Source organism: Pogona vitticeps, chromosome 4 (genome assembly GCF_051106095.1).
Source record: "Pogona vitticeps strain Pit_001003342236 chromosome 4, PviZW2.1, whole genome shotgun sequence".
Classification (NCBI taxonomy): domain Eukaryota; kingdom Metazoa; phylum Chordata; class Lepidosauria; order Squamata; family Agamidae; genus Pogona; species Pogona vitticeps.
In genome coordinates, this window is record NC_135786.1 from 192516697 (window position 1) to 192660875 (window position 144179).

General features: G+C 40.3%; 2 protein-coding genes across 3 annotated transcripts in view; both read left to right on the forward strand.

Annotated features, from left to right (window-relative positions):
• Nucleotides 1–12071, forward strand: part of UBE2V2 (ubiquitin conjugating enzyme E2 V2) — a 14378-nt gene extending 2307 nt beyond the window's left edge. Inside the window, exons 2-5 of one of the 2 annotated variants that reach the window (XM_020790967.3) lie at nt 1018–1082; nt 2068–2213; nt 9012–9137; nt 11210–12071. In XM_020790967.3, coding sequence (XP_020646626.1) covers nt 2169–2213; nt 9012–9137; nt 11210–11356 — 318 coding nt within the window. In that variant the 5' untranslated portion in view covers nt 1018–1082; nt 2068–2168 and the 3' untranslated portion in view covers nt 11357–12071. The remainder of the gene's footprint in view (nt 1–1017; nt 1083–2067; nt 2214–9011; nt 9138–11209) is intronic. The other variant, XM_020790966.2, reaches the window with a different exon arrangement.
• A 7578-nt stretch (nt 12072–19649) lies between these two features.
• Nucleotides 19650–102408, forward strand: LOC110077654 (chloride channel protein C). Its single transcript, XM_072998918.2, has 16 exons — nt 19650–20025; nt 24920–25049; nt 35864–35944; nt 36782–36957; nt 38046–38138; nt 47664–47907; nt 53328–53522; nt 54851–54948; nt 56599–56702; nt 58009–58180; nt 61091–61262; nt 69029–69195; nt 79815–79994; nt 97441–97534; nt 98957–99052; nt 100658–102408. Exons 1-16 carry the CDS (start codon nt 19775–19777, stop codon nt 100886–100888), a joined length of 2484 nt encoding a protein of 827 aa, XP_072855019.2. The 5' UTR covers nt 19650–19774; the 3' UTR covers nt 100889–102408.
• Nucleotides 102409–144179: the final 41771 nt, after the last annotated feature.

Consider the following 144179-nt stretch of genomic DNA (forward strand, 5'->3'; position numbering starts at 1 on the left):
AGATACATAACTGTGGCATAGCTATGTAGAACACAGACACTGTTCTATCCATTGGCAATTGATAAATTTCCGGTCAGCCAACATGTTTCTCCTATTGGGTTCTTTTAGAGAAAGACATGGATATTTTTATGTTCCAACCAGGCACTGCTTACATTTTTAATCAGGAGTATGTAACAACTGTTGTTTAAATACATTATTCTTAATTTTGTTGTTGCCTTAAAAACTGCAGCCCAAATGTATTTGTTAGTCCAAGCTATGGTAGCTCCTTTGGGTCAAGGTGAAGTACATAAACATTGGCTTTTCAAAGTCCCATTGATTTAGTGAGTTTTTCTCTGTCTGGGCCTCAACAGATGGGGAACCCTGACATCTGAGCATTCAGCCTGGAGGCAGCCGTTGCATCATGGCTCTCCCAATTTGAAGAGACACTTGTCTAGCAGGCGGAGGCAAAAAAGCAGTCACGAAAGCAGCAAAATCAGGGAGCTGGACAGGGAACAGATTGTATTTGTTTTCAGTGTGGAAGGGATTGTCACTCTCAAATTGGCCTGCTCAGCCACACTAGATGCTGTTCCAAGACCTCTATTCAGAGCACGTTACCATAGTCTCTCAAGACTGAAGGATGCCTAGTAGTAGTAGTAATTTAAGTTGGGCACAAACTTCAACTACCAGTACAAGGCTTGCTTTTATTTATAGGGCAATTATTTATTATGAAGTTATTTTTAGTAGAATTTCCGCCAAATTAGATTTTAATGATGAGTATGTGCTTTTCTATGTTTCCAGTGCTGTTGTTCTGTCCATTGATTTTCGCTCCAAGTTTTGATCAACAGTTCACTAAGATTTCTGTTGCAAAAAATGTTTTTCAAGCTCATAACAGTAATCAAAATCATTAGTTAATGGAAGAAACACACTGAGTGGTATAACTGCTTTTAGATGTTTTACAGTTAAATATTCTAGAAATGTTGACATGTAAGATATATTTAATATTCTTTTTATATTGAAAGTTTCATTTGTTTAATTCAGATTATCGTATCTCAAAAGAATATGCCAAGGTGTGAACTATGAGCAAGCCTTCCCTCCTCCAATAGGTAGAATTTGAATTGTAATATCTCCTATTTAATATCACCTATTTAATAGGTGAGGTGTTTTTTCTATAGAGACACATTACTAGCTTTAGAACAAGCCAAAATACTTACCCATGGCTTGCAGTTGCCTTAATATCCTTCCTTTTTCCAGGAGTGATAATTGTAGTTACCAGGTTTAGGACTCAAAACTGTGGCTTCCAGAAAACCAGTTTATTCGAAGCCTCCTGAACTGATTACTCTTATTGTTAAGTGGGGAGCAAAAGGGTTACATGTGCAGCAGAAAGATAATATTAAACTGAGATACTATAATTCAAATATAGCCAATGTTTCACATAGACTGATATCACAAAATTTCTACAGTATCCATGTAGCTGTCCTAAACAACTATTATGGGCTGTAGGCTTTCACTGCTCAAATGCAGATACAGTATCCAGGAGTAAATGGAGACCATGACACACTCAAGGTACTTGTTAGTACTGTATAGGAAGTCTCTATGAAGCTCACACAAAAGTATCAAATCACACAAAAGTATCATTCCTATGCATACTACTGCACTTGGGTGGTACAGTATTTCCAGTTTTAGCTATTAAAACTTCTGTTTTCTCATATGAGAAATAGGTGAATTGAATTATGAAAGTCATGTTTCATCAATTTTCTGCACATGAAATTTGAGATTACTGTAATGTTATAGTCTGTCATTTAAAAAGACCAATTTCATTATGCTCAGTTTCAGAAGGACTTCAGTCTGCATCCAGTTAATCTGATGCAGTAGTTTATGAATTTTAAATTCACATAGGTCATCTGTATAATGTAAGCAACGGCAGGTTTTGCTTTTCTGTTTGTTCAGATGTAGCCTACATTAACATGTAAAATATTTTGTATGGATTTGTGATGGCTGGACTGGAAAAGCTATAATGATAATAGGTTAAGTGAGGCTAGCTCCAGTTATGAACACTGTTATTTACATTGCTTTACTTTTTTCAAATAGTTAAAGTCCCTCGTAATTTTCGCTTGTTGGAAGAACTTGAAGAAGGTCAGAAAGGAGTAGGAGATGGTACAGTAAGCTGGGGCCTCGAAGATGATGAAGACATGACGCTTACAAGGTGGACGGGCATGATTATTGGGCCACCAAGGGTCAGTGTTTCACATTAAATCTTTGTTTAAAAATAAACATATTGTTCGGTCCTATCTGTCTCAAAATTTGTTTTAAGGCATTTGCAGTATTTCTATATAGGAGTGGACTCCAACTTTTTTGAGATTGTGGACCAGCTGAGCCTCTGAGGAAGGCAGAGTCCCCCCTCGCACGGGCGCTCTCCGGCACATGCGCAAAGCGGTGGGGGAGCGCCTGCCAGTGCTGGCTTGAGTGCTCCCCACCCCTTCGTGCATGCGCAGGAGTACTTGCATGCCCATGCGGGCGCCCACTCACCCCTTCGCGTGGGGACATGTGTGAAGGGGTGGGAGAGCACTCACCTCAGCACTGGCACGCCCGCATGTGCGGAGGGGAGGGGAGTTTGTGTGGGGGGCGGAAGGTCTGTCTCTGCTGCCTGGTCCAGCTCAGGCCACGGACCAGCACTGGGCCGCAGACCGGGGGTTGATGACCTCTGCTATATAGTATATCTGTAACATCAAGGCTAATGCCCTTTTTATTACATATAGGCATGCATTAACAAACATGTGCTGAGACAGTTGTGCCTTCCTAGTATTTACTGCTTAAACTGAATAGCCAATGTATAACATACGTATATCGTTGTGACTGAGCATAAACACCCAGTCCTATTAAGTGTATTCATGCAATAGTTTCAGCTCTGCTAAGAAACAGGACTTTTGCCTTCCGAAATTTGGAATATTCTATGTTGGTTTTTTAATTTTACACTTATAATATACTACTTCAGTATGTGTGTCTTTGTCATACAGGTACTAGATTTTCTGGCAGAGTTTACACTGCATCTGAAATTTTGTGTATGTGCTACTCCAGCAATCAAGATTGATTAGATAGCAGTGTGTGAAAAGAAGGCAGTGTATCTGGCAAATATACATAAAGAGTTATTGCTTTACCTACCTTTGCCTTGAAAGTGTATACATTGCCACTATAGTGCACCAGTGTCTGAGGAAAGACTAAACAGACAAGAGCTTGGTTTTTCCCATTCAGCTTGAATGAAAATTCAAGGGTGGGAGCCATTGTGTTTCATGTGTCATCCATCTGCTGTTATCACCTTTAAGGTTTGCCTGCTGAGTGTGAGACACCATCACACTGGAGGAAAGACCCAACAACATCTAGATAATTCTTTCCCAACCACGTCACGTCCAGATTTTTAGATTGTACCGCCCATAACTGCAGCTAATATCTGTAGAGCACCAGGCTGTAAGAACGTTGAACAAGATAATGCAAGGAGACCTTTTTGTCATGCATCCAATGGCAAGCTAAACACCTAAGCAATCTCTGCTTTACCTCAGACAGTACAGGTCTTCAAAGAATTATGCATCAGCTTGCCACATGATAGCTCCTTTGTGTTAATATTAATGTGAATAGCAGTAATCAGTGCATTCTAGCATTGTGCACAATTTTATTTTTATTTATTGGCAAAGTTAATTGCATTTGCTAAAAGGCAGAACTCTTGACAATGGATTTGCAGTAGCAATAGATTCTTTCTGTAACGTCTGCAGTGTTAGAAACAAGGTTGCAGAGTAGTGCTGTGACACTTAATGGGAGCGGAATTGAAACTGAATAAATAAATCGCTACAGAATTTAAGTGATCAATAATTCAAAATATTAAGAAACATAAGCATTGTATCCAGTTGTGCCAATAGGCCAAATTTCTCCATTTAAAATTTTGAGAGTTCATACCTAGCCTCATCTTCTTTTCCGAATAAAGTAGGAGTCATTTTTAAAGTTAAATCAAAACTTGGGTTTATTGAGTCATTCAACCATAACATGTTATTTAACTGTTCATCTTGTAACTGCTCTCTTGGCACCAACGGGCGACACAAGGGTAACCAAACTTCGGGATCAAAGAGGTTCAATGATTTGTTCTCCCATGGTCTGGGTAAAAAGGGGTCATTATCTTCATTGGAGTGTTCCCTTTCTTCATCCACTAATAGCGGTAAGGTCTCCTCATCTCTGGCCTCCCCCCATAAGGGTTCCCCTTCTCTCTCATAGAGGCCTCATGGTCCTGGAGGTATGCTCTTCTCCATGCCTCCTCCGCACGCCATGCCTGGCGCTCCTCCGCTTTCCTCGCTACCGCCTCCTCTTTCAGCCATCGCCTCCGCCCTCTGGCTTCTGACTCACCCCAGTACGATGGTCTTTGGGGTAGTCCCTTCCTCCGATGGTAGTCAGCTTTCTCGCGAGGCACCTTCACCTTCTCCCATCTCCCTGTCCAAGGGTATTCCACCCAGATTAGTTCCCAGCCACCTGGAATTTGGTCTCTCCTTTTATTTCCCCCATTCCCGCCTCTACCATGGACCTCCCCCTTTCTTCCTTTCCCGCCAATTCCCATTCAGTTTGTGTCGTGACTGTTAGTCTTGATAATCTCTCCTCCAGTTCTCGGGTGTCAATTCCCTGATGGACAGTCTCTCGGTGAGGTGGCAGCGGGATGGTTTGAACCTCCTGAGATACCCTAAGGACGGACAGCACTCCAACGAGAGCCTCTACGCTCTCGTCTCGGCTTTCACAAAAATAAAAGGCGCAGCTTTTCAAATACTTGATGTTATGTGCCATTAAGTCACCTTCAGCTTGTGGTAACCCTATGAATGTGCAATACCTGGAGTCAGAGAGAGACGGACACACCCAAACTTAGTCAGGGTTCAGCTGTTTTTACTTCCTGGTCCCAGTTTCCCTCTGGCAGCCCTTGGTTATTTAAATACCCGGAAGTCAGAGAGGGAGAAACATGCCCACACTCAGAAAGGTTCAGCGGGGGGGGGGGTACGTAAATACTTAAAATTGTATTATTCATTACACAGAAGTGTGGATGAATTTGAGCTTTCTCTTGTAGACATAGGCTGCAAATAAATAATGCTTTGGCCAAATTCCATGATATTTTTTAAAAGTAAACTGATTTGGGTGGTACAAACATAGGCTAGGCTCAGTATCAGGTAGCATTGTTGAGTACTTGCCAGTCAGTCAAGCCCTTTGGAGGATGAATGGCTTCCGGGTGATGATTATAGTGAAAATGTGGGACGCTGCTACAGGGTAAGCATATTTTCTGATTGAAGAAAGAGGGGAGTTGGCATTAATGTTAGAGTAAGTCCTAATTTGGGCGGGGGAGGGATAGATATCCATTTACCAGGTATCTTTGCCTAAATCATTTAACTGATATATTGTGCTTGTTTTATTCCATTCTATTTATTGTATTTTGTTCCCTTTATTTGGAAGCATTCTTGAAGTCCTTCTAGGCTAGGGTAGTGACTAAGCTTGACTAGGAAGTATATTTTGTTACTTGAGAGCAAGCCTGTCTGCCAACCAGTCTATTACTGGCACAATAATTGTACCATGTTTTCCCGAAAATAAGGCAGGGTCTTATATTAATTTTTGCTCCAAAAAACACATTAGGGCTTATTTTCAGGGGATGTTTTATTTTACAGTCATGTCATCTTCTGGTTGCTGCACAATGGTGGAGGGTGGAGTTTCACTTAACTAGGGCTTATTTTTGGGGTAAGGCTTATATTACGAGCATCCTGAAAAATCATACTAGGGCTTATTTTTAGGTTGTGTCTTATTTTCGGGGAAACAGGGTAGCTGAGGCTGGTTTGTTTTGCTCTGAAAATAGTAATGAGAGGATTGAGGGACTTCTGTTCATTGCTGTTGAAGAAATAATAAATATTCCTAGAATACATCAGAAGGCTAAACCCAGCTGACTGAGAAGAGGTGTTCTGAATCAGTGATAGAAAATAAGATATAACTTTTTATTGGCAGTTTTTGCCTGCTATTCAAGGTGAAGGACTTCTGCATCAGTAGAACAAGTAAAATGCTTTATTTAGTTTATGAGGTTAGTCACTGGAAATAAGACGAAGGAAAGCCCAGAAGAATTAAGAACATTCTTAGAGGAGATAATAAAATATATATCATTTTCTGCCCCCATAGTGTTTAAGGTCATTTTTTTTGTTTTCATCCATTTAAAACACTTGTATCCTGTGTTTTTGTGCTGCCAAGCCTCAAAAGTGAGCTTCAGATATGGGTATATACCAGATATAACTATACCAAAAGTTGTAATAATATTACTGTTTCAGTTTTTGGTCTCACATCAATAAAACCATAAATGGAGAATAACAGGAAAGCATTAAAAATCACATGCTAAATCTCATGAGCATAAAGTGGCTGTAACCTGGCATCTGGAAGAACCTTTCCGGGCAAAATATTGTACGACTGGTCACTGTCAGAGAAAAGAGCTGGTAGCTGATTACTATCTCCCTAACTTTTGACGTAAGAGAACAAGTACTACCCCTTTGCTGTGGTTTGGTAGGGGTGGTGCTGAAAGGAAGTATCAAGCTAGCCATATCAATATTCTTCATTTATTATTTTATTATAAACAATGTTGTCATTTCCTCTCAGATTCATGTTCAATCAGTTAATCAAATATAAGGATCATATGCAACTTGAAATTATAGGAATAAAATAATAATCAGCTAAGGTAATAATAAAACAGCATAGCAGAGCAGTGGATCAAAACAGTCGAAAACAGGAAGAGCTTTAAAATATACATAAAAAAATTAGAAGGATGATGACTTTAAAAGCTTTGGCATAGCCCATATAGATGACCAGAGGGGTATTAGCCTATTGTAGCAAAATCGCTGAAGAGTATGCTACTGTGAGCTGTTTAGTTATGCAGAAGGCGGTCTCCTGTGTTCTCACCAAAGGAATCTCAAATGTTTTAAACACTGGGAAACTGCTTCTGTATATCTGCATAAAAGGCTGATTCATGCTTTAGAAGTCAAGTCTTTCAGGTAATTTAGATCCAAACAGTTTGAGGCTTGGAAGTTTATAATTAGTATTTCACATTAGACTGAACATTTATATCTATTGTGGGAAATTAGTCACATGGTTTCCAGATGCCATCAATAACTTGGACTTAGCATTCACAATCAGCTGAAGTTTCTGAACATGTTTCAAAGTTAGGTACATGTAAAATTCTATTACAGCAATATGACTCAGTTGTAACTACCAGGGATGGATGTGAAGAAGAGAAGAGTTGACATATTAGTCAGAGCTAAAGAAATTCCATCCTAGCCATAGTTGTATCTTGAGAAAATTGACTCCAGGAGCATGTCCCACATATCAGCCTGAATCTTTAAGTCAAGTTTTACTTCGTCTGTGACAGGCTGAATTCCTTTGCCCTGATTATCTTTTTATTGAAAGGAATACCTCCTTTAATCTTTGTTTCCATCTAAGGAAGCAACTGATAACCACATTCTAGCTGCCAGTAGTTTGTTGCTTTGATCTTCAATCAATCAAGAGTAATTGCAGTATCTCATTACTCATTTGATCCATGCCCATAATTTTCCCAGTTGAATTTGAAAACATACATAACGTGTTCTTCTAGAGTACCCAATAGTTTGAGAACATCAGGCATATAGTGGTCGAAATGACTAGATAGGCGGGGTATAAATACAATAAATAAATAAATAAAATAAATAAATATAGAGATCTGGATGAGTCATACAACACTACCATGTAACAAACAATTTGGATCTCTCAGTAATGAGTGGTTTTTGTTAGTCATTATGTATTATTATTAAACTTATTTCAATTTAAATAATAATAATAATCTATTTGTTTAGTAAAAAATGACTATTGTAAAAATAAAGGAATCGACTATTTTGGACTGAGTGGAGCTATGAATCACAAGCATGATATTAACTTCAGAGGGAAGCCCTGAGTGTTGTCACCATGAAATACATACAGATACTGTATATAGCTCAGGATCCAAAGAACTGTCCAGACCTATGGGGAAATTTTTCATATGTAAAAGGAAAGAATCCTATAAATACAGTAGAGTCTTGCTAGGAGAGTGGGGGCAGCCACTATCATTACTTCTTACTAGTAATTAATTTATAACTGATCATTACCATTCTTTTTGTTTAAAATGTGTAACATTACACAATATCATAAAGTAAATCATTGCTTGAGGAAAGATAAATACAGTATTTTAAGATACATTCACACTCAGTTGTATTCTGAAAGCAGTTATCTTTTCCTATATCTCAATATCTTCACTAAAATAGTATTGTTAAACACTTACAAAAAGATATTAGTGCTAACTTTTCTCCTTTCTTCTCAATGTTTAGAAAGTCCAAAAATTCCATTGAAGTTATTGTCTATCTTCCTTTTGCTCTACATGTGTAGTTTTTGCAATTGAAAAAACATCCTTTGAATAATAATGGTATCGTAAAGGGGCAAAAATTATATACTTGATTTTACTGTTTGATCTTATTTTCTTAGCAGTTCTAGGGCAATATTTTAATACAATATCTAAATACTTGCCAGAGATGTTTGATATAATGTATGATTATGTAGCACCAAAAGGCCTGTTGTAAAATAATGGAGCTGAATTATTACTTCATTTCAGTGAAAAGGGAGGGTTTTAATGCTTTAGCAGTAGGAAATCCATAATTGTCCTCCTGCTAGGGATGCCATGCATGCATATGCCTGCATGACTGGGAGAACACTGTTTTTAGTTCTCCTAAATTCAACACAGGATGTCTGATGAAGTTCTCTAAAAATTCTGAAAAATCAGTACTCAGCTGTTTGGGGGTAGGGATTCATGACCATCTCCCTGATCATCTCTGCTTGTTTCCAAATAACTGATAAACAGGATCATTTTGAAAGATCTCTGCAGTGAATTTTTGGGCCGTGAAGACTGGCTGTGCTGCAGTGTTATTTTTCTAAAGTGCCATTTAGCTTTCTACATAATTAATTTTTTTCTTCTTTTTGCTTATTAGACAAATTATGAAAACAGAATATACAGCTTGAAAGTAGAGTGTGGGCCTAAATATCCAGAAGCACCTCCAACAGTTAGATTTGTAACTAAAATTAATATGAATGGAATAAATAATTCCAATGGAATGGTAAGTTGGTAATCAACGTAACCAAGCTAATTTATTTCTGCCAAAAGTGAAGTTAATTATTCTGATGTATTGCATGTATATCTGTATGTGTATGACTGTCATATGCTATTTTTGTACCTTATGTTACAATGTTTGTCAGAGGTACTGATGGTGCTCAGTATTCTTAGCAAAGATAATGGGTTCAATTCATTGGATGTGAAGCATTGAATACAAGGGTAAACTCACTCAACCTATTTTATTTTTAAATGTTTATTTATTCCACCACTATCAACTTATAGGGGTGGGGTCTTGGGATTTTTGTAACATATAGTTATGAAATTGGTACTTTTCTGCATTTTGTGATTTAGTAATGTAAAATGTATTACCAATAATACTACTGCATGTTTTATTATCTTCCAGTAGCAATACAATTTATACTTAGTAGTATAGTATTTTTAATTACTGATATAATTAATTTTTTACTTACTTCAAACAATAGTATGATATAAGCAACATGTGTATTTAAATAAAAGTAGAATATCTTTAAATATATTAATTTTCATCTTGGAAAAGGGAACTTTGGTTGTTATCATGGTAGGACTCAGATTCTCTGACTGAGTGTTTGGTATGACATTAGATACAAAAGATTGGGAACCACTGGTATAGAGGAAAACAGGAAAAGCCACGTATGAATTGAATATGCATATATTTTGTATAAACTGGAAAATAATTTCATGTGGAGCAAATGTGGGCACCTTCAGAGCCTCAGGATAGTTTTCCCATATGGGCACAAAGTCCACTGGAGGCCGCACTCAAAACTAAAATGAGAAGTGGTGGTTCTCTATATTGCATTTTATAAAATTGCTGTTTGAAGCGAAATAAAATGGTGGGTATGTCCAGTTTTAAATGAGAGTTACTAGTTTAAAAGACTTTCAGGAGCAACCTGTATCTCCTTTCACCATGTTTTTCTTCAGTAATGACAAGCTCTGTGAATAGAAACTCCCTGGTCGCAGATGTTGTTTCTGCCGAGTTTGAGATGTCTATGTGCCAAAGCCTGCACCATTTATCAGGACAGTCCAACTTTCTACAGGGTCTTTTAGAAGATGTGTTTGTGCCAAGAGTGAACCTCTGTTAACATTATTAAGTCCATACATTTATTTAACACTCATGTACCCAGTTTACTTCATGATGCCATTTATTTTCTCATGCCCTTTGTCAAGCCATTATTGTTTTGGTTGTATATTCACGACAAATGTGTAAATGCTCAAATAAGTCAATACATGCTTCTGGAATAACGTGGCATAATTTTTCTTTCTTTCTTTCTTTCTTTCTTTCTTTCTTTCTTTCTTTCTTTCTTTCTTTCTTTCTTTCTTTCTTTCTTTCTTTCTTTCTTTCTTTCTTTCTTTCTTTCTTTCTTTCTTTCTTTCTTTCTTTCTTTCTTTTTTTTGTGAAAACTACCAGTAGTAAAATTTATTTTAAAAGTGGTATCAACAAGCTACTGAAGAATACATTATTGGAGTTTCTTTTTAGATGGAAATGCCGGCACAAATATTTATTCATCTTAAATATGATCTCCACCTAAATTGTTTTTGAAAGCCTGAAAAGCTGGTGTTTTTTCAAAAAAAAAAAAAAGGTGAGAAACGTTGCCATGCTATTCCAGACGAACTGTTTGATTCTTTGGGCATTCACACATTTGTCCTGAAAATACAACCAATAATGGTCTAGCCAGTCTGAGTGTAGATAATACAACTTTCTTCCTGTTTCCCTCCTCTTAAATTGTTCAGCAGGTATTTTTATGTTTTGAGAAACTCATATTTGTAGCTATGAGAACAAGGTCTTTTTTTGTTTTTTTCTAGTAAGACTTCATAATTGATTCTAAACATATGTACCTATGATTTATGACAAACTGGAATAATCAATAGGCCTCATTCTTAGTAGAGACATAGTAATGGAGCCACTTTTAACACAAGAATATATATTTCAGCTATTGGTGTTAAGATTCTTTTTAAGTTTCAACACAAACTTGCTACCACTGTCAATGAAATTATTATTTCTATATTCCTCCCTTAAATGTATGTTTTCTTTCCTTACAGGTGGATGCACGAAGCATACCAGTGTTAGCAAAATGGCAAAATTCTTATAGCATTAAAGTTGTACTTCAAGAGCTAAGGCGTCTAATGATGTCCAAAGAAAATATGAAGCTTCCACAACCTCCAGAAGGACAAACTTACAACAATTAATTTTAGCTGAATCCCAAACTTGTCTTAAACAACTTCTACTTATGTTAATGTCTTGATTCAATCTCACAATGCAAACCACCCACACATTAAGAGTTCTTGCTGGTGTACATGATCTGGACATTTGAAAGAATATATATAAATATATGTATATGTATGCCCATATGTTTTCAGGCACAATCAGAGAAAAAAGGCAGCACAATTTTTTTCCTCTTTACCAAGGCACTGTCATTTTAAGCATAAGCCTGACGTAGCTAAAATTGGAGCTCCAGTATTTCAAGATGAAAGCATGACAGGTTGCTGTGGAATAATATTTCAGATTTTTTTTCTCAACAGGAAAAAATACAAATGGCATGCTTTATCCATCTTGCTTTAGTAAAAGAGCTGCAGATGAAATTGTTTAAGTAGCAGGTACTGCAAATACCATTGCTCAACTTGTTTAATTTTTGCAAAGGTGTGGATGTTGACTGCTAGTAGTGTCACAGAATACGGTCAGGATTGTTTTGATACTTGTATTTATAAAATGGGGAAATGATTTTCTTTTAAGCGGCTCCTGTGTGTTACATGTAATGGACATTGCAAATATTTGTTTACAGTCTTTGTTCTAATAAACCATGCATTTAAGTTTTAGTGAAACAAAACAAAAAAGGAAATAGGTGTATGGATATGTGATTCAGAATAAAGTTAGTCCTCAAGTGTAAATAAAATGTGGAAAGTATCTTCTGAGGCTGTACCATTTTTATGTTTAAGTTATGTTGGTTGTACGTTGCAAAAGGCAAGGATTCAGATGTTCTTTCTAATCTCTATTCAACTCCCACTCTCCTTTGTTTGATATAATGTGGCAGTTGGAGGAATTTCAGGGTAGCCAGTTGGTTAAGAGACCGGCTGCAGGTTAGGATATTATCTATGAGCGTTTTCTCATTTTTCATCTCAAAAATGAAATACAGTGATGCCTCGACTTATGAACGTTCCCTACTTACGGCCATTTCAAGTTATGACCAGCTCTGGCCGCAAAATTTTGCTTCTACTTGCGACGAAGCTTCCACTTATGAAAAGAAAAAGGCGGGAAATTCAAATTTCTAACTAGGTGAGGATGAGGCTGCTTCTTTGTAGCTCTTTTGCCCCAGCAGTTAGAGAGTGTGCCTCAGAGGAGGCTTGGGACTGCCTCGCTTCTGCTTCTGAGTGAGCATGTGTGTGTGTGTTTGCAGGGAGGCTTTGGGCTGCCTGGTAAGCTAAGGTGCTGTTTTCTACTTTTTAAAAATTGTTCTGAGTGTTTTTGCAGCGTGGTTTTGGGCTGGAGGGGTTATGTTTCTGTGCTGTGATGAGTCTTACAGGGTTTGTTTGGTTTTTTTGGGGTTTTCCCCCATTTCCGATGCGTCTTGGGGGGGTTGTTGCTTTTGGGAGGGTTTTTTCCCATTTTCGATGAGTCTTGGGAGGTTTGTTTGTTTTTTGGTCCCCCCCATTTCCAGTGGGTCTTGGGGGGGTTGGTTGCTTTTTGGGGGGGTTCCCCATTTCCGATGCATCTTGAGGAGTTTGTTTTTTGGATTCCCCCCATTTCCAGTGGGTCTTGGGGGGTTTGGTTGCTTTTGGGGGGAGTTCCCCATTTCCGATGGGTCTTGGGGGGTTTGTTTGTTTTTTGGTTCCCCCCATTTCCAGTGGGTCTTGGGGGGTTGGTTGCTTTGGGGATTTTTTCCCCCATTTCCAATGGGTCTTGGAGGGTTTGCTTGTTTTTGGCTTTCCCCCCATTTTTGATGGGTCTTGGGGGGTTTGGTTGCTTTTGGGGTTTTCTTCCCCATTTCCAATGGGTCCTACATGCTTCCCTTCATTTTTCCTTTGTTTTCTTTACATTTCTGACCTGTCCCCTTTATTCTCTGTGCACTTCCGATCTGCTCCATTTGTTTTCTGTGCATTTCCAGTGGGTCTTGCACGCTTGATTGCTTTTCTTTCTCTCCCCCCCCCCCTTCGGCCAGAAGGGATTAATTGTGTTTCCAATGAGTCTTGCAGTAATTTTTTTGTGATGTTTTTCTTCGGCTGGAATAGATTAATTACATTTCAGTGCATTCCTATGGGAAATGGTGCTTCGACTTACAACCATTTCGAGCTACATCCATCTTCTGGAACGGATTATGGTCGTAAGTCGAGGCACCACTGTAGTTGTCTAGTTATACTCTTGGTTCTTTTATGAATGCTCATGTTGTCTCTTGTATTCTTACAGTGCTGTCTTTATTCTTATAGCAAGTGTGCTCTTAAAAGCTATGATGGGGAGAAGATATAACTGCTTGCAGATACTTCTGTGCTTTTTTTGGTGGCTTTGAACGCTGTATTACTCTTAGATCATTCAAAAGATATAGAAGGCTAGGAGACTGATAACTGACTCTGTTTTAATATTAACTCTTCAAAAAAAATCCAGGAGTTGTACAAAAGGTATACGAATAACTCCTCCCTAGTAAATAGAGCAGGTGTTTTCCTCCATAGCCTGATATACTGCAGTATACTGCACCTCAACAGGAAAGATCTATTTTGATTAATAATAAGAATCTATTGATTTGGCCAAATTTTGTGTCACAAACTCTTTTCTCTGCTTACCTGAATGGAGAAGGCATAGAGTCTATATATTCTGGCACTGATGAAAGCTTGACTGAACTAGGAGATCTTTATTGTGCCTATTTCTGTTCCCTTTTTTGGCATGAGAGGAGGAAAGTATAATGTGGTACATAGAAAGCTTTACCTTTTGTGTTGTTGATACCCTTACATGCATTTCAGTACACATAAAAATATAGCACTATGAACTTTGTTAGGAACAAAATGAATGTACAATGTCTTGAGATGTGTGCATGTTGTTGTTGTGTGCCATCAAGTGACCTCCAACTTATGGCAACCCTGTCAATGAGTGGCCTCTAAAATGTCCTATCTTTAAGAGCCCTGTTTGGCTGCTGCATATTCAAGGCCCTTTATGGAGTCCTTTATGGCAGTGGTCCCCAACCTTGGGCCTCCAGATGTTCTTGGACTTCAACTCCCAGAAATCCTGGCCAGCAGAGGTGGTGGTGAAGGCTTCTGGGAGTTGTAGTCCAAGAACATCTGGAGGCCCAAGGTTGGGGACCACCGCTTTATGGAGTCAGTCCATCTCGTGTGGATTTGTGCATACAGAGTATTAATTCCAGCTTTCTACTTCAGAACATATGACAAGAAGTAAAAGATTAGCCCCCCAGTTATGAACTTGTTAAAGGGAAGAGTGACTAGTACACGAAAGTGCCCTTTATAGCTTATGCAGTATGGTTTTTGAACTTTATACAGTGGACCCCCTACTTACGGAATTAATCCGTATTGGAATGGTGGCTGCAGGTTGAAAACTCTGTAGGTCGAGTCTCCATTGACCTACAATGCATTGAAAACTGATTAATGCCATAACCGTCCATTTTTGTTCCATTTTGGTTTTTTTCCGGTCTGTAAGTCGATTCTCCGGCTGCAGGTCAAACCTAAATTTTGTGGCCAGAGACGTCTGTAACTCGAAAAGGCTGTAAGTCGAGGGTCCACTGTATGGATATCTTTAGCTTACAACACATCTCATGGGAAGTGGTCCTAAGTGTATGTGTGAATAAGCCCTCATCCTATACAGTGGTGCCTCGCATACCGAGGTTAATTCGTTTCGGATTAACCCTCGCTATGTGAAAACATCGCTGTATGGAACGGGGAAAGCCATTGGAACACATTAAACTTAGTTTAATGTGTTCCAATAGGCGCCAAAACTCACCGTTCAGCGAAGTTTTCCCATAGCCGGCGGCCATTTTTGCGCCCTCAGTAAGCGAGGGAAGGGCACGAAAACGCTGCGGGCGGCCATTTCGGGGCTTCCGGTGGCCATTTTGGAGCCGCGGAACAGCTGATCGTCGGGCATCGCAAAGCGAAGATCGGTAAGCGAAACGCTTACCGATCTTCACTATGCGAGTTTTGCCCATAGGGGCCATCGGTATGCGATCGCATTTGCGATTGCAAAACCCTAATCGCTATGCGATTTTGTCGTTATACGGTGTGCTCGTTAAGCGAGGCACCACTGTATGTAAAGCTGATTACCAGAAGTAAGTGTTGAATCAAGCAGGACTTCACTTTTTAGTCTATATGTCTGTTTTGGTTACGGCTGCATGTTGCAGCTTAGCATCACTTCTCTACCATTCAATCTTCATTTCAAGAAAACTTGTTTTATTTGGAAAATTAGGTAAACACACCTTTCTTTTGGAACTGTGTTAAATGGTGATTGTGAAGTAGAAATAGAATTTAACGAATCACTGTCACATTCTTCTGAACATGGAAGACTTGAAGCCTGAATTCTGCGTTAACAAAATACTGATTATATACACAGAATGAATTAGACAGAATGCATAATGTAACTACATCTAAACTATAGGTAATCAAATATTTTTTTTTAGATAAGAGGGTTGGTAAGTATAATGTTAACTTTGCACACCAAAGGCACCTGTAATGGTAATTTCCATGCCTTGCTACAAAGTGAAGCAGTTGTTTCAGCTTGCAGGTATTGGGAATAGTACTAAGCTGTTGGAGAACAGCTACGTGTGTCCAGTGGCCTGCAGTGCACCTATTCAGTCCTCTGCTGTAGTAGAGAATGCTGTACCCTTGCTAAGGCTAAATTTTCAACTCTCAGTCTGGTGGCTTCAATATACAGAATAACGAGATCTTATTCTTTGTTTCAGGCAGCAAAATGTTATGGGTTACCCTCTGTTAGTATCTGCAGCTTTTTGAAAGATTGGCTCATTCTCTGTTTAGAAGAGAATAGTACTGTTCGAGCGTGTTGACTACACTGTTTTCTCAGTACCTGTTCTGTATATTGTATGATTACATATTTGGAAATCTATTTGCCTATAATAACTGTTCAGAGCAGTCTTCACTTTAAGCTGTATATATGGTTTCAGATAGTCAGCTGTTGGAAGCCTACATCAGGGCAAAGGGAATAAAAACCAAATGGGTGAGTTTGTTTCTTCTGTGAGCGTATCAAGAGTGCACTTTTAGCGATAGTCTCAGAGTGCCTTTTCACTGAAACTGGAAAGTGGGTGGGATCTAGCTGACAGCATCTTCAACTTGGTCCTCTCATTTTTATCCTTTGTTTCTTCAGCCTTTCATTATCCTAGTGAAATCCATTAAGAAAAGAAAAGATGTAGTAGCTACACAGTGGCTTTTGAACTGTGAGCAGTAGGCACTTTTGGTTTCAAAGCACATTTGTATAACAAAGTAAACATGTTGAGAAACCATGGCATTCAGTTTAACTCAGTGTTCCTTTTCAACAGTAGTTCCAGAAATAAAGATATAAAATATCTTAATTGGACCACTGCAATACCAGAAGCATGCGAATGTTTGAATTCTGTGTGACTACTCATCGTAGAGCTTATTATTGGGTAGAGGGGACAGAAGAATTCAAAAATCATCCTAACCTAGATGTTGAAGCAAACAAATCAGTTCAAAGTGTGTTGATAGTATCAGGCTTTATCTTAAGACATGTAATATCAATTGTTTTTTCTGCATTTCTCCAGATAGAAGGATGATTCGGAGTGCAAAGCAGCTAAACATAAGTTACTGGTCACCTATAGGGCCTACAGAGAACAAAACCTGGCTAGAATTCCAACAGATTGGTTTACGCTTAAGAAGAAGTACAAGGGTCTGGTTAAAAGTAAAAAGCTTCAAGCACAGAGGGAAACCTGGCAATGTTTGATAACTGCTTCCAATTTGAAGGATTCGGCCTCCTTCTGGAAGATAGTAACAAAGGGAGCGCTAACTTATACTCCCAAACAAGATTTCTATATATTGCCTAGTATATGGGAGGAACATTTTCGAAGTATTTACACAGTCCACTCAGATAGTACTTTAACTTCTCAGAATGAGCTTGATCATATACCTGAATGGCCCCCAGTTGCTCCAAGGGAAATCTTAATGCTAATTAAGCAACTTAAACCAGGCAAGGCTCCCGGAACCGATTATATCCCATCTGACTTTATAATGTCCAACTCTGACTGGTGGGCTCCTGTACTAGCCTCTTTATTCACCTGGATTGATAAAACAGCATCTTTTCCTGAGGATTGGGGCCTAGCCATCGTAGTCCCAATTTATAGAAGAAGAAACAGAGGGGATCCTGTTGACTATCGACCAATAAGTCTATTAAACACCATTAGTAAACTATATTGAAGGCATTTATTAGGCAAATTACAAAATTGGCTACTTGAGGAGAATATACTTGCAGAGGAACAAGCAGAATTTAGACTGGGAAGATCCACCATAGACCAGGGTCTTATCCTAGACCACCTGGCATCTAAATACTCTGCCCCCAAAGGTGATGCTCTACATGCAGCCTTCATATATTTCAAATCTTTTGACCTCATACCAAGCCTGTGGTCAAAATTTGAATCCACAAGTATCGATAAACAGCTTCTCCTATTGATGCGGCGATTTCATGAAAATACACATTTGCGGGTTCTTTGTAACTCCGCGGGGATCTTATCCAACCAAGTCCCTGTACTTAATGGAGTGAGACAAGGATGCATACTAGCCCCCACCTTGTTCAACTTCTATATCAATGCCTTAGTTGGGAATTTAAGTAACCCCAATTTTCATCAACCCAAACTTGCCTCTCGCCAAATTGCAATCTTACTCTATACTGATGATTATGTTTTACTGTCAACAAACGTGCATAGGATTTAGAAGACCCATGTTACCCATGCTGATAACAGAAATCATCCTGTCATTTATGACTTTGTCATATCGAGATAGCTGCTATGTCTCATGGCAGAAAGTTCCAAACAATTTTATTAAATGAAACTATACTTTCTCATGGTTTTTTTTTCATACTGTTATTGCTGTCATTTTAATTGTCTGATCTGTGAGTTCTAATATGGTCAAGGTGAAAACAACTCCCACGTTACATTCTTAACTTAGAATAAAATTTATGTTTGCTAAGTAGTAACAAAAAAATATGTACCTTAGACTCTGCTTTGGAAAGTGGCAAGTTCCATATTTTGCTTTGCAGTGTTTTGGTTATAATCATACTACATTTTACTCAAATAGTTACTAAGCTACTTAATGTTCCTGTAACGACAGAAAACTCCATATTTGTGTCTCTCTATAAGTATGCAACAGGTTCATTTCCCCTTTTTCAAAGAAAGAAGTTGAGAATTACACTTTTTAAATTCTTTCTTGCCCTCTCCTGCCAAGAAGGCCATATGCTCAATGCAGCGTACATAAAAGGGGGGGAAAATACTCTTCCCGCATTATATTGTGCATGCATTCCAGTGGGTTTTTTTTTAGATAACTGAAATTTATTTAAATGTTTTAAAAACCTGAGTATGTTATTGAAAAGTCACCCTTTTATCTTCTTCACCCAGGAATGTACGTATTTTTGAAATTTGCAGTTTTCAGTATGGTCTCTAGGAGAAAGTTCCCCAGTCAAACATATAGTTTAGATTTATGCCCTTCTCTCACCCCTTATCTGTTGGAAAGCCAAAATAATCCATCCTAAAGAGTTGCAGTATCCTCTATTGTCTGGTTCTTTGTATAGCCAGACTCCTGTAAGGGGGTGGAACTTCTTTTGAGTTGAGGGACTCTCAGGTCCTTTTGTTTAAACATGAAATATTCCTGTTTTTCAGTTTACAGTAAACATATCTGTAACACAGTGCAGTAGGTATTTTCTGCTTTCAGAAAGACTGTGTTTCTTAAACATATGGAGTAACAGTGCCTGTTGTGCAGATTCAGTTGTTATGTATTGAACAATGTATTCAGTCAGTATCCTGCTTTTGAATGCTCAGTAGAAAGAGGATTCTGCCTGTTGGTAGTAAGACCAGGGAATGAACTTTGTCAGAGGCTTGACATGACAATGCCACCTCCTCATGCCAAACTTGATGCTAGCTATTAAGGATTTTGAAGTCTTTGGTGCTGGGCTTTTCTCTTTTTCAAAAAAACAAACAAACCCTGCATTAATATAATTGTTGTGTAATCACTTAATTTAATTATTTTACGAATACAGTCTAATATTATAAATATAAAAATTTAATACGTCTTATATACATTTTTATAAGTTCCTGCGATGATGATTATTTTCTTTCTTAGAAAAGTCATTTGTAATGTTGCATTTAAACCTCAAACAAATCCTCTTTTTTTATTCAAGAAGACAGTTGTCTCCAATCTGTTGCATGCCAAACCCTTCTAGTGGGAAATTCACCAGTACAAACTGGATCTAGTTTTGGCAAGCTCTGGGTGGTACCAGCGTGATGAATCTCTGCTGCTGCAACAACCTAACCCACAACATAAACGAGTGAGTCCTTCCTTGCTGCATAGTTAGAATATTCTCTTGCCTTTGTCACCAATCTCCATTAGGGAGGGCACTTCACAGACGTAAGGTCTCCTTCATGGTCACTGGGGTTCTGCATTATGCAAACCCTTCTTTCTCGCAAGAGATGCATGGGCAGTAGTGAAGAGCAGATGCTGCTGGCTCAAGATCGGCCAGATTTGATTGAATCTCTTGATCCCAGATGCAGCAGCAGTGAGAATGACAAAAGTTGCTCAAGAATTACTAGCTTTCCAGAGAAGAAAAGAAAACATCTGTCCACAGCAGAGAGTCTGGATTATCTGCCTTCACACAGTAATGTTTACAAGACGTGGCTTCAAGAGCAAAGCTACAGGTAACCACATCCTTGACAGACCTAAAAATTTCTCCTGAATTCATGTATGATTTAATACTATCAAGTTGGGGGCTGTAAGAAATTGCACAATTGAGGGTGAGGAGAGGGGGGACGTTCCTTTCAGTGTTATATCATTCATGGCCTGGGTAGCTCTCCCTGATTTTTCCAGATTCATATAGTACAATCTCCACACTGAATAGGATTTGGGGACCTGGGTATACAGGGTGTGCATCTTTCCCCCTTTTCAGGATAGGAGGCCAGAAATAGTTGCTTTTTATACATAAGCAGCAGCAACCTCTTTGGGGGGAAAAGGGGCAAGTGTGGTCTGCCAAGGTCTAGAACTGAGTAAATATGTTGGTACCCCACCCCCACCCTAGGACACCAGGGCATTTCAATTTTCCTTTGAAAAGTTGTGTTACTGTTCCAAGTACTCCGAAACAAGTACTTATAATCATTAATAATTTGTAAAAATAACTTATTTTCTTGAAGGTACCTAAAATTGTTAATTCTAAAGGTTTTGTTTAAGCCAGCAGATTGCGACACATTTATCATACAAAACATGCTTAAGGCCACACTATTGTCAACAAATAAGACTGTGCCTCTTGTAGCAGAAAAAGTAACTAAACCAGTTCTGGTCAGACTGGGAAAGGACTGAAATTATCCCTTGTGTTACAAGCATAATAGTGCCTCCAATATTGCAAAAGGGGCCGAGAAGAGATTTAATTACAACAAACTAATAACAAGTAAATTATTTGTAATTCAGCATTGTGCCATTGCTTGAGGTGTCAGTGACAAAGTGTGAGACCAAAGGTGACCTCATTGTGATGTTCCAGAGGCAAGATTAGAAATGGGATTGAAACTGGGTGATTGTGGAAAAGCGTAAGAGAAGAACTGAGGCAATTGGGGTCAGAGCCTAGATATAACTAACCACGCAGCATGACAACCTGGAACCAGGAGAAATAACAGTTTTAGGGTGTCAGGCCAGGCAGCAAAATATATACAGATCTGTGTTTGCTGCCACCTTTTCATTCAGGTCTCTCATCCTGCACAGCTCTACTTCCAGCACCTATACTGTAGGTAGAATTTTTCTAGGCCCTGTGATGCTTCAGAGGTTGTGTCAAAGCTGACCACCAGCCCAGGTGAGATTTTTCCAAGGCCCTGAGATATTACTGCCATGACTTACACAACATGAATTGCCATGCTGGTGTTCCACTCCCTGTTTCAGTCCAAGTGCTATGAGGATGTCAAGATTTGGATGTTTAAATACCCTGACAGAGGAGCCCAGGGACATGTACCCATCAGCCCTCCCCACCTCCCTCAATTCACACCAGACATTTTCATGCACTGATGAGCAAGCGCAACACTTAGCCTGTGAGCCCTGGTAACAAGTGGGAATGGGCAGAGAGTTTTGAAGAAATGTGTGTTTTCTACCCAATTATCACTGTTTCTTTAAGAAAATTGAACTACAGTTCTGTTCGATGTGATTCATTTACAATTCCATTTTGTCAACTTGATTGTGATCCTATGTACACTTACCTAAAAGTAAACCCTGCAGAACTCTTGTTCTTGCTTCTGAGTAAATCAACATGGGGATTATAAAGTTAAATAAATTATGTATATTCTTAATGAATTAATTAATTGCTACCCCATCTTTCCTGCTTTGAGGGACAACAAATTGAAAACACAAAAATTAAAATAATTGTTGTTGTTTAGTCATTTAGTCATGTCCGACTCTTCGTGACCCCATGGACCAGAGCACGCCAGGCCCTCCTGTCTGGGTTTGATCAAATTCATGTTGGTAGCTTCGAAGACATTGTCCAACCATCTCATCCTCTGTTGTCCCCTTTTCCTCTTGCCCTCACACTTTCCCAACATCAGGGTCTTTTCCAGGGAGATTTCTCTTCTCATGAGATGGCCAAAGTATTGGAGCCTCAGCTTCAGGATCAGAGGAGCACTCAGGGTTGATTTATTTCAAAATTGATAGGTTTGTTCTCTTTGCAGTCCAGGGGACTCTCAAGAGTCTCCTCCAGTGCCACAATTCAAAAGCATCAATTCTTCGGTGGTGAGCCTTGTTTATGGTCCAGCTCTCACTTCCATACATCACTCTCTGGAAAAACCATATGTGGCGTTCGCCCTCGTGCCCCCTTGCTTGACTGTCAAGACTCAAGAGCACACTAAGGCAAACAATTCCCTCTTTTACACTGCTGCCACTGGTTGATCACTAAATCACCATTACTTCAGGAAGATGAAGATTTAGGTCCACACTTCAAAGTCTCTTAAATATAACTTTTGTTTATTGATTATAGAAATTGATAGTGATTCATGAATATCTTCTTTAGGTAAATTTATTATTAACAACAATCTTCTATTTGATAATATACTCCTAACTCTAATCACCTCTCAGATTTTCCCCAAACTCCACACTCTAACTCCTTCTCCACTCTTTCATGTTACTCATACTCTCTGACTGACTCCAGCTTCTCTCAGGCTCTGCCTCTGATTACATCTCTCTCAGCTCCGCCTCTCAGCAACATGAATATGCATGAACAATTAACAAACATGAATCATTGACATAATAAAGGGGAACGCGACATCATAGCTTTGACTATGCTGACCTTTTTTCGCAAGGTGATGTCTCTGCTTTTTAAGATGCTGTCTAGGTTTGTCATCGCTTTCCTCCCAAGAAATAGGCATCTTTTAATTTCATGGCTGCTGTCACCATCTGCAGTGCTCATGGAGCCCAAGAAAGTAAAATCTGTCACTGCCTCCATATTTTCCCCTTCTGTTTGCCAGGAGGTGATGGGACCAGTGGCCTTGATCTTAGTTTTAAAATAATTACATATGTATTAAAAAACCCACACTATTAAAAAGACAATTAACCATATTCATTATTTAAAGACACATCATGTTCCTGGAAAGAAAAAATGCTCAGTTTGTTCATAGTTATATCAGTTGCCACATCCAACATAGTTCTGCTGCTTTTAGTAGGACTAGCCCACATGTGGAGCAAAGAAATGTACAGGCATCTGCATGTCTGGCTGCAACACCCATGAACCATGCAGCAGATTAAACCAAGATTTGCACCTCTTATTTGTTTTATATAATATTACTGTCAGAGCTTCCCTCAAAAGTATGCAGGCAATGATAATTTTGGAGAGGACAGTGAGTGTTGTGCTAGAGCTCCTAAACCGCCCTCATAGGGTAATGGGGGATTCCTGAGGCACTGGTGGGACCTGGGTATGCAAGCATAAACACACTCTGCTTGTTTGCATTGTAAATGTGAGGCTACACTGAGAGGGCCTTGAGAGGCCACATGCAGCCTGTGACAATTGCCATCTCTTAGAAAAATCAAGGCAGAGGTCTATTCCTTATCCTTTTCTTTGCAATTCTCTCCCACTGCCCCGCCTTTTTGGCAGCATCAGAATAATAAATTATGAGCCATCAAGTTGCTAAACTATTTAGCCAGTCTCTCCTTCTGTCAGATGATCTGGGACTGCGTGGCTTGCCGCTCCAACCCACTGAGTCATGCCAGTTCTCTTGGGAGCACCATATGGAAGAAATACCACAGGTCTAATGTGAATTGTTTCAAAAATATACATGCAGTCAAGAAGAGCCCATTTAAGTACTTAGCAGAGAATATTTTCTCCTCATATGAATATTTCATAGGTTGAAAATATCCTGTCACTTCCTTTTTTGCATAAATACTCATTCAATATACAGTACAGTAGATTAAACAGAAGCCCTTTATTGCCATCTGTTGGTGACAATGAAGAATGCAGGCTGGTCGGGTTGCTGCTGTGATATAAAATGTGCAAAGCGTTGTGTTGCCCCATTAGAAACACTTTCAGATTCCCAATCAGCTGATAATACCTTTCTGATGAAGACTGACCGAAATGCCACAGAGTTCATTGGGGACAGAAGGACACTAGAAATAAACATCATCAAGACTTTTAAGAAGATTTTATAGGTAGCTGAGAACGCACTGCTTGGTGATACTAATACCTGTACAAACCTGTATTACAAAACAGCAGACTGTGCAGCTGAAATAATTATAACTGAGAAAGTTTACTGTAGCCAGGGCAAGTTGTATGCTAATTTGAACTAACTAACTGAGAAAAGAGAGTTGAGATTGAGTTTGAAAAGACTGAGGGAAAAGTGGATTTTTGGATCTATTTTATATTCTGGCATCTCAGCAATCAGAAATAAGAGATGGTTTATTATGCTACTTCCTCAAACCACTGTGGTAGATATTCCAAAGAAATGGGCCAATAAATGTGACAAATAATGTCTCAAAGGACTATGTGTTAAATTTTATGACTGAGTTAAGTGGTGAAAGTTAAATGAGTTAGCTCTTACTGTTATATTTACTGCAGAATCTGAAATCTCAGGACAAATTGCCAGAAAGGACTACTCAGGAACATCAAAATACAACCATATTTCACCTGTTCTAGTGCATTTGCACTGACTGCCAGTGTGCTTCAATGCCACGTTCTAGGTGCTGTTATTGACATTGAAAGCCGTCAAAGGTTTGGGACCTTGCTACTTGTCAGAGTGCCTGTCCACAGACTAACTTCTAGTCCCACCCATACTTCAGCAGTGATGTTATGAGTGGTCACTACAAGAGAGGACCAGAATCCACTACTAGGAAATGGGCCTTCTCAGTGGTGGCTACCATGCTATGGAACTCTCTTCCTTTGGAGGCCCACCAGGCCCCAACCCTCCCTGGCTTCAGGAAAAAAGTAAAAACTTGGCTCTTTACACAGACTTTTCTTACCCCTACTCCTGTTTAATTTAATTTTTGTTGTTGTACGTTTCTCTAATTTTATGTTTTTATGGGCAATTGTTGGTCTATCTGTTTTTGTTGTTGTGTTGTGTTGTTTTGTTTTATTTTTAGATCAGACTGGGATCGCTGGCTGGTTATGGGCATTATTGGAATAGTAGTAGGAGTGCTGGGATTCCTGAGCCATCAAATAATAGACTATCTTATCCAACTGAAATGGGAACTGGTGGAGAATTATATTCAGGTAAAATAACAGAAAATAACTCTCCTTGTATAAATTTGGCCATAAAGTTCAGCTGTGTTTTGCTACCTTGTGTTAGGGCTCTGCCATTTCTGTCACTGGTCATTTTGCTAACAGTGAGGGATAGGCAATCTTAACAGGTCTAAGGGGACAAATCCCCCCCCCAATCCCTGTGCCTTAGAGGGCCTCGTCTGCTTCCTCAAACTCCATTTTTTTTCTTACACAAATATTTTCTTATACATAACTGAAAAACCTCCCTTGTTCCCTTTAGTGGCCAGAATATTTAATTGGAAGGTGGGACCCTCAAAATATGGCAAAATTGTCACCCATAACTCTAGAGAGTGCATGGGACTTTTTTTTTTAAAGCCAAAATTTAAAATAAATCATTAAAAAAAGTTGGGACATATGGAGGCACATTGTTGGGACATATGGAGGCACATTTTTGCTCCTGAGAACACACTCTGTGCGTTGCCCAGGCAATGAATGAAACAGTGAATGAAAATATAACTGGACAATGTTGGTCACGTGTGTTGTCTGCTCACACAACCTTTTTCAGTTCTGCCTTTTTGTACCTTTCACATGTTCAGCGACACTTCTGTAATGGAGGTAACTCACAAGGAGAAACACTCCGCCCCCCCACCTTGTGTTGTGAAGACCTGTTTAGAAAATCTGTCAGGAGCAAGTACAGATAAAAGCTCTATGAATCAGTATGACAGCTTACAAATGTCTTCAGATTGGATAGTGTTGACCATGTGGGCAAGTTTATAGGCTTCAGCTTGTGTGTGTGCATGTGTGTCCGCACTTCATTCTATCTCTTGATGAGAGGCCATGTATCATCAAGAACCTTTTTGCCTTTATAGTTAGCCTCTGTCAGAAGGCAGAATATTGACCTTCCCAGTGGTCAGTGCTAGAGGTATTGTTTAGGGGCCAAAGTTGTGGTCTGAGGATGTTGTGCTGGTGGACTGTGAAAAGAGAGCAAGACTTGACACATAAGCCCTACTGAGTTATGTCTCTGAATACCAAGTGCTGGGACTTTGAGTGGGAAGGTGCCATTACACTCCTGTCCTCCTTGAGGAGTTTCCAGAGACATCCAGCTGGCTACTTTGGGGAACAGGATGCCAGGCTATATCAGCCTTTGGTCTCACCTTCTCACTGGGATGCAATTACTGTATAATAATTAAATAAAGTGATGTTAAATTAATACTTGAACCAAGCTGAATTCAATAATCTGTCCAAACATGTCAGAGTTTCTATAATAGTTTATTGATGTATTTAGCCAAACAAAATACTTTGCTGGACCAGTCTCTATTGTTGTTCATTGTGAAAATAGAAGATTCCAAGAATGAAGTATATATTAAAAACACAAGTATGTGTGAAGTGCACAGTGACACAATTTATATTCAATACAGTTCTATGAAAGTGATGATTGTTCCAAAAGCAATAGGCCAGTTTCTCAAATGCTACATCAATTTAGCCTGGACAAATAATAGATAGTAAGTAATTTAAATAGCTCCAGATTACAGTTATTTAGAGGGGGAAAGAGCCAACATAGGGGTCTGATATGATCAGATGGGTGGGTATCTCTATTTAAATGATAGCAATTACTGGTAATTTTAAAGTTGCACTAGTATACTGTACCTCAGTTCTCATGCTAGTTGGTAATATATTTGTATTTCAATAATTTGTTCACATTTTTAGCAATGCATAAGTAGATGCCCTGGTACCATAGCAGGGTCTGCATCAGGGACCTTTATGCTGTCTCTGCCCCCCCCGCCCCACCTAGACCTGAGATAGCAAGAACTGTCCATGAATTTGAGAGGGGTGTCCTGAGTTTTCATCACAGCTGGTGCGATAGGCCTAGTGCCAGTCTGGTGATGTACCACAGGTTATGTTTTTTTAAGATTAGAACCCAGACCAAAGTGCTGTGCTGAATGCTTGAAGTGATCTGTAAGGTATGGCTGTAGCATAGTGTGTGTTGACAACAAAAGCACAGTTGTCAGCAAAGAGGACATCATGTGCATCTGGTCTTTATTTGAACCTGGCAGAGGTTAAAAATGTTACCATCAAAGTGAAATGTAGGCTCTAACCAAGAAGAGAATAAAGGAGTATTCTTTGTACCATCATGTTTCACTGCAATCAGAACCATGTGGTGTGAGGTGAGGTGGAGGGGCAAGTCCATTTATAGAATGGATGGGCAAGAAGTGAACCTCTACCTCAGTCCTCACCTGTTCTTCATGTGGTGAGGCTCAGAAATCAAGCCCTATCATGAGGTAAATGGGGATGAGGTATGGAAGCAGTCTTGGAGGAAAAGTGGCTAGGCTCAGCACCCTTTTCCATACAATGGTGCTATGCTGTTAATCTGCTTCATAGGAATTTTGAGTAGCTACATTTCAATATCTGGTTCACATTGCTGCTACACTTAACTTGCAAAGACAGGACCATTGGCTTCCAGTTCTGGTCGGGTAAGGTTGACTCCCTTATCTGTCAGACCTGCTGATTCCATTCAATAATTTAATTCCTTGTTTATGGTGCCTCCCCAGAAGATACTGTATAAGGCTTTATGCTTGGCACTTTGCTGTCCTTGGTGGGCAGCTTAGATTGAATTGGCAACTCTAGCTGAAATAAGAAATAAATTATTGAACTGCTTGCGCGGCAGCAGGAGTGGGCTCCTACTCCTACTCCTCTGAAATAGTAATTCATTATCCTGTTAGCAACAGTGAGAAGAGGAGTGGAGAAGGAGCTAGAGAAAAGGAAAGAAGTAACATTCCAGAGCCAGTGGTTAAGTAAGATAGAGAAGTGAAATGATTTAGATGAGAAGATGTGGCACAGAATCCTTGCTACCTTTTACATAGAACTGGTAGTGATTAATTTTACCATGATGTTGGATTGTGAAGCGAATGTGATGCCTATAGCCTTAAGAAATGAGGAGCTTGCAGACTTTACCTTAATGTATCCAGTGCTGCAATCACTATAAAATGCTCTCCCTCTCTTCGTTACCTGTTCTGTGAATTTAAAAGAAATAACAACGACTATAAGAAGAATCTGACCTTGTGTGGAGAGGAAAGCAACACTGCAGGCAGAGTCGAATCATCTCCCTTGCCAAGTATTGGTTTAAAAGAGGACCTTGTCTCCATGGTGGGAATTAGCAGTGGCCCAACAAAGAAGCAATAGAAACAGGCTAAAATCACAAATTTTGTTAAATCATGGACACACGGTACATGAAAGAATGATTGGGAAGAGTTTGTCACTCAGAGGTCCTGAAGAAGTTCAGTAATTGATTTACCAGAGTGTATCACAAATGATCTTCAGATTTAAGAAAACAGCTATATATCAGGGGAGATTGATGTGGCCTTTGGATGATGGGTGCAGCCAGGTGCATATTCCCTGTTCGACCCCCACCCCCCCGCCCTGGGTCCTGAACCTAACAAGGAGACAAAAAGCTGTAATGATCAGGATAATGGCTGTGAATCAATAGAATTCATTGATGATGTACATCAACATCCCATGCCAGAGAATAACAGCTATAGGACTACTAATGAGCCTCATTGTAATACCAACGAAGAGTCCGACATCCACAAATTAAGACACTTGATGGGAATTCAGGACTTTTTATTTGATATAAAAGACCTAATGATAGTTTTACTAGGATACTTGATAAAGAAGGAATGGCTCCTGTCCAACAGTGAATCACAGCAGAGAGATAACAAAGAAGACCATCCAGTTTTAATCCCTGATAAGGCTAAGTATTATAATCTAACTCCAGATATAATAGACAGAATCTCTGGCCTTTCCTTGGAAGAGCTTTTACACTGTGCAGATCCTAAGCGTGTTATACAACATGACAATATTTCTCCAGATTCCTCTAAGAAGGATGTAGAGGGCAATAACCAACCTCCCAGTGTAGTAAAGGATAATTTAAATCAATTTATAGAGAATATTGAAGGAGTGTCATTGGGTTCGGCTAAAATTATGGGTAGTAAGGTCTGTAAGAATGAGCCAAAAAGGAAGTTGGGCAAAAATAAAGGTAGAGATAACAAGGGTGATAGAAAGTAAGTAACTCTACCAAGAGGAAAGAGTAGGAACTCAAGGAAAGGTATCAATTTTGGCCCACTTTTCAAACTCTTGGATAGAGCTGACTGTTCTAGTCCTTCCCTCAAACAGCCATAAAAGGTGATTGCAGCTAGGAAGGACAGAAATGACATCAAGAATAATCCCCAACACAAAATGAAATTTCCCAAGACCCAGAGAAGGGAGGACATAAAGAATTCTAATAAAGTGGAAAAGTTAATTCCAGCTACAAAACATGATCAAAGATAATGTCCTAGAATTAGAAAGATTAGCCCCTGGGAAAGCAGGATTCCCCCCATGAGAAGAATTCCCCCAAAATAGCATCAAATATATCGACAGAGCCCACGGCTCATAGACAGCAACAAGGGAACAAGGCTCTTCAGGAGGGTATACCAATATCAGTTATAATTGGGAATAGGAATAGAAATAGATGGGTAGGGTTCATGGGAGTGAGATCAGGTGGAAGGAAGAAAATAAATAGGCGTGAAGAGAACAACAATGGGTTGATGGATAAAAAATTCAACCATATAGGAGGTTGCATACTGAGTGGCAAGAACAGGCCAATGGTTGGCCTCAAGAGAGATCATATTACAATTGACCCTTATCCTTAGTATCTTGGAATGTCATGGGGTAGGCAGGTAGAGCGAGGTATGACTGTGTACGTACGTATCTAAGTAGGCATGACATCTTATTGTTACAAGAGACATGGACCACTGAGTCACCAACTTTAGAAGGTTTCAAAGGCTATGGAATAAATGCAAAACCATCTAATCATGGCAGGGACGAGGGGGGACTAGGAATATTAATCTCCACTGCATTAAAAGTTAAAGTCAATGTTATACCCTCTAACTTACAATCAGCAATGGCAATAATAGTGCAATATGAGCAGATATCATGTGTTATAATAAATGTATACCACACTCCACTGAAAACTAAACAACAAATAGAATTTAGAAGCTTATTTATGGCAAAAAATTAATAAAATATCTGAAGGCATTTCTTATAGTGGGAGGCTATTTCAATGAGACAATTGGGCAGGATGATAGTAGCTTTTATAAGAGATATAAGTTATGCCCCTCCGAAGGTGGAAAAGCCTTGCTTCCCCTCCAAAGGAAGTCCAAACATGGTAAGATAAACTACGCTGGTCATATGTTACTTCAGGTGGTAAACAAAATGAGTCTTTGTATACTAAATGGATCCTACCCAAATGAATTCATGTATTGGTCTGGGGAAAGGATGAGCCTTTTATATTATATCATAGTTTCTGAAAAAATGATGGGTTGTATTCACTCATTTGAAGTTGGTGGGTTTTTGCATGCTTTTTCAGATACCTGGTTTTAATCCACATATCAATGTTCAATACAAGGAAGTTTTGTCACAATGTAGAAATACAGTGAGAATAGTTAGACGGAACAAAAATACGGACAGTAGAATAGCTGAATTCTTAGGCTCAGAACACATGACTGAAATCTTAACAAAGGTTTTGAACCAAGAAAATCTGGATAGATGTTTGGAGGGCTATGAACTTTTTACACAGGATATTTACAGGGTAATCAACGAAGTGAATACTGCTGGTACTAGGCTGGATAGTCAATGAGAGACCGGTTGGTTTGATAGGGACTGCAGAGAAGCCAAAAGAGAGTTGAGGAAAAGCTACCTTACTTATAGAACTAAACCAGAGAAATTTACATCCTTAGTTTTGAAACAACAAAACCTCAAGATACAGGGATGACCATGGTATGGGATGCAGCCAAAGCATATTTTCGAGGATACCCCTCTTCCCTTGCTTCAAATGGCAAAAGTATTCCCACCCAAACTTTAGGGACTGGCCTGGTAGGCTGGTCTACTGTCATATGCCACAGAGAGGAGCAGAGGAACAGTGGTTAGTATATCAGTCACACTGAAGCAGCAAGGGGCAGGTCTACTTATGGCTCAAAGGAGGTGGAATCTAGATGGATGGCTAGTTTTCCTGGAATGCGAGTAGACCAAGCCTTATACCAAGAGCTATATCTTCATAGACCACACCTGTGCACTGGATAGTACAGAAATTCAGCTAAATATGCACACACAACTTATCCCCTGTGGAGGAGAGAGATGCTGGCAAAGTGTTCAGTGCTATAATTGCTTCATGTATATTTTTGCTATTGTAAATTTAAAAATTGTTTTGGGGTGCATTTTGTGCTGCTTGTTCCATTTGTCAAAATTATTAGTCACTGCCCTGTGCACATGAATAAAAGTCTTACTCACTTTAATTACGATAGGACACCAATAACTGTGAGGAATCCGTTCCACAATCTATTGCAAACTGTGGGTAGTAATGAACCTTATATGCAATATGCGAGGAAATGGGACAAAGGTCATAAGTTCTACCCCTTTGTATGTTGTATATAGGGGCTGCAGTAAACTGTGAATAACTGAAACCATGGATACCAATCCTGCATATACAGGCATCCTACTATACTTATTTTTCTCCCTTGGTCAAAAGCCTTATACAGCAAGAAAAGTCCTCTGAGATAAAGGGGCATTAATAATTGTCAGTATTAGGAAACAACACAAACATGTGTTGTTTGTGTATACATGTGTAGACAGAGAGGAGCTTAACCCATATTAATTTCTTACTGTTATTGTACCGCACTTATTCAGGAGTCTATCAAAACTATGACAGTGTAAATTATGTGCAGGTGAACTTTGGAAAATTGAGGGGAAAGCGTGTAAGATATCTGCTCCTTTAATTTGCACAATACCTATGGTACATGTATCTGGTTTTCCCCAAATCATTGCAGTGTACCATGTGTTTTCAATTTACAGTCAAAAATCTGACCTGAGGCTAAGGCAGGAAGTCTGTGGTAGTTTGCTGAATTGTTTCATCTCTGAAGCATCTTTTGACTTTCAGACATGAGTGAATCTAACCTCAGCACCATGACATTTTTGAAAATGTGTGAGAGTCAATTTACTTGTGATGGATGCTGTAGGCAACATAGTTCTGGCTAATCCGAACACCAGCAAAAAAAAGCTAAAGGGGGAAAAGGATAGCAATCTCTTTGTAAAAGAAACTGGGAAGAAAATATATTATATGGCACGCTATAATAGCAGTGTTGGTAAGGAACTCCCTAAGCAATTTTATAGCCAAAAGGGTTGAATCTAGGCATGGCTACACTTAGAGCAGTTGCAGTGAAATAAATGGGAAATTAGTAATTTCAATGGATCTCCTCTAACTATGACCAAGTCTGGATTCAAATCCATTTTAGCTGGTTTTAGGAGATAGCAAGTAGCAAGGATATTGGCATATCTAATAGCAATTCATTGTAACTGGAATTATGATTAAAGGCATACTTGAACTGCATTTAATCCACATTCAAATCATTCCTATTCTAAATAGTTAACACTGCCTTAACATGTTCATTTTGGAGGTAAATTTATCCAAGTTCGATGGAATTTATAAGCATGAATATGATAGTAGGTTTGATTAGGCCTGCAGTTTATTGGCTCCTTATTCCGTAAACATTTCTCAAGGCATAACCAACAGCAGTGAATTCTAAGTGATACTAGATCTGATAATGGCAAGGGATGGCAGCTCCATAGCAGAACACATATTTCACATGCAAAATACTCCAACTTCAGTCCTTCAAAATACCCCAACTTACACCTCCAGACTGGGTTGTAATCCCAAAATGTCACAGCTAATCACAGCTAATCAGAACAGTTCAATCATCAATCCAAACAGAGACTGAAGCCAAGGAAACAGAAGACTGAGATTTGGAAGGGTTGCAGGGAAAGAGCTAAAAAAGATAATCTAGAGAATGTCACTAGATTCCAAAGTCAAGATCATCTGCACTGTTGTATTTTTTATCACTATGTATGTGTGCAAAAGCTGAACAGGAAGAAAGCTGTTGGGAAAAATGATTTGTTTGAAATGTGGTGCTGAAAGAGAGTTTTGCAGAGACCCTGGGCTGCTGCAAAGACAAACAAGTGGGTCATTGATCAAATCAAGTCTGAACTTCCTCTGGAGGTAAAAAATCTGGGTGCCATACTTTGGACACACAATGAGAAGGCAAGATTTACTAGAAAAGACAAATATACCAGAAAAGGTTGAAGGCAGCAGGAATAGGGGAAGGCCAAATACAAGACTTCCTAAAGGAAGCCACAGCCCTGATTTTACAAGAGCTGAACAGGGCTGTTGAGAACACAGGGTTATAGAGGTTGCTTATTCGTAGGTTCGCCTTAAGTCACAGGTGACTTTACAGTGGGTAACAACAATCAGGATGGATCAATGCCCTGACCTGCTATAAAGCAGCTACCTCTACTAGCCTTTAAGGGATTTTAAAATAATCATGCATCATTAATATATAATATGTATATGATATAGGATCCACCCATTTTTTAAAAATCCCTATTCTATTGTTCATTCAAATGATCTGTTTAAAATTAGTAAAATAAAGAGTAAATTTATATGATGATTTCCTGCTTCTGTGAACACAAATATTTGGGGTTGTGGATTAGTGGCTGAATGCCATTTAGTCACAGATCAGCAATGGTGTAAGTTAAAACTGGTGGCATTCACTCTTTTGTGATTGTCTAAGGGAGAGCAAATGTGGGACTTTGTGGCGCTGCAGGTTAAACCGCAGGAGCCTCTGTGCTGCAAGGTTGGAATACCAGCAGTCGTAAGATCGAATCCACATGATGGAGTGAGCGCCCGTCGCTTGTCCCAGCTCCTGTCAACCTAGCAGTTGGAAAGCATGTAAATGCAAGTAGATAAATAGATACCACCACTGTGGGAAGGTAACGGCGTTTTGTGTCTAGTCGCAATGGCCACGTGACCACGGAAATTGCCCTCGGAGAAACGTTGGCTCTATGGCTTGGAGACCGGGATGAGCACCGCCCCCTAGAGTCAGACATGACTGGACTAAATGTTAAGGGGAACCTTTACCTTTACTTAAGGGAGAGCAAAGGCAAAGGGTACTGCCATCCAGACACACAGAATGAAACCCAGTCCTCAGTGCCATCTAGAGCACTGGTTCTTAACCTTGGGTTACTCAGGAGTTTTGGACTGCAACTCCCAGAAGCCTTCACCACCAGCTGTCCTGACTGGGGTTTCTGGGAGTTGCAGTTCAAAAGCATCCAAGTAACAAAGGTTAAGAACCACTGATCTAGAGCATACCCATTGAACCAATTTATGTAGATGTTGATGTAATAATTCTCATTAACTCAATGGATGTACTCTACTTGGAACCAATAGTTTCAGTTCCTTTTAGCTATGTCTTATTCCCAAATGCTTACAAAGCATAAAGTCCCTAGACAGCTCCATGACTATACAAAGTAACATGTAAACTGTACATACCCCATAGATTATACATAACCAAAGTCAGCATAATCCTTACAAGAAATAACATATTTGAAACCAAAATAGATAATAAGCATACATCCTTATCTATTTGTCCATTTTGTCCGTACACTAATAACGTTAGTATCATTAACATTTCAATTGTATTAACAATTGATTTTAGCCTGTAATAATTGCCAATTAAATAATGCCCCCAGTACAAATGCAGACTGTTGATACCAGCAAGGGCAATTGCATGTACTACTGGTTGCAGATATGTGTATGTGCAGTTCCTTCTTGCTTCATAGAACAGACTCCCCATTACCTGTTTCCCATGCCTGTTGTCTTACTCTCTGCTCATGTGAATGGGGCTATAGTGTTTTTGAGGCCTGAGCCACTCCTCATGAGGGAGAAATTGGAAATGGACACAGCCACTCCTATCCTTAGACAAAATGTGGTGGCTGCTTCAGGAAGTGAATTTTAAGTTACAGTAAGAGGACAGCAGACTATTTCTTTCCTTTTCCCTTTTTCTTTCCAGAGATGAGAAGATGTGCTGATGAGATTTTTCTAGCTCACATACAAGGATGACTGGTTGTGCGAAGAGCACTCCTTGATTTTGTAATCAATTGGGTAATGTGGTAGGACAAAAGTACAAATGCGAGACTGAGTCTTAAGATGTATAAAAATGTTGACAATGCAGATTTTATTCTAGTCTAAAAAGCTCAGGCTCAACGCATTTTGGCGGTGGACTTCTTTAGGGGATAAGCATAAAATAAAATGTTTCTAAATTAATATATATTTTTATTTTATGTTTTGCTCCTGAAGAAGGCCACTGCCGAAACGTGTTGAGCCTGAGCTTTTTAGATAAGAATAAAGTCTGCATTGTCAACATTTTTATACACCTTGAGACTCAGTCTCCCAATTTGTACTTTTGCCAGCGGAGGATGTACCAGTTCCCTCTCCTTTGTTTCATATTGATATAAGTGTGTAGTAGGATACCGCTTTGTTTTTTGTCTTAGATAGCCAAATGTCTTAGGATGACCCTGAAAACATTTATCTGTGAAGATTTCACATTGCTACTATAATGAACAAGTGTGGACTGTTGCATTGTTTTTAGTGTAATTTCCCCAGAGGCACCCATCTCAGTTGACACATTGTGTCAGAGGTGGGAAGAAATTATATTATGATTTTTTTCCCCACATAACACAGCTAATGTTTGGATTTATCTTAAATCCCAGGTTACCGTACACTCAGCTTTCTCCAATTAATACCATGATGGTTGGAAATGATAGGTATGGTAGTGCAGCACAGCTCAAGGACAGCAGGTGGAGGAGTCTGAAATAAGACAGCAGAATTCATATGTTAAGTAGATATTCCAGGGTTTTATGCAATTTCTCTACCACTAATAATCTATTTGTAAAACTGGCAGAAAAGCAACTTTCACATGACATGGATCTGCATACTTGGAATTGGACTGGCTATGATTACTGTATCATCAGGGCTGGTTGTGGTAAGTGCTAAGCTCCCATTTTTTTTCTCAGTTATTTTAAATATCAAGTTCTGTGAGGTGAATGATGCAGAGGCAAAAGAGCTTGTGCTCGCTGCAGATATGTTAGACAGTTGGCCTACCTCTCCTCAGAAAGTGCTTCATTGATTTGAGCTAAGCTTACCAGAAGAAACTGGTTCAGGGGAACAGAGTTTTGAACTTTGCTCACCGACACAGTAACATCAGACTGTACAGAAAGGACAAACTGTACAGAAAGGATATAAGAAAACAGTGTCTCCTTCTGAAGCCAGCGTAGCTTCAGCACTTCCTGCCATGTCTGACAATAAAATCATGGACTGATGTAGAAACCTTACAATAGATAAAAACCATACGTGTCTGAAAAGGAAGTGGAATGTTGTCCATCAGAAAACCCCTGCCAGCAGAATATTACTTGAGACAACAATTCCCAAAGTCCCTTGGCTGGCAAAGTCATCTACAAATCATGGCAACAGTTTTTTTCATCTTTCTACTTGCAAGTTAGGTGACTTTAGTTTGTGACGACTCATTGGGATGTAACCATGGGCTTCATCTGAAATCTGACGACTCAAGTATGAAGCTTTGTGGAATCAGTATCAGTTTCTTGTGCTATCACCTACTTTGACCTTGAGATAACAGAAATTTCAATTCTTTGAGGAGGCTGAGAACTCCAAGGAATTGTTACAGAACTAGAATTCCCAGAATTCCATAGGACAGGTCACACAAATGTTATTTTGACTAAAGCTATGTGAGCAAATTGGGTGTTGTAGAGACATGGCTGCTTTTTCTCGTAGTGATTTCCTCCATGTTATCTTTTTCTCATAGTTCTTTTGTCCCAGTGGAGCTCCAAGTGGATTGCCAGAGGTCATTGGTTTCCTCAACGGAACTTCTATTCAGCACATTTTTAACATCAGGATTTTTGTGGGAACATTTGGCTCCTGTGTTCTAGCTGTGGCATCTGGACTCTTCTGTGGACCAGAAGGTCCCATGATTTACTTGGGGTAAGGAATTATATCCTTAAGTTACATACCGAAAACAGAAATGAAGTAGTTCTTTGTATATGTCTATTTCCAAAGGGTACAAAACTGCATAAAAGGATATAGTGCCACAACTTTACATATGTGTGGTCTACTTCTGAATTTACAAAAGAAAATTACAGAATAAAAGTTTGCAAAAATAAGAAATTTTACAAAATTATCAGAAAAATACCCTAGTGGGTCCAGCATCTTACATTGTTTCCAGGCCTTTGAAATATACCAAGTCAACTTTCCAATATATTGGTGATAGCTCTTTAAAATGGAGATGAATATATGCGAAGACAGTACTTTTCCATAACTCATTGTAGGTTGGTCTCTAGAAACCTCTTAATCAAGAATAGCAAACTTGGCTCACCAGATGTTTTGAACTACAGCTTCCACAGTTCCTGGCTATGGTTTAGATCAGAATGGGATATGGTAACCTTCAACAGCCATAGTTTCCTCTTCCCTGTGCTTGACTGTCTAACCTAACTTGGCAGAGCTTCAGAAGAATGGAGCATTCTCAGTAATCACACAATGCTGACTCTCTGGCAATTGGCCGGAAGGAAAATTGGGGAGGGAGAGAGAGCTTGGAAGCATGACTTCTAAGACTACAACTTACCCAGTCAGCATAGCCTGGATTCTAAGAACCAGAATCCCATAATATTTTTTCCAAGTACTGTATGGGAAGTGGAATAGAATGGAAGGAAACGGTTGGTGTAAACCTGAAGAGAACTCCATACAGTTATGGCCAAAAATATTGGCCAATTCTGTCAGAAAATGCAAGCCTTCTCTCAGAAAATTGTTGCAGTTGCAAATGTTTTGGTACTCACATGTTCATTTCTTTGGTTTGCATTGGAACAACACACACACACAAAAAACAGAGAAGAAAAATCATATCTGATAAAATCCCACAATTTGTTTTATATCCTGTTTTAATGTTATAAATACATACAGTTATGTGAGTATAAAACCTCTACTCTGAATCTAAGTTGCACTGTGACATTTTTCTTATTCCTTTCAAGTTTTTAAAATATGAGCAGTATATTAAATATAGTATTAATATTTTTCAGAGCAATAATAGGATATGGATTGAGCCTGTTCAAGCCAAAGATTTTTGGGATTAATCTTCCCTCCTTTACCAGATTTTGGAACACAGCCGACAAGTAAGGAAGCTATCATATATTACCTATAAATGGTTATCACATGCGATGCATAAGTAATTATTGTTCTCAAAGGAAATATTAAGAATCTTTACATTAGGTAATATAGTGTATGCAAGTAAAAAAAATAGCAGCTATAATAGTGTTTTGCATGCAATGGCATGAACACTTCATTTTCAAAGAAATGGGGATCAAAATGGCAGCTTCCCATTTATAAGCTGGAAGCATTTTGGATAATATCCTGTTAAGAGCGTAGGGGAAATCATGTGAGCTCTTCTCCACTGTGTGGCAGACCTGCTGTGTGTCCAATCATGCAACCAAGTATTCAAATAGCACGAGAATGGGCATGCAGCTGGAACCCTGCCAGAATGGGGAAAAGCCTGATATGATCACCCTTCCGCAGTCTTGTAACACAACCGGATATTGGCTGTTGCTTAGCCAGCAATATTTAGAGATGTATTTCTGAGCCACCAGAATTGCAAATTAAGCCTCTTTTTTACTTTGTCACAACCAGAAATGAAAAAAATCCAGCAAATGTGGAAGTTATTGGGGGGTGGCATGGAGTAAAGCTTACTCTATGACAAATAGACACATTTAATTACTTAACGACTTTCCAGGAATTAACTGCATTGTCTAGTTTGACCCGGAGTTTCCTTATTTCTCAATGCCAGTAGTCCAGACATCTTTCCTTGCAATTCACATCTCTATTGTAGGGGAAATACAGCATTTCAGACAACTCCATAGTGTAATTCTATACATATTTGCTGAAAGGTAAAGAGCAATTGTGTCCAATGAGGTACACGTCTAGGAAGTGTATAAAGGATTCTGGACTGTGTCCGAATTGCATCTAAATGCAACCAACCCACCTATTGACTTGACTTGCCCCATCCCTTTTCAGAGAAGGTTAATTAGGAAGATTGGCTTATGTAACACTTTTGAATACCATCATTCCTAAGTGTATACAGTATTTAAAACTGAAGAAGCCATCATTTCACTTGTGCCACCAAGGTACATACATTGGAGTGATTTCATCATCTTGATGCCAACCTCCTAATAACAGGTTGTTCCTTGACACACTAGTCTTCAGAGAGCACACAAACAGGTAGCACCCAAAGTTGTACAGTATCAATTTAGTAGAATCCACTACGGAGTATATTCCACTGGAACAGCTTTTATAAGCCTAAGGTCCACATACAATGATGGACAATTTGGGGAGAGATTAAAATATGATAAAGTAAAAATGTTATTTCAGATTCATAGAAGATATTTATGACTCTCATCCTGATTTGTAATTGCATTTCAATATATATTGAAACAGTGGTTGACTTACCCTACAATCTTTTTACTGAACGTGACATCAAGTTGCATCCAACTTAACTGACCCTAATAGTACTTCCAACATATATAAAATAGATAGATAGATAGATAGATAGATAGATAGATAGATAGATAGATAGATAGATAGATAGATAGATAGATAGATAGATAGATAGATAGATAGATAGATAGATAGATAGATAGATAGATAGATAGATATTTAAGGAGTTGTTTTTTCAGTTTTTTCAGTGCCATTTCCTGTTGTGTTTCCATGACTGAGCAGGGATTTGAACCCACATGAGTCTGTGTCTTTCACACTATCCATTATACTACCAGCTCCCACCTACACTGGTGCATGCACAAAATAAAACTTTCTGTTCACAATAGTCATATAATTTTAAAGAGCAAAAGTAGCTACATTGGCTATACAACAAATGCCAAACTCCGTACTAGGGCAATATTTTTATTAAGGCAACCACAAAGGTACAAAACAGTGTGCAAGCTTTGGAGATCTTCAGATCTCTTAATCATGTTAGAGAAAAGTAGGTGGGGCGAGAGGCAAAAGGCTGGAGCACTTGATCTTGAAGTAATGGACTCTGAATGTCATCTTAAGATTTAAGGGAGGAAGAAGACTTTGCAGATACTCTAACAGGGCATATCAGATTTTGTTATGGCACACAAATAGTCTGTAGACTTGTGGGGAGCAGGAAAAGTGAAATTCTTTTGTTCTCCATCTTAGAAAGCACAAATATCCACAGTCAACTCAGAGTTATTTCTATCCTATTTGAATGCACAGCCTCCCTTTTAGTTGGCCTAATAAAGGATTTTAAATGAACATTTTCCACTCAAAACGACTCAGTATAATTTGACATGGGGAATCTTACTTTTGTCAAGAATAACCTTTTTTCCAGCATACTTGGATGTGATAAATCAGCAGATCCTGAGGATGGACAGGACTTACAAACACTTTGTCTTTGATTTGTGAAAATATGGTATTTTCAAATCCATTGGGTACACTATATGGTTTTGCTTTGTACTGGTTCTGTTATGCCAATGTTATTGTTCACGTCAAGCATGCCTTTGGAACAGTTTGAAGGCTTGTGTTATATAGTTCTAAAACACTGGATTATAGAAATATGTAAATAAATCTCAGTCTTTGACTATACTTGTTGTAACTCCAAATAAAAAAACTATTACAAGTTATCTATGGCTCAGAGATAACGAGACAGCCTACATAAACATAATACTTTGTATTTTAACTTAAATCAGCAATTAGAGATATGTATCTTAGGCTGTTACTTTATGGAACAAATTTGCCCTGTGATCAACAGAACAGCTTTCAGAAGTATCTTTGCATATGCAATAAAATCTCTATGGAAACCTAAGACCGTTTCATCTAGTTACAGCCAATACATTGGCCCTTCAGTTCCTATCTAGTAACTAGAAAACTTGGGTTGATTCTGGTTTAGAAGAGTAAGATAGTTATAAGGGGGAGGGAATGGCTTCTCCATTAGCCACTTTGTACTCTGATGTGTCATTTGAAATAATATTGGATCCCTGCTTATTCCTGGAACATTTAGATTAAATGTATAATTTGGCAGTTCCAAATTGTTTTTCTCCTTTGTCCTGTTTTCCCTTTCTGATATTTTCAGTGTTAACACTCATTTGGGGGTTCTGAAATGCCTAAACTGCATGTCCCCTGTAATGTAGGGAGGCTCAGAGGAAGAGAACAAGGAACCAGACTTTCTCAGCACTTGCTTCTTAGCATTGGAATGAGCTACCACCTGAGATCTGTCTGGCCCTCTCTCCAGGGACCTTCAAGAAAACCCTCAAAACCGATTCATTTTGGCAAACCTTTCAAAACGTGCTATCTGACTAGCTGTCGAGAGTATCAGCCTACCATTTTTTTGAATGTAATATTAATTTTAATTTTCACTTTGTTTATTTTTATATTATTTTATGTTATTGCCACTGTTATAAACCACCCAGAGTGACCTTTAGACAAATGGGCGGTATGGGAATTGAACAAACAAACAAACAAACATTCGTGTTATGGCCTTTTTACATTCAAGTCTTGCAACTTTGCTCCTGAGTAGCAGTTTCTATGCTTGAAACCTATGCACTTGTTTGGCTGGTGCAGCAAATACTGTTGTATTGCTGGACTGTTTTATAGTAATAGAACTATGAGGTACATAGAAACATATAACATCTGAACATGAGTTTGGGTTTTCTTTTGTTTACCCTTTACTTCAGTGAAAAAAGGGGAGCAGTTAAAGATTGCCAGGTGACATGAGCATCAGTTACGTTAAAAGAGTCACATCCATCTGGTATATAGGCCACATTTCACACAGAATGATAAAGCTGGATTCCAGAAGAATCTCAACTATCACTCAAGGGCAAGTGTTCTAGTACAGTGGTGCCTCGCTTAGTGATGTTAATTCGTTCCAAAAAAATCGCTGCTAAGCGATTTCATCACTAAGCGAAACGCAGTTTCCCATTGAAATGCATTGAAAACCGGATAATCCGCTTCAATAGGAACGAATTGCCATCCTTAAGCAAAAATTGCCATAGGAAACATCGCTAAGCGAAACACGGTTCCCCAATTGAAATGCATCTCAATGGGGGAAAAATACAACAATAAATTAAAAAAGAATCAGAACAAAGTCAAATTTGGTTAACAAAGGGTTTATTAAGTGCACTTTATGATTTCAAACATTTTAAACAGTAAACTTTAACTTTATAAATAACAGAAAAACATTTTAAAAAAAAGCAGACATGAGGCAGGACCTTTAAGTTTATAAACTTTAACTTTATAAATAACATAGAAAAACATTTTAAAAACAGCAAACATGTGGCAGGAACATTGGATCGTACAAAACTCTTCATAAAGTGCAGAAATATGCAGAAACTCTTCAGAAAGTGCAGAAACATACAGAAACATACATAAAATTTTCAGGAACTGCATAAAAATACAGAAACCAACAGTACAGAAACTTTTTAGATTTAACATTTTAAAACTGAACAAGTGAGGCTGAAGTATCTAAACCACCAGGACCAGTGTTCAATGCAGGAACCTGGAGGCACGCAGAACTGTCCCCACATCACAGCAAGCAGCAGTCTTCTAGGAGGAGGAGGAGGGGGAGGAAGAAGGCAACTGGGCACCACTGGTGGAAGGAGAAGGTTTCTCTTCCTGTCTTGGCCTCTTCGTGAGGGACCTCTCCATGGTCGGCTGCTTCTGCCTCCTTTTGAGCATCCCTCTGAAAGGGGATATGACCCTTTCATCATAGGTGTTGGAACACTGATGTGCCAAAGCCGTGTCCGGGTGGTGCCGCTGCGCTACAGTCTGCACAAACTGCCAGCAGTGCAAGAACTTCTTCAGGTCGCTGGTGGACAGATGTTTCTCCTCTGAGTCTTCTTCCTGCTCCTCCATAGACTGTGCCTGCATCTTGACCAGCTCCTGGGTGGACAGATCCTGGTTATGGCCCTCTACCAGTTCAGTAATGTCCTCCTCTGTGACCTCGAGGCCCATGTTCCTCCCCAAGGCCACAATGTCCTGCATCACTGTGGACTCTGGTGCAGGCGCAGAAACACCAATCACCACACAGTCTGGCCAGAGGTTGCGCCAAACAGAGTTCAGGTTCCTCTGGCTGATCCCGTCCCAGGCCGTGGCAATCAACTTCAGACAGATAACGGTGTCGAACTCCTCCCTCCAGAAATCACGCAGGGTAAGGCTGGTGGCATCGGTCACCTCAAAGCAGCGCCGGAATAGCTCCTTTGTGTACCTTTTCTTAAAGTTGACGATGACCTGCTGATCCATCGGCTGGAGTACTGGGGTGGTGTTAGGCGGCAGGAACATGATCTTGATGAAGTTGAACTCCTCCAACAAGTCATCCTCAAGGCCTGGAGGATGGGCAGGAGCATTGTCCATCAGGAGCAGGGCCTTCAGTGGCAGGTCGTTGCTCAGCAGGTACCTCTTGACAGCTGGGCCAAAAGCGTGATTGACCCAGTCCACAAAGAGGACGCGTGTGACCCAAGCCTTGGCATTGGATCGCCACATCACCCTCAGCCGGGCTTTGTCCACCTTGTGCTTCTTGAAAGCCCGTGGATTCTCGGAGTGGCACACCAGCAAGGGCTTAATCTTCAGGTCCCTGCTGGCGTTGGCGCAGAAGAGGAGGATGACATGGTCCTTCATGGGCTTGTGGCCAAGCAGCTTGCTCTCCTCTTGTGTCAGGAAGGTCCTTTTGGGCATCCTCTTCCAAAACAGGCCAGTCTCATCACAGTTGAAGACGTTCTCTGGACGGTACCCCTCTGTCATCACTTCCTCCAGGAACTTCACGGCAAAGTCCTCAGCTGCAGTAACATTGGAGCTGGCAGCCTCTCCGTGCCTCACCACACTGTGGTTGCCAGATCTGGTTTTGAAGCATTCAAACCAGCCTCTGCTTGCCTTGAACCTCAGCTGAGGTTCCGGGCTGTTGCTCCATGAGGTCCGCATGCAAGGCTCTGGCCTTCTCACAGATGACAGCCTCAGTCATTGTATCCCCTGCACACTGCTTCTCCTAAATCCAGAGAACAAGGAGCTTCTCCACCTCCTCCAGGACAGCTGGCCGGTTCTTTGCGATCCTGGTGACACCCTTCGCTGCATCTGTGGCAAGGATCTTCTCCCTCATCGCTACAATGGTGCCGATGGTGGATGGATTCCTGCCGTACTCCCTGGCGATGTCCGTGATGTGCTTGCCTCCATTGTACTTCCGGAGGATCTCCTTTTTCATCTCCAGGGTAATCTTCTCCCTGGTCGGCTTGCCAACCTTGGCAGAAGCAGGCTTCTTGGGATTCATGTCAGCTGTTGCTACGTTAAAAAACAAAAACAAAAAAGGCAGTGCTTTACATCTGCTTCACCTTCCCACACACCTTCCCACACCTGGCCAAAACTGCCCTGGACAAACAAGTGGCATAACACCCCCCAGCACAAGCTAAGGAAAAAAAAAACACAGGAGAACAAGTTCAGACCTACCTTTTGATGTCCCAGAAGCTATGGAGAACTACACTGCAGGCCACACCATGCCACAGGAGGATCCCTGACCAAAGAAATTTTGAGAAAAATTAGAGTTAGCATAACTGCACCCCCCAGCACAAGGTAAGAAGAAGAAAACACAGGAGAAGAACTTACCTCTTGCTGTCCCTGAAGCAGCAAACTCCACTGCAGGCCACACCATGCCACAGGAGGATCCCTGACCAAAGAAATTTTGAGAAAAATTAGTTAGCATAACTACACCCCCCAGCACAAGCTAAGGAAAAAAAAACCACAGGAGAAGAAATGCAGACCTATCTCTTGCTGTCCCAGATGTTCTGGAAAAGTCCACCAAAGGCCACACCACACGACAGAAAGGAAAGACTAGAGTTAAAAAAAACAAACAAACTTGGCATCAGACTTTTGCATTCAAATCCCCACAACAGAAGCTACTGTAGCCCCTAAGTTTCCCCTGCAGGGTACTCAGAATTTTAAATCACATTTCTGCACGCTTCTCCCAAACAGAACGAATGCAATAGCAGATCCAAATTCTCCAAGGAAAAACCATTTAAAATGAGACTCATGGGACATTTTCCCCCCAACCCAGAAGAAAAACAGCTAGTAAAATTTTTAAATTCAGGTTTTAAATTTAAAACCCCAATCCAAGAACCATGAATGCACAGAAGAGCAGGAAAATTAAAATGAGACTCATGGAACATTTCCCCCCCCCAACCCAGAAGAAAAGCAGCCAGTGATTTTTTTAAATTCAGGTTTTAAATTTAAAACCCCAATCCAAGAACCATGAATGCACAGAAGAGCAGGAAAATTAAAATGAGACTCATGGAACATTCCCCCCCCCAACCCAGAAGAAAAACAGCCAGTAAAATTTTTAAATTCAGGTTTTAAATCTAAAATTTCAAATCCAAGAACCATGCATGCACAGAACAGCAGGAAAATTAAGGAAAAGGCATGCACAACCCTCCCTGCAATTTACTGTAACCAAAAATAAGAAAATAAAAATACCCACACAGGAGAACAAATGCAAACTTACCTTCTGCTAGCCAAGTTCTTCAGAACAGACCAAGTCAGCCCTGCAACTCCACGTGTAAAAGAGCACAGGATGCATTGGGGAAGGGTTTTTAAACCTTCCCCCCACAAGGCACAATGCATCCTGGGTATTGACTGTTTAAATTGGAAAGAAAACAACAACAGGGAAAAACAACCTGGAGGCAGTCGCATTGCAAAACAGCGACCATTAAAATGACATTCAAGCTAAGCATGACCCCCGGGCTGTTTAAATCATCGCTAAGCAAAACAAGGGACCCAAAATTTAATCGCTATGCGAAGCATGGTCCCACCATCGCTAAGCGAAAATCGTCCATAGGGACAATCGCTAAACAAAGTGCCAAAACGCTCCGGAAAAGCCGTTGCTAAGCGATTTTGTCGCTAAATGGAGCGCCCGTTAAGCAAGGCACCACTGTACAGTAGCAAGAAGATGAATTTAATTTGTTCCGCAGTCAATGCCGTCTTGCGAAAAATTCATCTTGAGAAATGCATTTTCCCATAGGAATGCATTGAAATTTAATCAATGTGTTCCTATGGGGAATTTTTTTTTAAAAAAGTCACTTACCAGGTAGGGAGCTGGGGAAGCACCATCGGTGGACTGGTGGGGGATACCCTCGTGATGATCGCTGGCTTTGGGGGTCCTCCAGGGCTTCCCTTGCACCATCCCAGGACTCGCAGGGGCCCTCCGCAACTGCGATCGCCGGGTTCAGAGCCCTTCGGAGGCTTTCCCTGCACCATCCAAGGACTTGTGGGGGTCCCTCCACGTAGTGATGGGCGGTTGCAGAAGCTTGCCACTCACCATTTTTGAAGTTCCCACCCTTTCCCCCTGCCTTTGGCAAGAATTGGAATGGAAATTTTTTTTTAAAAAAGGCTTTTTACATTCCGAGGCTTGCCGAAGGCAGGAGAAAAGGGCAGGAACTTCAAAAATGGTGCTTGGCAAGCCTTTTCAACTGCCCATCACCGCGTGGAGGGACCCCCGTGATTCCCCGTATGGTGCAAGGAAAGCCTCCAAAGGGCTTTGAAGCCGGTGCACGAGATTGTGGGGGATCTCTGCCAGTGTTTGGATGGTGCAGGGGAAGCAATCATAGCACTGGCGGGGGTCCCCCGCAACCACGCACGCCAGGTTTGGAACCCTTTAGAGGCTTCCCCTGCACCATCAGAGCACTGGCGGTGGCGATGGGCACTTGCAGGGGCTTGCCAAGTGTCATTTTTGAAGTTCCCACCCTTTTCACCTGCCTTTGGCAAGTCTCAGAATGTAAAAAGGCTTCATTTTTTTTCTTTTTACGTTTGGAGCCTTCCTGAAGGCAAGGGAAAAAGGCGGGAACTTCAAAAATGGTGCTCAGCTAGCCTCTGTACGGCAACATTCGTCTTGCGGAAAACCACCATAGGAACAGTAGTCTTGTGAGGCACCAAAAACCTTGCTGGACCCATTCGTCTAGTGCGTTTTTCGATCAGCAAGGCAATTGTCTTGCGAGACACCACTGTATATGCTACCCAATCATTCCCTCTTGCCTTTTCTGGCAAGAATGGCTTTAATAACCAGAAATTCAGTGCTAAGAAAAAGCTTTGTGTTCTGTCTGAAACAATATTCATAGTTTGTCGTTTCTAAATGCTTCAGGGCAACAAAAACCTCTCAGTCCTGATTTTGCCTTGTTTCTCAGCATCTTATCTATATTATCCTGCTGTCCTTGCTTTATATCAAGTTGCAAAGTTTTGGTTTTTGTTCTTAGTTTGACATTTAAAAACCTCATTTACATATTTTATCCAACATCTGAACTTCACATATCTTACTTAATTTACAAAACATTGTATCGTTGATTAAAGCCTTTTTGTGCATATTTTACCAAGGGTACACATTTCAGCCACTTGCTTTTCAAAATACGTGTGTAGTTTTATGTGAACTTTTAAACTGTACCTCCATTTCTCCCACAAAGCTTAAGGATAGCAATTTTTCCAGATTCACCATTAGCAGTTATTTAAGGATGCGATTTTGTAATCTAAAGGCGAACAACATAGTTTTCCTATCCAGAGACCAATAAACATAGTTCCAGGGGGGACCCTTGTGCTGTGCCTTTATAATTTTTTTTTAAAAAATATACAGTATATATTTCCAACCTCTATCCCCCATCTTGTTACAGGAGGAATTTTGTTACGGCTGGTGCTGGTGCAGGGATTGCTTCTGTATTTCATGCCCCAGTGGGTGGACTTCTATTTACATTAGAGGAGGTGGCATCTTTCTGGGATATCAAATTGGCCTGGCAAACATTCTTCTGCTGCTTGATGGCTACCTTCACAACAGATCTGCTCTCCTCTTCTCTTTGTGGATTTGTTTACAGGGGTCAGTTTGGATTTTTCAAAGCAGAGAAGAGAATTTTATTTTGGGTAAGTATGAAGTTACCACTGCACCTCTGCAGCTGTGTTGCTCCTCATGTGGAGAAAGTGATGATGGAGACAGACAGGGCTTGGGTCTCCTCTGGCTGTGTGGTGTATGAAAGCAAGTTAAATAATGTTAGTGTGGGGCAGACCATAGCGTTTATATTTGCAGGTGCACACTAATGTATGTTTCCCTGTGAGTATACTATAAAACGTAAGGCTCTATCTCTCCACCACTTAATCTAAACAAAAATAGGTGCAAAAATTAATTGGGGACAAGTAATACCTTGTAATACTGGTGTTTTTGGCAAGTGAACTGAGTGTGAGAGAGGTTTTGCAGAACAACCTTGTTTTATAGCGGTACTTGAAGCCATACTAAAAAACTGCCACATTGGCTAGAAGTACCTATATATTTTTCCATTTTATATTTGCAGTTTCCCATCATTTAAGATGATTACTTGCAGACTCTTCTTTAATATATATGGTGTGATGTTCTTTTCCATCTGATATTTAACCAAATGGATGATAATGGAATTTTGCAAATATAATTGACTACGGCTAAGATAGAAAGAAGTGAGGAAAAACTCTAAGAAATGAAACACGAATGGGAATGTAGTTACCTGTAACAACGCTCAAAGAGGTCCTGAGCTCTTAAGAGTTTCTTTTCCTTTCTGCATTAAGTATTTTAGATGAGGTCATTGTTACATTTAACACTTTGGTTTTGGACAGTACTGGATATGTTTAATTGTTTTTCCTTTCCTCTACATCATCTGCATAACACTATTTCTTCATTTGCTGGATATTATTTACATACCTCCATCATCTGCATAACACTGTTTCTTACTTTGCTGGATATTATTTACATAACTCCATGTGATATGCCTTTGTAAACCAGAGAACTATGTTATTCTATTTCAGGGCTAAACTGCATTTGCTTAGGATCCACAGCAGGCAATTATTTTTTAAAAATTAAGGTAGCATACTTACTCTCTTATTTTTTATCTCCCAGATCACTGGTATGTAGTTCAAAAAAAAAAAAAGATTGTATTCATACATTTAGTACTTCATAATATGTACAGTATTTACTTAGTACTGATATGAGAAGAGAATCTGTGAATTCACCATACAGAAACATAAACTACATACTGCTTGGGTGAGACCAATTACTGATCTAAGGGTGCAGCTACATGGTGGGGAAAGTATAGTTTGATCTACTGTGTATTCACAGTAGATCAATTATTAAATTGAGTTTCCCCTGGTAAAGTGCTATAGGCATTCAGACAATACTTTGCATTAGTCAGCAGAGCAGAGGCAGAGAGCACCATTTGCATGGAGCTCTAGCCTTAAGGTGTTAATTAGCTATTTCTACCTTTCTCTTTTTGTTTAATTAGATCTCCTAAGTGCCATAGCAATAGGGTGTTACAGTGTGGAGTTAAAACAGTTTTTAAAACTATGTAGAGACTAGGAGCACTGAGGGGAATTGACGCCCCCATCCCTTTGAGATGCCATTTTGAAGGAGTAGCTGTATTAGTCTATGCAAGTATATCAGACAAAAAAAAAGAAGAAGAAGAAAAGAAAGAAACCAAAATAAAAACAAGAGACAAAAATGTTGTGGCACCTTAAAGACTAATTGCTTCATTTTAATGTGAGCTTTCATGGATCAAGTCCAGTTCCTAGACAACTGAGGAAGTGGACTTGATCCATGAAAGCTTACGTAAGAATACAGCACCTGGTCTCCAAGGTGCCACTGACAGTGAAGTTTGTGGTGTGACTGTCACTGTTATTGGAAAATAATGAAAAGAACTTGCACATCCACAGAAATATTAGGTCAATGGAAGGGAAGACTGAACTCTTTCAAAATCAATTGGCTTGACAACAAACCATAAAAGGTTCAGCAGAGACAGGACAAGGGGAAGGAAGGAAAGAAGGGGTGTGTGGGTCGAAATGAAAATGGCATGTTATTGAGTGTGAACACTGAGGTCCTGAATCTCTGCAGCCGTTGTGGGATCATTGACTGCTAATTCAACTGTAATACAGGCTACGAATCAAATCAATTTGGCTTGCCAGTATAGTTGCAGCCTTCATTCCAAACAGCTAGGAATATAACCTAAAAGCTGTTATGTGAAACACAAGTATTGTCAGGAGATAATGATACCAAGGTCCTTCTCCTCCTTTTCACCCGCATAAGGCATACAGGTAACCATCTGTATAGAAAAAGACTGGCCAAGCTCCTTAAAGAGTAGAGTGGGGGTGAATAAACAAAATTGCAGTCTGGATATGTCAAGGTGCTGATTATGGGTTGCCCTGTTGATATGAGTCTTGGGGAAGACTCTTGCTAGTAGTCACATTGTCTTAAGGCCCAGACTGATGGTTTGTGAGCACCCTTGATCCTGGCACAGCTTCTGAATATTCAAATGGCCACTTCAGCAATGATCTTACCTGCACACAATAGCAGCTTCTCAACTGACTAGTGTGAGGCATGGAATTACCTTTGAAGACATTCTCAAAATGTTACTTGGTCAGGAATGCAGTAGTACTACTTTTGGCAGCCTCAAATTATTTTCTGGGAGCTTGTGACACCTGGATTTTATGAGTGTCAGCAATCTGATGGCAGAAACAATTGTTATAGATAACAAAAGCACATTCCTATTGGAGAGAAGTGACTCTTCTGGGTTTGAGAGATGAAACCTCAGGGGAAACCTAGGTCTAAATGCTGAAGAAGGAGATTCATTAGTAAGCTTCAGGAGATGAGAGGAGTTCCTGCTGTAACACACATGATAAGCACTTAAGAACGGTTCTCTGATAACCATGGGATAACTGTAATGTCTATTTCAGCTTTCAGTTTCTGGACAAAGTATAACAGATTTCAGCTGTAAAGGTGCTTTGCTCAGTCCGAGATGGTTTAAGTCTAATGGTTGTTGTGGGTTTTTCGGGCTCTTTGACCGTGTTCTGAAGGTTGTTCTTCCTAATGTTTCGCCAGTCTCTGTGGCCAGCATCTTCAGAGGACAGCAACCTGTACTCTGGTGTAGTTGGCTTGGGAGTGGACATGGGTTGCTGTCCTCTGAAGATGCCGGCCACAGAGACTGGCGAAACGTTAGGAAGAACAACCTTCAGAACACGGCCAAGAAGCCCGAAAAACCCAGAACAACCATTGGATTCTGGCCGTGAAAGCCTTCGCGAATATATGGTTTAAGTCTCTTTGTTTTCCATGTGTACTCTGTCCTAGCCACACACAGTTGTCATCTGTGAGACAGATGCTATGGTGGATGCCTCTGCTGTGTGACATAAGATAATCTGTTATTATAGGGTTGTGGTTTTGGGGAGTTGGGGGTACATGGGTACCTGAAGGGATTATGGAACTTCTTTCCTGAGGGAAGACTTGTTCAATATGCAGAAATCTACTTCTCTGTAATTAACATCCAAGTCTATACAAGGGAATTGTACTGGCTTTTGTCTTGAATAATAGTTTATCATTCCTTAAGAAGCTTATTTAGGATGTTTCACAAAAAAGCCACTGATTTTGATTCCTGTTTCCCAAAGAAACAGCTGCCAACATGGTTTTTACCAAGGCTCCACTGTGTTTTGTTTGCCAACTAGGCCAAACAATCAGAAATGTTTTCATTTGAGTTAACAATAATCTTCAGGGAAATGTGGCTCCTTTCATGTTTTATAGCAGAAACTCTGAGTGGAAAGCTTGTGGGTTATTATTTTCAAGAAAAGTATTTTTATCTTCTTCAGTTTCACTCTCTTCAACATAGGATTGTAAAGGAGGCTATTGCTTATCTCTTTGATTTTCCCCTCCCAAAATGTGGGGTTTTATGGAAGTCTGAATTTACTGTTTATAAAAGCTGCCATTGTATATACATTTAACTTAGAGTAAGTGACAACAAATGCATTGAGGTTTTTTCTGGTTAAACATGTATAGGAGTGGGCAGGCCAGTTTAATTATTGCTCATTTTTACTCAGCGTAACACTGTTACTTATCTTGTTACTAAGAATAAGTTGAAACTCTTCATAGCTGGGGATAGAATTTAAGTTTTAAGGAGCAGGTTAAAATGTGGAACATAGACAGGTAGGAATGATGAATCAGTACAAAGCACATATGGCAAATACAAAGCATACTTCTTCACCCTTGATCTTTCTGATGTTATTCACTTATGGTTCCTCTTCACATATGTTATATTTAAGAAAGGAAATATATCTACTTATGCACATGTACGTTGCAATTATATATTGGGAAAATGGTAGCTGAGATTATAGGATATGGCAGAAGCATAGTATGTTTGTGCCACAAGAAGTATGGTGCTACCACAAAAAAGCAGAAGACTGTGTCTAGGTGTGGAATTTTTTCACCATTATGTATTTCTCCAAGTTATTACTTTTCTCTCTTATTTTACGATGAAGGATGCATTCTGCTGTTGCAGCAGAAGTTTGAGTGCAACTACATGATCAAATAATGTGGGAATGCTCCAGGATTGGGATGGTCTGATTCTTATGATTTTTCATTGACTACATGATGTAGAAGTCAACATGATTCAGTTGACAATTTCCCCCCACAATCCATACTTTTTCCCTCCGCTTCTGGCACTTCTACCTTTTAAAGAATTGGATGCATTCACATTAGTTCAAGAAGTGTGATTGCTTGAGTTGTTACTGGAGGAGATGAATGTTAAAGCAGTAAAAGTATTTTTAAAAAGGAAGATAGGAATGGGGTACAATTTAAGTGTTAAAGAAAGCAATAAGAAATATTAGGACAGGAGCAGGAACAGTTCAAGAGACAGATAGAGTGAGGTATGCATTATCTGTCAGAACTACCTTGATTTGGATTGCTGCATTAAGTAGAAGGTTGGATTTGATGGCCTTATAAGCCCCTTCCAACTCAATTATGCTATAATTCTGTGATTTCAGGATTCTGTGAAATTCCTATAGCAAAGTTAGCAGTTTCCAAGGAAGAGATCAGATATCAGTATACAAGAATAGCTATAATGGCCAGCCAATTTACCAAATTCCATTATCATCTAGCACCATTTTCTGACTAACTCTGCCATACACCATTATAACAGATGAGCTTTTACAACTTTCAGTTGTCCAAAATTGGTCTTGTGCATAGAACAATATAGAATTCTACAGCTTACTTGAGGCTGAATCTGGTGTTATACAAAACTACACACTCGGCTCCTCTATAAAAGGTTTGCATGTATTCTTGTTGATTCTAAAGGATGAATGGAGCAATGGATATCTTGAAGGATCTGGCATGCATTCCTTGGCTATGACCCATAAGCTCTTATGAGAACAATCTGTTTTTTTATACATCTAATTTCTGCTTAGTTGTTGAGCTGTTGTGTCATATTTCTTCTGACAGTGTGGCTGCTGTATATTGATTAACTGGCAAAATTCACAGAATATATTTTCCCCCGTTTTCACTTCAGGTTAAGAACTTATTGGATATGAGTGTCTTGGCCTTCATTCCAGCCATTTTCCTGGGAATACTTGGGGGCCTTTTGGGAGCTCTCTTCGTTTCCTTGAATATAAAGATCAATAAATTGCGCATGTTGGTCTTCAGCAGAATTCTAAAAATACCACTTAGAAAAGCAACTAAACTCTTAGAAACTGTGCTGATCCTTGTAAGTATTTAATGGTGTCATGTTGAGTGTTTCATTTGCAGTAGATTTAAGAAGAATGAAAGGCAGAGCCTGCAAGGCTTAAGATTAATAGCACACCAGAGAATGCTAACTTTTGGCACTGAAAAATAATCACAGTATGGATTTTAGGCCAAGTGTTTAGATATGGTTTGCTGGTCATTGCCAACAAAGCTTAGAGTGGAACCAACAGTCATCAGACCTGTTGATTAAATGTGAGAGGAGTGAAACTTTGCTGCCATGGGTAATGGTTTGCTGAGGGAGGGGGTGAAAAACACCTGATAATTGAAGGTGTGCATGTGGCGGCTGCATAGTGATACATATCCTTCCCTTTCAATGTAAACAAACAAAATATCATGAAAAAACTTCGCAGGTAGGTATGTATTATTTGTTAAAGAGTTCTGATAGTTATATGTTAAAACACATACCAGGTGCTACTATTAAAATGTCTCTTTCCCTGGCAGTCACTTGCCTCGAATCATTTAGTAAGATCTCTGAGTAGGAGCTTGAGGTTTAGGTGACTACATGTAAAAGCTAGTAATATTTCAGGGAACTAAATATTAGACTGTTAGCCAGCCATGTGAATTAGGTCTGGAAATGAATACAACTGATGGTGTAACATGAACAGGTTGTCCACTCCCTGCTTATGATATTGCAACACTATAGGGTATTAGATACAGGCATAGATGATAGCAATCAGTAGTCACAAACCTTAACCCTGTTTTTAAATTTTGTTTTTCTATTTTGAATCTTTCATGTCCTATATTCTCATATGAAGTACCAAGCTCTTGTTAAATATAAATATAAAATTACCTGATCTGGACAATGTGTATGTGATCACGTGTATAAATATGTATGTATGCATATATACAAAAGGGATGTGGTGGTGCTGTGAGTTAAACCACAAAAGCTTCTGTGTTGCAAGGTTGGAAGACCAGCAGTCGTCAGATCGAATCCACGCGATGGAGTGAGCACCCATCGCTTGTCCCAGCTCCTGCCAACCTAGCAGTTTGAAAGCATGTAAAAATGCAAGTAGATAAATAGGTACCACCACAGTGGGAAGGTAACGGCATTTCATGTCTAGTCGCACTGGCCATGTGACCACGGAAACTGTCTACGGACAAATGCTGGTTCTATGGCATGGAGACGGGCATGAGCACCACTCCCTAGAGTCAGACATGACTGGACTAAATGTCAAGGGGAACCTTTATCTTTACCTTATTCGTATATACACTAACTTCTTTTCTTATAGGATGAAGATGTTGATTTCAGACGGTGTGTACTTAACTTCAATATTTTCCCTCTATGTACAGGTTTTGACCATTACTGCTACTGTCTACTTACCATATTTCTTTCACTGTACTCCAGTCAGAAATTTGTCGGTATTTGATCCCACGAACAAGTCACAAAAGTAAGTAGTGGTAAAGAAGCAAGCGTACTTGTATTTCACTATATTATATATTTTTATTAAACTATTACTTCTTTTTGAGAGTTGCTCCCATTTTGAAGATTCAATGGAATTATATACAGTTCAGCTTCATGCTTTGGTGAAACATTGCTGGAGACTGTGTCCATTGTTGTTTGCTTGTGTGAGCTCAATAAATGAAATGTGTACATACTTCAGATGAATATTTTGTAGCTAGAAACCCACTTTTAATGTTTCTACATCAAAAGCTTTTCAGACTTGGGCCATAGAGTTATGATGCCACCCTTATGATATGGGGCTGCTATGGCTCCATGGGTAGAAGTATCCTGCTGTGGAACCCATGCTTCCTGGGAGCGGGAGTCAGCTGAGAGCCACCAGAGCATCTGTTGCTGATGGAGTTATATGTCCTTCTTCCTGTGGAGCCTTGGACAAGCTGCACAGTCCAAGAATGCCCCCAAAAGAAGGGACTAGTAAACTACCTGTGAATATTGATTGATTGATTGATTGATTGATTGATTGATTGATTGATTGATTGATTGATTGATTGATTGATTGATTAGCATTAACATTAATATTACTAATGCTTTCGGTGGAAGTGGACTTTCTCATGCCTTCTTTCCTATGACAGTCTCTTGAAACTACTATGCAAATGCTCTGGGGGTCCTGCTGAATATGGGTGATTTGCATGTATGGGAGAGGAAGGAAGATGCTGCTGGAAGCATTTAGTCTGTTGAGGCCTGTTGCTTGAGTCAGCTATGTTATTAGTTTGCTGTACACTGTAAGCAAATGAAATATTTTTATTCTTTCTCCTAATAATGTCTCAGAGTGAGTTATTGAGACTGTAAGTGCCAGTTGATAATGAAAGAGGTGTGAATTAAATTAGTGAACTTGAAGGTAATTCTGTTCTGCGAATCCCTGCACTTCTGCAGCACAGCTAGATGATTTTAACCAGAAATTAAAAACTCTACAACAGATGCTCCCTAAATTTAGGTGGTGGGGCCTTCTGTGAGTGGTCATATGCTTTCCCCCAGTCTTATTTTGCTTCCTCTGTCACTTCCAGTTTTGGAAAATGTGCCACCTTTGGCCAAAAAACCCAGTGGGGGTTACAATCACCCAAAATGGCTAACCTTGAAAGCTTCTGGAATTGGACTGCAAATTATTGAGAAAAATTTTGGGGGTAGAATGGCGAATGTAGGTCCCCAACATCGTATGCTTTGGGGTGCCTAGGAGGCAGTGGGCAGAATCTGTCCCACAGAAATTGACAATCCTGCCCCTGTGAAAAGGAAAACCTGGATCTAACACATAATATATTGTATACAATTTGTTGTATGAATAATGTATAAGACAGAGTGTTAACATAATACAGTTCCTCTTTTAAATGAAGTTTCATTCTACATTGAAAGCTATAAGACAGTTTTCTTAATAATATGCTTAAAAATACAAATCAACACAAGTCCACAGGAAAATAAATATGTGTAAGAGGAATGGGGCAGGGGAGGGAGAGACGATCTGCCATCTAAGGAAAGTATGAGTGAGGGGATCATGTGGACTGTTTCTACTCCCATTGGCCTTGCATAGAGCTGGTGTGGATAGGACCTAAATTTAACATTGTTTCTTTTCTTTTTCATCTTCAAGTGTAAGCCAGGTTAGGTGGCAAATTTCAGAATATAATTGTCCAACGCCAACATTAAAAATTGGGCCAGATATAGTGAAATATCCCAACCAAACCTTCAATGAAGGTAAGAATGAAAATCCACATTAATGAAACTGAGAATGAACAATGTTTATGTAATTCTATTTCGCCCAGTGTGGTATAGCAGATAGAGTGATAGACTCAGGAGGCCTGGGTTCAAATCTTCACTCAGTCATGGAAATTCACTGCAGATGTGGAACTGGTAAAATCATTCCTTAAATATCTTACTTACCTTGAAAGCCCTATTAGGTTTGCTATAAATTGGTTTCAATTTGATGGCATAGAACAACAGAACATTTTGTAAAGTAATGGTATGCTTTTCAAGGTGTTTTTGATCAATTGTCCAGTTTTGAAAACGATTCCTTGGAAATATCTGTGTATATACCAAAATGCAAGCAAATTTTCTGAGTTCAAAAACAGAAGTGTTTTCTAACTGCCATGTGCTTCCACTGCTCAACCTTCTATGTTAATATGTTCTTATTTAAAAGTTTGTTTGAATATCATGACACGTAGGGTACATAAACAAAAGGGCTGGAAAAAATAGACTTGTCTATCTGAAGCAGAGCTTGAAAGTAATATATTACCTATAATGTACTGGATTCTTACTTGTGTTCACTGTGAAATTATGCATGTGGCCAGGAACACAGCCATCACTTTATTAATTAGCTATAATTTGCTGCCACAACTTATGCAATTTTCCTTAGGAGAAAAATCCCAATAGGATTCTGGCCAGTGATTACATTTTATAGGGTTTTAAGAGCAAAAAGACTTCAGCTTTTGGAAATAATGGAAATATGGGCAACACTGTTAAATTTTTGGTGTGATGAGCAATATCTACTCTTTATTCTGAAATCAGTATTTTTTTTGGAATTTGGGCCAATATTTGTATCCAGTTGTTTTGCATATAAAAGAATGACAGGTAACAGCAATGCCAAAAACCAGCAGGTAACAAATTTACCAAATTGTTGAGATGGATCCTGACAGGTGGCCATCCAACCTAGACTGAAAAAACTCCAAAGAAGGACAATCCATGACCTCTGGAGGCAGCCTGTTCTACTGTGAAACAGCTCTTACTGTCAGGAAGTGTATCATAATCTTTAGTTGACATTTTATCTCATATAATTTGGATACATTACTTGAAGTCCTACCCTCTGGAGCCAGAAAACACTAGATTGCTCCATCTTCCACATGATAGCCTCCAGATATTTGAGTGCAGCTGTCATATCACCTCTTAATTTTCTCTTCTCTAGATGATAAAAAAAATCAACATAGAAATAGAAGAGAGAGAAAGAAGGCGAAAAGGTTTAAATCTTCTATTTTGTTCTTTTCCCCCATCCTTATCTCATTTAAAGCTGCTGCTCTTTTGGCTGAGAATGGTATGAGAAGTATCACATACTTATTCAAACGTGGGACTCATGAGGAGTTTGGCTACACCTCTCTTTTTGTAGCATTGATATTCTACTTCTTGCTGTCCTGCTTGACTGCAGGCTCTGCTGTTGCGAGTGGTTTGGTTATACCCATGCTGTAAGTACTCCATTTTATCCTAGCTCAGAGATGCAGTTTCCTCTGTTATGATGATAGAATTCACCAGATGATAGTCTGGTGATAGAATTGAAGTACACTACACTTGCACCATATTTAATACATGCAGCTCTTCATGTTACTTACAATTAGTAAAAACTACAAATTGTCTACTAGATATATTGATAGTGAAACACTTATGCAATCTATTTCTTAAACCAAGAAAAATTAATGCTCACAAGACAGGAATGGCAACGTCCCCGAGTATGGGGTGTGACTAGATAAGGAATGCTGTTCCAATTTGATTTGGGTTAATTCAAAGTTTCCTATGGCAGTTAAATCACTGTAGTCATTCACACTGAATGTGTAATTATCCCAGGTAACATCTGGAGCAAGAATCCCCAGCACACTTCAAATTATCATTAGGATCACAAGTTGCGACCCTCTTCTGTTATGAACACTGCACTTCTCTCTCTCTCTCTCTCTCTCTCATTAATTTATTGCAAGTGGCATAGCCCTGAATTGATATACAACTTGTGAAACTGGAGATTGATCTGACATACTACTATACTGGAAAAGCATCATAATCATAAGTTGTTCAGAAGAGAGACAAAGGACACTCACTTGAGGGGTACATTCCAGTTGTGCTGGCATAACCTTCAATGGGGTGCTGTATGCCAGTACTGTGGGAACATCCCGTTCAAGCAGGTACCTCTTGACTCTACTCCAAACAATTTTTATTATGCTTTTTAAAATATACTGACATGTCAGATAAGAAATGCAGTTTCACAAGTTGTTACTGTATATCAATTTAATGCTATGTCACTTGCCAATATTTTTTCACATGCCCCACTGTCAACATCACCCTAGTATCCACCTGGCACTGTCATTTTGGACAGGTATAAGTGATCATACATGCCAGAAGCAGGGGGGAAATGATGTGAGCAGAATTGCTACCAGGTTCCTGCATGCCCAAATCAGCTCCAGCTAGAAGGCTTGAGGCAATGGAGGGTTGCAGTAATGGATGCCTTTCCATTGGTGGAGAGACACCACACCAACTCTTTATCATAGTGACCAGTTTGCTTTCTCAGGTATTCATTTCTTCAAGGCCCAAATGTGCAGCTTTTTATTTTTACTGATTTGTCATGTAGAAACTGTAGATCTCTTTTTCAAGATATTGCATCTACTATGACGGTTCCATATTTTCCTTGGGCATTGTGTATCTCAGGAAATATATTTTGTCCTTTGTTTAATGCATCCAGTTTTAAATGCTGTGAAAAATGTGGTGTCTGTATGGCTCTAGCACCTCTCAGGTAATGCCAATGTGACATTAGCAATGTAGTTCCTAACAGACCATTAAATGAACGTGTGTTAGGATAATTTGAAATAATTTTGGAGCCTGTATGCTTCCCTTTTGAGTGCTAATATGCACATTTCCTGGATTTCATTTAATATTAGTGGCAAACAAGTAGAGACATGGCAAACAACTAAAGTTGTTATCTAAAGCAAAGTTGGCATGCAGTCTCAGAAAAAATTGCCCACTAGGTGTTGAAGCAAAAGCTGTATTCAAAAGTGCTCTCTGCCCCAAGTCAGTATAACATGAGGGGGCAAGAATTGGTGGGACAACTAATCTTGTACCACACAATTTAATGTTGAACACTTTGCTGTTGTCTGATTTGGAGGCTAAATTGCAACCTGACTGGCCCTTGGCTGGGAGAGAACCAGATAATACCAGGAGTAGGTAATACCAGGATATTCATCAGATATTTTTTGCTTCATATTCTTTGGGGTCCAGAGACACCAATGAATACAAAGCAATGAATATAATCCTTTTGTACCAGAGAACCAGAGAGAGAGTTAGGAAAAAGATGGTGAAACATTTAGACAGTTAGAGAGAAGACTGTGAAGTCTTTAGACTAGATATTGGACAGTTGGTTAGTTAGAGAATATTAAAGAGTTAAAAGGAATTAGAAGTACATTGACATTCAGAAAATATTGAGATCTTGATTAAAGTAAATGAGTACAAGCAAGCTTATAAATAATCAAATCCACGTTTAATGAATAAATGATAATAGAACATCCATGATTTTCCTTCTGTGATTTACTTAATACTCCATGAATAAACCTTGTTTTATTTGGCAGCAAGAGTGTGAGATTCATAATTGATATAGTGAGGATAATATCCTCTGGTGGCAGCGAAAAAGGGAAAAAGGACAAGTCATGTCCAAAGGTGAACCTCTGTGAGTGGGAAAACATACAGGGGTCACTGGGGGTGCGTGACAGGAGCCATAAAAACTCATGTTGCAATGTGGAAGTCAGTGATTCTAGGGTTCTAAATTGCATGGAGTGATACCCAGTGTAGTGTAGTGGATAAAGTGATGGACTAGGATTCAGGAGGCCTGGGTTTGAATCCATGCTCATCCATGAAACTCAATGGGGGCATTGAACTGGTAAAACCACTCCTTAAATATTTCACTTACTTTGAATATAGTGACTATTAGGGTCACTATAAGTTGTTTGATGTTGTTGTGGTTTAGTCATTAAGTTGTGTCTGAATCTTCCTGACCTCATGGACCAGAGCATGCCAGGCCCTCCTGTCTTCCACTGCCTCCTGGAGTTGTTTGATGAAACACAACAAAAGCTACATGGAAGACATAACAAATACAGCCAACTCCCCGCTGTAGATACCCATTGCCCAGCATATGGAGGGCTGAGGAGAAAGAGTAGAAAGGATATGGGAAGGCTAATAGGATTCTAGTTGCATGGGTGTATGACATTCTTGTATACAGCTAGGATGGCACTTCTTACAGTATGAACATTGGATCTATTCTTGCACAGTAAGAGTACCAAGAGAAAAATACACTCTTATAATTGACTAGGAAAATGTCATCACTGTCTTCTTCTCCTTTGCAGATATATAGGAGCATTATATGGCAGGATTGTTGGTTTGATATTGATTTCCATTTTTGGGGTTCGAACAGATGAAAGTGGAGCATGGATGGATCCAGGACTGTTTGCTGCAATTGGAGCGGCTTCCTTCTTTAGTGGTGTCTCAAGGCTCACCATCTCCCTTACTGTTATAATGGTTCGTATAAGATGACTTATAACGGGAGCAGTTTAATGACCAAATACCATAAAATTATAAAATATTATAATGCGACCACCAGGCTATTTGTAGTGTACGCAAATTTGACCACCTCTCCCCAATCTTGGCTCACCTTGTACTGGTTACCTGTGATGCCCCAGACAGAGTTCACGGTTTTGGTGTTCACCCTTCACAGTTTGGGACCCCATTACTTGTAGGAGTATTTCCCCACCAAATCATCTATCCATGTCACCAGATCCTCCCAAGCCATGCTCTTCTGGGTAGCCACACTAAAGGAGACCAGGAAAACATCCACTAGAAGTCAGTCCTTCTCAGCTGTGGCACTAGTCCCATAGAACCAGCCCCGTGGTTGAGCTGTGCCTGGCCACCTCCCTGCCTACCTTCAAGAGGTTGTTTAGGATGCCTCTTCATTGAGGCTTTTGACAGCAACCTCATATGAATTTGCCACTTGCCCTGCCCCACCCATGAGGGGTAAAGTTTCCACTGTCTTGGCTCTGTGATGTTTTAACTGATACATTTTGTTTTTATTTTATTACTCTTATGATTTGATTAACTGGGTTTCCCCCCTGATTTTATCCGTTTTGTGAACCATCCAGAATAGTGCCTTGCACCAATGGGGTGATATAGAAATCAATGAAATAAATTAATAAATTAATTTACCAGATAGGTTAGAAGAGTATGTAATGTTGTGCCTCCTGAATGCTAAACTGAGTGCATGTCTGAAGTCACCAGCAGTGTGCCCTTGGTCAAGGAACCCTGGTAAACAACAAGAAAGTTTGAGCCTTGCCAAAATCCTTGGCATATATATCAAGAGAGATTTATTAGGTCTGTTTCAGTGTTTCCCCCTCACATGATCAGCAAGTGGATAAGTTGGTGCTTGACATCCATTCACATGTGGTGAGCTTGTCTGTAAAGAGCAGCATGCTCTGCAGGCACTTGTGCTGTAAGATCCTGGTTATGTAGGGCTCTTAGGATCATCATATATATACAGTATATGTAATTGTCTTATCTTCTTGTCTTGTTCTGTAGAGAACAATTGCTGTTTGATCTGGCCATGGTGATGCTTTAGTTGTATCCCATTCAGATTAGTGTAACATGCTATATGTGAAACTGCCTTTGGAACGTGTTTGAAAACTTGAGTTTGTCTAGGATGCTGTGGTTAGACTCCTAAATAGAGCTGCTTATGGGGAGAACAGAAAATCCTTGTTACAGCACCTTAATTAGCTACTGGTCTGTTTATGGACACAATTCAAAGTGTTACCTTTGAGTAAAAGCATTTGTAGAGGCTCCAGTGTGGCTGGATAAAGAGGTAGAACTGAAGCATCAGTGAAGAGTAGCCATGATAAGTTTGCTAAACAAAAAAATAGTGCAGTACCCACCATTAATTTCTGTAAAGAAGATAAATTCTGGGAAATAATTTGTAGGGAACTTCCAGAGAGGTGGCAGGTGGGTAATGCTAGAGATCTACCATGTAATGCTATAATAGCATAATTTACTGACTTGGTCAGAGCAGTGACCTGGTTCCTGGACAGTCAGTCTTTTCACTGTCTTCAGGGCCACTTGCCACATTAACAGGATTTGGGTGCGGGCTTAGACCTTGTCTTGACACCAGAAATCAGTTCAAATACATATATACTTTTTGAAAAATCACATCAGGGAAAATTATTGGGTTTGGATATACAGTACATTATTTCCCCACTTTGTGAAAGACATCATCTTTTTGGTAGCAGACTGCCTTTCTCCACAGCTCTGACCTTTGGAAGTTTCTGTCTTGAAACAGAATGCAAGCATGACTTACTGGATTTGTACAAAGGTAATGATTTTTTTAAAAAAAGGGGGGGCCATCTGTGTGGTTTGAGACAACTTAAGACTTCATCTCAGCCTCACTTTTGGTTACAGTAAAATACGGTATCGGGGGAGGGGTCATTTTCCTGAACATTTTCCAGTATGGAAAACTGTGTTCAGCAGAATTTGCTTGTAATAGAAAGGTCAAAAACAGTACAACTTCTCCAGAACTCTATAACATGCAGAGAATGACGGCAGCATAATAAACATCTGAAGAGGCTGGAGAACACACAGTTGCCCTGCAAGGCACTCCCAATTCCCCTAGGTGGCAGGTTATGATTCTTGTGATCATTTTCTCCCCACCCCCTTTTATTTTTTTCAAACTTGGAAAGTGAGCTTCAGCTCAAATCCCTCCAAAGTAAATAGTAGCATCATTTGAGGAAAGATTAGTTTGTGAGAAGGAGAAGGGGTGGGGGGAAGGATTTGGATGTGACAATATAATAGCATAATTAAAAGGTTGTGGCCTTGAATGCACACGTTTTTCTGATATAGCCTGAAAGGTTCCCAAATAATTTTGGAATGTTTGCTTTGGCTTTGTACCGTCTTCCATTTGGAAAGAGTTACACAGTGGTAGTGAACAGGTTTGCAAAATGCTTTTGTAGCAATAGCAGGACTCCACAGGCTTCTGCCCACCTCTTCACTCTTGGCTGCTTACCTCTTCTGTATTGACAGTTGAGCCCATGCTGAAAACCAGACCTTGGGAAGTTATTTATTATCATTATTGTATTCCTAAAGTCAGTGACAATTTCCAGAAAAAAATCCAAGGTTTCAGCGCAAGGAAATAAAACCGAATTCAAAGCATGGTTGGCATTCACCATCATTGGGTGGTGTCGCCCTCACAAGCTAGACTGATCTCTGGGCCACATGGCATTACACGGTAGACCTCATCTGGCCCCTGTCTAAGCTTACATCTTAAGAGACATATATTTCTGAAGCACTTGCATTGTGGTGATTCCTGACTGATGTTACATAAATGTTGCTGCATTTAATTTGTCTAAGTGTTCACAGTTTGTTTATTTATTATATATCATGTGTTTTCCCCAGTCAGTTAAGGGTGATATACCTTATTCTGCTGTCCTTCCGTTGGTCCAAACAACAATTCTGTGGAGTAGGTTATGCTGAGAGAATGATGACTTTTAAGGTCACCTGGCGAGTTAATACTCCACTCTACCCCAAACCACAGGTGCTGAATTTATTCTAAATATATATCCAGGCATCCTGAAATTCTAGATATACTTCATGTATCTCATGGCTGAAGTCCACCAAAGCCTGTGCTAAATGAAACTTGGTAGTCTTTAAGGTGACAGGACACTTTGTTGTAAAACCTGTTTAGACAATCACATGTTCAGCTATTTGATTTACATAATTTATTTTGTCTCATTTATAGGCTGCCTATATGATATAGGTATCATTTTAAAGTTATGTAAAGGGACAGTCTGCTAAATGAGGCAAGTGGCTATCATGTCTTGGGAAGCACTCATGTATACCACACTCATTTGCCTTTTTATGAAAATAAATAGAAATGATGCCGCTTTTGCCTTCTCTGTTATAGCGTACAAATATGCTTACACCATATGACTTCACTTTTAACTGGATCCCCCTGCTATGAATTCAAATAAAAAAAGATCCTCAGCAAAAGTCTGCTGCATCAGCAGGTCCAGCTCTAATGAGGTTCCATTTGGACTAAATTTTCAAAACCAAAAGCCAAACCATGAAACAGGTTAACCACAGTATGGCTGAGAACAAGGGCTAGGGCTTTTTATCAGTAGTTTTATATAAACTGCATCTTTTGTGTTTCCTGGGCAGCTGCCCTCGTTACTTTGATGTGCCATGCCCTGTTTATGCTCTTAATGAAATACATAAGTATGTTTTATGTAATAAAACCAAAATAATAGGAAAACAGCCAAGTGGTTATAATGAGGTGGAATCTTGGGACGTATAGAATTTGCAGAACAGTTATGTGAGTAACTAAAATGTAAGTTTTTTTGTTTTGAAAAGCCTCTGAAGCATACAATTGTGTGTGAAACAATGCAAAACAAGAGTTCCAGCTTAGGATTTATACATCTGCCTATAAGTGATATTTCAGGTAGACCTAGGTGGGAGAAGGCATTCCGCTAGATATCGAGGTCCTAAACCATTTAGGGCTTTATATGTCATAATTAACACTGAAATCAATGCGGAAATGGATGGGTAGCCAGTGCAAGGCAGCCAGAGTGGGAGAGATATGCTGGTGTTTTCTTGTTCCACTAAGTAATCTGGCCACCGCATTCTGCGCCATTTGAAGCTTCCGTATCAATCTCAAAGGTAGCCCCACCTAGAGTGGGTTACAGTAGTCTAATCTCGGGACTACAAGTGCATGAACCAGAGTGGTGAGTGCCCCAACATCAAGATAGGGATGCAGCTGGCAATCCGCCACAGATGGAAATAGGTAGATCAGACCACTGATGCTATCTAGGTTTCCATGGTGTGTGTCGGATCCAGATCGACCCCCCCAGCTGCAAACCTCACTCTTCTCCATGAGAGTCACTCCCCCAAAAGAGAGGGAGTTTTCCAAACCACCGATGGCGGGGCCACCCACCCCCAGGACCTCCGTCTTGTCTGGGTTCAGCCTCAGTCCATTCTCCTGCATCCATTGCAGTACAGCCTCCAGGCAGCGCTGAAGGGATAGAACAGCATCCACTGTGGTTGGAGAAAAGGAGATGTACAGCTGGTTGTCATCAGCATACTGATTGCACGAAGCCCCACACCCCCTGATGATCCCACCCAGTGGCCTCATATAGATACTGAACAGCTTTGGGGAGATAATCGATCCCTGTGGAACCCCACAATTGAGATTCCACAGGGCCAAAACACACTCCCCAAGCTGTACTCTATGAAGACAGTCCTTCAAGAAGGATTGAAGCCAGGCAAGCAGCAGACCACCAATTCCTAGCTCGGAGAGCCTCTCCAAGAGGATACCATGGTTGATGGTATTAAAGGCAGTTGAGATATCGAGGAGGACCAACAAAGTCATTTTGCCCCTGTCGGCCTCCCTCAGCAAATCATCAAACAGTGTGACCAATGCTGTTTCTGTACTGTGGCACGGCCTGAAGCCCTACTGGAATGGATCCAGGGCATTGGTTTCATTCAAAAGGACCTTGAGCTGGTCAGCCATCACCCTCTCTACCACTTTGCTGAGGAAAGAAACATTGGCGACAGGCCTATAATTGCCAGTGTTGTCCATCGCCAAACTTGGTTTCTTCCTTATGGGCCTAATGAGTGTCTCTTTGAGAGACCCATTAATTATTGGATATACACATTCATTATTGCCGTGCCCCATTTGGTTGTTACAGGTCTGACTACTTTGATTAGCAAGGCTGGGCAAGGGTCAAGGGAGGAGTGGTGACACGACAGCAATCAAACGCTTTGTCCACCATATCTGGCATCACAGGCTGAAAGAGATAAAGTCTAATTGGGCAAGATGGAGTGCTGGACATTTCTGCTTGATCTACTGTGTTCAAAAAAGGAGAGAGCTCACTCCGCTCGGTGGAGAACACCAGGTCTAGTGTGTGACTGCCCATGTGGGTGGGGTCGTTAACATGTTGGGACATGTCCAAGGAAGCCATGGTTTTCAAGAACTCAAGAGCCAGACCAGAAACCTCCGCCTCCGCATGGATGTTGAAATCACCCAAGACCAGAAGCCTCGGGGATTCCAACAGTGCTGTGGAGGCAAAGTCCGCCAGTTCCAGTAAGGAAATGGCTGGGTCGCAGAGAGCACGGTAACCCAGCAAGATCCTGATACCATCCCTGGCCCCAATCAACACATGGAGGGCCTCCAGACATGGCTTCACCACCGTAGAGCACCCAACAACTTCCAAAGTGTTTCTATAAACAATGACTACTCCCCTCACCCCTCCAGTCTACCCTGGTGCTGGACTGCATAACTGAGAGGACAGGCAAGAGTCAAGGGAACACCCCCTTCCCTGCCTATCCAAGTTTCGCTTATGCATGCCAGGTCAGTATCCTTCTCCAGTATAAGATCTTGGATAATCTGGGATTTGTTGGATACAGACCTGGCATTCAACAGTACCAGATTTCGATTACATGCATAACCTGTTAAATAGAAAGTATAAGGCTAGGTGAAGGTGCCACATTTTGCCATAACAAGCATCCCCTTCCAAAAAGGAAGTGCTGTGGGAGTCTGGTTTTGGATGATTGATTTAGAGAGTAAGCACAGTTCTGAAGTCCAATCCTGTTTTGGGAAACTGTGTTTTCCCAACTGTCAAACCCTGAATTGCGACCTGAAAAACTGGATGCAAAAACCCCATCTGATGGGGTTATTGTGATTGAAGTTACGCTCTGGAACTGTACTTGACCTATTATTGTTTATATAGTCTCATTAATGTGCATAACAGTTTATAATATAACCAAATAACAGGTCTTTCACCCAAGGAGGTGATGCTTTATGATAGTTGAGAGGGTCTTTTCATGGAAATACTATGGCGTACAGTATTTGAGGCCAAACTAGGTTGGAGAAGAGCAATCTGTGACTAGGATCTTCCAAGATAAAAGCACGTGGGCCTATCTCTGATTTGGATTAGGATAACAAATGACATTTGATTCATTCTTTTCCCTTGTGCTGTTTTTCAAATTAAAGTCAACTCCTCTGAATCTTTTTGTCCCATAATGAGAAACATACAGATATCATATGAGTACCTATACATTTCTCCCAGTCTGGGCAAACAGAAGCTTTTGGACACCTGATTTCAATCAGGATAATAGGATAGAAGGAAAGAATTAACCTGGTTAGTCGTCTCCTGTTTGTCACTCAGAAAGCTGGTGTTTTTTCTTTCGTTCATGTTACAGTTTTTCCACATCATTGTAACATGGGTAAATGTCTTTCATTTGCTCATTTAAAAAACACTGTTGTGTCCTCATCATAATTGTTGGTTTTGGCTTCAGTTGAGTTCCTTTGGGATTGCTGTTTCTTGTGGTGATGCCAGGCCTGTCTGGGTCCTGGAGGTGATCATCTTGGAGAGAGAAGACCAAAGAACAACAAGCTGCCTGCTTTCATCTGAGTTAGATCGGGCCAAGTAAAAAGCTCCACAGTTTCCCCTAGTTTTTTCTTATCACAACCATGAGCATATTTTATGGTGGCTATGACATTTCTGGTGAATCATCCACCCTGCATTGCACCTGGCTTGTGACCATGCTGTATAGCAGCTGTGGAGAAGAGCATCGCACTGCAACTGAAGCTTAGTGTCACGCTGGCAAGGTCTGAAGGAAACCTCTTGAGAGCTTCATGGGCTATGGGCACTGATGGGGACCTTTTCCTTAAGTGATTGTTGAAATAAAACTGCCAAGTGATTTCTTTACACTTTGCTTTTATCTCTTTGTGTCATAAACCCCTTTGCAGGTTAAGTGCTTATACATATTGCATTACTCATGTACTGGATTTCTGCTCTTAACCAGACGATACTGAGTTAAAAGCATCACCCATTTGACCTAGTAAAAGGCATTTTCCTTTGTATCATTTTCAAAAGACTGTGCCCTTTAAAAAACATTGAGTCCTACTAGAGCTTGTTACCATGACTGATTTATATTTTTATGCAGCCTTTCTTCCATAAAGGGACATGAGGCAGGTCACAAAAATTAAAATATAACTAAAGTTAAAAGGTTGATAAGCTATAAAATTAAAAACAAAGATAGAATAGTATAAAAATAGTCATCTGAAAACATTTGAAAATTTTCAGTTAAAAACACAATATCTAAAATCACAGAAGAGTCCAGCTTAAATGCCCAATGTAGTTTAAAAGCAATTTAAAAAAAAAATGATAATGTTGTCATTGGAGTTCTAAACACAATGCCTACTCATATAATTGTTTTTAGTAACAAGTGCTCTCATTGCTCTCTTATTTTAGGTTGAGATCACAAACGATGTCCAGTCTTTGCTGCTTATCATGCTCGCTGTCATGTTAGCCAAAATGGTTGGTGACTGGTTTAACTTGTCTCTATACAGTTCTTTACTGAAGCTGAAATGCATCCCCTACTTAGATGCTGAGCCAGTTGTATGCCACATGAAAAACTGGTGAGTTTTCCTCATTTACCTCTTATGTTTTTTCCAAGAGTCAATGTAACATAGTTGGACTTCCTTTGTTTACAAATTTTAAAAGACTGCCCATCATTTCTGCCATCATACCTGACTCTTCCTGACCTTTTCTCTGCCATAGAGCTTAAAAGAGTTTCAAACAGTTTCTGACAATAACACACTGTTGGGCTGTTTTTTAAAAGTATAGACTGCCTCGTGCATAGACTGCTACGAGGTTTTAGTGAGTCTGTGCGGAGGCATTTTAAAGTTTTATTTTTGGCTTCAAATGAAATGCAGTTCTCCACTGCATAAAAAAAAATCAAACAAGTCAAGTCAAACCATGGTTTATGATACTAGTTTGAACCATTCAGTACTTCCTGAATTAGGACATAATGGAATTCCAGTTGTTCTAAAAACAGAAGTGGATACTTCTGATCTGCCACCAGTGGCCTTAGCAGAGGGTGACTGACGAAAATTTGAGTTTGGACAAAATCTATAATTGTCTTCCATATTTCTGAAATGAACCACAAGCCTCCTGAGAAATCACTATACTGTATATGTATTCCTGCATTGAGCAGGGGGTTGAACATGATGGCCTTGTAGACCCCGTCGAACTTCATTTTTCTATATTAGTTTGTCTCAGCATATTGGCAAAATTAAAGGGGAGGAGCAAGAATAAAGTACTGTGGCGGTTTCAAAACTTACATATTTGTTTCATTATGAGCACTCATAGATGAAAACCACAAGCTTATGTGCTATAGTATACCGTAAGCAGACAGCAGGAGCACTACATAATGCACTAGAAGAAAAGTATAAAGTATATGCATCATTGTATAAAGTGGTACAATGTTGTTCTTTAGCTTGGCATTTTTCTTTGCAACCCTTTCATTCTGTTTTTGACACTACATGCCCAAGTGGGCTCATTTGCTTGCACGGTGCTCCTCTTTTTGTACAATTGGGAAATTTAGCCAGTAGCAGATTCGCTATTGTCACATTTGAAGCTAGAAACTTGGTTTGTTGCTTGTGTGAATTTGTGGCTTCTTTACAAAAAAAAAAAAATGAGCACCATGGGTTCAGATATTGCCTTTTCTACTGTTTGCCTATATGGGTACGTGGGTGTTTTTCTTGTAAGACTGATTTTTTTTTTTAAAAAAATGTGTTATTGGGTTAATTTACTGTGGATTGCCCATCTTTCCCCTGCTTTTTTAAAAAAAGGTTCTTTAGTGTTTTTGAATTGTTTTTCTATTGCCTGCCTGTGTTAGTATAATGCTTTTTTGAAGTATTTTAAGGGCTTTTTAGGGCTATTGGATGGCTGCCAGTCAGAACATTAATGAGAAAAACAAAATGGGAGAACCCGAAAGAGCTGTCCCTTTTCATGTCTGATGAAAGGACTAGTAAACCAAAGACACCCCGGACAATTGAGGTACCCCCTGAAAGAACCCAAAATGAAGTTTATCCTGTACACATATCTAGTGATATATTAGCAATGGGAAAGTGGCAATATTTTTATTTTGGCTCCTTTTCCAGCCAAGGCTGGGCATAAACTCTGGATTAGAAGTGTCAAACATTGAGTGTGTTTTCCATTAATTAACCCAGGGAACAATAGGGACAAAGCTCTTTATCTCTTGCTGTATAGCATAAATTTCACTATTCTAAGTATTTATTTCTATTCATATACTGTAGTTTGCTGTATTCAAGTTATATCTAACACAGAGATTCCTCATGGCTTTCCTTCCTCTTCTGAAAATTAGTTAACTGGAATGCCAAGAGCTGTTAGGTGCCAGGGAATACTTTTTAATGAGTACAAGTGAAGAGGGGCACATTTACAACTTGAAAATTCTTCTTGCTTCTCTAAGTCACTATGCACTTCAGGACTGAAAACATCCTACTATATCTTTTTTAATGGGACAGGTTAAGTTAAGAGCTAAGCTTAACATTAGCCTTGTCAAAACTCCAGGTGTTTCTGCATGATATGCCATATAAAGTTGATTTAGGGAGTAAAGAATTCTGACGATGCTTGTACATTGTTTTACATAAAAAACATGTTGGGAAAAATAGGATAGCTGAATATTGATGAGCTTTTCATATTCTGTCTTCCAAAATGCTGACATGGACTTCCAGAAGTTGGCATTTGTGTATAAATATTTTACTATGGCATGAAATGTATTTATTTGGGGGTGGGGAATCACACACACTTCCAAATTTGTATGTGGAAATCTGCCACCTTTAATTGTGTGTTTGTGTGTTTGTGTGTGTGCATGCGTGGTGTATGTGTGTGTGTGTGTGTGTGTGTGTGTGAGAGAGAGAGAGAGAGAGAGAGAGAGAGAGAGAAAGAGAGAGAGAGAATAAACTCACCAACCTGGGCAATGAATCTGGTATTTCACGGGGTAGAAAAGGTTGGCTACTTTGCAAATTTGTTATGACAAAGCCATGTAAATAGGATACAATTGTGATGTTGTGAAAGGTTCTGGTTGTAGCTTTTCAAAGAACTGTCTATAATTGATTGTCAGGTATTTAATTCAGAGCCAAATGTTGCTCTCTGATAAATTGGGGGTGAGGAGCTCATAATGCAATTTTTCACAAAAACTAAATATAAATAAAATGATTCTGATTGTTTCCCTTATGAATCACGGGAAATAGGAACGGGAACCCCCTGGGAGTTTCATTTTATCCTGTGTTTGATTTTTTTAAAACCTCAAATTCTTTCCATCCTGAACATGTGATTTTAAAATTCTTGTAAATTCACAACTGAATGAAAATTAAATTTTTATCTGTCTATACTGGCCAAATAAAATGCTTATGAGTGTTTCCAGCAAAGAAAGGACCAAGTTGTACCTACTTGTTACATATATATTACAGTCAAGGAGATTCACACTTCTCGGCTACAAGTCTACTAGTCTGCAGAATATTTCCAAACTCCTGCCAATTTCTTCCTTTGTACTCCCAGGATTTATATTTCTGAAAAGTTCAGCTACATAAAATTATTTCAGCTCTGCAAAACCATTAAAATTAGCACCAGCGACCCTGCTCTACCCTACCCTACCCTCTACTGCTTTAGGGCATGTATCAGAGTCAGTGCTGTTTCCATGGCAGTATCTAGGTTGGGGGCAAACAAAGGTGGCACTCAATTTGTTTGGGGTCTGTAGCTTCTATGGTCCTAGTCAGCATAACCAAGGGTGAAGAAGGAAGCCCAGGGAACCCGCATATGAGGTAAATGAGTGTTTCATGTTCCTGGACCGTCCATACTTCTGCACTGCAGTTCATTGTGCATAACAGGAAAATAGTGACAGACACACTGATGAGAGAGGAAAATAAATGGAATAGTTGTTACTGGTTAAAAAAAGATTTAGGTGGGTGGCAGCTAATTTATTGGAGAGTTTCAGTTACACTGATCCCCATTAGCTCTCAGATGTGGTACTTTGCAGGTGGAACACACAGTAAGCATAGTCCTTCTATGGGACATTTTACTAATTGGTTAAGGATGCTGTAATATCTGGCCACCAGCTGGTAGGCAGAACAAATTGCTGAGGTTTTCCACTTAAAAGCAACCAAGTAATCCAGCTGTGTTGATATAAGAACAGATCATTATGAAGATTTCTTTAGAAAGGTTATCTGTATTTTAAAAGCTATACTGAATTTAAGAGCCATCTTTCATGTGCATCTGCCAGAACTTTAAAACCAGCACCAGGGACCACACTCTATATCCTACTGCTTTGGGACAGGTATGAAAGACAGTCTCTAGGTTGGGGGTAATCAACTGTTGACATTCTGCATATTTTGGACCTACAACTTCAGCAGCCCTAGCCAGCAAGGGAAGAAGGATGCACGGAGTTGCAATTCAGAGTCTAATGTTTTTAACCATTACAGGATACTGTCTGTCTCAGATCAATGTGTACTATTTAAATGGTTCCAAGGATGAAAATAGTGGTGGGGGGGGATTCCAACCATTGATGTTCTTTCAAACATGCAAAACATGTATAATTTGCAGTTTAGGGTGCCTGGGTATGCTGAAGTGGGATATGGCAACTCTATCAGAGATGTAAAAACTGCACACCGTAAGAGGTGTAAGAATTGTAGAGGACCAGAGAGCTTAAAATGAAGGGACTTCACTGTATTACAGATGGCTCAAGGAACATAGCTCATGAGTAGGGGGAGGATTTCTATGATGGTTGTTGTGGGTTTTTCGGGCTCTTTGGCCGTGTTCTGAAGGTTGTTCTTCCTAACGTTTCGCCAGTCTCTGTGGCCGGCATTTTCAGAGCACAGAGTGCTGTCCTCTGAAGATGCCGGCCACAGAGACTGGTGAAACGTTAGGAAGAACAACCTTCAGAACACGGCCAAAGAGCCCGAAAAACCCACAACAACCATTAGATCCTGGCCATGAAAGCCTTTGCGATTTCTATGACATTTCATGATTTCTCTGCAACCTACATTTGAACTGATAAGCAAGTTCAAATACGTCTATGAGTAATCTGGCCTTTTACACAAAATTACTCATAAACAAGTTCAAATGCACCCATAAACCATCAAATTGCCAAGAATGGAATCAGGATTATCAGTGGCACTCCATCAGTGATTTTTCACTATTAATGGCTTCCCACTCCGTTATGATTGAAATAGCTGATGATCTCTAAATCTGAAACAGAAGTAGTTACAAAAGAAATAATAAAGGAAAAATGGCCTACTATTTCCATAGGCTGATATTTTTCAGCCTCTAAAGACTGGAGGTCAAAGTACTACATTGCTGGGTTGGGCTGAATATGCAAAAATATCTCTTTGTGTGCACTTATCCATGTTAACCTATGGAGGGATCCCTCTTGAACCACCGGTTTAAAGCAAAGCAAAAAAGCGTGCTGCTTACAGACTGCCCTGTTGCACTTAAACACTCTCTGGGTGGTTTACAAGTTAATTATGCAGGCTACACATTGCCTCCCCAGCTAGCTGGGTACTCATTTGACCGACCTCAAAAGGATAAGAAGGCTGAGCCAACCCTGAGCTGGCTACCTGGGATTGAACCCCAGGTTGTGAACACAGTTTTGACTGACGTTTAACCACTGCTTTACCTGATCAGAATAACATGCATGTGAATCCAGAGCTTCAGACATGTTTCAAATAGTTGTTATTGTTTCTGTGCTAAAGTGGTTTATATTCTCAGCAGAGCACATCTGGAGTGTCACATCTTATCCCTTCAACCAGTAGTTGGTAAATAAATTTCATTTTAAATCCTCTTCAGGGAAGCTAATGACACAGACATTAATTTAAACTCAAACATGTTTGAACGCTCTGTGTAGTACTGAATTGTCTATGTAGCTAAACAGCCAGATCTTCTCTCATTTGTACAGCTGGGGAGATTTAGTGCCACAGAATGGTGGAAAACATCGTTCTCCACCTTTTTTTCTTCAAGGGGGATACTCATTTCACTTGCATGCAGGAAATGATAGAACTTGCCAATCTTCAGCAGTGAGCTAGTAAATGGAGGTATCAGGCAAAATGGGAATCATTAGCAATGCTGAAAAACCAGATATTAAAAATGAATTATGATAAAACCGTACAGACAGTATATTAATTGCTATTTCCTAGTTAAAAACTGAATATATGAATAAACCAATTCTTACTGATAAATTACTTTTAGAAAACCGACCAGGTCTAATTATGGATGGTAATAGTATTAAGAGGCAAATTTTCTAACTCAGAATTGAGAATATAGTTTAGTTGGGCTCTATGTTACCAACAACAATCATGAAAAAAAGGCCATCCCTAAAACTAATTCCTGAAATCTATTTATATGAAGAGGTAAACAATCAATGTGATGAAACAATAGTTTACAGGAAGCCCAGCTGATTGTTCTGGTTAAAATAATCAGCTAGTGAATGGATAAACGTGCTTACTGAGTGTAGTAGCTTGAGTTAGAAAGCAACAGGAGAAAATAAAATGACTGGTGAGAGAAGCAGAGCAGCCTGTTCTCCTACACTAATCTTCATGAGCCTATTTGCTTTGAATTTTTGAAAATATTCTTCTGGAGAAATGCTCTCACATATTTAAAGACATTCCATGTTAGAATGTACAATGATGCTGATTATCACTCAGAGACTTCTCCCACCTTTAACCCCTTCATCTTATCCTGTGTCTCACACATCTCCTTTTTCATACTCTCTTCCTGTTGAATATCCCTCTCAGACGATTGAGGCACATTCTCTGTTGTCTCCTTTTTCTCCTCCACCAGCTCACACAATGGAGACAGCAAAAGAAGCAAATAGAAAAATCAGCCATACAGTATCCTGAAACAAAATTCTTCATGCCTCATAGACAGCCTTGTACTTACCTGGCAAATAGCCATATGGCAAAGATGTATATGTAATCAACATGTTGAGAGATTGTTACCTGTGTTACTGACACTACTGTTGCTTTGAAAGTTCCCAATCTCTGCCTGTTTCCCTCTTCACTTGGTGTGAAGTTTGTATGAGGATTCACACAAATCATGCACAACTTGTGTATCTGTGGTAAACATTGCGCTCCATTTCTGAGGAAGTGGATTGTGATCCATTGAAACATACAGTCTTTAAGTTTCTACAATAGTTCTGTTTCTTTTTCAAAACTTTTTTGTTCTGTTTTTTTTTTTAAATATAGTCAATCATGCAAATTCCCTCCTGGAATCTGAAGTAGTATAACCTCAACACAGGCTTATCACCTCATTTGCTGTTTATAAAGGCTGCAGATAGACTTGATGTTGCCATTGGGCCCTTATTCCCATCTGTGTTTTACATTTTGTAGACCCATGAAATTAGTCACTAAATTATGCAAGATGTCCTGCATTCCATTGTTATCTTTAATAATTTAGTAGACCATGCCAAAATATTTATATATTTTTATGATACTGTCATCTTTAGTTGTCTGTTTCTTGTTGTTGCACTACATTACTGTAAATTAAAAAAAGTTAATGATGTTTTGAGCTCCTTGGACGAAGAATGGCATTTGAGTGCCTGCCAGGATCTCCATTTATATGCTAACTTATAAATGGACTTATAAATTCTTATAAAACTTATAAATTCAGAAAAACCTTTACATTCCTACCACTGGCTGCTGATCCATTTCTAGTTTTAATCTATAAAACCCTAAATGGCTTGAGTCTAACTTATCTCAAGGACTGCATCTCCCATTATGAGCCTCCTTGTGTGCTAATATCATCAGGAGAGGACGTTCTCTCTCTGGCCCTCCACCTTCACAGTTGCATTTGGTGGAGATATGGGAGAGGGCCTTCCTTGTTGCTGCTCCCAGACTTTGGAACTCCCTCCCACAGGAAGCCAGGCTGTCCCCATCTTTGTTCTCCTTCCACAAGCAGACAAATACTTTTCTCTTCAGGCAAGCTTTCCCTCAGTGACTGGCTATCCATGTTTTTTTTAAATGGATGGTTGTACTTTATTACTTTGAATGTGATTTGGTGTTGCTTTTGTTTGTCATTTCTAAGTATGTTATTTGTTTGATTCTTTTTAGCATTGTATATTTACTGTTTTTAGCTTCTTTTGTTTTTTAATGGTGTAAACTGCCTTGGGTTGTTCTTAAGGATGGGTAAACTATTGTAAACAAACCAGCCAGCTGGCCAGGCAGCAAATGTAGTGTCTTCAGCTCAGTTCTCCTGAGTCTTAATGCAATGGCCACGATCGCACCTAAACGCCCTCTCCGCCGCAGAGATCGCCCGGCACCCTGGTTTAACCAGGACCTCCGGGCATTGAAGCGGGTCAGGAGACGGCTAGAGCGCAAATGGAGAAAGGACCCGACGGATTATAACTGGATAGCTGTTAAGGTCGCCACTAACCTTTACCTGGCTAAGGTAAAGGCTGCCAGTCGAGCATACTTCGCTAACCGGATAAGCGAAGCGTCCAATCAGCAGGCGGAATTATTCCGTATAGTGCGCGACCTATCCGGAATTGGCCCGGGTGATGGCCCTCCCCCTAGTTTTACACCTGACCAATTTGCAGCATTTTTAAAATCTAAAGTGGAGGCCATCCGCCGGGACCTGTCTCCTTTTTTGAATACAGTGAGTCGAGCAGAGATGTCCAGCGCTCTGCCTTGTCCGGTAACATTTGATTCCTTTCAGCCTGTCACGTCCGACTCTGTTGCCAGGGTGCTTGATCGCTGTCGTGCCACCTCCTCCTCCCTTGACCCTTGCCCGGCCTGGCTAATCAAAGCAGCCAGGCCTATAACAAGGGAATGGGCCACTGCAATAATTAATGGGTCCCTCCTTGAGGGCAGATTTCCATCTGCCCTCAAGGAGACACTCATTAGGCCCATTAGGAAGAAGCCAAGTTAGGCGGCGGACGAAATTGGCAATTATAGGCCCGTCGCCAATGTTTCTTTCCTAAGCAAGGTGGTCGTGAGGGTGGTGGCCAATCAGCTCCAGGCGCACCTGGACGAAACAGATGCCCTGGATCCATTTCAGTCGGGCTTCAGGCTGCGCCATGGTACAGAAACGGCATTGGTCGCCCTGTGTGATGACCTACTGAGGGAGGCCGACAGGGGAAAACTGTCCCTGCTGGTCCTCCTCGACATCTCAGCGGCCTTTGATACCATTGACCACGGTATCCTCCTGGGGAGGCTCTCCGAGCTGGGAATTGGGGGTCTGGCATTGGCCTGGCTGCGCTCCTTCTTGGAGGACTGCCCCCAGAGAGTACAGCTTGGGGAGAATTTCTCGGCCCGTGGAATCTCAATTGTGGGGTTCCACAAGGGTCGATTATCTCCCCAATGCTATTTAACATCTATATGAGGCCGCTGGGTGGGGTCATCAGGGGGTGTGGAGCCCGATGTCATCAGTACGCTGATGACACCCAGCTCTACATCTCCTTTCCACCCACTGCAGGAGATGCCGTTCTGTCCCTCCAGCGCTGCCTGGGGACCGTACTGCAATGGATGCAGGAGAACGGGCTGAGGCTGAACCTGGACAAGACGGAAGTACTAAGGGTGGGTGCTCCCACTGTCGGGGCCTTGGGAAACTCTCTCTCCTTTGGGGGGGTGACCCTGCTAAGGATGGGGTTCGCAGCCTGGGGATCCATCTGGACCCGGCACTCACTATGGAATCCCAGGTGGCGTCCGTGGTCCGAACCACCTTTTACCATCTTAGGCGGATAGCCCAGTTGCAACCCTATCTTGGTGTTGGGGAGCTCACTACCTTGGTGCACGCGCTCGTAATCTCAAGATTAGACCACTGTAATGCGCTCTACGTGGGGCTACCTTTGGGACTGCTGCGGAAACTACAGGTGGTGCAGAATGCGGCGGCCAGATTACTCAGTGGAGTGAGAAGATACCAACATATCTCCCCCACCCTGGCTGCTTTGCATTGGCTGCCCATCCGTTTCCGCATCAACTTCAAAGTGTTGATGCTTGCGTATAAAGCCCTAAACGGTTTAGGACCTCGATACTTGGCGGAACGCCTTCTCCCACCAAGATCTACCCGTGTCACCCGCGCGAGTTAGGAGGTGAGGTTGAGGAGCCTAACGCCGAGGGAGGATGGAAGGGAGAAGACAAGAAATCGGGCCTTCTCGGCGGTGGCTCCTCACCTCTGGAATAACCTACCCCCTGATATTCGCGCGGCTCCCTCGCTGGGTATTTTCAAAAACCAACTAAAAACGCTGATGTTTTGGCAGGCCTTCCCCTCAATCAACTCCTGATCTTTCCTTCCTCTCCTTTCCCTTTGTGTTTGTTCTAGTTGTCACAAGTTGAAAGCTTTTCTTTATGTGATACTGCTTTTATTTACATTGTGGTATTTTTTGGTTGTAAGCCGCCTAGAGTGTTCCTAACTGACTAGATAGGCGGGATATACATCGAATAAATAAATAAATAAATAAATAAATAAATAAATAAATAAATAAATAAATAAATAAATAAATAAATAAATAAATAAATAAATAAATTACTATCTAAGCAGTTACTTCAGTTAAATTTGGACATCCCTATGTTCCTTCAGTTCTGAGACAGAAGATGCCTTCAAATAGAAGACATATGGCCACCATGCATAAAATTTAAATGTATAATGGTAACAAAGGTGGTTTATCAGATTTTGGGTTAGACTTCCTACTCTGCCAGCATTGCTCCACAGGGCAGCCAACAATTTACTACGAACTGTTAAAATATTATAAATAAAACAGATGTGGCACAAATTTTCCTCAATGGATTTGTGGATTTGTGTGGGCCAACTGTTCTGAGCACCATTAACTCTTCTTCCATTGTTATGAATGCCATATTTATTTTTACTTCTTCCTTCAGTTCTTCTGCCTTCAAGAACTTTTTATAACTTGAACATGTTTTTGCTGATTTCATTTTTAGTTAGGATTTTGAAGCACAAAGCTTTTAAAAAATTGGGGAATTTGATTAATGTCTCTTAGACAAACCACTAATTGCATCTGATTGGATTTATCATACATCTTACTCATAGGTCATTCTTGACAATTAACTTACTGGCTAATTACCTTTTAAACAAAATATTCACAAATTTAAAAAAACCTCAATTTATTTGCAGCTTGAAGTAATTTCCCAGCACATTATAAAGTCATCAGACGCTAACATGGTAGAGCACACTTTGCTTCCTGTTTACTAAATAAATTGTTGGCTGTCTGCTGAATGTCTTTCAGGCTAAATCTGGAATTATTTGCTGCCAGAGATGTCATGAAGCGTCACGTCAGGGTTCTCCGTTTAAAGGAAAATGTTGCTTTCTTGGCTGAACTCCTGGTCAGCACCAGCCATAATGGATTCCCAGTGGTTTGTAAATCTAAGCCAGATCAGGCAGAGGTGTTCCTGGGAACAATTACAAGGTAAGACACCACTGCATTCTTCTTGGAAGATAAGTGGCTCTTCAGCCAGGACTAAAAACAAAAAATGAAAACACACCATGTTATATATGAATTAGAGGGTTTGTGATCTACCACAGTTTGGAAAAACTGTGTCTATTCTTTATGCAGTACTGTATAGGCAGGCTTCCCTGCACATTCCTCTGTATTACTCTGCATTGTTTTATTAGAAACAGGCAAATGCCTCAGGGTACTTGGAGACTTACTACAACAACAATGCAGAAGGACTTGTGTGGTCAAATTGATCGTAAAATTGAAGCAAATCTAACTTGCTAAAAGAACAACAAGAAAAAATCACCAGCAAGCTTTCCTTTGTTTACCTTTATTCAAGTTCACCTCTATCATGATAAAACATGTCAAAACTCAAGACAGAACAGCACAATCTATAATGCTTGTGATGGCTTGCTTCAGAAAACAGGCTCTAAAGTCAGCATGCATTTCCAGTTCAAGAGAGAAAACTGTATATGGGTGGGTCGGGGACACTTTTATTCAGTTTGCTCTGTTGTTTGTGATGGTCTCATACACAAAATTAATATTCATTCTTAATAAGTGTCAGTTTGAAGAACAGTGGTGAACAAAGTGATTCTACGGGTTGCATATGTGTCCCTCCCCTGACCCAAGGTTGTTTTCCAGCCCTGGGCCTCTCAGATGTCCCAGCCCCCTGCATACCAATGGAGTTCCCAGGTGTATTGCTACTCCTGGAGGCCTACACGGATTGGAACCCTACACATAGCCCTAATCATTGAACAATTCAAAGTTGCTGTGGATAGCCCTTAACTGCTATGAATTTATATTAGTCACCAGCTAATGGATCCAGGGAGGAATTGTATGAAGCTTGCTGATGGAGCATACTGGAGTTTATTGATTCAGGGGTTTTGCTTTCTTCTTTGCAGCAGTGTGAGATCCCATATTACTGGTTATATTCCTGTGATACTCCTTGCCTGTTAGTCTATGTTAAGGGCACCAGAGACATCAGCTTGCGTCCATTTCCCAGGAGGAGTAGGTGTGTGTGGCAAACCTTACCTGATGAGGAGACTCCTCATAACAGATCATAAAAGTGGCCACCAAGGCTTCTGCCTAGCTAGAGAGCTGGTGTAACTGCCTCACACACATGCTGTGCACATTACAGTGTGGCCAACACTACCAACACTTACAGGAGCCCCTCCCATTTAGGTTGGAGAGTAGATACTGGCTAGTGGTAGGTCCCCTGATGGCTGGTTCTTTGTCTAAATGCTATACCAAAGCTATGCAAGGTGTAGCTTTTAAAGGTTTCTGCTGAATGTTTACCTAGAATTTTCACACAAAGGCTTAGTTTTGCCACATATTGAGCCCTGACCACAGTGCTGTCAGTATCTGGGAAGCCTTCCAACACTGGTTGACTAATGCACCGATGCTCATTTAAAAAAAAAACTACACCAGGGCTTGCATCATTTGAATGTGATCTTGGTCCTTTCTGAAAGTGTAGTTGCAGCCTTCTCCATATTTGTTGTAGATTTCACTTATAATTGTAACAAGATGGATCTACATTGCAGACTAAGTTAGCTGAACTTAGCTTCAGTTGAAGGCATGAAGCAAGCTGAAACTAATGCGGTGAACTGGTATCAATGGGATCCAACTCAGGTTGCTTAGCCTGGATCCAACTTACTGTGTGAAGAGGCCAACATGGACTTCTTCCAACTCTTTATCTGTCATATTTTTGCTGCTTCCATTGAATGTTATTAACAGGAGTTTGAGAATACACAGAACTACACTTCTGAAAGTTTGCAAATTGTCAAATTCACCAGGTTGAGTATGTTATTTTAAATACACTTAAACAGATTTATTTCCCAGCTGCTATAAAACCAGATCTAATGCTAATAAATGATTGTGCCAATATATTTATCTCATTTCCCCCCTTGTTAATTCACCCATAGTGCTTTCACTTGCCAATGGTGAAGGCATGTCTAAAGGTTACATGAATACTGGAATACTTTGCAAGACTGTGGGATAAAAAGACTTTTCTTTCTATCCTACTATCCTTCCTTCCTTCCTTCCTTCCTTCCTTCCTTCGTATCAGAGTGTTGCACAGTTAAAAATTATGGAGAGATATTAAATAAAGGTAAAATTAAAACAAAATGTTAAGATAATTAGACATTTTGTCAGATTTGGGCTATTTCAATAGTTTTACTTGCTACTTATAACTTCACTTACTAGATTTTCTTTTGTACGTGTGGTGGGGCATAAATTGTGTACACATCAAGGCGCTGCATTGATTGAATTTCTTCCCAGTTCCAGAAAAACTGTCCTGTATCCAAGTAGCCCCATTTTATTTGATTATTTTTTTAACCTTCTTTTTTCACTTTGAAGTCTATTAAGTGACTTCCATATGGTCCAGCTATAATCTTGTCCTGTTGGGAGACACTCATCAGCATTCATCCATTCAATACGGTGTGTTGTTTTTGTTCTCCATAGGTTTAGCCTCTTATGGTTTAAAATTTAGAGCAATGGAGAAGATTGGTTCCAATGTTCCCACAAAATGTGCCTGTGAAGGTGGTAGAACCAAGAGAAAAAAAGCAAAGTGTGCTGCTTATATACTACCACATAGTGCTTAAAGCACTGTCTGGGTGGTTTACAAGTTAATTATGCAGGCTACACAATGCCCCCACCCCCCAGCGAGCTGGGTACTTATTTTACCAACCTCGGAAAGATAGAAGGCTGAGTCCACCTTGAGCTGGCTACCTGGGATTGAACCCCAGATCGTGAGCAATGTTTTGGCTGTAGTACAGTAGTTTAACCACTGTGCCATGAGGAGAAAAGCTTCCTCTGTTGATTTTAAAACTCAGGCAGGCTCATAAAGGGAGACATGGTACTTGAGATAGCTTGGACCCAAGTTGTTTAGGGATTTATTGGTTAAAACCAGCACTTTGAATTCAGCCTGGCAGTGGATCGCCAGCCGGTGGACATGCTGTAAAAATGGGGGTCCAGGCCCAGCTGTGTTTCGTACTCACTGAAATTTCCAAACACTTTCCAAAGGCAGTCCCATGTAGAGTGCATTACAATAAAGCCAGAATGTAACTAAGGCATGTTTACTGTGGCCAGATCAGACCTCTCCAGGAATGGATATAGCTGACACACTACTTTTAGTGGCGCAAATGCGTTCCTGGCCACTGCCAAAACCTGGGCATCCAGGCTCAGCAATGAATCCAGGAGCACACCCAAGTTGACCACCTGTGTTTTCAGATGGACTGTAACATGGTCCAGCACAGGCTCCATTCCTATTCCTTGATTTGCCTCTTGACTGGTCAGGAGCATCTCTGTCTTGTCAGATTTCAGTTTCAGTTTATTCACCCTCATCCAGTCCATTACTTGTGTGTCATCCACTATAGCGTTCTCCATTTATTAGATCTATGGTTCTTGTATTATGTAATGGTTTATGAATATTCATATTGCTGTGAGGCGGAGCCGAGAGAGATGCTATAAGAGGCGGAATCAGCAGATTAAGTGAGTTTAAGTCAGATTGAGTCAGTGAGAGAAATTTAAGAGTCAGGCAGGAGAGAAAAGCCAGACAGAGTAATAGAGTGTGTAGTTTGGGAAATTTAGATGTGATTAACTGCTGAAGATATTTTTGAATCTCTGTAATCAATAAACCAAGGTTTTATTTAAAAGAACTTGATGTGTGGACCTGAATCCTTCTGAAGTAAATCGTGATTTAAAGATCACCTGGTGGCAGCAAGTGAAAAGAGTGATGTTTGTTTGCCTTTGTGTGCTCTGGGGCTTGAAGGTCAAGCAAGGGGCACGAAGGTGGACGCCACATCCACGTACTGGTGATACCAAACCCCCAAACTCTGAAAACCTCTCCCAACAGTTTCATGTAGATGTTAAATAGCATAGGGGACAAAACAGAACCCTGCAGGCAATAGTCAGAGTGTCAAACAGGAGTCCCCAAGCATCACCTTCTGAGTTCTTCCCTCCAGGAAGAACCAGAGCCACCGTAAATCAATGGCCACAAGTCCTATCTCAGCAAGATGGCCCAGAAGGATACCATGGGAGATGGTACTGAAAACCACTGAGAGGTCCAGCAGAACCAACAGGGACACATTTCTAATGTCCAGTTCCTGGCGTAGATCATCCACCAAGGTGACCAAAGCAGTCTCTGTCCCATAATCAGATCTGAAGCCAGGCTGAAATGGATCCAGGTAATTCATCTCATCAAGGAGTCCCTGGAGCTAAGAAACCATAACCTGCTCCAGCACCTTGCCCCAAAATAGAATATTAGCAACTGGCCAGTAATTGTCCAGTATCATGAGATTCAAGGAGTGCTTTTTCAGCAATGGTCTTACTCTTGCATCTTATAAGCATGCTGGGATCCTACCATGCTGCAGGGGGCGTTCATCACTCCTCCTACCCACTTGACTAGTCCCTCTCTGGCAGCTTTTTTAAACCAGGAAGAGCAAGAGTCCAGCAGACATGTGGGAGCCTTCACCTCTCCAAAGGTCCTGTCCACATCATGAGGCTGCAGAAACTGAAACCTATTCATTAACACAGGACAAGCAGCATCAAAGTCAGAGCACTATGTAAACATGTTACACAGATGTAACATGTTTGTGGAAAAGCAAGAAACATGCTGTGTCCATGTTCATATTTCATCAAATGACCCCCATCTCCCAAAGAAAAAGAATGGTAGGTGATAAGGACAGCAGCAAAGAGGCCCTGTATTAGCATCTGGGCCAGAATGGACCAAAATGGCTGATTGTGTTTGTTTGATTCATCTTCCAGAATTGGGACCCAAGGAGACTTGCAAGACAATTTAAAATGATAGAAGATTAAAATACAGTAATAAGACAGCATTAATCTTTTCATATGATTTTTTTTTAAAGAATTCATAATCATGCTGGCCATTTAAAGATCTGGCATAGTCATAAATGTTCATTTTATTGTTTTTACTTTAAAATGTATTATACTGTATTCTGTAACAAAATGATGATATATTCCCAGGTAATGCCCTATAAAATGTTTCTACATCTCTAATATATTGTTGGGCCCTACAACAGTCATGGATGTTTGGGTGAATTGTTGTTGTTTAATCTTTGATCATTGTCCCTTACTATTTTCAGTTCTCTTCTGAACATTTTTAAAGAGTTTGTAGCAATATATGGACTAAACAATGGCTATTTACTTGCAAACAGTAGCTACTTACTTACTTAAATACTGACATATTTATTCTTTTTTTTTGTAAAATGTGTAATGGATTAATATTATCTTATTCAGCAGCAGTAGTACTGATATATTTGCCAAGATGCAGACTGGTGTTTTTTGAGAGGACATTTTAAAAAGTGGCTTCATTTATATTTGTGGAGGACAATTTAATTGAAAGTGACTGCAATTCATTTATAGGAGATCTGAAGAGGATGCAGAAAAAGCCAGAGTAAATTAGCGCTGGGTTCTCCTAGATACAGCCTTGGAAAAATACATTGAAATACTAGTGTGCTAACTTTCTGGAATGTTTTCAGTTGCCAAAGTTACAGGCAGGCAAAAGTGACAAGCAAAAATGCTTTCTTGTTTACCACTGGTTGTGGTAAATGAAGTTAATGTCTACAGTTGAAGAACGGTATGCCAAACATAAGGAACAAAGAAGGAAAGTTTGAGTCCCATTCCTTCTGACAGTATGATTCATTCAGTGGTTGTTTTAAGATTTGCTGTGGCATAGCCATAGGGCAGAGATGAATTCAGGATAAAATATGTAATTAAATGTGCATGCTTAAAAATAGAGTTGAATTGGTGTAAATGTAGGCACTTTAGGAAAAGATGTTAGCACATGTGAACAGCAAACTTTCAATATGCTGTGCATTGAAAGAGGGGAGAATTCAGGAGACTTGAATTGGGTCAAATCATAACTTTTAGGTCATTATCCTCATCGTAAAAATTTATTCCCCCCCCCCCCCGCTTTCCCCTCTTTTTCTCTTGCAAAAAAAAAAAGTACACTTCACTCATTCCTCCAACAAAGATAGAGAAGGCAAAGCAAAGTGTGCTTTGCCTCATAGTGCTTAAAGCCCTCTCTGGATGGTTTACAATTAAATTATATAGGCTACACTTGCCCCCCCCCGACCCCGGCCCCATTGAGCTTGGTACTTAATTTACTGATATTGAAGGATGGAAATTTGAGTCAACCTCTAGGTGGATATCTGAGCCCAAAATTGAACTCAGGTCATGAGCAGAAGCTTTACTGAAGCACTGAAGCACTGAAGCTTTAGCACTGCCGTTTAACCACTGCACCACAAGGATCGCTATGGAACTACCCAGGAAAGGCCTACCCTTTTACATTGTCATGGTGTGTACACTAATTATAAGGAGGAAGGGCAGGATGCTACAGGGCTACAGGGGCAGCTCTGCTGCAGTGGCAGGTTGGCATTTAAATGAACATCAGAATAAGGCTGTACCTGCAAGCAAAATTGTTAGCATATTCTGTGTTAGATTGAGAACCTAATGTTTGCGCGCGTGCACACACACACACCCCACCTTTCTCCTTGAAAGGGAGTCAAGGTGGCTTACGTTTACTATTTATTTTATTAGATTTCTACCCCACCCATCAAGACAGATAGTCTACTCTGGGCGGCATAACAAAATTTAAAAACAATAAAACCAATAACATGAACTCTTACGTAATTGAAAGACAATAGTAAAGCTAACAACAGTGAGTATACAAATATTTAAAAGGATCAAACAAATACTAGATAAAAAATAACCCACACCAAAACACATTCAAAGCAGTTAAGTACAACAATTGATTAATATCCCCATCCCATTCAGCCAGTCGTACAGGGAAAGCCTGCCAGCAAAGAAAGGTCTTCACCTGCTTGTGGGGCCAGCCTAGTCTCTTGTGAGAGGGAGTTCCAAAGTCTGGGAGGAACAACAGAGAAGGCCGTTTCCCAGGTACCCACCTGTGAAGGTGGAGGGAGCAAGAGAAAGCCTCTCCTGATGATCTTAACTCCCAAGCAGTCTCATAAGGGGAGATGCAGTCCTTGAAATAGCTTGGGCCCAGGCCATGTAGGGCTTTATAGGTTAGAACCAACACCTTGTATTGTGCCTGGAAACAGGTCAACAGCTAGTGGAGCTCCTGTAACAGGGAGGTTATGTGATCTCTGTAACCAGCCCCCGTCAGCAATCTGGCTGCTGCATTTTGGACCCACTGAAGTTTCCTGACACTTTCCATTGGCAGTCCCACATAGAGTGCATTACAGAAAAAGAAAAAGACTGTCAGAAGGTAATTATAAAGCAAGGTGTAAGTGACATGTGTAGGGCCTATCATGAGTCCAAAGAAACAGTTACTGTAATTATAGCATAACTGGATGGCCTATAAAGGCATAATCAAGCTGAAAATATCATTTTTCAACAGTTGACTACATTGTATGTATTCTGGACAGTTTTTAAAAGTATATATTCAGACATTTTTTCTTTTTATTAAAAAAACCAGTAAAAAAAACCTTAGTACTTTCAGAAGTCCTTCTGTTTTAAATCTATTTTGACAAATTCTCCTTTGACTAGTTCAAATTAAATCTCAACTCTCTTCTTTCCCCTTTTTGCACGTGGCTCTTAATTTGTGACATCCATCCATTTGTGTCCAAAGAGTCAATCTATGGCTTGAGCCACTTCTTTAAACAAGGACCACAAACTACACTTTGTCTCTGGCTTGCAGTCCTGATTTGAATCACTCTAATAGTTTATTGAATTGGATGTATAGCATGTTGTGCTTTGTTATACAGGAAGTGAGGCAAGAGGAGGGATTTAGAGGAATAAAGCAGGAGTGCCTTTAGAGAGGAGATTTTAGGGTGAATGTCTTCTTAAAGGCTTTCATGGCTGGGATCCAATGTTTGGCTGTGTTCTTAAGATTTTTCTTCCTTATGTTTTGCCAGTCTCTGTGGCCGGCATCTTCAGAGGACAGGAGTTAGAACTCTGTCTGTGCTCTGGTGCAGTTTGTTGGATAGTTGAGTATTTATAGCTGTGGGATCAGCTTTTGTCTTTTTCAGGAGATTGGGTGATTATGGTGATCAGCATGTTTTTGGGTGTAGGTGTATTGTTGTGATAAGGGGGGAGAGATGATCTGTCACTGTGATTGCAGCTGGTCTTTTGTGTACAGTGATCACTGGTCCTTTTGGCTGGGTAGAGTTTGTTGACCTTTTGCAGGTTGTATTTTTCAGTGCTGGGAGCCAGGCTTTGTGGAGTTTCAGATTTTCTTCTTTTTTGTTGAATCTTTGCTGGTGTTTGTGGATTTCAATGGCTTCCCTGTGTGGTCTAACATGATGATTGCTGGTGTTGTCCAGTACTTCAGTATTTTGAAATAGAATTTCATGTCCAGTTTGTTTTAGGGCATGTCCAGCTATTGCCGATTTTTCTGGCTGTTTTAGTCTGCAGTGTCTCTCATGTTCTTTGATTCTGGTGTGGATGCTGTGTTTTGTGGTTCCAGTATATACCTGGCCACAACTGCAAGGTATTCGGTATACTCCTGCAGTGGTGAGAGGGTCCCTTTTGTCCTTTGCTGACTGTAACATTTGTTATATTTTTGTGGTGGGCCTGAACACTGTTTGTAGGTTGTGTTTTTCAAAAGTTTTTTCAAAAGAAAAATCTGGCGAAACATTAGAAGGAAAAACCTTAAGAAAACGGCCAAACAGCCCGGAAAACCCACAACACCCATTTTAGGGTGAGTTTTTGTTTTTCGTATCCTTATTGTTAATTTTTTTGTAGTCACCTAGAGTAGTGGCTTGCCGTTAGATAGGCAGGGAATGAATGAATGAATTAAGGAAGCAAGCAAGCATGGAAGCAAGCAAGCAAGGGAGCATCTGGTTGTTTGTCCATGGGCTGGAGCATTGTCTGGATGCAGCCATTGTCTTGAATTCAATTTTTTTTGGTTCATAAACTGGTAGAACGTGCTCCTATCTATAATGGCAGAGCAGCTGTTCTTAGTAACAATAATGGTGCTATTGCTGAGAGAAACATTTTCATGATGATGCATGGGAACACTAAATCCAAACTACATTGTTTAGCTAATACATGCTTTCACTCCAGTAAAGTGCAGTGTCGCGTAACTGAAAGTAAATCGAAGAGATCATAGTTTAGAAAATATGACAAAATTGAAAACTTAAAGCTGCATGGTGCAGTAACATCCCATGAGAGAGAAATAATTGATCCAAAGGCTTGTCTGTATATTTCATAACTGTTTATTAGGTATACTTTTTTCTCAAGTCAGCAAAGCAAATCCAAACGTTGTGAGGCCAAAATTACTTGTGCACAAGGATATTTTGTGAGGATAACAGTCTGTTTTGAATATGTGCTGTTGCTTGAGAAGACAGAATATGATGAAATGATATCTGGGCTGTAATTCTTTCTAGAAATTCCCTTGACTCCACTCTATCTAGCAATCATAACAAAGACTATCATCTTCAAATGCCTTATGGAGGGATTGTTATATTCTGTAGTTTAAATCTCGTACAATAAAATGGGTTGTTTTGTTTCCTCAAAGCCACATTTTGTTGCTGAATTCACAGACAATTAGCAGGGGAGTACCTGAATCCAGTGTATGTGTTGTGTGAGGGGCTGCTCAAGCTCAGGTTCCATCTGTGATGGAAAGTACAGTGTTGTCCTCTGTCACCAGGTCACTACCTCCTCCCACATTCCACATATATTTAATGTCTTTGTTGTGAAGAGGTGGCTTCATGATTCAGGAAGCATGGCCATCTCTGCTTGTTTGTCTTGTGGTCCTGGGTGTGCCTGGGACAAGAATATATATATTTTTAAAGGGGCCCTCACTGTGAGGAGTTGTGGCTGGGATAGTGACACAGGGGAACCGTGAACTTATTGTATCCATTGCCTTGCTCTTGAGGTGACTATTGGATAACTCAGTGGTTTAAACATCTTACTGTGGTGCCAAAATTTGATTGGGAGTTCAATTCCCCACTGTTCATCCTGGAAGAACCAGCCTGTGTCATCTTGGACAATCCCAGGGCGCCCCCAGAATAAGGGACTGGTAAGCAACTTCTAAGTACTCTCAACACAGAAAACCCTGAAAATGGTTGCCATAAGTCAGAATTGACTTGACAGCATACTATTATTATTATTCTTTCAAAAACATGAGGCACAGTCAAAATTATTAAAACATTGGTTGGCACTGTATAACAGATACAAGTTTTAACCACAAACCTAAGTATCTGTTAAATTTTGGCACAGTATGTATGCTGTTCCTAATATTTCCGCTTCTTGTAGCTCTAATGGTGTGATTTCTGAGATCTGCAACTGCTTATAGTACTGTGTGAAATTTCTTGATATTGTTCCCAAAGCCCTGATGACTACAGGGACCACTGGAGTATGTTTCTTCCAGAGGCGAGATGTTTTGATTGCCAGGTCTCTGTACTCCGTTAATTTTTCCAATTCTTTATTTTCAACTCTGGCAATCCCTGGAATGGCAATGTCAAATATCTGAATATTTCTTCGTTCTATTACTACTATGTCTGGCGTGTTATGTTCAAGGTGTCTATCTGTTTGTATCCAGAAATCCCACAAGATCTTGACTTCCTCATTTTCTGACACCTTTTCTACGTGATGTTCCCATGCGTTTTTGGAGGCCAGATAATTATATTTTTTGCATAATGACCAGTACACTAACTTTACCACTCTATCATCTAACTTTGTAATCTGCGCAGTCTTTGGGCATTCACAGATGAAGTGTGATACAGTTTCATCTTTTTCTTGGCAGAGTTGACATTTTTGTCAGCACTAATTCCTTGGATCTTAGCTTTCATCATGGTGGTTTGGAGTGCTTGTTTTTATGCAGAAAAAAATCAAGCCTTTGGTTTCTTTCTTAAGGGTCCCCAGCTTTAGCCATGCCCATGTTGAATTAGAAGTTAGTTCAGTTGAATATTTCTAGAAAATATATAACTTATGAATTAAACATTTATGTACTTTTTCTTTCAAGACCTTTCATTTTAATTCTGTACCCTGAGCTCCAGCAAGAGCTGACGAGTAAATAATATGTGTTACAGAGTCAGAATTCAATAACACGAGAGCAATATCCTTCTGTGTACTTCACAAATTCACACTTCAGGTGACAGGTCATCTAGACTCCAAGACCTAGCGTGAAGATAGCAAATAAAATGCAATATATATTCTGGGCAACTATTATTAGGTTTGCTGCAGAAATATACTGTGAGTCTAAACATCAGACAGATGCACTGTTTTGTCTTTCCTGTGATGTTCCTCTTTGGCCCGACTGGACAAACAAATGTATAGACGAATCTAATCTATAGAACCAAAATATATATAATCTATAGAGCCAAACTACACACACACACACACACACACACACACACACACACACAGAGAGAGAGAGAGAGAGAGCGCAATAGTTTGGTTGTATATATATTGTATATATATTGTGGAGAGGAACGTGTGCATTACTCTTGGTTTTCTTAGCTAATTTTTGTGAGAAACAAAAAGTTAATCTTGTTCAATCACTCCAGCAGTTAACAACTGTTCCATTTTAAGATCTCTGGCTCATGGACAAATATCTGTGTTATCATGGCAGCACGGCCAATGCTTGCCACTGTATGCAGGACTTCTAAGAGCCCTGCTGATTCTTCCGAAGCAAGGTTTGTTCTTCTGTTCACTCAACAACTGTAGCTTTAAATATCCTTTGTCTGGTTCTGGATTGTTGCTCTCTCCTGGAGCCCCCTTTTAAAAATGAATTGTACATGGGTTACCTTCCAATCAACTAGTAAGGGGATTTATTTTAATTAGTATATTTCATGCTTTTAAATTTGCTTCTTTGAGAAAATTAAAGGTTACTTCATCCTTAAGATAACTTCCTCAAAAAAAGATGTGATGTCTCAAACACTGTCCAGAGTGGAGAAAAATACAAATAATTCATGTTCATCTCAATCATACTCTTGTTTCCTCAGATGTTCCATTGGTTTGAATGAATCTTACTGCTTAGAAAAAGGCAAATTGCCATTACTATAGCCTTACTCTCTCTTAGTCATGTACAAATCTGCATACTACTAAAATCATACTTGAAGCATTATTTCAACAATAATTTTTTGTCCTCAAATAAGCTAAATGTATATTCTCAAGCTATTCTGGTATCTGTACTTTTGGTGTCTGCTTAAAAATTGTAGTGGGTGTGGAGGGGGGCATGGGGTCTGTCAAGCACTTCAGCAATTATACAACCATATAGGGCTCACGTTTATTTTACATCATAAGCCTCAGTGTTCTATCTGTCGATTGGCAGTTGGATGGTGGAAGAAGATGATATGCTAGCAGCTCCCTTATCACCCCAGTGGCACATGGCCGTTTGATTATCTCATCTGGGATATAATTGCTGATGATGCAGTCCTATGTATACCTTTTTTCAAAAAACTCTACCAATAGAGATGGAGGCATTCATATACAAATATTCCTGCATAGCTGGAGTCAATGAAGGTCCAGTCCCTGGGGCTGGACCGTCCACTCGCACATCTGGTGGTGGCCCCTCCCTTCCCATCACTCCAGAGCACCACTCGGCTAGCCACTCGGCAGCCTTGCAGGGAGATTCACCCTTCCTCCCTCTGCCAGGAGTGGCTAGCCGACTGGAAAGAGAACAGCGTTCAGGAGTGATTGGAAAAATGAGCTTGATGATATCAGCTGCCATTTCTCCTCTTATGTATGATTGCAGCCTTAATTTAGTTGTATCTGTTTACACGAGTATACTTTTGTATGCATGCCTGCAATTTCTGGCAGCCCTCTGAATTTTCAGTTCTTTAGTATTTTACATATTTTTTACTTATCTTTACACAGAGGGTTTTTAGCACAAAGATGAGAATGGAAGTCATTTGCTCTTGTGACAGATTCAGTGTAGCACCCTGGAATGAAGAGCACTGAATAAGGGATGTTTGGTAATAGTGTTATCTTAATTATGTGTCTTTATAAGGCTGGTTTTGGAACTGATGCAGTAAAATAAAAATGCTGTAAGGCCTTGCCAGGGTATCTTTGAAAAGAAGTTCTTTTTTGAAAGGGCTTCTTCCTTTCTAAATAAATAAAGAACAGAGGAAGACTTGCCAATTCACTGTCTGATCTCTAGAACTTCCTGTTAAGCCCAAAATATAGTGCAAGAAACATGTTTGGGCTGCTATGTTAGAGGCTTGATGATGTGGTAGGAAGGCTATATGTAACATCAAAGAATGATCTTGCTATACTTCCGAAGCATGACTTCTGCAGCTCCAAGTGAAATAATGGGTACTCATTTTTTCTCTTGAATGTGGCAAGTTTAATAGCCTTGGATTGTTTTTCGTTAGTGGTGTTCCAAAACTTCCCTTCATAGTGCATGTCCATGTGCATTTTTCATTATCCTTCCCCCCCTTTTCTTTCTCAAAGCCAGCTCCTTGGTAATTCCCTGCTGGGTATTTTTGGAACAGTGCTGAATAATTTGGAACCTGATCAAACTTACCAACAAGGCTCTTGTGCTAAATGAATGTTTCTGTTCTTTAGCATTCTGCTAAATGGGTGATTTTAACTTCCAAAACACAGCTATGGGCTTGAGTTAGAATAAGTGCAAACTCCTTTTTATGACCAAAATGCTGAAAGGTTTGATGCTTGGCAAAAACCCACCGTTCTGGTTGGTTTTGTTTTGTGATGGGTAAGGCCATTTTAAGGGACGTGGTGGCGCTGCGGGTTAAACCGCAGAACCCTCTGTGCTGCAAGGTCAGAAGACCTGCAGTCGTAAGATCGAATCCACGTGACGGACTGAGCCCCCATCTCTTGTCCCAGCTCCTGCCAACCTAGCAGTTCGAAAGCATGCAGAATGAAAAAATGTGAGTAGATAAATAAGTACAACGATGGTGGGAAGGTAATGGCGTTCCGTGTCTAGTCGCACTGGCCACGTGACCATGGAAGATTGTCTTTGGACAATAACGCTAGCTCTATGGGTTGGAGATGGAGATGAGCACCACCCTCTAGAGTCGGACATGACTGGACAAATTGTCAAGGGGAACCTTTACCTTTAAGGCCATTTTAAGTTTTAGGCATTATGGTGTTCCCTAAAAGAAGTGAATTAATTCTTTAGAGCAGCAAATGAGCAGAATCATATGTATGCAATTCACTTGACAGCATAATTGTTGGTTCATAAACTTCCCACCCCAGCTACCCTTGCCATTATACGACATTTCCAGAGAGGGCACCATTTTTTTGGACCCAGATTTTAGCATTTTAGAGTGGGGCAAGAGGTACAGTTTTGACTTTCCCCCTGAGGCATGAAAATGCTGAAAGCTGGGCAGATTTTGTGCGAGCATACCTACAAGTATTGGGGTGATAATGGAGAGTATAGAATGCAGAGAATGCATGTGTGTGCTTGGGAAGTGCCGAAATGTCTAAAGATGAAAGCAAAGGGGAATCAATTGATAATTCTAATTTGTAAATAATACAATTTGTCTTTAGAGCATCCTTTATCAATCTGTTTGTTTGTTTGTTTGATTGATTGATTGATTGATTTTATACCACCCATCTGGCTACCTAGGCCACTCTGAGTGGTTTACAATTACAAAATATAAAACAATAATGCACAAACAATCAACAGCAACTGAAACAATGTGAAAACAATAAATAAAATACAGTAACAAACAAAACAAAACAAAAAGAGCATGGCAACGAGTTGAGCATATAATTATTAAGAGTATCACTGTATGAAGGTGGTCTAAAGTCTGAGAAGGCCAGTCTGAATAGCCATGATTTTAGTGATCTTTTGAATGTTCCCAATGAAGGGGCCAGACAAATTTTGGACTGGAGGCTGTTCCACATTTGCGGGATGACTGCTGAGAAGGTCAGGATTCTCAGCCGCTCAACTGGGGAAGATCTTATAGGTCTCCTTTTACATGTATCTTGAGTGGTCAGTCTCATACATTTCCCAATCCAAATAAAGGAATCCATTCTGATCATTCCTTTTACGATTACCCCTTTTCTGGGTTCTGAGATATGCTTGAATAGCATGTTGTGCTATTCAAGCTGTGCTTAAAGAAACTATTTATGTGCGGACCCTTTGCATCAAAAAGGAGAAGTGTGTGGTCCTCCAGATGGAATTGAGCTTCAGATCCAATCACCCCTCATCATTGGATATCTCCTCTAGGGTGATAAAGGTTGTAGTCAAAAATCCATCTTAGCTGGTCAATTTCTTCCCTGCCAGTGAATAAGGAAATAAATAAATTAGATGACCTCATTTCAGTTTTTATAGACATTTAAACTAGGCAGAGCGGCGATCCATAGAGCTGGAGTAGAAAATGGCAACTGAACTTGTTGCCTTTGCTTGTAGCTGATGCACATTCGTTTCAGTATTGGAAGGGAGCTTACACACAGTGTATGCACACAACATTTCTTCAGATGCAGATAATGGGCTAGCCTTGTCATGCCAATACCATCCCTTCATTTCTTCCACCCAAACTGAAAATCTGTAAACACTGCTGTGTGCTTAGTTCTTGTCTGATATATGAATGTACAGCTATTGTTAAAAAAAGGAAACTAGCTATTCTTTCTGAGACCAAGTGTTTGATAAAAATGGCCATCATGGTATTTCAAGAATCTTGCACTGAACTGAGGACTATATCTTCCTCCAGCCATTGGGTGATACTCCTAATTTAGCTGCAACTGACTATCTTTCCTAAAATGTAAACTAAATCTCATCTCAGATTTGTCTGATGTGCAGTTTGTCATGTTTCTTTGTGCCTCTGTGTCCAGCCAAACAGAAGCTATATGCTTTGATATGAGTCGATGAGAACAATCAGTATCTTAACACAGCCTCTTCCACTTTTGCAAGCATTGCTTGCATATAAGCAGAAGTCCCCATTATGGAGATCCAGTTTAGGCTTGTACAGGAGTCCTAAGTACCTTCCTGCACAAGTGAGAAAAAAAATCATACCACTTGCACTACTTTCTTTGTGCAAGCTGTTTATCTCATCAGGAATATGGGTAGAACAAGACAACCTAACCCAATGGAAACTCTGAAGGATAACTTCCAGAGATGTTGACAAGTCTTGGGACCCAAGTCCATGTTTGAGTCTTGAGTTGTTTGCCCCCCAAAAACCTTGGGACTCAGTACTCGGTACCAATGACTTTGGTCTCTTGCCCCCCCGCCCGCTCCCTATCACCTGGTCAGCACATGCGTGGGTGAAGGCAAAGGAGGCCTGGCTCTGAGAATGTAAGTTGGGCCTGCTGCCTTTGAAGATGGTGATGGTGACAGCAGGTAGGCAGGTGGCAGCAGGGGGTGGTTGCGGGGCAGGAGAGAGCAGGGACAGGCCCTTAGGGACTCGACAATGTAATTTGGACAAATAGGTCTGAGTTGCGAGTTCAAGTCCTGAGCCCCCCCCTCAAAACCTATAAGCTGAATCTGAGTCAAGTCACCAGTGCAATTTAAGTCTGTCTCGTCTGCAGCTTGTGACTTGCATGTCATGGTATCTTCAAACAATATAAATTTCCAGCAAAGATATCAGTCCTGTTTTGTGAACTGACTACATCATGTATGAATACCATCAGGTTGAAAACTGAAGATGTGTCTGCTTTCCCACAAATTCATGCTGTAAACATAAGTAGTATCCCGCTGGATCAAACCAAACATCTATCTAGCTTAGTTCATGCTACCTGCAGTAGCCAACTGGCTGCCTCTGTCTTTATATTTGTCAAAACAAACAAACAAACAAGCAAGCAAGCAAGCAAGCAAGCAAGCAAACAAACAAACAAACAATTTCCAATATTATGAGCACACTACCAGTCTTCAGTGCTGTCTCATTCAAAGGATACTGCACCTGCTATTGCTAGTTTACATTTTTCTATTTCTCAGAGAACTAGAAAGTGCCAAATAATGTTCTTACATCTGCTCTCAATGGGAAATCTGAGTTTCTACTGGTAAGGCATTCTGTAAGGTTCTGATATAATTCTCCCCGATAGACACACAGCTCATTCCCTGCCTATTGTTTGTGTACAACTGTCAGCATTTGGGGTCATCATGGCCAATGGTCAGTGGTGAAGGAAAATGTAGTCTTTCAATACAAGTTCAGGAACCACTGAAGGACTTCTTGTAATGCTCTTACATGCTGTGAAGTTGCTTCCAACTTAAGGAATCCTATGGACAAGTGACTTTGAAAACTCCCCTTCCTCAACAGCTCTGCCCACCTCTAGTAAACTCAAGGCTGTGGCTTCCTTTAGGGAGCCAATCCATATCGCATTTGGCATTCCTCTTTTCCTCCTGCCCTCAACTTCAGCATTATTGTTTTCCCCAGTGAATCTTGCTTTGTCACAGTGTGTCCAGATTATGACAACTGCACTGAAGGTCAATGGAAACTCACTCTTTGTTTTAAAATCCCAGTCTCAGCACTTGTGGACTGATCATTTTAAGTAATGACACAGAATGTGTTTTCTATGAAATTAGGTTTGATCTCTGTGTGCTACTGGAAAATGAAAATATATTTGAAACAGAGGCGGGGGAAGAACCTAAATCTTGTCCACTTCTTTCTTACGAAAAGGTAATAATTTCTCTTTTGTTTGTATCTCTGGCTTATTGTTTTTAATCATGGGTACTTCAGTATGGTTTCACAGTGCTTATTGTGATGGCTAGTAGATAACACTGTGCACATACATGTATAGAAGCTTTCTTTACATCACGACCAGTCTGACTGGCTGCTACAATTACACATTTTGTTTACTGTGTAATGTGAACTATGTTTCTTCCTTTCATTACATTAATTACAGGATTGGGAGACTATTTGGTATGTGGGGAAATCATGCTGCACAGGGAGAAAACCCTTATCCCTTTCTTTCCCAACTGTGAACCCTTGAAAATTGTCCCCCATAATATCGTAGTTAAAAAGTTACCATTGGCAACCACTGGAAAAGTCCTGATTGGCATGCTGACTTTTCTTCAGGAAAGATAATGGGAAGAAGGCATTTGGGACTGTGTTTGGATGTAATAATTGCGCTGGTGGACCAATGTGGTTGTGCTTTAGTATGTTTCTAGCTATATCTATAAAAGTCTAATTCCTTTTCTGATGAAATAGATGGAGACTGATTAAATAAATGTATATATGTCTGTGGAACATTCACCTGTGACATATTTGGAGCTGATCAATGCCCTACCATCACAATCTGCAGTGTAATTCTCCAGCTGGTTTTATAGGCCCTTTTTAAAAAGGAAGATAGAATATGTACACAATTCTTGTGCCCCCCCTTTTTTAAAAAAAGGAAAGAATCACAATAGTATGCTGCTTCCCTCACTAACACACACAATGTCGTAGTATATTGCTTTTTGTTTTTTTAAACTAGCAAACACATTTCCCCAAAGGTGTGGTTTCAAGGGTAAGACTGAAACAGGATTCTCTGCTATGCTTTTTTGATTGAAAAAAAAAAGAATTTTATGTTGTCATTATGCTCTTCTTTATTCTAATATGCTGATTTTTATATGCATTGGGTATTATAATATTTAAATGGTCATTCTAGATTTTAACTGTGTATTTCTTGTAGCAAACATGTTGTGGAATATTATTGTCGTATTTATATCTGTTATGAATCAACACTGGGTATAATAATTGACTTGCCCCTGTTAAAATCAAATCTTGATGTATTGGACTGTTCTGGTATATAAAACTGAACAAATAGTTATTTTAATCAGCCAATCTTGCTCTTTTGAAAAATATACACAATTAGATGACTACCCCAATGCATTCTTAGCCAACATTAGGAATCAAGTAGAGTAGATGGGAGATTTAGAGAGAAGATGAATACGGCTATAATTTAGCTTTCCATAGGGAGTTTTCACCACAGTGTAATAAATGTAAATGGCACTCTGTTCTTACAGATTTTCTTGCTTGAAACTCAATTCATTTGCATTGTGCTAGGTAGATAGAGTTTTAGTGGAACACATAAAGTAATGGTGATATTATCTGTTCCAGATCAGGGCTGAAAAACTGCTTGATCAGCAACGGATGGCCATTATGTTGGATTGCTATAGTACAGACCCTCTCTATCAGCAGCTCTTCATCAATCTGGTAAGAGTGAAGCCAACTTTGAAAACAAACGCTTCCTCCATGAACAATATGTTTGTTATATTTTCTCTTCTGTTTATGATGGCTCTGTCAGCTACACTGATTTACATAAACACTGCCAATCCTGGGACTCTACTCTCTCAACAAAAGTAGCTGAGTACAAACAGCATTCCTGAGTTTTAATTCATATTATATAAACATAACAGATGTTGATACAATGAGCCAACAAGAAAATACAACAAAGACAACCGTTTCAAGGGGTTTTGTGATTAAAACACATTCCAGATTGGCAAAAAGATAAAATGATAATGGAACAAATCATTTAAACGTCAGTACTTGATTCTTGCAGATTTGCAGCGACACAATGTATGGCAATGCTCTGGGGTTTTAGCTCATCTCTAACTATACTCCAAACAACCTAGCAATGAAAATCCCATGTCTGTTTTCTCTGAGATGTTTTGACATTCTTATCCTAACTGGTGCACCAGAAAACTGTAGCCAAAGGCAACTCAGTTCTGTTGAGTCCCTTGTGAAGTGACTATGAGAATATACACCAATGTGCAACATTTTATTGTCTTGAACATCATTATTTAGCTGAAATTAGTTGGGAACCAGGTGTCATAATATATTTTCAATGAAGCAAATCCTTTAGGAGTCAGGCAGCATATTTTACACAGGATGAAGCTTCTGAATTATTATGAAGGTCAGTCTCTGCAAGAGTCCATGATACTAGCTTAGCCAAAGAATCATAAATACAACAGTTTCCAAAAATGAAAGGGTTTTTTGTCTTGACATTTTATTTCTTAGCAATTGACAATTTATACAAATGGACAAAATACACTTGATAGTGGTGATTGTGGTCCTAACTGTCCTACACAGAGATAATTTCCATGGTTGAATGTACTTTGTTCATACATGGAAACAATCCCCATACAGAAATTCAGAATATCACGTTTGAAATGACATTTAGCCTTAGCTAGAGCATTCTTCAGCTTAGAAAGTCTTAAATTTGGGGGCAACAGCGTACCCAATTTATTACATAATATTACACGATATCACAAATATGTAACAAGTCCTAGTTGCCAAGGGTCAAACTAAAGGAAGTGCTTGTATTTTGAAGAATTGCTTCCTCCAGATGTCTGTCTTGAGGGATGCCTGTTCGTCATTCCATATGCTTTTCCTTATCTCTGTATCTTGCATTGTAGCATGCGTTGTGTTGTGATTTTTTACTGAAATATAACACAGACTTAGTTTGTAGGTCTGGTTACTAAGGCATATACTGCTGAAGAAAGCATGTTGTGGAAATAAAACAAGCTCATTGAAGGGAATATACATTCTCCTTTATGCCCAGTTTGACACTGTTTTATAGATGTATTATATGACAATTGTTTATTTTCATACAAAATCCTGGCATATACAACGACATTTACCCTTAACTGCTCTACCCTTTGTGTCCTGTTATTCCAATAATAACTTGATTTTCCTTACCATATGATTGTTTTATTTAATTTAAATACAAGTGGGCAATTATGTGGTCCTATGTCACTGTTAAGTTTTGTTTGGTAATATAGACATGCTATAGTTACATTCCTTCACTTTCTCTTTCAGGAACCATATATAAACAAATCGGCAATGACCGTTCAAGCTCATTTCTCACTGCAACTCACGTACAACATCTTTCGGTCTCTAGGCCTTCGCCATCTGACAGTCGTTGATTTGCAGAACCAAGTCATTGGTATAATTACCAGGAAAGATCTGATAACTTTCCAGATTGAAGAGAAACTGGGGCTTCAACAATCAACACAACAGCCTCAGTCTGATGATGAGCTTTTAGACTAGGAAGTGGTCTGAATAATGAAATATGAGTTTCCCAGGCTTTTGTTTAATTTTATTTTGCTTTGCTTTGAGTTGGACACTCTTGCATTCTGCTGGATAGCTCAGTGATTTAAGTATCTGCAGAAGTTGGGAGTTTGATTCTCCCACTGTGCCTCCTTGACAGAGGTTGGATTTTATGATCCATAGGGTCCCTTCTAGCTCTTCAGTTCTAAGATTAGTATTAAAATGAAACCTAAACATAGATGCTCTTCTTTGAACAGTGTAGTTCTCAAATTAAGACATTTAGGGATCACCGCAAACTGAGAGATGGATTTACTAAAGGTAAGGCACATCCAACTATTTTGTAGCTCTCACACATTTATGTAATGCAGCCTACAAACCATTTTGTTATTATGTGCCATTAAATTACCTCCAATTGATGGCAACCCTGTGAATGAGTAACTTTCAAAATGTTCTCCCATTAACAGCCCTGCTCAAGTTTTGCAAACTCAAGGCAGTGACTTTCTTTATGGTGTTGGTCTTCCTTTTTTGCTGCTGCCTTCAAATTTTCATAGTATTATTATCTTTTCCAGTGAGTCTTGTTTTCTCATGATGTGCCCAAAATAGGATAGCCTTGTTTTTGTCATTTTTGTTTCTAGAGACACTTCAGAATTGATTTGATCTAGGGCCCTGTTATTTGTTTTTCTCGCAGTTCATGGTATTCACTAAACCCTCCTTCAATACCATACCAAGCATATCTACGAACAAGCAACAGATCAAAAAGAATGGTGATTTGTTAGAAAGGGAACAGAGGCAAAATGCAGACTGAATGCAGCCACTCATTTGGGGAACAGCAGAGGCTGAATAAACTAGGGTCTTGATTAAACTGGCAAAAGAAATAGTATTTGAATTGCATTAGGCTGCAATTGCATTAATGTTCAAAAAGTTGATCACAAGATGCACAGTGGATCTTGTTTTTTTCTCCCTTGACTTGTGTTACTCTGTTCAGAAGTGCATCATTTAACCTCCTCCTGGCAGAATTGTTTATCTTGGGGCAGAGTCATGGTCTAATTCCTCAAATTCCCCAGTTTGCCCTCCTCTCCTGCCATACATTTCTCCCTGCCTGATTGCCTTCTGCCACCCTGCTCCTTGACTCTCTGTCCCCTCACTCGCCCTCCTTGCCTGATCCGCTCCTTACCAGCACTCTTGCTTGCCTCCCAGCCCCCTCACTTGCCCTCCATGCCTGATTCCCACATTAAAAGTATTTCCAAGAGATTAGTGTAAAGATGCAACACTTTAATCACTATCTCAAGGAGACACAGATAAAAATTCATATACCATGTGACTTTAAATCACAGCAGAGAAATCAAGACAAATGAGTTATGCAATGAACTACTTAACCTTAACAACTAGTTCATTACATAACTCAGTTAACCTTAAGAACTGAGGCAATATTTTCCTGACAGTGAGTACAGATACAGTATAACGTGCAAAGACAGTAAATCTTCTAGGACATCATATGCCCTTCTATAAAGAAACCCCCAAATAGTTTTTTCCAAACCCTGTTCTTAAGCTACAGCCTCCACAAGTTGCTTGAGTAAGGTCTGAACTTTTATATTACAGGTAATCTGTCTTTAAAAGATGCATTTAGATTTATCACTGAAAGCATATGATTGTCAAAGCAGTTTTCCTCACTTCCCATATCTTACGAATTACCTTGTTTTGTATGGTTCAAGAGCTTCAAGAGCTAAGCATACTTCTGTTTGCAAGCCTTATCATTCAGACACAAGTATGTGTTTGGAACACAAAGGGATTTTGGCGTAATGATGGATTGCCTCTTCATATGGTTTGATTCTAGGTGTGTGACCTATTCGAGCCTTAAAACGTTTTTCTTTCCTTACTGTGGGTTGAATGGCCCTAGCTGGCAACTCCTGGGACACATTTTCATCTTCTTGGTGCCTTTAGTAGCTTACCGGTGACTCACCACAATATGTCCTTCATGTTCGCTGCCCATTCTAGCCACACTGCCCTACCCTATTGAACGACACCTCTGAATTCCCACTCCAAATCAAATGTTCCTGGAGATTCAGTATAGAATAGGAAAACTCCTCACATGATATCAGCCAAACTGAGGATGTGATCAGGCAGGCAGGCATTTAACCCACTGTTTTGCCCACTGTGAGGAATGGGTTGGGTCACTTCTTTTTCCAGTGTTTGCACAACATAATCCGTGAATGAACCAGCTTATTCCCAGAGCATCCGTACCCTCATTTTTCGGGGGCTTGTCAGTGGCTTTTACTTTTTGGTGTGGGTAGGATCACTCTGTTTTCAGCATGTGCTATCGCTAGAAATGAATGAAATCAAACCTTCAGCTGTCAAGGCTCCTTCGCTGTCAATTTGCCATATCATGAAGTGGCTTAGGAAGAAAGCTACTTCAGGATACTGACAAATTAAATACAACCTTTGCTGCTCTGTAAACTTTATTAGGTCAGTGAACATGTGCTACATCATATCTGCAATTTTTAAAAAACTTCCTCCTGGAAGTGGGAGGAGACAGGAGGGAGCAACAAAGGGCTTTGACATGACTTGTCTTTGCCAAGAATCTGTGGATTCCCATTGTGATGTAGTGGACAGAGTGATGGACTCTGGAGAACAGTGGTGGAGAACAGTAAGTGGTGAAGTACAGCCTGCTTCAGGGGGAAACAAAAATGGCAGTCCCTTTGCTTATTGCATCCCAAATGCAGGGACAAATATTCGAGCTCACATAAACAGAGTGTAGATTTTCCCATATTTTATTTCAGCTGTTTTTCCTCCAGAAGAAGGCAAGTACATTTCTTTGTGGTGATAGCATCAACTAGACAGTTCTTTCTTAAGTATCTTCATGTTAATGGTATTTCCCTCTGAGTTAAATGAGTTCAACTTGTAGTATTGTGCAACATTTATGACAGGAATCTTTTCTGCTCTTTTACCAATAAATAAAACCTGAATAGGAGTTGTTTGATCACATCCTTATGTGTAAATGAACAAATCCATATAAAAGGTTGCTTGCAGGAATATATGAGTCATTTTATGAATATTTTTTTATTAGAGTTCATGTGAGTATAATAAAGAAAATAATGCTCATGGAGTACATGACCAAATTATTTTTCAGGAAAACAAAGACTGAAGGGATATACATTTAGGCAGTCACCACTTGCTAAGAACAGAGTCACTGGTAAATAAATAATAAGGTTTACAACAAGGATGAGTCTGATGGAGAATATGGTGCTGGTGTATCACTTCATGAAGTCTTCCTTTAACATCCTGCTTCTTTGTGATATTATGAATGAATAAACTACCTGCTTCGCTTTTCTTTGCTTGAGTTTCAAAATGGGGGTAAATAGCATCTTTGAGACATTGTTATATTCATTTGTGTGTGCACGCATAAGCATTGAAGACAGAAATCTTTAGAGAATGTCATTGTATTGGAGGGGGGAAGGGGGGAAAGGATATAAACCACATATTTTTTTAAAAAATATGTTTTGGACTACAACTCCCAGAACCTTACTCAAGCATGGTGAAATATTTTTGTGGGGAATATTAACTCAGAGAACTGCAGAATAAACCCTTATCCGAATTGTCCTTAGTTTAGTCCTGCTTTCTGGTGTTGGGTGGAAATGGGGATTACTATTTTTTTAATTTCTCAGAATAATGTACAGTATTAGCTTTGCCCTTTCACTCATGCTTCTTTCCTAAGATTGCCAAATCATTAAGAAAAATTTTCTGGAAGATTCCAAATGTGGATGAGGATCCTCAGCTGTGCGGCTTCTGCTGGTCAGTCAGGCTTTGAAGCCAAAAAGCTCATACAATACTCCAGTGCCATTGGCAATTTGCTCTGCAACCCTTCATAGCTTTCTCAATGAATTACATGTATTGGTGAAAGGAAGTCAAAAGGCCATAACTGCTTGTAGCCTTTTTTTGACAGAACACCATTGATGGTGTAAATGTCTGTCTATCAGTATTGGAAAGGGAATGATTTGGATGATATGATGGAACCCTTTGGGTCAGACTCTAGGTGTGGCAATTTTTTTCCATTTGATAATTGCTAAAATGTCATAGCTCATTCCTGCAAAATGAATCTCTTCTTCCAGCATGTTAGTTCATGAAGACACCTTCACCTGCTTTAGCATAAGATTTATTGCCTTCAGCAAAGCACACTTTTGACATGTTGCAGGGTGAGGATGAATGCTAAACCAACATATGCACTCAGTGAAGAAAGCAGAATTTTCTGCTTATTTCTGTCATGTTTCTTCTTGATTAAAAATGCATGTGTTAAAAGACTCCATTGTGTCCCTGTTGTATTTGTTCTTGGATTTTCCTTTTGCAGCACTTTTTGTTTCCTCAGGTTATGATATGATATATACAACCCAGCTGTGAATAGGAACCACTAGATGTCACTCTTTCCAACATGTTCACAAAATTCAGCAAGGACGTGATTTGTGAACGAAATGAGTCACCCACGTAGCCCACCATGTTTGAATAGAACTGTAGCACCACAGACTGCAAAAATGATCTCAGTAGATGTTTATCATTTTTGGACCATTTTCAGTGGTTTAGTGCCAAGTGAAAAGATGATACAAGTAGAACTACTGTCCCAAGGCATAATGTTCAAAGCCTCCACTAGCTTAACCCTTCAAATCCTGTTTTGGAAAAAAAAGAAATTATTGAAAGTTGGTTAGTGATTCAATTTCAGTTCCTCCAGTTTAGCCAAAGGAGCAACCTGTTGTTCTCTTTCATGAGGGGAAATAGAATGAGTTGAAATATCAAACCAGTCACCCATGTATTCAGCGTTTGTTCATAGCTGCATTTATTGTATTTCAAGCTTGGTCTAACAAGTGTGATTTTCAAATCAAGTTCTTGATTTTTAATGTAATGGACAGAAAATATCACCATTATTCAACAGCAAGTTATCTGAACATTTCAGTTCAGTATCTGAGACCCATATGGTTCTGTATTATATGATTTACTCGGGTATACTGTGAACAGATTTAAGCCTGCCTAACTGTAGTCTGTACTAGAATCATGGCTGATATATAGAACTAATCAGGTCTAGGACCCCATAGAAATAAGGTATCAATGTTTTAAATCAGAAGTGAGGAACTTGTGTCTTCTGATGATTGTTGCTGTCATTATGTGCCATGAAGTTACATCTGACATGTAGTGATCCTAGTTGGGTTTTCAAGGCATGTGAGATTTTTCAGGAGTGATTTTACCTTGCTATCCTCCAGTAAGTTTCCATGGTCAAGTGGGGATTTGAATTAAGGTCTTATTGAGTCTTATTCCATCACACTATCCACTACACCAAACCTGTTCTTGTCCCCCACTGATAATGGACTCCATCTATTGTACTGTCTTAACCATTGGCTACCTTGGCTGGGGCTGATGGGAAAGTTCACCATCATCTGATGAGCCACCAGCTGAACATCCTGTTTCAAATCATCATCATCATCTTAGAACTGTAGAGCTGGAAGGGTCTCCAAGGATCATTGAATTCAGCCCCTGTCAAGGCAACACAGTAGGAAATTGAATTTCCAGCTTCTGGCTCCATGACCAGATATCTAAGTAGCGTTGCAACATGCATAAGAGCTTTTTAAGGGGACGTGTGAATAGAATTGAACGGTGGCTTGTAAATATAATTATCTAAGCACTAAATTTTTTAAAAAAAAACTTTTCAAAATGCTGTTGTCTCCTGCAGTCAGAAATCAATTTGGTATGTGCAATGATGGATAAGAAAGTACTCTGGTTTCTTTGTAGTAGAAGGGAAAAGTTTTGTTTTGTGTTTGAAACCTTAACATGGTTTCTGAAATGACTGGAGTCAGGCACCACTTCTAGGGTATAACAGACATATCTTGATATGATATAACAGATATAACAGAAGCCTACTGAAAATGCAGGTCTTCGGGATTTCAGAAGAGCTGTATCTAACATATGCACACACTTGATCAACTGCCAAGGAATTAGATAACTCTATGTTTTAAGAACCAATTCAGAGACTACAAAAGCACAGTGAATCGTTCTTCATGGACTGTGACATTTTGAAACATTGAACACTGCATATTTGAATGTTGCTAACCCACCTCAAAAACACCATGAAAAACTGGTTCTGATACATGCTTCTAACATGTACAGCTTCACAGATGCACATCTTTTGGGTCTTTCCTGATTCACTTTTATTAATTTCTTTAGGGAAATGTAATGAATGAAGCAGCTGTCAGGCTGGCTAATTCATAGGAATATGTTTGATCACATCATTGCCATAGTTTGTCGCCACTAGTTGTTGCACTCCTAATTCCTCCTAAGATATTCCATTGCAAACAATGGCTGAAATCCTACTGGTTAGTTACATTGGGATAAATGTAACATTATAAACTGAAGAGGCAAATTGCTGCTTTTTAACAAGTTGCTGTGTGTGTCCTTCATCAGAAGCCAGTTGTGTGCATAGGTGCACAACGAAGGGTATAACTGAGGAATAGGATTCTTCCACTATCTGAGGTTGATTTTTTCCAGCTGCGCAGCTGTATAGCTTTAAAAAGCATCTTGTATCTCCTGCTGGGACCTTTCTATATACCAGATATAGAAAGGTCCCAAGAAAACTGGTGTACAAACATTACAGTAGCTCCTCCCTGCTCCTTCTCAAAATAGACAGAGAGAGCAACAGCTGGAACTGAAAACACCGTCTAGTATTAAGACGCTGCACTTCTGTTTCCTTCACACTGAATCTGTCTGGGTCCAATGGTATGGTAAAAACAGGGCTCACTGGGCTGGAACTGTTTGTTTGTTTGTTTTTATTAGTAAGGTAAACTTGTGTTATCTGATCCTTTCTCAATTTCTCCATTCCTTCTGAGCTATACTATAATCTTCACAGTAGCTGTCTGTGCGTGCATGGATGCATGCATCCATGCATGCTTATGTCTTTCTTTCTCTTTCTCTCCATGTGTGTATATAAGGGAAAGAAGGAGATTTTTCCAGTAACAGTATGTTATTGTAAAGTATACACACATTACTGCAAGTTATTTTGGTTTTCAATGTACAATTAACACCCATTTGCTTTACAAACAACCTGTCCTTGGTAGAGATGTAAACTGGGATAATTGGTTTGTTGCTACAGGATAACACAGCTCAGCTGCCTGCATTTTTAGCTACTCAGGCCATCTTTACCTCTGGTTTTCTTGGATGGAATAAAAAGAACATATGAGAAAGACACAGACTTTGCCTCTTCATCCTTTATAGATAGAGCTGGGAGTGCATCTAAAGTAACCAGAAAATTGTTCATGGGAGAGATAGTAGACCTCATTTGTATTTTTATACATATTTGTACCACAGGATTGTCTGTAGTACTCCAGACTAAATAATGGCTACTGTGCTCTGTACAGGTTAAGACGTACATCCAGCAATGTACATACTAGTTGGCCTAGTTAAGGATATTGTCTCATTTTCTCTTTCACCATACGTTCAAGATTTATACTCGTAGTACTAAGAAATTGTATGACCAAGCTGAAAATAATAGTGGGAAACAGCTGTCCCAAGTCTCACACTTTAAAAAGAAGCTCAAGTTTGACAAGAAGGAGTCTTTTAAAAGAGGAATTTAAAGGTAAAAGAGAAATAGAAGTGCATGTCTTTGAGAGAAACACTCCTTTTCCAACATCCCTCTAAAATGAAAGCAAAATGCTTCTCAACAGACATTGGTTAGGTGATGGAAAAAATCAACTTTTACTGAAAGTGTGAAATGTATTTGAAGTGTTTTGATGTAAAAAGTTGAATTCCTTTCTCTTAGCAACTCATATACATGACTGGAAAAATATGAAGTATTACTAATTTGCGTGCCTGAGCTGTAAATTGTAAACACAGTTGGCACACAAAAGCAAGATTAAGTTTGGGGGAATCAGGACAGAGCTGTCAACTGGTGGATGAGTAATACATTTGAGGTATGGGATATATTCTCCCCTAGTAGGTAGGAATTCTGTTGGCTTGTTTGTAGCTGGCTGACCACTGTGTGAACAGGATGAGGTCAGAGCTTGGAAAAGTTCTTTTTTTGAATGTAGTGCCCAGAATTCTGGGAACCGTAGTCCAAAGGGAAACTTTTCTGAAGCTCTGGGAACAGATGAGTCTTTGATTCTGCTTAAATATGCCTTTTAATATCAAATTGGAGAACATACACCTCTTCATAGTGTTCTGTAAAAAGAGAGATGAAACTTTTTTGTTCTTAGATGTTGACCCAATTCAAATATTATGCTTGGCCCTCATGTGGTAGAAAACAGTAATGGGCCCCTCCTTTCTTTCCCACACTGCTGATATAATGTAGGAAGTGAGGTTTTAGGATGACCTCTTAAGTACTGTCAAAAAGTAGGCAATGCATTGCCTCCTTCCAAATGGGGATGGGTACAAATTTGCATAAAAATGCAATTGCTAGTTTTGATGTAAAATGCAAAATTGGAGTAACTATAGTTTAGATAGAGAAGTACTGTAGTTCTCACTGTAGTGGAGAAGAATATGACTATATGACCTGTGTTCTTGCTCAGCGTAGTGTCAGATGCCAAAGTGCTGATAGCCCACTTCAAAACTCTTGTTCTCTGTGGAGTTTGTAATCTTTGACTCTGATTTGAACTGGTCAGAGATGTGTTCTTTGACAGTTGTTAAAAAAAAAAAAAGACAGTCCTCTGTAAGAAAAGGATAAAAGGATATATGGCTTCCATAAAGTACTTCTACAAAAATGTCTCATTCACATAAGCTGTCATTTTTCAGTGGAATATTATATAAAAAAGAACCTGTAACACCATTAGGTACTCATGTTTCTGCGTGGTTTAGGGAGAAATGGGGGGGGGCATGCAGGTCTTTCATGTCAGTGCTGCAGGTATCTTTCAGTTTCCAGCTGCTGCCAAATAAATTTGTTTCCAGCTTTCCAGATACAAGCCTTCTTAGTTCCCTAATGAACAAAAGCTTTTCCCTTATTCAACCAGTGACATTAGCATGCATGGGTCTTCCAGAGTAACTGAAGCAGCAAAGACAGGCCCCTGTTCTGAAGTGTATGTAGTCTAAACTTTGATGGTGGGGAAGACATTAGAGTGTCAGGAAGGAAGTGGGGTGAGAGAGAGGCAAAAAGTAAGGGGAAATTAATGTGTACAAATGCATTTGCACATACTTATGTTTTGTTTCTCTTGGAGATACAGACTGGGGGATTAAGCCAGAGGCTTAATGGGAAAAAAAGAACAGTTTAGTAGGGATTTGGAGGGAAAAAAGTCTTTTCCAAAAGTTCTCCAAATACATGATGTGCATGTATGGGAGATAACGGGCTAAATAAAAATGCTACTTACAACTAGGGTAGATTCAGTGAATTAACTGCTGAATATAGAGCAAAGCCTTATATAAATCCTATAGATTCAATGGCTCTACTCCCCTTGGGATTACAAATTGGCTCATGCAATTGGCTCCCTGTCTTCACACACAGCCACGTGTGCTTCTTTATAGATCAATGTTTCCCAACCTTGGGTCCTCAGATATTCTTGAACCAAAACTCCCAGAAGCCTTCACCACTAGCTGTGCTGGCCAGATTTCTAGGAGTTATAGTCCAAGAACATCTGAGGACCCAAGGTTGGGAACTATTGCTCTAGAAGATTCAGGCCCCTGTCCATGTAGTTACTAAGGGACGTGGTGGTGCTGCGGGCTAAACCGCAGAAGCCTGTGCTGCAGGGTCAGAAGACCAAGCAGTCGTAAGATCGAATCCACGCGACGGAGTGAGCGCCCATCGCTTGTCCCAGCTCCCGCCAACCTAGCGGTTCGAAAGCATGCAAATGCAAGTGTAGATAAATAGGGACCACCTCGGTGGGAAGGTAACACTAAGTCGCACTGGCCATGTGACCACGGAAGATTGTGTTCGGACAAAACGCTGGCTCTATGGCTTGGAAATGGGGATGAGCACCGCCCCCTAGAGTCGAACACAACTGGACAAAAATGGTCAAGGGGAACCTTTACCTTTACCTTTACCATGTAGTTACTACTTAATCTTCAAATAAAAGCCTGACATTTGAGAATGGGGAAAGTCTGTGTGGCGTTGCATTATCTCTCCCCTTACCTTGCACATTCAAAGCACTTTGGAAAAGGGCTTCTTGCTTGAAAAGATGTCTGAAAGAAGCTAGAGCATGGTTCCATGAAGCTGCTTTGAGAGGAAGTATCTGCTTTAAGAGAAGAAAGTACTGTATTGCGTAAAGCAGTTAATGGAGCAGGAACCACTTGACAACTGGCAGTAGCTGAGCTGGAGGTGTAAACCTCATGTGCAGGAATATCATGCCCACCTGAATATCTAAGGGCCTGTGTTGTCTTCTATGAATCCACAGAACTTACTAAAATTCTAGAGCTGGGCAAGGGGACTACCAGTTGCCCTGAGTTTCTATTAGAAGAGAAGAGGAACAGGACTCTTTCTGCAGTTGAAACACTAGTCCTTGAATAGCCATAGGCAAATTAACATCTACCTGGCTCCTCCGTTAGCATAACCTACAGGACAAAATAACAATTGTCATTCACTGTGTCATGTCAACTTGGGACTCTATTTTGTTGATTCTAAACAAGTCACAGTTCTTAAACCAGGGTTTTTCTTGATTTATGAACCATGGTTTATTTGGAATCAGGGCCTTGTGTTTGTTGGACAGCATATTAAGCACTTTAGGTTTGCTTAGCTGGTTGCACTGCAGTTAATAATGGGCATCAGGACACAGTTTGTCCCAACCCTGTTTCAGGACATCTGATCCTGCTTTCTAGTTTCTAGGGGATTCTTTTTTTTTTTTTGGAATATATCCATCAACTTTGTGTCTCCTAGCCATCTCCATTAAATTATCTATTCCAGATTTATAAAGACTCATATTTTGCATAAACAGCCAGATTTTGAGAGCAATTTGATGTAGCGTTACCCTGGGGAAAAAAAAAACTTCAGGAGCACTTCCTCCAGAGTCGTTATCTGCTGTCTCCAGAGTAACAATTTCACAGCGACAGTGAACAAGGGAATACAAATACACAGTATGCAGTTGAACATTTTAATCCCTGATATGAAAGTAATTAATAAAAAAAAGTCAGAAATGTATTACACTTGCTTTTCTCCTAAGAAAAAGGTATAGGTTGCACATACCAATAGCTGTTTGTGCTGAAATTAGAAAAGAGCTGCACAATCTAATCTGTGTTGTGGTCAATGGGACTTACTCCCAGGTAGGTACTTGTAGGATCCTATACATCCTTAACTAGGAGTACGTTCCACTGAGTTCAGCGAGGCTTATGTGAAAGTAAAGATACGGTAGTCCTCTTGATTGAACTGAAGGTATATTTGTTCTTGCAAACTTATCGTTGCACATCACATGCTTTCAAATATTACTCAAAGTGTATTGCTTTGTTTTGTTGTTGTTACATGGTGTTAAATCACCTCTGATTTATGGTGACCCTATGAATGAGAGCTCTCCAAATTGTCCTGTCTTTGTTTTACTCTTGTATAAATGAAAGCGAGTAGAATGAAGGCAGGAGAAAGAAACTTCAAGTTGACCTTTCTCATTTTAATGAAAGACAGATTTCTTACTCTGGAGTCTTAATTCAGTGGACTTGGAAATTAATTTAACCTTTACAAGTTCTGTTTTAAAGTGCATTTAAAATTATCTAGCTTGTTGCTAAAATTGCAGAGCTGAAGTTAGATGCTCGTAGTCTTTGTAGTGCTTAATTACTTAAAGCTGACTAGGAGTTTCAGATCGTGGGAATAACATTTAATAAAAGCATTTTATTGTGGTCTCCCTATGCAATATGTGGAAAGAGCAAATTAACAGTCCAGTCCTAAAAGTGTTTTCCAGAACTTGGAACGTAAAAAAAGTGTTTTTTTAAATTACTTGTTACTTTATTCATTAATACATTACTCATTACTAGTGAGTCATGCTTCAATTAATTATTTTTTTAAAAAAATGTGTTTTAGGATATATTTTTAAAAATGCAAAAATACTAGCATAGCCGAAATATTCCCAAATTACCCCCACAAGCAATATCTTAGGAGTAATAAGTTAATATCCCATACTATACCCCCACCCCTAAAAATACCCTACCAGTCATTATGTTACTTTTCAAAAGTAACATGGGTGGCAGTATTATTATTATAAAAATTATGTATTGTACATAATGCTATTACTTGTTCACATTTCAGTTTCTATCAGGCAAAAACTACAGCAAAGCTTACAGAAAGCAAAGCTTTCACATTAAAGCAGAACTTACCTGTTTTCACAGTTGCAACCCAATGTATCTTTTCCAATTTTGCATTTGTTTTGGGACTCTGATAATTTGGACTGCATTGTTGATCACTTACAGTACTTAGGAGCAGGTGCTGTTGGATTCAGTGGAACTTACTTAAAAGTAAAATGGTGAAATACACTGCATATGTACTTTCAATGAAGGCCACGGCTGGGATATCTTACTGGAATACATACCTTAAAGAAAATGATTGCTCCTTGCTATTTCCCATTCATGGGTATCAAGTTCTGCTGTCAACTGTTAAAATTGTCTGGCTTGAATATATTAAGAAAATATCTTTTCATGTTGCTACCCCATGCTTTAAAATTTTTTCCCCTAAATCTTCCTGCAGGGATTCAGTAGGGCAGGGATCATCAGTCCTGGTCTGTGGCCCGGTGCCGGTCCATGGGGCTGCTGGAACTGGGCCACGGACACAGATCACCCCCACCCTCCGCACGCACGTGGGAGTGTCGTTCTTGCAGGTGGGCATGTCGTGCAAGTATGACACACCCACCTCTTGCGAGAGCCTGGCTTTGAATTTAGGGGAGGAGCCTTTGCCATGGCAGCCCACTCGAGCCTGGAGGACCTTGAGCTGATGGGCAGAATGCCGCCGCAAAGAGGAAGATGCAGGTGTCGTCTCCCCAGCAACCCTGGGTCAGAGGAGGCTAAGCAACTGAGCCGGAATGCCGGCCAAGCCCCCGTGGCTTCTCCTGCGATGGGCTGGCCACCCGCCCAGCCAGGAGCCAGGAGGAGGAAGCAGGTCTTGACGCCCCGCTGGCACTCCAGGGCCGCCACCTCGGCGGCGTACTCAACGAAGAGGACGTGGAAGCCCTTGTCCTGGGAGGCCTGGCTCAGGTGCTCTGCCCATCAGCTCAAGGTCATCCAGGCTCGAGTGGGCTGCCATGGCAAAGCTGCCTCCCCTCCATTCAAAGCCAGGCTCACCCAAGAGGTGGGCGTGTCATGCTTGCGTAACATGCCCACCTGCAAGCACGACACCCCCCCATACGTGCGGGGGCTGCCCCCACCCCCCACCGGTCCACGCACGGAGCCTGCACCCCCCAAGCGGTCCTTGGTCGGAGAAAGGTTGGGGACCACTGCAGTACGGCATATAAAGTAGAATTGTTTTACCAGACATTCGGATGAGAGGAAGCTGCTGTCCCACCACTCATGTGGCAAACATTCATTGACTGAAATCTCACTGCTTAGCATAGTAAGTTGCTAAAATAGACCCCCAGAACCAATATGGATTTGGTGAGTCAACTCTTTCATAAGTTCCATTGAGTCACTGAACCTACCCTCATGGCCATTTACTAGAGACAACTAGAGCAGACGCAGTGATTTCAGCCATTTTATGGTACTGCATATAAGCTAAAAATGTATGCTATGCTTTAGGTTGTTGCTAATTTTTATTTGCATTTTATTTATGTGAAGTATTCAATTATTTGACTGTTTCGTTTGTAGCAGTAATGTGGTTTGCTCTGTTCCAGGTGTCGTCAGGCAGAATAAAAGGTAAAGGTTCCCCTTGACAATTTTTGTCCAGTCGTGTCCGACTCTAGGGGGCGGCGCTCATCCCGCTCTTCAAGCCATAGAGCCAGCGTTTTGTCCGAAGACAATCTTTCCGTGGTCACATGGCCAGTGTGATTTAGACACGGAACACCGTGTCTTCAGGCAGAAGACAGTATATAAATGAAAATAATAAATAAATAAATTAGTAGTGATTTATCGAAATGTCATTTTGGTGCAGCAGATAGAATGATGGACTGTGGACTTGAATCCCTGTTTGGCTCTGAAAACAGATTGTGTGTGTGCAGCATTGGCAAAACTGCTCTTCAGATATCTTGCTTACTTTGAAATCCTGTTTAGTGTTACTGTAAGTTGGATGCTACTTGATGGCACAGAGCACATCCAGTCTTTTCAATGGATTTGAAAATAAAAATCACTTAAGTTTGGCCTCAGAACTCCTGCACACATTACAAAGTTTAAAAACCCTTTAAACTAATCAATACACATTATTCATAATGCAAAGAATCCTAATATTCAGAGCACAGGTTGCTGTCCTCTGAAGATGCCGGCCACAGAGACTGGCGAAACGTTAGGAAGAACAACCTTCAGAACACGGCCAAAGAGCCCAAAAAACCCACAACAACCAATCCTAATATTTACCTTCTTCTCATTAAAAAATATTTATAAGTTATTTATTTGGACTGTCACTAAACAGAAAATTAATATGTAATTATGTTATTTTTAATGCTTTATGTTCAGATCCTGACCCATGTTTCCCCTATACAATTACCCCTCCTGAAACCCCAAAATTATTGGTGTCCAGATGTTGCCACCTTTTTTTCCATTATCTCATCCACCGTTCATCTCATCATTAAAACAAACAAACAAACAAACAAACAAACAAACAAACAAACAAACAAACAAACAAACAAACAAACAAACAAACCTCATCTGTTAAAGAGATTTTTCCCCCCAAGTGGTAGTGCTAGAAGACCAAAATCTGGAAGCATTTCTGTTTGTGTTAGAGACATATCCTGCATGTTTTCTTTTGCAGTGCTTGAGTCAGTCTTTAATTTTGCTTAAGTCTTCCGTCCTCTTGCATTCACTTTTCCTTTTGGAGGATTCCTTGCTCTATCCTAAATAACAGCTTTGGGTACCCAAAATTATCATGTTTTGGGATGCCAATTGTTAACAAATCACATTCTTAGCATGTATGTGTGCATTGCTAATTTTTTTTTCAGATTTCTAGTCTACCCTGTTCATACAGATTCATAGCAAGATACAATAACTGAAAACAGAGTGGATCATGAATCTTTTAGGATAAGAGATAGAGAATGAGGTCTTTCCCAAAGACTCCTTTCTTTGAAATTCTGAACCTTTTGGCTGTTCCTTCAGTGGTCTGTTTGTTCTGCAGGCATTTGTCTAACACAGCAATCCAGAATTAAGGGGAGTGCGTTTTACACTTTTCTGGAGAGCTAAAACATGCATTTATGGGTACCACATAAATGATTGGCCATAATAATAGTATTAAAACAGTCACCCATATGGTTTTGATTTTGGCCTTCAGTCTCTAGTTAATATTTTGCCAACAGCCACAGAAGAACTTGTATGGAATTTGCTGACCCATTGTGAAGAAGAAGAGCAACCATTGCAATTTTGGCATGGGCACCTGGAAAGCAATGAACATGTTGCTCTCCAAAATATCACAGGTATTATTATAGCAATTTCCACTATAACTTTAAACCAGCCTCTATGGCAAGGGTGGAGAACCTTTGGCCTTCCAGATGTTTTGGACTGTTGCTCTCACTAGACCCACCCAGCAAAGTCAATGGACCCACCAAGGACAATGGTAAAAGACTGTTGTTATTGGTTGTTGTAGGTTTTTTGGACTGTTTGACTATGTTCTGTTTTTTTTTCTTTGTAACATTTCACCAGTCTCTATGGCCGGCATCCTCAGAGGACAGGAGTTAGAACTCTGTGTTCTGGTGTAGTGTGTGGGATAGTTGAGTATTTGTAGCTGTGGGATCAGTTTTTTGTCCTTTTCAGGAGATTGGGTGATTATGGTGATCAGGGTGTTTTTTGTTATGGGTGTATTGTCGTGATAAGGGGAGAGATGGTCTGTCACTGTGATTGATGGGTGTTGTTAGCTCGTGTTTGGTGTGCAGTGATCACAGGTCCTTGTGGCTGGGTAGAGTTCACTGACCTTTTTGCAGGCTGTATTTTTCAGTGCTGGGAACTACACCAGAACTCAAACAGAGTTCTAACTCCTGTCCTCTGCAGATGCCGGCCACAGAGACTGGTGAAACATTAGGAAAAAAACACTCCAGAACATGGCCAAACAGCCTGAAAACCCTACAACAACCATCAGATCCCGGCCGTGAAAGCCTTTGAGAATACTGTTGTTATTATTGTCACTATTTCATCAATTTCTCTAACACTTCCTTATATTGAACCATACCTTGAAGCCGTGTGCAAAAGAACAGAGAAGTTAACAAGCATGAAAACATACCATACTACAAAGCAAAAATTAAAACAATTGTCTTGATGAAAACTTCAAACAGATATTTAAGACTAAAATCCTCCCAGTGCATGTATCTGCAAGAAGCCCTGTAGAAGGCTATGGTTTCAATTACTTTTGGGCAGACATGGATATGAAAGCCTTGTAAATGAAAAATGTCCATGCTCTAAAGTTTGGGAGTACTTCAGAATGTCTATGCTTAATCCCAGTAAAAGAATAAGGGACTGGATAGGCCTTCCTTTCGACCCAGTATAATTCTTCTTATGAATTTAAAGGCTTCAAGCGTTTGATAGTTGCTACATTAAAACCTTTTGTTCCTGCTCAAATGAGAGGGGATGCTTAACAGGCTAAATATGCCTGCAGGGTTTGTGAACTTGGTTTAGTGTCAAGAGTGCATGTCGGCATATCTTAAAAAATGCAAGGCAATATTGACCTCTTGACAAATTTCATACACAAAGCGAAGAGGAAGTGAAGCCCCGGGGGAAAAAGCCAATGGGCCTCTTGTAGGAAGGTTGCCCTAGTGAGCTGAGCTGAGATTGCATTAAGCAGCCTATGGCACTGCACTCCTGTGGCATGAATAACTCACTAAATAGCAGAATGCAATAACAAAATGCAGATAGGTGCCATAAAACAAGATAGATAGTCCTTTAAAGCAGCAATTTGTGCCCTTGAGGTGTAACATGAATTTACTGATTTGCAGCTTAAGCTGATTATTGCTCATTATAATGCACTAAAACAATGTAAAAAAGTAAATGCAAGCCAGATGGCTCATGTGAAGCAGCCTTCTCCCTCAGTACAATACTGAAACAAAACAAAGCCTGAAAGTTGTACATAAGAGTCTTAACACAGAATTGCTTGGCACCTTTTATTCACTTGTTTCTGATAGCTAGAGCTTCATATTCAACAGCTAAAGAACCTGTGTTTTATTTAGCATCAGATGCTCATTTTACTGTTAACTCTGTTGCTAATATTTAACTATTAAGTTGCAGAGATGCCCTTGATTATAGTAGAAATAAAAGCAGAACTGGCCCATGTCACATCCATGCTAGGAAGCTGAGTAAGAAACAAAGTGTCTCAGATAGGAACCAAACTATTAATGGAGCAAGCTGGATAGATCAATGAGTTGAAGTACATGGCTGCAGAGCCGTGGGTTGGAACTTCATTTCCCCACTGCACCTTCGGAGAGGACAGTAGCCTTGGGCAAGCTACACAGTCCCAGAGCACCACCAGAAGGAAAGACTGACTGGTAAACCACGTCTGAGTACCTTATACTTCAGAAATTATAAGTTGGAACTGACTTGTAGGCACATTGTTGCTGTTGTTCTGTTAATGGGACCCTCAGCCATGGTGATTTGCTTAGCTATTTGAGGATCTTTATCGGAGTACGTTGTAACTATACACAAGTGTGTATGTGAACAAACACACATAACAGATACTTAACTGAGTAATCAGGTACTAAAAAGAAGTCTTGCTCCAGAGCTCTGTATTCCAAGTTCTACTTTGGAACTGCATTTCAAACATTTTATGGGACTCCAGGATCCCTAATAAATGGCTTAGCTATGTAGTCAATATCCCAACAACCTTCCGTAGTCATCTGCATCAGCCTGACCCAGATGGGAAAATGGATACACCTATAAGTTGATGACCTCATGTGAAAAAGGATACTAGGAACCAAGACCTTCCATGCCAAAGAAGTAACCTGTGCAACATTCAATTTGATTAGTGGAAATCCCTGCCCATGTAACCCATCCTTGCCATATTATCTGCATACAGAACAGGATGGTTTAGACATGCTGAGACCATAGGTTTGTCATGTTTAAGAGGCCCTGTAACATTACTCAAAGGGGAGTGTCTTTGCATTTAAAGTCCACCCATAGCCCGAGGCCTAAATTGCAATTTATGTAGCTTGTGTGTAAATACAGCACTGGTTATTTTTTCTGTTCTCCCTCCACCTGTGTTCAAATCTTTTTTTTTCTTTTTATTTTTGCCAGCTTCATAAGGTTAGAGTTAGCTGAGGATTCCACCTCCTCTGCTCGGTATCAATTTTTTTTTTTGCACCAGTGTGCCAGGGTTTTGGAATGTGGGACTGTACAGAGTTCTCACAGTATCCAGAGTAATATGGCAGAATCAGTAGGTGGTTTATCATGTGGTGCAAATGTATTGAGCATCTTTTTGAAGGGAAGAGGTTAGACTTGAGGCAGTTAAGATTTTTTTGGTTTGAATCTGTGATCTTCAGTTTAGTGCCATCTTCTCATGCCTCTCCTGAAAAGTTATATGGTGTGTGGAGTTACACATTCATCAGGGAAGACAGATTATTTTCCTCTGTGGAAAGGTTTGCAGCCAAGCACCCTTTTAAAATGACATTGTGAGACACTGTAGCATTGCAAAAACACTGCAGCACAAAAAGTGTTCTGTTTTTATTTATATGTGGAAGAGATCTCTATCAGGATTCCCATTGGAAAAAAGATCCTAGTTTCACTACTTGAGGGAGGCCTCAGTTCTCTCTTAATGCTCTTGCTCCATCCTGTTCAAGAAATAATAAAAACAATAATGAAGTCATCCTTGAACTGAAATCAACACAGTTGCTGCTTTATAAGCAAAGCAAAGCGTGCTGCTTATATACTGCCCCATAGCACTTCAAGCACTCTCTGGGTGTTTTACAAGTTAATTATACAGGCTACACATTGCCCCCCCCCCCGAGCTGGGTACTCATTTTACTGACCTCGGAAGGATAGAGCCTACTTGGGATTGAACCCCGGGTCATGAGCACAGTTTTGGTTGCAGTACAGCGGTTTAACCACTGCACCACGAGGCTCTTCTGTCTTTCCTCTATTGCCTTCTGTCTTTCCTCTATTGGAATGGGTTTTTATTAATTTGAACAGGTAGATTGATGTACACAGCAAGGTTGTCTGCTCACACTGGTCTATATAGAGATTTATTCTTCTTAGTGTCCGTCCGTCCGTCCGTCCGTCCGTCCGTCCGTCCGTCCGTCCGTCCGTCCGTCCGTCTGTCTGTCTGTCTATCTATCTATCTATCTATCTATCTATCTATCTATCTATCTATCTATCTATCTATCTATCTATCTATCTATCTATCTATCTATCTATCATCGGCTACCATTAGTGTTGAGCACTACTCCGGGCAGTTAAAACACATATAATATCTTTTATAAAGATAAAAACATTAAAAGCAACATTTTCATTAGGCATCCTTCAGTCTCGAAAGACTATGGTAATGTACTCAGTATGGAAGATGTGGAACTGTGTCTAGTGTGGCTGACGAGGCCAATTCGAGAGTGACAATCCCTTGCACATGGAAGACAAATCCAATCTGTCCCCTGTCCAGCTCCCTGATTTTGCTGCTTTTGTGACTTCATCTTTGCCTCAGCCTGCTGGACAAGGGTCTCTTCAAAATGGAAGAGGCCATGATGCACTGCCTGCCTCCAGGCTGAACGCTCAGATTTTAGGGTTTCTCATCTGTTGAGGTCTGTTCCTAAGGCCTTCAGATCCCACTTGCAGATGTCCTTGTATCACAGCTGTGGTCTCTCTCTGGGGCGATTTCCCTGCACTAATTCTCCATATAGGAGATCCTTTGGAATCCAACCATCAGCCATTCTCACAACATGCCCAAGCCAACATAGACAGCATTGTTTCAGTAATGCATATATGCTAAAAATTCCAGCTCGTTCTAGGACTACTCGATTTGGAACTTTGGAGGCAACACATATGGAATGTGTTCAGCTTCCTCTCCTGCCATGCACAAAGGGTCCAGGACTCACTTCAGTACAGGAGTGTGCTCCTTAAAAAGAGACGGCACCAACTAATCATATAAAGCCAGAGTGGACAGAGGAAAATGGAGCAGGGGAAGAATAGAATCGAAAGATGAAGAAAGAAAAAAAGCTAGGGGAAAGGTGGTCAGCTAGGGTCGGTGTAGAAAGCCCCCCTGAAAAGCACTGTATTTAATTGCTTCCTAAATGTCAACAGGCTACATGGAGCTCCTCCAGAAGCTTGTTCCATAAAATTGAAGCCACTGCAAAGAAGGACCAACATCTTTTAGAGGATTTATAGGCCTCCCTCAGGGTGGCCACCCAGAGGAGCCTTGACTGGGATGATCTTGTGGGTTGGGTGGATGACATTAAGGAAAGATGCTCCAATGAGTAACATGGGTGCAAACCATGGAGGGCTTTTTATGTGAGTGTCAGAACCTTTAACCTGATCTGGGAAGCAATGGGCAACCAGTGGAGGAGAGCCAGAACTGGAGTGATGAAGTCAAATTTATTTGCACCCGCCACCAGTCTGGCTGTTGTATTCTGGACCTGCTGAGGTCTCAGGCTCAGGCTCAAGGGAAGCCCCATATAGAGAACATTGCAGTAGTCAATCTGAGACATGATCAAGGCCTACACCAAAGTCCTGAGGGAATCCTTGTCTAAGAAGGGGCAATTAGGTTAAGATGGTTAAAGACTGATCTGGACATGGCTGACTGCAATCTGGGACTCCCAAGACATTGCTGTATCCAGAGGAATGCCCAAATTACACGCTTGGTTCCTAAACTGGAGGGGAATACCATCCAGCCTAGGGACCATCCCCTCTAACCTATCAGAAGTTCCCCTTAGGAGCAAAATCTCTGTTTAATACAGATTGTTTTGGGAGCAAGGTGTCTTTTCCTGATTCTGCATGTCTAATAAGAATAACGTTGTTTAAGATATGTGTAACTCTGCTTGGGTGGGTTAGGCGAAGTGTGAGGAACTTGCTCTGTGCAGATGTGGATAGATTCCAAACCCTATTGGGCTTAGTCACATAGCTTCTGGCTTGTTCAACATTGTCTAACAATATCTGGAGGGTGACTGGTCCCCTACATCCTAGATCAGCATTTGACAAGGCACTATGGAAAAGGAAGAAACAGTGGGGGGAGTGTTCCCTGGAAAGCTCCTGGTAGGGAATTCAGTTGGCTTTTAGCTCATGGTTTGGGAACTGGAGGGCAGGAAATGAAATTTCTCAGATGTGTGAGCCTTGTACACCTGCTGCTTCAGCGAACAAAGGCACAAGTTTGCTTCTCCCAGCACCAGCTCCTTTTCAATATGGTTGAAAGGAGACAGATGCAACCAAGTACAACTGCTCAGATTCTGAGAACAGTTCAAACGCACCCAAAAGTAGGGAAACCAAATCACTGGGTGAGTTATGCACCAGCTCAAGAATTAGCCTACACTGCTGTTCTACGCTTTTCGCAGATCTCTGTCATGAAGACTAAATCATGTCACAGTCTTAGTTTAACCTAGTGACATCTGTTTTGCTTCCTACTGTGTCCATCTCTTCATAATTTATTTATCACATACATGTATCCTGCTTTCCCTCCAGGGAGCTCAAGGTGGCATATATGGGTCTCTTCCTCTTAATTTTATCCTCAAACAACCTTATGAGGTAAGTCAGATGGAAAGAGTATGACAGTCGCTTACAGTCTGTTGGAACATGCAGTGAAACACAGCGAATTTCATAGATGAGTGGATTTGGACCCATGTCTCATTGAACCATTAACAACCCATTAGTTCTTGTGTGTTTGGACACAACATCTAAAACAACAGTAGAAGGAGCAATCTCAGGGCCATGTCTCAAACCCACTGGCAGCTCAAGAACTGGACTCTCGAATAAATTTCTAGTCTAAAGGGAAGGTGGTCAAGGAGGCTAATCTTATAATTATCAGTACACGAGAACTACAGTGGAATGCTGTTAATTGAAAATAAGGTTTAATTAAGAATAAATGATTTTGTTCTATGTAAAAGTCACCTCATGCCTTCTTAAAAATATTAACTTAAAGATTTTATATGGCTAGGGGGCATAGGTGTGGCCCTAACTGTTGCAGCCAGGTTAAGTCAAGTTGATTAGTAAGACTGCGAGCTCCAAAGCAATAAGAAGGGAGTGCAGAGCTCGTGGCAACTGTGGAAGGTGAGTGGATGGTCTGGCCCCAGGGGGCTGGACCCTTGTTATGTCCACCTGTGCGGGCATATTCATATACCTAACCTAATCATAACTAACTGTATCCATATTGTGGCAGTCATTGAGAAATGTCCCAAGTGGCTATCACAAAGTCACAGGAACTGAAGACTTTGTGTTCCAGGTCATGACCCTATCTATGCACTGCAATTCCCCCCCCCCCCCATTTCATTCACAGAGGCAGATAATGAAATTCAGTTCTGGCACATAATCATGCCAATGAAATGTGAATTTACTGGGGGAAAACCTTAATGTACAGTGGTGCCCCTCTTTACGAGCACTCTGTTTGACGACGAAATCAGTTGATGTTGAAGATTTTGCGATCACAAAAGCGATTGCAAAACGATGTTCCCTATGGGGGAATTTTGCTTTGTGATGATCAGTTCCCTGCTTTGTTAACCAATCATCACAAAGCGATGATTTTCGCACAGCTGATCGGCAATTTCAAAATGGCTGCCAGGTAAAAAACATGGGCGGCCCACTGTTTTCTGGGACGGATTCCGCGCTGCACAGGCAGCGAAAATGGCTGCGCTATGGAGGATCTTCACTGGATGGTGAGTTTGAAGCCCATAGGAACACATTAATTGGGTTTTAATGCGTTTCTATGAGTTTTTTAATATTGCATTACGGCGTTTTCGTTCGACAGCAATTTTGCTGGAACGAATTAACGTAGTCATGCGAGGCACCACTGTATTACTGTATTTTTCCATATATAAGATGACCCCCACTTTTCCAACCCCAAATAAGAAAAATTGATTGCTGCTTTCCCTTCCACTTCCTAAGCCCTGTGAAAGCAAGATCAAAGGGCTGTGGAAGTGGAGGGGGAAAGCAGCAATCTTAGGAAGTGGAGGGGTAAAGCAGTGATGAAAGGGCTGCAGGATCACAGCCCTTTCATCCTGCAGCCCTTTCCCGGTTGCTTTCCCCCCACTTCCTAAGCCCCATGGAGGGGTAAAGTAGTGATGAAAGAGCTGCAGGATCAAAAGACTGTGATCCTGCAGCACTTTGATCCATTTCCCCCCTTACTTCTGTGTATAAAATGACCCTCAATTTTTAGTCTAAAGATTTTAGATGAAAGTATCATCTTATACACGGAAAAATACGTTTTTTTCTGAGCTCTCTCTCTTGTGGGTTGCTTTTACTCTTGGTGGGGGAAAGTGCCATTATTTTTCTTTCTTTCCTTTCACTGAGCCTTGTGCCGCAGTGGTTAAACTGCTGTACTGCAGCCAAAACTGTGCTCATGACCTGGGGTTCAATCCCAGGTAGCAGGCTCAAGGTTGACTCAGCCTTCTATTCTTCCAAGGTTGGCAAAATGAGTACCCAGCTCACTGGGGGGGGGGGAATGTGTAGCCTGCATAATTAACTTGTAAACCACCCAGAGAGTGCTTGAAGCACTATGGGGCAGCATATAAGCAGCACATTTTGCTTTTTGCTTTTTGCTTTTACAGGAAGTAAGGCAGTTTCTGAAACTGTCAGGTAATCCAATCTCTCTCTCTCTCTCTCTCTCTCTCTCTCTCTGTAGGCTGTGTGTGTGTGTGTGTGTGTGTGGGGTAATAATAGATTCAGAGCCCCACTTCAGTGGAATACAAGCAACTGATAAAATAATCAGCCTCAAGAGGCCAAGGATGCATTTAAAGTTTCTCTCTTTTGTATTTGTGAAGCGGAGACTTGACCTGGTACTTTTTTATTGAGGCAAAACCTGTACTATGTTCAGTCCTCACATAGTCTGTTTGCTTAGTGGCCATGTACTGTACCTGATAGGATAAGGCTGCAATTATTGTTAACTGCAAAAAGTATAAATAAGTCCAATTTTTAACCCTGTTTTTGAGTCTTTTCTACCTTTTTATTCTTATGCTCTCTTGCTGCTTCTAATACCCCTCCACTCTCTAAAGCAGCATTTCTGAGTAAGGCAGATCATCTGTAAAATAATGTGCTCTTTGTATATGTATGTTTATATTGTTGTGTGTGTTTCCTGAGTGCTCAAAAGGTTTGGTTTATATATATTTAAAATAATCTTTACACTAGCCACGAAAGGTAGGCCAGTGGTATTATCTCAGTGTTGTATATGACAGTTTCCAGGCATAATGGTGTGTCCTATTTCACTCAGTGAAGGAGGACTGGAATTAGAGATTTATTGATTCACAGAACATACTTCTGAGTCTTATGCTATACCACTTAAAATATGTGTGAAATGGCCATCCATGCACACAGAAAGACCTATAAGAGGAAAGAGACCAGTGTGTACACACATTCTTTTGAGTAGTTGACTGCATGCTTTGTGTGCTGGAAGAAACCCCCCATCTTCACAGATCATTAATCTTTCCCTGTAACCACAAACAATACACTGTGCAAACCAAGAATCATTTCCTAGCATTGTTGCTTGAAAGGGGTGGGCTTAAACATAATTTAAATGTGTTTGCTATTTATACACATCTCACAGCCCTAAAGCTATTTGTACTCTCTCTGTAAAGAAAATTACAAAAAAAGTGGGTGTATTTTTAAAGTATCTTCAGTAAGTACTGCAAGTTTTCTCTCTTTTTGCTGCCGTTTTTTTTCTCCAAGAGTCAAAGCTGCAGAAAGTGGGGAGGGGAGAGAAGCAAGCTAGACTTTATGTCTGTACTTGGTGGGATCTATTAAATTACAGCTGGATGTTTTTAATTATGCCACACATAAATGGCTCCACACAGCAGCGTTTAAATTCAGATGTGAGTCTCATTGATGTGTGCTCTGCGTTCGCTCCAAAACGTACTGCCTGGCTCTTGTCTGTGGTGGCCCCTTTGTGGCACCTTAGCAGCCTGGGATTTCTTCTGTTCTTTTTGTCAAGAACAAGCATGGGAGCTGATGCTGGCATAAAGGGGAAGGAAATGAGTAATAAAACAGAGAGCTAAGTGGCTCACTGGAGCCAGCAATACTGGGGTTCTGGGTTAGTTGCTCAAAAAAAATTAAAAAAGATTCAGGATTTTTCATGAAATCCCATAAGTGGACTTGCCAAGCCTCAAATATTAGATTGAATTACAGTTTCTAATTCTTTCCCCCATTTTTCCCTCAGTCTTATTTCTTCCAAAGTGTGTGGGGGAGATGAAGCTGCCTATTAAGGCATTGCCTTTCTGAGGGCTGCTTGCTTTACTCTGCCAGATTTCTTTCCACTTATAATCATTTGTGTAACAGCCAATGGGGATTTTGATATTCATTCACTGTCTTCTCCTCTTTCAATGTTTCCTTGGATGGTATTCATAGCACTGATGGTACTCTATGCCTGCAGAATAACCTTGACAGGGACAGAATAATCCATCCCTATTGAGAGATATTATACCCGAGGGTAGAAGAACACATCTGAATACGCTGCATGTGCAACCCCCCCCCCCTAAATTCTACTCTCCCTCTCCTTTAGGAATACTATGTGGGCTCTGGTTGGGGCCTATTTTGTTTGCAAGACTCCATGTGGCTCCATGAGTTTGTCTCTTATTCAAGATTCCGTATGGCCAATTCTTGTGGAATAATCATTGGATAAGTTTCTGCATTCGTCCTGCTAAAACTCAAGTGATTCAAGTGAATGTTGCTGTGCACGTCTGTGTATGTTATTAGAAATAGTTTTTTTCTCAATGGTTTACAGTAACCAGAGCTGTTACTAGCAATTCTGGCACCCCAAGTACAAGGAAGAAAAGAATGTGGTAATGTTCCCTCCCCAAGACAGAAATGCTTAAACAAAAAACAAACAAAAAGGGGGGGAAGGAAACACAGCCCCAGTTCTTACTTACATCCCTACTAATAACACTATACTCATATTATGTCTGGATCTCGGATATTCTACTGGTTCCCCATTGGAATGCCTCCCCCACCAATCCAACAAAGGAAGGGAAAATATCTGAGTCAGTCAGCTGGATTGGAGTACGGACCACTAGCTTGGTCGCTATATTGTTCTAGCCTAACCCTCTTTGTTCCTGCTTCTACCCCACAAGGGAAGGCACAGAAAGCAATGAGGAATAGGCAGCAGCACATAAATCCTCAAATCTGAACACATGGAAGATGATCACAAAAGAGATGCTGCCTGAGTGCTTAGCCAGGGCTCATGCCTCTGTTTCCCTTCTGTGTATGAGGCTGCAGTTTCAGTTTTCTTCATGTAGGCTACAGTACAACCCTGTGTCTATTATTTAATTTATTTAATATGTTTTTACCCTGCCTTAAAAATGACCCAAGTTGGCTTACATCATTAAAAGACAATATGAAAGCTTAAACAGTAAGTATACAAATATGAAAAAGGACAAAATTTTTACCAGACTAAAATACAGTAAACACAAGCAACATCAAAAATGCAAAGCAGTATGGCACAGCAGTCCATTTAAAAACCCTATTCAGGCAGCCCGTCGCTAAGGAAAGGCTTGCCTGAAGAGAATGGTCTTTGCCTCCTTGAGGAAGGACAGAAAAGATGGGGCCAGCCAGAGTCTAGAAACAGCAACAGAGAAGGCCCTCTTCCGTGTCCCCCCAGATACACCTGTGAAGGTGTAGGACTGAGAAAAATGCCTCTTCTGATGGTCTTAAAACCCGGCAGGCTCATAAAGGACAAACTGTGGCTATTTGTTCTGCTGCATGCATCCAGGCTGTAGTACTGCAAGCAAAGATGTTCATGATTGTTGGTCCTCCACTTTGGTTCAAAGAAAGTGCCTTTGCCAACAGTGAGCTGAACTGTGCCTGGGGTGGTGAGTAGAGTGGTATAGATATGTGTTTTGGGATTACAAACCCCAGAATTCCCTTGGTAACCATGATACCTGGAGAATTCTGGGAGCTACAGTTGAAAAACACACACACCACAAATATGCACACCCTGAGTGGATGGTGGGAGACACCACGGTACATTGTTCATGGAAGGAAAGGAAGAATGTTGGAGCAATACAGTTTAGATAATTCACAATAATTGCATACAGTTAAGGGAGTTGATAGAGAGGCTTTAAGAAAAGCAGTGGTTGCAGAGTACAATGTGTGCTTCCCTTCCCTCGTGGAAAAAGATGCTCGTAGTCTTAACAGCAAAATTAGCACTCCAGGTCTAAATTGATGAAGTAGGGAGAGGGGGGGCTTTTTTCAAAGCAAAGACACAACAGATATACACAACAGCACACTCATATTTTCTTGAATCCTTGTAGAAAATTGTTGCAGCATGCCCTGAGAGGATAATGGCTGTAATGCTCCAATATACTTCTTGTTGAATGTTGATCAGAGGCAATATTAACACAAAGGACTCACTGTCCAGATTCAGGTCTAATGAACTTGGATATAGGTTTCACTAAAGATTTTTTGGTGTTTAGACTGGCAGAAGAACCACTTGGTAGGGCAAAAATGACAACACTTTGTCTTGCTTTAAGAGATCTAGAGATAGAATAGGGGAAAAGATACCTGAACTCATTTACTGAATGTCTAGAATTGGCTTCAATGCTTGCAAGGTCTGCTGGGAACTTTTATGCAGAAAGCATATATGCCTTGCCTTTCTTTAGTTGACAGCAGGAAGAAACCTGAGGAGAAGGAGGTAGAAACAAGCCTAAGTAGCTAAAAATATAATTGTGTTTTATTTTGGTTTAAAAACAAGAAGAAAACACACGATGTTATTTATCTGTTCACTACATGAGATCACTTCTTACGCGTTTTGGTGCACCATGTCCAATAGTTTCTACACTGGAGCTATTCTCACCTATATTATTAGCTGCTTTGGAAGCTTCTTTTGGCTGAAGGGTGGGATCTGAATGAGCTAAACAAGTACATGATAAATACCAGCTACTGTGCAAGGCCATCTTGCGACTAAGAACACTGAGACAATGGTAGGGAGTTTCAAGGTAGAGCTGTGTGTGGTACACAGCTTGTTGTCCTCACTACAGAAATGAAGCCCTCTGTCTTCAGTTGTTATAAAGGATGCAGCCCTGTTGCTCATGTTGAAGAATTAAGGTTGAGGTGCCAAACTCATTCAGGTGCCAGTCACCACCTTTATGTGGAATGGGCAGGAGGTAGCATCTGCTTTGTCTTAGGCAACAAAATATCTTGGGTGGCCCTGCTAGAGATAAGCTGGACTGTCCCTGGCTTGGAACTGCACGATTTTACTGGCATTACAGTGCAAAGAAAACCAAAATACATACTATGTGCCAGTCCAGTGGTGGATGGCGTAGCTTCAACACCAAACATTAAATGCATTCCATACATAACGTTGGCACGATCAAGTTTTGGGAAAGTGCCCGAGAGAGCTCTGCAGCCTCCGCCCCCTCCCCAACTCGCATCTATAAATCTCCATTAAATCGGTTTGACTGGGGTGAGTGTTAAGAGACAGAGCTGCCAGAAATAGCTCTTTTCCTGCAAGATGTAGAAAAGATTACAGCTGAGCCTGAAGTGGGGGCGGAGGAGGGGAGACAGAGTGAAGCCCGAGGAGGTGGGAGAGAGAGAGAGAGCCGTGAAAAAGGCATCTCATAAAAGTCCCATTTGTTGGGAAGGCGGGAGGAAGTGGAGGCAGCTTTGGCACACGTGTCCCTGGTGCTAAATTAACTGTTAACACAAATAATCAAAGTGCAAGGCCCATCAAGCCGCTGGCGCCAGCAAAGCGAGGGAGTGGCCAGGTCAGAGCTCCCCCAGAGCCGGCTGCCTAGCAGGTGGAGACCACTAGGGAACCTGACAGGATGGAAACGCTTACAGCACACATTGATCCACTGACAGGAAAAGACCACTCCACTCCCGCCTTCCAGCTATTGTGCGCAGCGAGGGTTTGGTGGGTATTTTTATTCTTTTTTCATCATCATCATCTTCTTTGAATGACTTATTTAATGCCTTCCCTTCCCCCTCCTCCAACAGGCTGCAGAAGTCAAGAGCTGGAAGGCTGAGTCCATATTTGGCAAGACTCAAGGCAAATTGAGTAAAACAAAGTGGAGAGTTATCAAAGGTCGCAAACAAGCTAATCAGACCAACAGCTTCCCCTTTGAAGAGAACAAATGCTTTCCAGAAATAGGGCTGGGAAAGCAAGATATGTTGCAACTTGGGGTGTGTTTCTTCTAGTCCTTATCCCCCCCCCCACAAAACCTTACTACATCCACTCACATTCCAGCAACACATAAGCACCAGCCTGAAATATTTCATGCAGGATTCAGGTGCCGTCATCTTGGGAGCCACAGCACCGAAAGATCTGTACAGAAAATTAGAAATAACAGTGCAATTCTCTCCTCAAGTGGCAGTTGCTGAGAAATCCCTTTAGTTAGTATTGTTTGAAGCTGACTGGAAGCAGGAGCAGCAGCAAATTATATACTACTCCTGGCCTGCTTTTGGGCCATCTCTTGGACTGGCTGCTGGCTAGCCGTGATGGGAGTAGAAGGGCTCCCCTAACAATTTTAATTATGCTAGCATAGTGATGTTAAGCAAAATACTGACAACTTCCATCCAGGGGACAGTAACTATTCTGAGGGACTGCGCCCACTTCAGAGGAATTGGTACCATTTCAACTATTTTGCATGACCGATCTAGAATTTCTATCTTTTCTCCCAATAAGCGAAATATTCAGCTCTGTGGAGATTGTGGTACCTTGAAGGATGTTGTGCTTTCTTGAAAAATGTTGGATATTTAAGAAGATCTGCTACCGCCCCTCTGTGCTGCACATCCATCGTCCCCCCTGTAATCATGCACCTTCTGTCTTAACTGAGCAGAACACAAAATTTCTCACAGTCAAAATAGACATTACAGATAATTCTCTTATTGTTGAAAGTGTCTGACTGCATAGGAAGAGCTTTTCTCACCTCACACAAGTTGCAAATTAGCTTGTTTTCTTTTGTGATTGACCTTCAGGATATAATAATGGGATTTCTTTGAAATCTGATTTCTCAAACATGCAAGTCTGTCTTGGTTATGTCTCCCCATCACTAACATGGTTCAGCTATAATGACAGACTATCCATATATCTGTTTCTCTCCTCCCTGATTTTCATGTATCATATTGCCCTATGTATCACACAGATCTTTCTGAAATTTTACAGAATTCTTACCTAGGATCCCCTTTATCTGTCATTCTCACATAAATTATTCTCACAGAAAAATCATAAATGGGGAGTATGTGAATCATTGTTCAAGTGCTAACTTAAAATCTTGGAACTATCCTGCATAGGGCCACCTCTTTTCATATGCCATCTACATCAGCTTTGTCCTGATAAGATACAAGGGGGTGCTGATGAGTATTGAGCCTCTCCAAGAAAAAAATTGAGCTAGGAAGCTGTAACTGCCACACTATTCTGCAAATTCCCCCAGGAAGTCAATGACTTGCGACATCTGTCCTGCAGCTTCTTAAGTCCCTGGAAATAAAATTCTTCTGACTGCTGGTGTAATCATTCATTTGCAGCATTAGTTGCTTCCAGAACACTCCCAAATTGTTGTCCCTTTAGGGTTTTTTTTTGTTTTGTTTTTTTAGTTTGGGGAACATATAATAGTCAGAAGGAACTAGGTCAGGAGAATAGGGTGGATGAGGCATCACTTGAAAGCCTAAGGACATCAGTTTTGCCATTGTTTCACCTGCAGTGTGTGATGAAGCATTGTCATGCAACAGGATGACAACTTTGGAGAGCTTTCCTCGAAGTTTTTCCTTGATGTTTTGCCTCAGCTTCATCAATAAAGCACAGTAATATTTTGCATTGATGGTTGAACCCTGTTGGAGGTAGTTCACCAGCAGAACTCCCTTCTTATCCACCAAAACTCTTGCCATTTGTTTCTGCACTGACCTTTGCACTCAGAACTTCTTTGGCCTGGGGGAAACAGTGTGCCTCCATTCCTTAGACTGTTCCTTTGTCTCAGGATCATAACAGTAGATCCATGTCTCATCACCAGTTACCAGTATGCCCAGGAAATCTGACTCATTTCTTGCAAAATGTTCCAAAACAGCCACCAATGACTCCACATGTTTCCTCTTTTGTTTGGTTGTCAAATGTTTGGGGATCCACTTCGCTGCCAGCTTTCTCATTTCCAAGTCGTTGTGGATAATGGCACCAACTCTCTCACATGATATTCTCAGATATATAGCAATACTTTTGGCTGATATTTGGCGGTCCTCCATGATCATGTCATGGATGGCTTTCACATTTGGAGGCACAGAGACAGAAACAGGCCTTCCACTGGATTTCTCACTTTCAACACTGAAATGACCAGTTTTAAAATTGACAACTCAACATTTAACTGTTGCATATGAAGGGCAACTGTCACCCATAGTTTGTGACATTTCATCATGGATCTGCTTTGCATCTTTCCCTTGGAGAAACAGGAACTTGATTATGGTCCTATGCTCTTCCACACTGAACTTTTCTGGAGGTGCTGCCATGTTCACTTTGGACCTGAACATGAAAGATAAGTTAAAATCATAGATAGTTGATTTTTGCACCATTGAATACAGACAAATTGGCCAATACATGTGGGCGGTCATATGCTAGACCTATTTTTTCCCACCAATTGGAGTGAGCGTGATCTGATGGTGACTGACCTTGTGTCTGTCCCCTTGTCATGTTTGGATCACCACTTAATAAAATGTAACCTCGCAATGGCCCTCCCACCTCGCAGGGAGCAAGGATCTATTTTAATGGTCTGCCCTTGAAGGCTACTGGATCCTGTAGGATTCCACGATTCCACGAAAGGGATTCTGGAAGATCTGGCTGGTGCTCCTGTTGAGGCTCTGGTTGAAGGCTGATTTGCTGCCACGTCCAGGGCTGTAGACACGATTCTCCTAAACGTCCTCTCCAGTGCACAGCTCGGCCTGCACCCTGGTTTAATCAGAAACTACGAGTGATGAAGCAAACTAGGAGAAGACTAGAGAGCAAATGGAGACAGAAACTGACGGATTACAATAAGGAAGCTGTTAGGGCTGCAACTAACCTTTATCTTGCTAAGATAAGAGCTGCTAGTCGAGCTCACCACGCTAACCAGATAAGTGAGGCTTCAGATCAGCAGGTGGAACTTTTCCGTATATTTCGCAACCTATCCTGACCAATTTGCTGCGTTTTTGAAATTTAAAGTGGAGGCCATCCGCTGGGAGCTTTCTCCTTTTTTGGAGACAGTGGATCGAACAGAGACGTCCAGCACTCCGCCTTGCCCGGTGAGTTTTGATCATTTTCAGCCTGTGATTGTGGACAAGGTGCTAGTTCGCTGTCAGGCCACCACCTTCTTCCTTGACCCTTGTCTGGCCTGGCTAATCAAAGCAGCCAGGCCCATAACAACTGAATGGGACACAGCGATAAATAATGGGTCTTTCCGGGAGGGCCGGGTTCCCCCTGCCCTCAAGGAGACACTCATTAGGCTCATTCAAAAGAAACTGAATTTGGCCGTGGACAACATTGACAATTATAGGCCCATTGCCAATGTTTCTTTCATTCTATGAGGCCATTGGGTGAGGTTATCAGGGGGTGTGGAGCATCGTGCCATCAATATGCTGATGACATGCAGCTCTACATCTCCTTTTTTTCCAGCTACAGTGGATGCTGTTCTGTCCCTGCAGCACTGTTTGGGGTCTGTATTACAATGGATGAAGGAAAATGGGCTGAGGTTGAACCCGGACAAGACGGGGGTCCTGAGGGTGGGTGGACCCACCACCAGCAGTTTGGGAAACTCCCTCTCTTTTGGGGAGGGTGACTCTTACTGCGAAGAGTGAGGTTCGTAGCTTGGAGATCTATTTGGACCAGGCGCTCATGATGGAAACACAGGTGGTGTCAGTGATCCACACTGCCTGTTTCCATCTTTGGCATACTGCCCAGCTGTGTCCCTATCTTAATGCTGGGTCACTCACCACTCTGGTCCATGCACTCGTAATCTTGAGATTAGACCACTGCAATGCTCTCTATGTGGGGCTACCTTTGAGATTGATGCGGAAACTCCAAATGGTGCAGAATGCGGCGGCCAGACTTCTTAGTGGGGTGAGGAAACATCAACATATCACTCCCACCCTGGCCGCCTTGCACTGGCTGCCCATTTGGTTCTGCATTGATTTCAAAGTATTAATGATTACATACAAAGCCCTAAACGGTTTAGGACCTTGATACCTGGCGGAATACCTCCTCCCACCTAGATCTACTTGTATCACCCGTTCTAGTCAGGAGGGGCGACTGAGGAGCCTAACGCCGAGGGAGGTCTGGAAAGAAAGAACAAGACACTGGGCCTTCTCGGCTGTGGCTCCCTGTCTCTGGAACAAAGTCCCCTCTGAGATCCATTTGGCCCCCTCGCTGGGCATTTTTAAAAACCAACTTAAGACCTAGTTATTCAGACAGGCCTTCCCTCCGGGCAGTATTTAATTTTCTTTTATCCTCTCCATCTTGAATTAATATCTATGTGTTGTTACTTGCTAATTTATTTATTTTTTGTTTATTTTGTGTTCTGTGAGCCACCCAGAATAGACTATGTCTAGATGGGTGGCATACAAGCTAAATAAATAAATAGATAGATTAGATAGACAGACAGACAGATAGATAGATAGATACATCCTGCAATTTATAGCTTCCTAGCTCATTTTTTTTCTGTGAAAGGCTCAATACTTATCAGCACCCCCTCGTTTAGAAGGATAAAAGTAATCTTTTTAAAAAACACTGAACTTAACAATTAGTCTTGTATTTTCTTTATCTCTCTGTATCTATATTGAAGATACCCAAAATAGTGCAGTGAATAGTATGACATACTAGGACTTTGAAGACCAAGGTTCAAATCTCTACTTGGCCATGGAAACTCACTGGCAGAGTGAAATTGGTAAACCCATTTCTTTATACAGTATATCTCACTTACCTTGAAAGTCCTGTTAGGGTCACTATTAAGTCAGTTCCAACTTGATGGCATATAACTTATTAACTATCTATGCTGAACTTTGAAATACTTGATCTCAGGAGGCATATAGCTATCCCTATTTTTTCAATGAATTTTGCGAATAATATAAAACAAATCCTGATTTATTTCTTAAAAAGCCATACCCACAGCAGATCTTTTGTGCACCCATCTGTCTGAAACTTGGCAGGCTTAGTTGCTCAGAAGATGTATATCAGTGACAAACATGAGGAAAAGTGTAGTACTGTACAAATTTGTTTATTTCCATTGATAGTCAGTGAGAGGCATAGATGGTGGTTTAGATTTCTAAACTGAAATTGTGAAAATGGACCTGAGTTGAACTGGACAAGCTGGCTGGATAACTCAGTGGTTTAGATATTTGGCTTCAGAGTCAGAGGTTGAGAATTCTATTACCCACCGTGCCTCCTGCATGGTCATGCGCAAGCTGCATAATCCCAGAAGAAGGGAATGGTAAATGACTTTTGTGTATTCTTTACCTGGAAAACTATGAAAAAGGGATGCCATGTCAGAATCTACTTCATGGCATATTATTATTGTTGAACTGGACAGCCTTCAAATTGGTCTGAGTTAAATCAGGTTGTTTTCAAAATCTATGCAACTGTCCAGGTTTGTTGCAATATTTTCATTGGGAAGATATTAAATTGCAGCCTACAAAAAAACCGCTATTGACTAGTGATTCTGAATTTGGATTGTTGGATTTGGAAGTCTATTGCTGCTGATTGGAATAAAGTTGATTCGGTAAAAGAGACAAATTAAATTGTTCATAACTTTCATAACAGCTAGAGCTTCTATTTGTTTTAATGTACATCTGTTTGGTGTCTGCTCTTCTTTTTATATACGCGCCTACATAACCCCATTGAATTCAAATAGCTCAATGTCCAACTGAAATTATGTATACAATTTCTTTAAGAGGGTTTGAAATATACCATCAAAGCTAGGCTGGCTAATTTTTCTCTTACTGCTTATAAATGTTTTTTCTTCCATTCTGTTGCACAAAGTAAGGCTGTCATTTCCTTCATCAGCTTGTTTGTTTGTTTTTCTAGTGTGTTGCTTGATTTAGATGTCTTTTGACCTTTTGTCAAAAGATATATTGTTGCTAGTGAAGCACTGTTCAGACTTGAACACACCTTTAGTGAACCGGACAGTACAGTCAACCATCCTGGCTTGTAACTGCCTGTTCCTTATTGTTCTAATCTTTACTTGGTATGGATGGATCAGTTTCATATATGTGTTTTCTTCCATGTCATTTGTACAACACTCTCCTTTTAAAAAATCTAAACAAAAATGTATTTAAATATATTTTTGAATGCATTTTCTCACACAATATGTCTTCATAATGTATTTCTCTCACACACAGTACATGTTTGCAAATATGTTTTATTCTGAAGTGTGCATCCTGAACTTAGTTTGGTGTGTGTTTTTTTCTTTGAAAGAAGAGTACGGTTTGCTGTGCAAATTAGTTTGGAAAGTCCAGAAGAGGTCAGTTCACCTCAGAACACATGAAGATAAAACACTTCCAGTGTCTCTATGTAGTCATGACACTCTGGCTGAGGAGGTCCTTGTTTTGCTTTCCATCATGGAACTGGTGAGACCAGATAGGTGAAGACTATATTGGGCAGGATGTCACTTCCTTTCTAGCACCAGGCTTGAATTTCAATGGGTAGCTCAGTTCTGAACTCATGTTTAATACACATATGGTAGTGGCGGCTAAGAAAACGCCTGGTAACTTAAACTAGTCACAGCTCCAGGAACAGCTATGCTTGTTCCTGGAGAAGAATGATGTGGGCACTGTGATTTATGCCTCAGTAACATCCAGGTTGAGCTACATAGTACAAGAACCAAAATCCCTGGTAGTTATGCGTGGCAGTGTAACTTTCAGTGGCAAACTGCTGTACGTGAAGACAGAGGTGTAGCAATTTCCTATTGAACACTGTTCAATAGGAGAGTGTATCGACACATTTCTACTGGTTTTTAAAAAAGGTAGTTTTAATAATCTCAGAACAAGGATAAGTAAGGTCCCATGGCAGGAGATCCTAACAAGAAAAGGAGTCCAAGAAGGATGGGAGCTTTTTTTTTAAAAAAAGAAATTCTAAATTCGCAACTATAAACAATTCCAACAAGAAAAAAAAGATGGGAGATGGCAAAAAAAAAAAAAAAAAAAAGGCCAGTGTGGCTTCACAAAAAGTTCAGGGAGGACCTAAAAACCAAAGAAAGAGATCTGTACAGGAAGTGGAAAGAAGGCCAGGCCACCAAGGATGAGTATAGACAAGTAGCAAGGAAATACAGGGATGGCATTAGGAGGGCAAAAGCTGAGAATAAGCTGAGGTTAGCTAGAGACACTAAAAGCAATAAAAAGCATTCTTCAGGTATGTGAGTAGCAAAAGACAAACAAAAGACATAGTGGCACAGCTACACAATGGAGATGGAAAAAAGTTAACAGCACAAAGAAAAGGCAGAGTTGCCCGATTCCTATTTCAGTTCATTCTTTTCCCATAAGAGAAACCATGAACTTCCAAACAAATTGGAAGTGCAAGTGGGATGTGTGTGTGACAGGTTGCAGCTGGAGACTGATAAACAAATAGTTAAGGAATAGTTTACCACCTTGAACGAGTTCAAATCTCCAGGGCCGGATAACTGCATCCAAGAGTACTGAAGGAAATGGCTGAAGAAGTTTCAGCACCACTATCCATTATTTTCTTGAAATCATGGGAAACTGGTGAGGTGCTAGAGGATTGGAGGAAGGCTCAGGTCGTCCCTATCTTCAAAAAGGGCAAAAAAGAGAAGCCTGTGAACTACAGGCCAGTCAGCCTCACCTCAATCCCAGGCAAAATTCTGGAACAGATCATAAAGCAGTCATTGTGCAAGCACCTAGAAAACAATGCAATAATAACTAGAAGCCAACATGGATTTGTCAAGAACAAATCCTGCCAAACTACTGTAATTTGAGCTTATTTTTTGATCTGGCAACCTTCCTGAGAGACAGACGGAATGCTGTAGATGTAGTACATCTTGACTTCAGCAAAGCTTTTGACAAAGTACCCCATGATATCCTGATTGGCAAGCTAATTAGCTGTGGGCTGGATAGATCAAGTGTCAGGTGGATACACAATTGGCTACAGAATCGTACTCAGAGGGTGATGATTAATGGGTCCATCTGTAACTGGAAGGAGGTCACAAGTGGGGTACCTCAAGGCTCAGTCCTGGGCCCGGTACTTTTCAATATTTTTATTAATAACTTGGATGAGGAAGTGCAGGGAATGCTTGTCAAATTTGCAGATGATACCAGATTGGGCGGAATAGCTAATACTCTAGAAGACAGAAACAAAATTCAAAATGACCTTGATAGGATGGACCAGTTTATCTGTCTATGCTACCCCATTTCTCTCTTCTCTTAGGAAACTAAGCATTTCTTTAAGAAATGAATTTTAAAAATATTGCAAAAAATTGAAGAAACCCTTTATAGTCCTTTTAAAAACCTTTAAAACCATTCTGTCTGCTGGATTTCCCCTCCCCAATTTTCTTAGTAGATTTAATGTATCAGAATATTGAATGTTTCCATTATAGTAGACTTCCACAGCCAATATTAAAAATATTTTAATTAAAAATAAATTTAATTCCTTCCTTCCTTCCTTCTGTTGTTTGTTCATTCCTTCCTTCCTTCTGGGGTGTGGCGATCACCCTGCTTTGGCTCATGTAGGAGGTTGTTTGCATTCACCAATGGGAGCTGTTGGGAAGCAGAGCCAGAGAAACCAGAAGGGAGTGATCAGTCAGAGTTTGAGGAGTTCAGTCAATGAGAGTCAGAGAAGAGAGCCTGAAGAAGAAGTTAGTCTGTGGTAGCTAGAAAGTGTGGCAGAGTTAGGAGTTAAAGGAGGCAGGTAAGAGTGTGGAACTTATAGAGAGCTAAGAGAGTAAAGAGTGAACCAAGTTATTACTAATCTAATGAGTACCTTAAAGTCTGTGAAGAACCTGTTTAAGCGAACTGTGATCAATTAATCTGTGTTGTTCAACTTTATAAGCTTGGACCTCAATCCTTCTAATTAAAGGGTGTTGACAGAGGTCAACTGGTGGCAGCATAAAGGAGAGAATGTGCTGTGGGCCTCCGGCTAGTGAAATAACCTGGGACACATGAGGAGCGCATCACATGGGGTTTTTGATCCATCTATTTGTCTAGGGTCTCAGGAGTTGTGGTCCAAAAAGATAACGTTACAACTTTTGCACAGGAATAGCACTGTGCAGTGGTTTGAACTTTCTTTAAAGAGTTTGAAATGCAAATATGATAAAACCTATGCTGATTTTAATTGCACTCCTTCCAGCTCCCTGTCTTAAGTGCAACCAGATGGTTAAACTTACCTCTGCACTTGTCCATTTTTGAATTGCATTTAATTTGGGGAGGGAGAATAGAGGGGAAACTGATAGACTCTAGAATCTTATAAATGATTCCAAATTATTTCAGCTTGTGTGGGGGGAACATGAATCTATGGAGTCTTTTTTTAGCTCCAAAATGTAAGTGGATGATGTGGAGATTATAAAAGATAAGGAAAACTCATCAGAGCATCTCTGTCCTTGTCTCATCCCTATATTTCTCTCTCAATAGTTTTAAATAACAGATCTTTATCATGTTCAGAGATGTGGAGTTTAATTGTTACAGCCCCAGTGGTCAATGCCGCATCAGCTCTTGAACATGTAACCAATTATCAGCTCACACCTGCTACAAGAACCATTACACCAGGGTGTATCAGCTCATAGTACAGGAACACTAGCAAACTCTGGCTCAGAAAGCAGGAACATTAAAATGTCAGTAGTCTGGCCACATGATGAAAATGCTGTCCGACATATTCTCTACTTTAAAAGAAATCTGGACAGACTGTGCACTTGTCAAGAACTTCCAACCTGAGTTATCTTGTTGGAGAAATCCGATTTCAGTGGAAAATGTTAGGTAATTGTCTCTTGATGACACCAAATCTGGTAGGAACCTATTGCACAAGCCTCTAATTAACCTTAGCGAGTTCACTGGGAACACTGAGAGTGGAAATAGCAAGGAAATTATTTGGTGGATTCTGTCAGCAAAACCACCAAAGGAATCCTGTTAATGCAAAAGAATAAAACTAGCACTCCCTGTGTCTCAGCCAGTGATTACCTCCCAATATTACTTAATTTTTCCCTTGGAATGATTAATGGCATAATGTCTAACTGGTTTGCAAAGCATATCATTTGGTTCTTTGGGAATTATGGTACTCCATACACCAGTGACTCACACAATGGCATTAATATCAGTCGTGGGTAACATCACATGTTCTTATGGTAGAGGGTGAGAGTCAGAGGATAAAACTGTGGCCAGCTGTAGGAGGGAATAAGACTTGAAACATGAAGGTGAAAACCAGAAACGATCTACAATAAAAAAATCTCTGACGTTGGAGTGAGAAAGGATTACAAGAAAGCTTATACAGTACTCTCTGCCATCTGGGAAGTTATAATATGAAACTACTAGACAATAGTAAATGAGTTCCTAACAATGCATTTGAAAAATCTTCCTTTGTGAAAGAAAGAAAGAAAGAAAGACAGACAGACAGAAAGACAGACAGACAGACAGAAAGAAAGAAAGAAAGAAAGAAAGAAAGAATGAAAGAAAGAAAAAGAAAGAAAGAAAAAGAAAGAAAGAAAGAAAGAAAGAAAGAAAGAAAGAAAGAAAGAAAGAAAGAAAGAAAGAAAGAAAGAAAGAAGTTCAGCCTTGAAGATTATGATTAATTCCCAGTCAAGGGTTGCTCTGCCTCAAAGTTCACAGAAACCAAAAAGAAAAGAAAAGCAGTAACAAAATTGTGGCCTTTGGGCATGGTGGTACAAAAGGTGGGAGAAAGAGGGAGGAAAGGAACAAAAACAGCAACAACAAAAAAGGAAAGAAAAAAAGGAAAGAAAAAAAAAACAATTTCAGATCTCAATGTTTGCATCTGTCCTGCCCCACTTGTGAGGAAGAGAGTATCTGCAGATCTTCAAATGGGTTTCTGAAGTGCAGGGGGAAGTAGCCAATCATCTGGCTGAGAACAAAGAATGGAGAACTTTTAGATCTTTCTTACAAAGATCTGAGTTTTTAATTGATGGAGGATTTTAGGAGTTGGATGTATGGTGATCTTTTTAATCTAGGCTTCATTATAAGGCAATTGTGAAACCCAGTAGACCGAATCTGGCTGTTACAGAGTTCTTGGAGCCATACCTGGTTGCTTGTTTTCAGTCCCTCTATTTCAAGCATTCTCCAGAAGTGATGTACAGTATACTACTGCTCAGACTTCCATGACAAAGAACGTTTGAACTGGGCTGAGTGCTGGCATGCTTAATCTGTGTTGACATTCATAACAAAGGGGTAGCCATATAGACTGTTGAGGCAAAAATAACCAAGAGTCTTTGTATCTGAATAAAAAGTTGTGAGTCTTTAAGAAGCCACAAGACTCTTCGCTATTCACAGTGAAAGATTTAGAGGACCACATTACTACCCCAAAATCCAGCCTGTTAAAAAGGTTTTCAGGAATCTAAAACCAACAGTTAACTATGGTTTGAACTGCTTGTTTGTGTTCTTTGTTTAGAATCTGCTCTTGGATAAGAATGGTAGCTAGATGTTGGTTTCTGTTCTAGCCCTTGTACTCTGCTGTCTCCAGTTAGTGACTTTCACACATAAAGCTCATGTGACCATACAGGTATACACCAGCAGTCACTTTAATGTTGGGAAACCATTAATGCATTACTTGTAAGAGTTTAGCAAAGGTATCTATTGAATGAGCTGGGCTGTTGATTTAGCTGAGGGCAGATGTGACAGAGTCATGTTACTCTGCAGGATAATTTTAGCAGTTCATTTTGGTAAAGATTTTAGACATGTGATATTGTTGTGACAGACCAGAAATGTTTCCTGCACAAGTCTCCACTGGAAATGAGTGGGCGTTGCGCAACAGCACACCTTTATGCAGCCATAGGAATGTTGTAAACCATATGGACAGAGAATGTTTTACTTCTGCATTGGAACACTGCCTAATGTATTGTTGGCACTGTATGCATGTTTAATAAAATGATATGGCAGCTAGGAATAAAAATATACCTTATTCCATCATTATAGCCCTGTGATAGAAAATGTTGATGTTTTCACTTGTAACTTTTGATCATTGGCTAAACATACAGAAATTTTCAGAAGTCAGTAATTCTTTGTGTGGAAAGGATTGACAAAAGAGTGGGAGGAAATCTAGAAGGAAAGGGGGGGCACTGCCCCCAGCTATGCCCGGCCAGACCACTCTGCCTATTCCCTTATCAGAGGACCATGCCTCAGTTCCTCTGTTGTTGAACTCCCAGCCTCTAGTGTCAATAGGGGAGTGTGGAGTGAAGTAGAAGCAGGCAGTTTCTTATCTTTGCTCATCGCTGACTGCTATGCCTTCCACCCAAATTACAGTGGACCCAAATCCCCACTGTGATACAGTATGTAAATTTTCCTGAGGGTTGAGATATTCTTACACTTGGGCTTCCTGAATCAAGAAAGGCAGAGATGAACAATCAGAAAAATGCAACTGAGAGAGCTGTACAGATCTGTGCTCATTGTCTGGATTGTGTTATTTGTCAAAAAATAATGGCAAAGATTATAAAATATTGTGTTGAAGCTCCTGTAAACGTTTGGTCACTTGCTATCTCCTGGCTTCACTTGCTTCGTATGATGGAAGTGAGAAAAAAGTGGGAATATTTCCATGTATGCCATTCGAAGTGAACGAGTGGGATACAAAAAAAATTCTAGATATTTTGAACCCATTCTTCTACAACCATTCATTTTGTGTCCTCTCCTTAGTGATAGATTATGTTGCGAGAGTAAGCGAGAGGGAAGAACAAAGGAGAAAAGTCTTAGGAATGGATTTGGTAGCTTCTTGTCTCAGGCAATGATGCTGAGAAAGCATAAATCGGCCACAGTGGTGAACTCATGCAAATGCAATGCCCCTCAAGGCCACAGGAATTGTGGAAAGATTTGTGTAAATATCTCATGCATTCTTGTACTGTAAGGTTTATGGAAATAAAAACCACAATTAAAAAGCCAATGCCACATCCCCTCCCCCCTTTTCTTTAAAGAAAAGAACCCTGCTAAAATAAGTTCACAGAAGATTTGATGAGTAGTCAAGAAACTAAATTGTTTCTGTTTCATGACCAGGGAGATAAAGGGGGAACATGGAAATTGCTATAGCTGTAAAATGAGGCAGAACAGGATGCGAGGGGAAAGAGGAGGCTGTTCTTTATGTGTGTGTGTGTGTCACATGAACTTCTGCCACAAGCATGGATGGAAAAATACAGGCCACACACAGAGCCCTAAAGTTATTTGAAGTTGGATCACACCTATTTGGCATTCTGCTCTTTCTACCTTTAAGTCAGAACAGCCCAAGTTACTGTACTGCCTGAGGTGGGGTTGCAAATCTGATCTATTCTACCTAGGACCATTCAATATATAGTATTTTTGTACATGAGTCCAAAGCTCCTACAATGGTTTCTCCTGCTATTTAGTAATAAAAGTACAAAACCATTCCTTCAGTATTGGTTCTTTCAAAATCAGCTGCCTTATTGTCTTTCCAATTCTGCCCAATGGTAGTACAACCCTTGAAGGGAAATAATAGTCCCATATTAGATACAGACACCTTGTATGCACACCTTCATGTGGTGAGAGGATTTGACTGTGTCAGAGAAGCTAAGAACAATGCTGTCAGGAGGCTAGACTCCTTTATAAGCCTGGACTCCTACGTGCATTACCCAAATTGGAATGTATACAGCTGAGGCACTAGACTAAGATGCATCCACTCTCTTCACCAGTAACAGCCACATCAGCAGAAGAGGATGGATAGTTCAAATGATGATGGGGGCAGAGAAACATCTGGAGGGCAGTTACTGATCAGCAACAGTAGCTGAAGGTGACAGTTGTGGAGGATCTGGTGGCAACACTCAAATAAACTTTTGTTAGTACTGCACAAAAGACAATGGTAAACTTCTGCTGAACCTTTCTTACCTTGAAAACCCTATTATGAAACAGTCCAAAATGAAACAAGAGATGGTGCTGGAAGATGAGATCTCTAGATCAAAAAGCACTCAAACTACTAAGGAAGAGCAAAGGTAAAGGTAAAGGTAAAGGTTCCCCTTGACAATTTTTGTCCAGTCGTGTCCGACTCTAGGGGGCGGCGCTCATCCCGCTCTTCAAGCCATAGAGC

What these genes read in the sequence shown, in the direction of transcription:
- LOC110077654 (XM_072998918.2), top strand. Translation starts at nt 19,775, where the DNA reads ATGCAAACCCTTCTTTCTCGCAAGAGATGCATGGGCAGTAGTGAAGAG. An exon ending in AGAAGAGAATTTTATTTTGG is followed by an intron (nt 47,908 to 53,327) that starts GTAAGTATGAAG and finishes TTTTCACTTCAG; the next exon opens with GTTAAGAACTTATTGGATAT. An exon ending in CCCACGAACAAGTCACAAAA is followed by an intron (nt 54,949 to 56,598) that starts GTAAGTAGTGGT and finishes TTCATCTTCAAG; the next exon opens with TGTAAGCCAGGTTAGGTGGC.